The sequence below is a fragment of the Canis lupus genome, chromosome 3 (assembly GCF_048164855.1).
Source record: "Canis lupus baileyi chromosome 3, mCanLup2.hap1, whole genome shotgun sequence".
Taxonomy (NCBI): domain Eukaryota; kingdom Metazoa; phylum Chordata; class Mammalia; order Carnivora; family Canidae; genus Canis; species Canis lupus.
The window spans coordinates 51,549,471-51,693,649 of NC_132840.1; the positions used below are offsets into that span (position 1 = coordinate 51,549,471).

General features: G+C 42.9%; 1 protein-coding gene across 1 annotated transcript; it reads left to right on the forward strand.

Annotated features, from left to right (window-relative positions):
- Window positions 1-8,987: 8,987 nt before the first annotated feature.
- On the forward strand, window positions 8,988-104,698 carry HS3ST3A1 (heparan sulfate-glucosamine 3-sulfotransferase 3A1). The gene is made up of 2 exons (XM_072821066.1): window positions 8,988-9,617; window positions 101,863-104,698. The coding sequence occupies exons 1-2, from the start codon at window positions 9,004-9,006 to the stop codon at window positions 102,482-102,484; spliced, it is 1,236 nt and encodes a 411-aa protein (XP_072677167.1). The 5' UTR covers window positions 8,988-9,003; the 3' UTR covers window positions 102,485-104,698.
- The last annotated feature ends 39,481 nt before the right edge of the window (window positions 104,699-144,179 follow it).

Below are 144,179 nucleotides of genomic sequence, written 5' to 3' on the forward strand. Positions count from 1 at the left end.
GCCTTGCAATAATTTTTGTTTGCTTCTCAATCTGGAACAGCTACCGTGGTCATCTCCATCTGCAAAAACTCCTAAATTCCCCCTAAAGGAATTTTTTCTTTTCAACAAGGTCCTCCTAAATTCCACTTATTTTGGGAATTCCTGATCATCTCTTTATTTGAATTCTCAGTAACTCACAGCTCAGAAATAATAAGTCGCTAGTCATCCTCTCACCTGTGATCGAGAAAACAATTTTTTCCCCAGTGAGAGTGAGAACCTTATTTGATTTAGATGACAATCCAAAGAATCCCAAGAGTCCCTGTGACCTCATTTCAAGCTTCACTGTTTGGAGAGGAATGACTCAAGACCAAGACTGTGTTTGTGTATTCAACCCTGAATGGGACTTGACCCAGCTTCCAACCCTGCTTGGCCAACTTGACTGCTACCCACCCAACCCCATCTCTCCAGTCCTACTGGCACATCTCCAAGTCAATTTAGAGTGAGAAACCAGCATATCTGACTGCAAAGATAGAGGAAAAGCCAACTGGCAAACAAACATCAGGACAGTTATGGAAAGATCAATTCAGTGGCAATACCTGGAATGGATTCTGACTTCTTCTCCTTCATGCTGCATCTACTCTATCATGTTTCTTGCTTAATGAGATATTTTAGATTTTTCTCTTCCTATCCGTACCCCTTACCAACACTGCAGTTTGGGATTCTATGATTTCATGACTGCCATTTATTTAACTATAGCTTCTTCATTCAGTTGTCTGCTTCAAGCTTAGCTTTTCTTTTCTCTCTTTTTTAAAAATATTTTATTATTTGAGATAGAGAGAGAGAGAAAGCACAAGCAAGCGGAGTTGGGGGCAGGGGCGAGAGAGAGGGAATAGTAGCAGGCTCTCCACTGAGCAGGGAGCCCAATGTGGGACTCGATCCCAGGACCCTGAGACCATGACCTGAGTCAAAGGCAGATGTCAAGCTTTTCTAACTCATCTGACATTTGGTTTTCAAAATCATTTTCTAAAATGCTGCCTTTATTACTTCCAGGGCTGAGAACAAGAAATGGAGCACTTGAATCTGAGATCTGAAGATCCTGGACCGTCTTTATTTACTTATATATATATTTTTTGTTTCTTTGCTTTTGCCTGTTTTGATTATAAGTCCAAGTTTGTGGGACCAAGTAGTTTTATAGCTCAAGCAGGGATGTATCAACCTTCCATTCTGTTAATATTGCTGTGATTGAAATAAGTTCTGAGAAGCAAAAAGTTCCCATTCATGAATGATAAAAGCTTTTAAAAACTTTATTGGAATGATGCGTCCGTATCATTCAAAGCGACAGGTATATCTGTGGCATATGAGTCATCAATCGGATTTCAAAAGCAAACGTTCCTATGCTATAGTTAAAAAAAAAAAAGGTAATGTGCTCGACCTCTCATTAGGTAAATACAAAGATGATTTAAAATGTCCCAATTAGCTTGCTTGTGTTTGAGCTACACTTTCTGGAGTCAGGCTCAGTGGTGGTGATCCATGCAGGCCTGACTTACGTGGGGGCAGAAGAGCAGGGACAATCAGACAGGTGAGAGCAGGTAACACCAGGTAGGTCTCACCTGGTGAGCATGCTCGGTCCAGGCTGGGGTCATTGATAAGGTCACCAGTGAGACTGTCTGGTCAGGTGGCAAGAAAGTGTATACGGTGGAAAAGGAAACCAGATCTGATGATCTTGAGACAGACTACCCTAAAATCTCCAAGAACATTGGGAATAACAGAATGTAGTCCGGTGTGGCGATGAGTCAGGATCTCAGACCAAGTGTCTTAGAACCGATCTCTCCCGGGCTCACTTTTCTTCCTTCCTTCCTTCCTTCCTTCCTTCCTTCCTTCCTTCCTTCCTTCCTTCCTTCCTTCCTTCTTCCTTCCTTCCTTCCTTCCTTCCTTCCTTCCTTCCTTCCTTCCTTCCTTCCTTCCCTCCTTCCTCTTTCTTTCTTTCTTTCTTTCTTTCTTTTTTTTTTTAAGATTTTATTTATTTATTCATGAGAGACACAGAGAGAAAGAGAGGCAGAGACACAGCCAGAGAGAGAAGCAGGCTTCCTGCGGGGAGCCCAATGTGGGACTCTATCCCGGGACCCCAGGATCATGCCCTGGGCTGAAGGTGGCACTTAAACTGCTGAGCCACCAGGGCTGCCCCCTAGATCACTTTTTTATTCCTGTGTTGACTTCATCATCAGGAGGATTATCCCTTGGGGAATAAACTATGGCCGCTAGCCCCTCAGGCTTATCTTCTGTCCTTCTGGCAAACCTAGGGCAAGGGCACAGATTTCCAGGAATCCCAGTGAAGTCCTGTCCTTGAACCTCTGGATCTGGCTTATATATAGTTGCATTTTGGAAAACCAGGTGCTACGCAGACGGAAGACAGATTACTCTGACATCGAAAGTCAAGGGGATCCTTTTGGGGCTTCGAGATAATTCTTGGATGCAAAGTGTCTGATGCAAGTCTTGAGAGGGGGAGAACTGATGGTAAGAGAAGTGTTAGGTGAGAACACAAAGAACAAAGGCACATGGCTTCTTATCTGGTGACTTCATTTTCAGGAATGGTGAGTTCCCCAAAGAAAAGACAAGAGGTACACAGTAAAAACAGAGACTGGCATAATGCAGAAGTCTGAGACAAGTCCCGAGGCTACTGAGATCACATTCCTGCTTCCAGGAAACTTTCTTAAGTCAATAGATTCATAGAAATGATTTCTTGGGGCTAAAATAAATAAAGATTTGGCCACATTAAAAAAAAAAAGATTTTATTTATTTATTCATGAGAGACATAGAGAGGCAGAAACACAGGCAGAGGGAGAAGCAGGCTCCCTGTGGGGAGCCCAATGTGGGACTCAGATCCTATGACCTTGGGATCATGACCTCAGCCAAAGGCAGACAGACGCTCAACCACTGAGCCACCCAAGTGACCCTTGATCACAGTTATTAATTAAAGGTTTACTGGCTACCTGTTGTGACTGCCACATTAGTACTCATGCCCTGTGATCCAAAATATCATGCCCCTGCCCCCAACCAATCCCTCAGGACCCATTTTGGAATCCCTCATCTCCGCCAAGTCCCCCTCTTAATTTCTAGCTAATTGTTGATTGTCACAATGGCTCTGTTCTAAGAGGAATCGGTCACCGAGCTGGCATCCTGCTCTCCAGTCTTGACACTGCTGAGAAAGCTTTGTGGAGGAGAAATCTTCCTAAAAAAGCAAAGATTTTCCTGTCGATCTCCCCAGATGTCCCATAAAAGTAGACTCTCAAGAAAATTGCACAAGGCCCTCAGGTTCTGGGTCCTGCTTTCTTCTCTATCATCATTTCTACGTTACTTCTAGCTCCCTACAAGCCCACACTTCATTCATGCTGAACCACAAGTAGTTTACAACACACAGTGCCCTCTCTCTTTTTCTCTCTCTCTCTCTTTTTTAAGATTTTGTTTATTCATGAGAGACACACAGAGAGAGGTAGAGACGCAGGCAGAGAGAGAAGCAGGCTCTGGGACTCCATCCCGCGACTCTAGGATCATTCCCTGGGTGGAAGGGAGGTGCTCAACTCCTGAGCCACTCAGGCATCCCCACAGTGCCCTCTCTTGACTCGGCCTTTTTGTGAGATGCTCTCAGACCGGAATGTCCAGCTCCATTCTTCCCTGGACTTATTAGTTCGTCAACAAATCTTTATTGGGCATCTCCTTGCACTAGATGATATGCTAGATGTCCCGATGTAGTACTGAGTAGTGGTCTTAGGCTCTTTGGAGTGTCTCTAGTCTAAGGGGGAGAACCTATAACGTCACAAATACTCATGAAGTCTGGAGATAACATTGCTGGGGACTCAGAGAATCTGCATCAGGAGACTTGAGCAAAGCAGGGATGAGGAAGGCATCCTTGAAGATATGTTCCAGCTGATAGCTGAAGGGTGAAGGGGATGTGTGTTATAGGTAGAGACACCATGGACCTTGAGACAGGAAGGGGAGGGCGTAAGTAAACCCTGAAAATGAATCTGATGAACGTGTAACACAATATCTGGTACTTGTGTTGAACACAATGCAGATGTGCATTCTAAGGATTGTGTGCGTATTTTGTCTCATTAAAATGATAAGCTCCTAAGGCTCATGTGTCCCCGTTTGCAGGACATACTCTGCTCTCCTGGATGCATCTTACCTCCTGTTCCTGCCCCAGGAAGAGGCTGACCTTCATCTATAACATCAATGGGCTCCTGAGCTCTCTGGCTTCCATGTTGGTGTGGCCGGTGGAGTTGGAAGGACATGGAAGGAGATCTGGGAGTGAGGGATGGACAGGAAAGGAATAGGGCAAGGGAGGGTCATAGAGATATCTTTTGGGGCAAAGAAAGGTTAAAAAAAAAAAAAGGTCCTGTGAAATATCCAAATTCTTTGAGCAGAACCATTCATGAGTCCATACATATCAATTACGCTCATTTTTACAAATGGCCAAAGGATGCTTTCTCTATTTTCCACACTGCTAGAAAGTCTTAGTATTTTTAAAGAATTATCTCTACCTATTATCTATCTATCTATCTACCTATCATCTATCTCATATATACCTACATCCACTTCTCTCTGTATATATTTATCTATCTCTATATGGTGAGAACTTACGTATATAAGATTATATAGAAACACATATAAATAACACACGCACACACACACACACATATAAATTACTAGCCAGTATATTAACCATAGTCATCTCTGGGCAGTAAAAGTTGAAATTTGGGATATGATTTATTATACTTCATTGTTTACTGCATTTTAAAAATATTATGCATTCTTGCTTCTGGGGCAGGTAGGAGAAGGTCGTCTGTAAAGATATTCCTCCCTCTACAGTGTAAACTCTCCATGGGTGGGCTGTGAGAGAAGATGAGCCATCCTCTGTACTTTGGGTTTAGTGTGAGTGGGTTTATGGGACACAGAGGGTAGGACACTGGGTGAGGATACTGCAGTAGGACTGGGGACCCACCAATGAGAGAGAAGTAAGCTGGAAGTCACCAAACATTAACCTCATTTATTCACCCGAGTACAAGACCAGCTTCTGCGGTAGTAAGAGTTTTTCATGGGACCCCTGGGTGGCTCAGTGTTTGAACATCTGCCTTCGGCTCAGGTCGTGATCCTGGAGTTCTGGGATTGAGTCCCATATCAGGCTTCCCGCAAGAAGCCTGCTTCTCACTCTGCCTTTGTCTCTGTCTCTCTCTAGGTCTCTCATGAATAAATAAATAAAATCTTTTTTTTTTTTTGAAGCGCTTTTCCTGGCAGCACTCATCACTTTTAAGGAGTGGCTACATCCTATAATGTGGAAGGTCAGGAGAAAAGGAGAAACAAGAAAGTGCAACAGAGTCCATTGTGCTTGTTGGTATTTCTGTGGCCACTGCTCCTCTTTGAAAGCGCCCTAAGAACGATTAGCTGGAATGGTTTTCCATTCTAATAAATGTACCCGAGTGGATCAAAGACCAAGAATTTTCTAACAAGTTGTGGAATATGACTCCCTCTAATGTTATCCAGAGACTTTAATCAGTCTTTTTGATGCTTTCTCATGATTAAACATAATGTCACATATCTCTCCCCTGCTATTTGGTCCAGAAACATTCTTCCCCTGACTCTTTCCTGAGACATTCATTGCCTTAGGCGGTTCTGGGTTCTAGCAGTCAAGCTTGCCTCTTCTCTGAAGGGCTTTGTCTAGATGACTTCCTTCTGGGTTTTGAAAACTTCTCTCCCTCATTCCTTTCACCTAAGGGCGGCAACAGCCCCGATGCTACTGGCCCAGGGTTACTGCACTGTACCTTGGCCTTTGCCTTATCCACTCTTCCGGAAATACTTCTGTCATAAATAACCTCCCTGCCATGAGTTATCCTGATGTGAATATCCTGTTTCCTGTTTAGCCTCTCACAGCTATACCTCTCTCACCAAAAATAACATCCCCTTTAGTGCTGCCCAGTATGGCAGCCACTAGTCACCTGTGGATATTGAGTATCTGAAATGTGGCTGGTCCCAACAAAGATGTGCTGCAAAGGTAAAATACACACTAGATTTCGAAGCCTTGATGTGAAAGGAAAGAATCTAAAATGACCTCATAATTTTAATATGGACTACATGTTAAAGTCACATTTTTAGGTATGCTGGAGGTATTATTAAAATTGACCTCCCCTTTTTCTTTTCGGCTTTTTTTTTTTAAAGGTGGCTACGTGAAATTTTAAAGTTACCTATAAGACTTGTATTTATGGCTCGTAATTTATTTGTAATGTACAGAGCTGCCCTAGACATTGTGAGCACTCCTAAAACCATGTCTCCTAAGTATGTAGGTCTTTAACACCCACATAAAGAAGATACCTAGGTTTGAAACGTGAAAGTATAAATGCATGATATTGTACCCTGTTGGGTCTAGCAGGGAATGTGGAGACCATCATTTTCCCAAGGAGGAAACGGAGGCATGTTTGTAGGCATTTATGAGACTGCATATGTTTTCAGACTTTTAAAATGATTTTTTTTTTTTTTGGTATTCCTTCTGCAAATCAGGCTGAAACACTGAGAGAAAAACTTCAAAACATATTAAAGCTCCAGATAGTATTAAAACTGAACTGGCTTGTCAATATCCAATTTTAGGACACAAAGAGACAGCAGACCTTGCGGGATCTGCTGTTCATCCTTGTAAAAAGTTCATTGCTTTAAGGCATCAGAAGCTAATAAGCTCTTCTTGGCTGCTCTGCAGAAGAGGCTGGAATCGGTACTTCATAAACCTAAAACCAGGGATCCCTGGGTGGCTCAGTGATTGAGTAGCTGCCTTCGGCTCGGGTGGTGATCCCCGGGTCCTGGGATCGAGTCCCGCATCAGGCTCCCTATGGGGAGCCTGCTTCTCCCTCTGCCTGTGTCTCTGCCTCTCTCTGTGTGTCTCTCAGGAATAAATAAATAAAATCTTAAAAACAAAAACCCCCCAGATGTAGCAAAGGCACAGACAGACCAGCTCCACCCCAGCACAGAGTGAGAATCAGTAGGTCCTCCCTAGGAAGGGTCAGGGGGACTCCCGTGACTTGCACGTCCACGGTCACACAGAGCACAGAGCGCAGGAAGGCAGGCGGGGAGGTTGGCAAGGCCGGCCCGGGCGGCGGAGTTCCCGGCGAGGCGCAGGGCGCGGTGCGTGTGCGGGGCCCGGTGCACGGCTGCCTGGGTGACTTGCACCGGTCGGCGGGCCTCGGTCGGGGCCTCGGTCGGGCCGGCCAGCCTACCGCCCACGTTGCCAGGCGTCCTGCCGAGACAAGGAAGCCAAGAAATCAGCCACAAATCGAGATGGAATCAGACCCCCACGTCCTGCAGGTTCCACGGGCCGCCTCCCTCCACTGAACAGCGAGGTGATCTGTATCCCTTGCTGACCGGCTCTCGGGAGCGGGAGCGGAGGAGCGCGCCAAGGGCAACCGGGTCAGGGCAGGCCGCAGAGAGGACGCCGCTGTAGAGGCAACCTGGGACTCCTTTCCCGACACGCGTGCGCACGCGCGCGCACACACACCTACAAACCCACACGCCAGCACAGTCTTCGTCGCAACTGGGTGTGGGGGATGTGGCAGGCGACCTGATTTTTTTTTTTTCCCCCTCTAAAACTTATTTCTCTCCTCGGTTTGTTTATGGGCTCAGTTCCCAAGAGGTTGCTCCTATCTCGGTCCTGGGGAACTCTCGATCGCCCTAAACCAGTACGAGGCCAAACAGTCACGAGGAAAAGACAAGATACGGGCGAGGGGCGAAGAGGCCTGGGCTCCGGGGCCGGCCGGCGGCAGCGGGGTAGGTGCAAGCCCGGGCGGGCGGCGGGGAGGAATTCGGCTCGCCCCGGACAAACGGGGGCGTGGCGTGCAGCGGGGCTGGCAACTGCAGCCAAGGAAACTTCCAAAGGGCCGGGGAGGCGGCAGGGGGCGGGGAGAGGAGGCAGCGACAGGGGCGGGAGCAGGGACCCGGAGGGGGTCAGGGCTGAGCCGAGGCTGAGAGGCGGCTCGGGGGGAAGTCAGGCCCCCGGGGATCCGGCCGGCCCGCGCTGTCGCTCAGACGACCCCGGAGCCCCCGCAGCCCCCCGCGCGCCGGAAAGGGGGCGAGGCTGCGGCGGTGCGCGGAGCGGGGGGGGGGCGAGTGGGGAAGGGGCGTCGCCCCGGCCGCCCCCGCCCTCTCCGATGCCATTGGGCCGACGCTGCGGGGTCCGCGCCACCTTTTCTCCATCCCGCCGGGTCCGCCCAGCCGCGCCCGTCCGGGAGCCGGTGCTGCCCGGGCCGCTGACGTCACCGCCAAGTTTGCTGCCCTCCGCGCCCCACGTGTGGCGGCGGCGGCGGGGCAGCGTCTGCGAGCGCAGTGGCCGCGGCGGCTGACAGGTCCCGCGCAGCCCGGCTCCGGCGCGCCGCTCCCCGGTGGACACCCCGGGCGCTGTGGAGCAGCCGGGCGCGCGCGGAGAGGGGCGCACGGCCCGCCGCGGGCCTCGGGCTCCCGCCGGGGCAGGCGCACTCGGGGGCACCTCGCGCCCCGGCGGCCACCGGCCCGGAGGAGGGCACCGTCGCTCGCCGCCGGCCGCAGCGCCCGGAGCTCCGCGTGCCCGGAGCCTCGAGTGCCCTCCCCGGGACCGAGCCAGGGATGCACGACCGCTGAGCGGGGATCCGCGCCGGGAGGCCGCCCGGGGCCGGGGCTGAGACGCACGCGCCGCCGCCTCCGCCGCCTCCGCCGCCGCCAGGACCCCCGTTCCCGCGGCGCTCGGGGACCCGGGGCGCCGAGCGCGAACCCCAGGCTCAGGACGGGCGAGTCGACGACGATGGTCTCTTAAGCACGGCACCACGTCCCCCTCCCGCCCCCTCGGCCGGAGGCAGGGGTCCCGCGCGGGGCGCCCGCGGCTCCGTGTCCCCGGGGCAGCTCGCACGGCCGCAGGGACGCACGGGCGATGCGGGGCCCCCAGCCCGAGGTCGCGGCACCCGGCGGGGTCCCGGCCTAGCATGGCCCGCGCGCGGCCCGACGTCGCCTCCGGCTAGGATGGCCCCCCCGGGCCCGGCCGGCGCCCCCGCCACCTCCGCCGAGCCGCTGTCCCGCAGCATCTTCCGGAGGTTCTTGCTGATGCTCTGCTCGCTGCTCACGTCGCTCTACGTCTTCTATTGCCTGGCCGAGCGCTGCCAGAGCCTGGCGGGCCCGCTGGTGCGGCCGTCGGGCGGCGGCGGCGGCGGCGGCGGCGGCGGGGCGGGGGCCCCGGGGCGCGGCGCCCTGGCGGGAGGCCCGGGGGAGCCGGCGGGGTGGCCCGCGGCGGCGCACGGGAAGCGCCTCCTGCAGCTGCAGCGGTGGCGGAGGCGCCGGCCGGCCGTGCCGCGCGACGACGGCGAGGAGGCGGCCTGGGACGGGGAGCCCCCCGGCCTGGCCGGAGGTCCCGGCGGCTCGGGGGCCGGCAGCAGCGCCGCCGAGGCCCCGCCGGGGACGCTGGCCCTGCTGCTGGACGAAGGCAGCAAGCGGCTGCCGCAGGCCATTATCATCGGCGTGAAGAAGGGCGGCACGCGGGCGCTGCTCGAGTTCCTGCGCGTGCACCCCGACGTGCGCGCCGTGGGCGCCGAGCCCCACTTCTTCGACCGCAGCTACGACAAGGGCCTCGCCTGGTACCGGTGAGCTGGCGCAGGGCGCAGCCGGGGTCGGGGTGCGCGGGGTGCGCGGGGTGCGCGGGGTGCAGGGATCCCCCACCCCAGCTCATCCCCTTCCAGGTTCCACGCAAAGGGGCCTCAGGCGTTGCTCCTGAGTGCGGGGGTCTCCTTCCCCATCGTGCCTTGTGCCTCCAGGGAAATAAATGGGTGTTAAGGGAGGCAAGGGGTGGAACATTTTGGCCTTCACGAGTTTTCCTTTCGTCCTTGGGATTTCCTTTCCTTCACGCAGCCAATCCCATCTTTTTCTCCTGCTCGGTCCGTGTGTCTCTGTTGTTAGCTTAAGGGCTTGGGTGGGTGGAAAGGGACCTCCTAAATTAGAAATCTGTTCCTCGATTAGGAGGCGTGTAGCCTAGTCCATGCTTTTCCTGCAGAAAGCATGCTTTTATTTCTTCTTTATCTGCTGAACGGTACCCAGTGGTTCCTGCAGTCTCTGCCATCAGGTATTCATTTACCTTGACCCTTTGCCAGATCACTGCCCTAGTAATATCGAGACTTAGTAAAAGTGTCAAGAACCAGAGGCTGGGCAGTTGGGAAATACAGGTTAGCGCTCGTGCCAGCAACCAGCCTGTGTGCTTGCTTTAAGGAAGGGCTTCCCGTGTAATAACTTGTGCTTGTGGTGAGGAATGAGTTTTGAAAAGTGTTTCCTAACTTTAAAGAGAATAGTGTCTCGTGTTTCTGGCCTGGCTGAAACTTTTCTAAAGATCTTCAAACAATTCTCTTTCCAAATGAGGCAACTTTTTTTTCCCCTTTTTAAAAAAAGAAAGGGAGAAAAAAAAATCAGGACACTGGTTACATTGTGAAAAACCCTCCTAATAAAGTTTAGGAAACAAGTCCGATTCAGATCTCAATCTTAAAGTTGCCAGTCTTCTCAAATTTAGACCACCTTTAATAATGGAATCAGCCAAACTCCAATAAATCCTGGTGTCACCTGGATTTTATTTGCCATAAAATATTGGCCTGTTTTCTTTCCTCCGAGAACAACCAAAAATCATGTGGCCAGAATTCTCATTTTATGACGTTATATCTTGTTCATTAAGTACGTGTTCTCTTTGTTGTTTTAACTGACACAGCATCACAAAAGTTACTGGCACAATTTAAATAGAGTTCAGAAGCTCACTAACTAAATAATTCATCTCTGAAACAGAAATGAACTTGATCTGACAAGTTTATTTATTTGAGGAGTCAGGCACACCCTCAGATTGATTTCGGGAGCCGAATTTACAGTAACCCAACTTAGGAGAAAACATGTGGTCTTAAAAGTCAAGTTCAAACCTTAAACATTTTTAAAACAGTAACTTTCCATTTGTTGGAAAGAAAAACAAACAACCTTCCCTTAATATAGAATATATATCATTTAAAATCATCAGCCACTTAAAAAAAAATCCCCTTGTGTTTCTGTCATTTATGTTGTATCCTCTGGGAAGTTCTTATAAAAATGACCTGTTGAATCTGGAAACAACAGGTCCTTCTTTTTAGCACAAAGGCAGCTCTGTTTTTTCCATCAAGGACACAAGAAAGAAGTGATTAAAGACCCCTAAAACTCTTATCTATAGAGGTTTGCATTGAATCGGGCTTCGTACAGTGCTGTGACACAACACATTTCAAGCCAACTTCACGGAAGGTCTAAAGACAACGTTTGGATCTGAGGTGCCATTAAATACGGTGAAACATTTAGCACTAAAACTCTTTCTTTTCGTTTTACCATGTAGACTTTATTTCCACAAAGTAGGATTGTTTCTTCTTATTCCAGAATTCAGTATTTGAGGGCACAGTCTACAGACCTGGATCTTATTTTCCTTGAACCTTCTTAAGATCATGTAAGAGAGAAGGAATGTTTCAAGGTAACTTAGAAACACAAGTATTAAGAAAAAAAAAAAACAACAAAACAACAACAACAACAAAAAAAAAAAACAAAAAGAGAGAGAGAGAAAGAGGGGGAGAAAGAAAAGTCATAAACTTTTAGGTCACTCTCTTTTGGAAACTAGATGCACGCTGTAAAGTAAATCTCTCCTTGGATTGTTTATTCCAGCAGAGGAGTGCTATAAAGCAATTTATGGTGGTTACAAAAATAACTGCACGGTAGACTTCATGGTTTGGTGAATTTAATTTTCTAAGTGTCGTAGCAATGTCTTTGTTTTACCATTTGCAATGGTTTTTATTGATGCATAAATTTAAGTTTAACTCAATTACATATAAAACTCTTATTAAAAAAAAAAAACCCTCCACCTATACAGCCTGGATTATGCGCTCATTTAATGAAATTTTGCCACAGTTCTCTTTCATCTTGGCTCTGAACTTGGGAGTATGATGTTTGTGAGAGAGACTTGAACATTAACTCTGGAAAAAAAAAATCTCTTGCACAGAATACTACTTAACCTATATTAAGTGGACATTACTGCTGGTGTTTGGCCAGTATGTACAATTAGGGATTCGGTGAGACTTTCCTGAGTCAGCCCCAAATTTATTATATGGGATTTCTGCCACATGCTTCTGATTTACCCCGCCTCCCCCCCCCCCCGCCCAGCCCCCGCGACGTGAACAGAAAGACAGCTCGTGTTTGCACCCCAAAGTGAATTATAGAAGGAAAAAAACCCTGTAAAATATTTTTTAGATGCTCATTGACTGGGACAATCTTATATGTCCAGCCGTGGGTTTTTTTGCCCTATGAAATCTCACAGTTGGCCATAATAGATCGTTGTGGCAGTGCCCCCTACTGTCCTGACAAAGGGAGAAGTGTGTTGTTAGGAAGCTGAAAGAAAATGCCATGGAGAGTGAGTTTGAGAATGAATACTGTGGCCACGACCATGGCTGGGATATTTCGGTACATTTGCCTCACTGAGGAAAAACATAAAGTACTTCGTAAATTGCGTCCCAAGATTAGTATAATCGGTTTCTTCCTTTGGACAGATTTGTAGTAAAGGCAAGAAAGTTGAGTCTTTTCAAAATCTCTAAAAAGGGAAGCTGCTCTGATTGGTTTAAAATGCCCTAATGTTCCTCTAGAACAAACGAAAAAGACAGATATTTATATGCCAGGAAATGTGTTAATGATAACGTAGGATGCTTCGGTGGAGTCTTCTGGATGTGAAACTCCACCCTGGTGGGGGCTTTAAAAAACATTCCAACATTACTTAATTTAGCAGACATGATATCAGTACGACAAATGTCTGTGGCTTGCATGTCATGGGAAAGCAATCCTTTGCAATGAACAGTCTGCGTGTGTTTCCATGGTATGGGTGGTGGGTTCATAAAGGAAAGTTAGGGAATTTTTTTCATTAGCTTTAAGGCTTTGAGATCTTTTCTGGAAGCCAAATGCTGCTATTGTCATTTCAAGAGCAGGTGAGCTAAGAATTGAATGAGAAGGCCCCCCTCTTCCCTGGGTATTTCTGTGCCAACTCAGAAGGGGGGGTCATTTCTTTTCTTTGTAAGACCAAAGATCCCTATTTATAAAATACTAAACATACATGCGTACACATGCATATGTACGTATAAATAACACTTTGTTTGGTGTGACATTTTTGTTTCCTCTCGTATTTTGGGACAAGATAGTAACTGTTCCATACCTAATCTCTCAGGCTAGCATGCTTCTCCCCTATGTTATGATGTGTTTTCTTTTGAGTGGAGAAGAGTATCACTAAAATATTTTACTTTCTAGCATCCAGGAAGATCAGAGATCAATCAGCTTGGAGTTTAAGAGTTGGTCCCCCCCACCCCACCTCAGCTCCATCAAAATTTAAAGTTTTGTGGCCTCTCACGATCATCGCCTTGTTTTCCAAGTCTACCGAAGAGGCGGACGGGACAGAGGAACTCTGGGTTCCTATCAGGAGAAACCGGCATTTCTTAGCAGCTGGGAGCAGCTGCAAACTACCTCCATGTGCACTTTCCCACCCTCCTGAGCCACAAGCCCCTTCTGTATGACGGGGTGGAAATGAAATTCGAGCCAAGGGAGCTGCAGAGCCTGGCCACCCATGCAAGGTCATAGGGACTGAAGTCCAAAGAGAGCCCCTCTGTCCTTAGAGTAAAGAACAGTGGGAAGGGATGTGGGCTAGGAGGAGAGAGGAAAGAAGTTGCTTTGGACCTCGAGTCTAGGGTGTGTGTCTACAGGGGGAGAGGGGCTAATTTCTTTTATGCATATAGTTTGCATCAGCTCCCAGTGACTGTACATTCTCTATCCACCTAGAGGCTGCAAACAGGCCCTTTGAGAAGCCACAGAGCTTTCATTTTATTAGCTGAATGCCTGTACTCTGGGCTTAGCATCCCAGTAGACGACTCCAGCAATACCAGTCAGACAGCTTAGTCCTGGTGTGTGTGTGTGTGTCCCCAAGGGTGCATGTAAGAGCAGACACTTGGTAGGTGGGGAAATTGATAGAATTGGTAACAGGCTAGTTATTAAGTGCCTGCGGAACTTCTGAGCATGATATATCAGACACCGAGGTTATGGGACAGGCTTTGGGTCTAGTGAGTCTGGGCATTAAAAACAACAAAAGCCACGTTTGTTATAGCCTAGAACTAGAATAGCTTGCATGCTCCAATATTCCTTTATAACAATGAGATTTATCGTGTGCTGATACGTTTTATGTGAAATGCATAGCTGTCTCAGAGTGGAAAAATCCTCCACGATACCGTGATCTGCCCTCCCCTTAAAAAAGAAAGCCCTCTGGCCAAAATGTTTGTCTCATATACATAACTCTGTCGATTGGCCAGGAAAGCATATGTGCCAAATCTGTATCTTGGAGGGGGTCATGGGAATAAAATAATAAGCCTGTGCAATTAATGACATCGGGGGCTAACCTTACATAGACCAGATGCTCACATTGGGAGGGGAAGAGTGTCACAGAGCAAACAAACCTACTTGATATAAACAACAAAGGGCCTCCCATCCCTAAAGCGTGCATGTGAACAACTGCAAATTGCAATTACCATCATTCAAATCACCAGGGTCCCGTTGGGAACTTTACACACTTAGCACTTTTCTTTAGGAAGGTCATCTTTCTCCACCAAATAATAGTAACTTGGCAGATAAAGAGTGTCCTCTCTTGGTACGTTTCCCAGTGATATTGGACTCCGCGCTTTGTGAAAGTTGGTTTCTGTTCGAGGCAATGAGTTACAGTCGCGAAAATGAGATTTTTTTCTGTTACAGATAGGCCTTTCATAAGGAATTGGAGGAATCGGAGTGATAGCATAACTACATAATGTTGTAACTCCCTAGTCTTCGCATTTATAAGAATGTCTTAAAATGTTGGACGGCCCTGTTTGATGTAACTTGATAGAGTTTAAGAATCTCCATGGGGGATCGTGGTAAGTTAATAGATAAACGTGTGTGAAACCAGAACCTAGAAATTGAGGAAATGCTGAGTTCAGTGACCTGAAGCATCTTCCCAGTTGCTGGTCTCCAGTGATGCAATTCTTGATTTTTTTTTCTTTTTTTTTGCATTACTCACGTGGTCATGACTACCATGCCTGGAACATTCACATGTCTCCTGTGATCATTTGAGGACCGTGTCCCAAGAGTTCAGATTTGACCTGTCCCAGAAGCTGTCCGAAGACAGTGAATGTTAAAAAAAAAAAAAAAGGAAGAAAGAAAGAAAAGAGGAAGTGTTTATACGAATGAAATTTAGTAGCTGACCACGAGGCGTGTCATATGCTTGCACTGTTGAAAAAAATAAAATCTTCCTTCGCAGACTGTGGAGAGCAGCCCATTTTTGAAGGTGACATGTAGTGCCACCTAGTGGGAGGGAGAGTCAGCAAGGGACCCAAGCAGCTGAACCTTGAAAACCTGTAATCAGAGAGTTAAGTGCGGTCTGGATTAGGGAAATCGGGGCAGGTGGCCTTAGGTAGTAGCATCAATAGCCCAGGGATTGTCTGTTCAGTGTGGCCGAGCTCTGCTTTGCTTGTCTGCCTGAGCTCACTCCTCTTAGGCAGGGAGTTTATTCTTTGGAGAGAAATAAAAGAGACCTGCCTTCACAATAAACCTGAGAAACAAGATATAAATGAGTAGGAGATTTATATTGGAAATGTGCATGAATGAAAAGGAACACCATATGCCCCAGATTAGTTTCCTTAGTGTGCTTTGCCTCTGTTTCTGAAAGCCAGCTTCAAATGAAAATACTTCCAGATGATTTTATTTCGACAGCAGTAATGCAGCCTGTGGCTTCCCGGGGTTGTAAGGCTCTGGAGGAGGGTCCCCTGATTTCCTAACGGGCAGTGCACAGAAGCCTGTTTAACCCCGAACCAACAGAGACACATCAGGAAGATCCCCACCCCCCCCTGCAAGGGACGATGTCACAGGAGGTGCCTTCGGACTCCCAACAGGAGAACCGTTCTTGTGACTGCAGCCCGGTGCCTGGGGAGGGTCGGGGAGAGGGGTGGTGGTCAGGTGAAGGCAAGGCCGCGGAGGAGGGGAAAAAATAGGAACATTACAGAGGAGACATCAGGAGACCCCATTGCAGCCAGGTGACGAGCTTAATGCTTGCCTGGTGTAGCCAGCGAGGAGCGCACCTCACCTGGGGGGTATCCTTCCCCCACGCGCCCAAGCCCGGGGTAATCATGAGAAAACATCTGATCAACCCAAATGGCAGGGCAGCTACCGAAGAAAATCTCCGACTGGCATCCTTAAAACATGTCAAGATCACGAAAAACAAAGACTGACAAACTGTCAGAGATCAGAGACCAGAGACTAACCACTAGTGAGTAAAAATGGTGGATCCTTAATTGGATCCTGGAGAAAGGGCATTCTTGGAAAAAACTGGAAAAATGAGACGATGTGTGTGCAGCCTGTTGGTGGAACGATACCAGGATTAAATTCTAGGGTTTGATCACAGTGCTAGGGAAACGTGAGATGATAACCTTAGGGGAGTCTGGGTGGAGGGGTATCTGCAAAGTTTCCGCGCTGTCTTTTTTTTTTTTTTTTTGGAACAATTTTAGTATTTGAAATTATTCTAGAACCAAAGGAAAAAAACAGTAACATCCGCAAGGAAGGGAGGAGATGCCCGACGGCTTCAAGGGATGAGGGCTCATATCCGGAGGTCCTCCTCTGCACACCCGCTCCCTTTTGTGCCCTGTTCTCCCAAAGCACCTGTGGCTTCCAGACCTGCTGATCTTCCCTCCGCTGACTCCTCCGCCTCGCTGTCCCCGAACCAAGCACAGAGACGGTTCTGTTGGGTCCTTCTCTCTTCTGTGGCTGGCAAAGTGAGGAAGGTGTAAAAAGTCCCCCACCCCTGATTGACTTGTACTCTTGTTGGAAAGTAAAAACAAAACAAAACAAGTCCCTTTAAAAAAAAACAAAAAACAAAAACAAATCCCTTTGATGTAAATGACAGGTTTTTGAGAACAGAAAGGATGGAGGTAGGGGTCAGGGGAAAATCAGTTGGCATCAGGCATTTTTCCTACGACACAGGAGGAGCAGCTGTCGGGTTGGGAAGCTGGTGATGGGATGGAACCATTGCTCTTTGTGGCTGAGATGCCAGCACGGTCCCGGTTGTTGTTGTTGTTGTTGTTTTTTAAGATTTTATTTATTTATTCATGAGAGACAGAGAGGCAGACACAGGCAGAGGGAGAAGCAGCCTCCCTGAGGGGAGCCCGATGTGGGACTCGATCCCAGAACCCCAGGATCACGCCCTGAGCCAAAGGCAGTCGCTCAACCACTGAGCCACCCAGGTGCCCCCAGTCCAGATTTTCTTGGCCAGCTTACCGCTCCTGGCTGCTTGCTCGACCTGGTGCTTTCTCCTTTGGTTTAGACACTGTGGCTTATAGGACCAGCCATGGGAGCAAAACAGATGTGGAGCAATCACCAGGTTCAAGGATCAGAGAAAATCCAACTTCGAGTGCACTGGAGAACCAGAACCTGGGCACCTGGGGTGGTTCTTCCCATTGAGGTGCTGAGTCCGGATGCCAGTGTGCTGGGACCCAAACGTCCCCACGTCTAGGTGACATGCTGGCATTTTCTGCTTCTGTTTTTAAACACAGAGTTGTGCTTCTGAGACTCTGGTTTACCAGAATCATGAAAATCTCCCTAGAAACATTTCTTTTGATATTTTCAACAACTGTAAAAATAGTTTTGTTCACATTACATTTTCTCTTAAGCAAAACAAAACAGCATGGCCCTGCATCTCAAGATGCAAAGAACTTAGTGTTTCCTTATAATTCTTACTCCCTTATCTTTATTGGATCAGTTTTTTAGTTTTCATTTTTGTTTGTTTGTTTTCTAGAGACAGAGAGTGATGGGGAGGGACAGAGAGAGAGAGAGAGAATCTTAAGCAGACTCCATGCTTGCTCGATCTCACAACTCTGAGACCATGACCTGAGCCAAAATCAAGAGTTGACGGCTTAACCAACAGAGTCACCCAGGCACCCCATTGATTGGCTTAGTTTTGTGAACATGTGTTGTGCAAAGGACAGGCTACTAATGCTTATGTAGAGAAGATAATTTCTTTGATTTAATGCCATTCTCTGTATCTTTCCATCTTAGTTACTACACACTTTTCTTCATGCATTTTGAGCCTTCTTAAAAACAATTGCAAAATATTTGAACCCTGAAATGGACATTTGATGAAATATTTTGTCTTAGTCTGTTTCATTTAATTCTGCTCTGATCTTTGTTATTTGCTTTCTTCTTCTGCTAACTTTAAGCAGAGATTGTTCTTTTTCTCATGCCTTGAGATGTCAAGTTAGGCTGTTCATTTGAGATCTTTCTCTTAATGTAGGCACTTGGTGGTCTTTATTTCCATCTTTTTTTTTTTTAAGATTTATTTATTCATGAGAGACACACAGAGAGAGGCAGAGACACAGGCAGAGGGAGAAACAGGCTCCTCGCAGGGAGCCTGATGTGGGACTCGATCCTGGATCCCAGGATCACGACCTGAGCTGAAGGCAGGCACCAACCACTGAGCAACCCAGATGTCTGTGACTTCCCTCTTAAAACTACTTCAGGAGTGGGTTGTTCAATCTCCACATAATTGTGATATTTCCGGTTTCACCCTTGTTATTGATTGCTAGCTTCATACTATTGGGTCTGAAAAGATAACTTGATAGGGTTTCAATCTTCCTAAATTCATTAATATTTGTTTTGCAGACCAGCATGTGGTCTGTCCCAGAGAACATTCTACGCTTGCAGGAGATGAACGTGTATTTCCGCTGCTATGGATGGAGTGGTCTGTGTATGTCTGTGATGTCCACCTGGTCTAATGTATCGTTCCTTCAAGGTCAATGTTCCCTTATTGATTTTCTGTCCGGATTATCTCTTATTTTAGATGTCAGATAACAATTAGTAATGTTTGGTGAGGCCTCACCCTGTACTGGATGTTACCAAATGATCTACATGTAGTCTGGATATTTTATTAATATGATGACTATTATTAGGCAGATCCTATCACTAAAGATGAAGTAAGTTGTCCAAGGCCATACAGCCAAGTTAAATGGTAGGACTGGTGCTGGATCCAGGGCCACCCACCTCTGGTATGCCAGCACCTCACCACCAGGGTATGCCATTGTGTTCTCAGCATGGCCCCTGTGTGGTTCCTGCCCAAACAGCAGGCCATCAGCGGCTCAGAGATCGTGGACATGGAGAGGCTGCCCCATGTGATTGGACACATTTCATCCTGGTCTTGGACCCTTCATTAGAGAACTGGGTAGCGTATCAACACAGGGTTGAAAACCTAAATTGTTAAAAGTGGTTGTCTATCCTATGAGTCTGGTGGCCTGTGAGATAACTAAACCACTTGTGTTTTTTCTCAACTTCTCTCTCTCTGTCTCTCTCTGTCTCTCTCTCTTTTCTTTCTTTCTTTCTTTTTTTTTTTTTTTAAGTATCAGATTCCAGAATCCATCTTAATGAGCCTATCAGAAATCCGGGTGGTCTACTTCATTCCCTCCCCCCCTTCCATTAAATATGAACAGTAACTATGAAAGAACTTTTGACTATTAAGTGGCCCAGATGAGCAGGTTTCCTCCTAAACTGCTGTATGGGAAAGCCCGAATATTGTCAGAAATGCAATCAGAAAGCTGCTTACTGCTCGTGGAAGTTGGGGCCACGCGAGCCGGTGGCTGTGCCAGGTTGCTTGTGACATCATGTGATCCTGTGCTCCCATTTACCTGTAAGAATCTGCCGACCGCCTCTTCCTCCTGAGCATGGCTGAGTCACTGCCAATGTCCAGAGTTCTCTTTTCTGTGTGTGCACTTTTTTTTTTTAATTTAAGATATTACTTATTTATTCATGAGAGGGAGAGAGGCAGAGAGGCAGAGATGCAGGCAGAGGGAGAAGTAGACTGTGTGTGTACCTTTTGATTGACATTCCGTTTTTTTAATTCGTTGAGGTATGCTAATACTCCCAGCCAGGGCACAGCCCAGTTGTTACCCCAAAGCACTCTTCTGTCTACCTCCATTATTATTTTATTAATAACCATCATCTAATTTCTTTCCTGGCAGCTGGTCATTATGAGTGGCAACACAAGCCCTTTACTGTAGTGGTCAGGTCATTGCCACCTAAGACGTGGGACCCCTGGGTGGCTCAGCGGTTGAACGTCTGCCTTCAGCTCAGGTTGTGGTCCCGGGGTCCTGGGATCGAGTCCCGCATTGGGCTCCCTGCAGGGAGCCTGCTTCTCCCTTTGCCTGTGTCTCTGCCTTTCTTGTGACTCTCATAAATAAATACATTTTAAAAATATTTTTTTTTTATAAAAGGCCTTGGCTCCTGATGGGAACTTCCTTTGGTTCCAGCCAGATAGCATCATAAACTCTAAACATTGCTGGAGTTAGAAGGTCTCTGAGAGATAAAGATCGTCTTGCTTATAAAGGACAGGAACCTAGGGCTTCAAATTCTAGGGCACCATTCTGAAGAATCCAGTTAAGAAACAATTCCATGTTCCAGATGATAAAAATTCAGTTTTGGAGGTTTTGCAACAATGACAAAAATATGCTAGAGGATGGAACAAGTTAGAGCATTATGTTTTTCTCCTCCCAGAATGGGTAAATTAAAGCATTGCATTGACTTGAATCAGCGGTCAATTCATCTTTAAATGCCTGGTTTTCATCTTAGAGCATTTTCCCAATACTTTGGTGTGTACAGATTTAGGGACCCCACTAACATGATTGGCCCATGGATCCTTGTGAGTAATTTGTGTTTTATGATCGTTGCCTGCTTGTTAAAGATTAGTGGGGGAAATCTGAGTACAGACAGGAAAAAGTTTGCTGTTTCTTTTTTTTTTTTTTTTTTAAGTTTGCTTTTTCTCTCTTGAGTGTTCAGAGTAGGAAGTAATCCATCAAATTATGGGAATAAAGTTCTTTTTCCTTTTTTCAGGCTTCTTTCTTGGATTAGATCTCTCCTTTCAATAGAAATATCAAAATTACCAGGCTAGTTTAAAGGACAAAGTCAAAAACGATGGATGTGTTTGGTATGATCATAAATCTTTGTAGATTCTTGCGAAGTTCAGATATTAAAAAGAAAAGAATGGAATTAAGCTGCAACTAAAGTTACATTCTTGGAGCTAATTGCATGCCTCATCACCTTTCCAAATCAGAGTCTCATTTGTTCTAACTTGATAGCTTAAAAAATTCTGGCTGTAGGAAAATGCTGCAGAGATGAAATTATTTCATTTCCCAAACAAAGGTTTTAAGTAAACAAAATCTGGCATCTGTTTTTTTGATTTTTTTTTTAATTTCCTGGTGGACTCTAATTATTCTTATAGTGCTTTCATCAAATGCTGTGGGTTTTTCTTTTCTTTTCTTTCTTTCTTTTTTTTTCTAAGAAATAAAAGCTACTTGTTTTTCTTTCTAATGAGGTCTCGCTCTTTCTTCTTGGTGTGGGAGGATTCAGGATTACGAAAGTATCTGTTAAAAAAGCTCTCCCCAAAGCCAGAGGGTCTACTAGAATGACCTGCTAGAGTTTAATGATGGAAACAAAACAAATTGGATCTGTTTTATATTTATCATGGGGGGGAGGTCGTGGAGAACTAATGCCTGTGATGAAAATTCTTGAGATTTTCAGGTGCATTTGCCCTGTGGCAAAGGGTGGCAAGTTGGCAGCAAGCATTGGAGAAATTACTTCTTAGCTCCGACTGATTGTTACCAAGTGAGAAAATAGACTTGTTATTGCCATGCCCTTGGATTTTTCAAAAGAAAAATTGAGAAATAATATGTAATAATAATGAAAAACCAAAAGCGACACTAAAAACAAAATTCTGCATGGGTGGAGCAAATCAATGTCATCCGAAGGTGAATGGCTGCTAGTTTATAACCAATGGTTGGTTTATGGTGAGGACCAGATGTAGACAAACAAAAGCTGGTGTTATACGAAGAGTTTTCTACACTGTGAATCACAAGACATTGTAATAGAATCCATTGTTTTTTGTTTTGTTTTGTTTTGTTTTGTTTAATGAGAGGCACTTTGATAGGATAAAATAGGAGCGTTGATCCCATGTGGTAAGCAAGACAAGTATTACTACCTTGACAAACTTGGTTCCGGTGCCTACACATGCATGGATGAGTGGGTGCAGAGTGGCTCTCGATGGGAAAACTTTGAAAAACGCTGGCTAATGTGAACAGAAGTCCTATTTGAGAAGTCCAAAATGAATGTGCTTCAGGACCCTTCGAGAAACTGATTGGGAATGCTCCATACTGTGGATTCACCTCTTTAGTCTTTTTCAACCTTATATCTCCAGGGCCATGAGCTCTGCCTGCCACATAAAAGATTCACTATTCGTTTAATGAAAAACTGAAACTGACCCTGGGGCCAGAGATCAGGAATTTTTTTCTGAAAAGGGCCAGAGTAAATATGTTAGGCTTTCTGGGCTCTGTGGTCTCAACTCTTCAGCTCTGCTTTTGTAGCAGAAAAGCAGCCTTGGTCAATATGTCAATGAACGGGCATGGCTATGTTCCAATAAAATTTTATTTACCAAAACAGACCTTTGGTTCACTACCAAGAGTTTGCAGACTTCTAGGGTAGGCTGAAGGCTTCAAACATGTTGATTCCCCTTTCTTACCTTTTTATTCTCAGGTGGGTACCCTCCACTAACGTGCATAGCAGGCGTGAATGCATGATGTAGAAATAACTTCCCACTTGAGATACAACTTGGAAATAGCAGAACTCCCTTGTGGTTGTGTGAGAATAAGATAGTTCACCCAGAAACTGCTTAGCAGTGACCTGTAGGAACTTTTTGAAATTTTGTGTAGAATGGTGGCATTTCATGTAAAGGTGATCATACACTCAGTGATGCACATTCTATTTTTTTTTTAAGATTTTTATTTATTCATGAGAGACACAGAGAGAGAGAGAAAGGCAGAGACACAGGCAGAGGGAGAAGCAGGCACCATGCAGGGAGCCTGATATGGGACTTGATCCTGGGACCCCAGGATCACGCCCTGGGCTTAAGGCAGGCGTTAAACTGCTGAGCCACCCAGGGATCCCACACATTCTATTTTGGAAGAGTATTGTATACACACAAATCAAAGCAGCTTTGGTCATTTTCATGAAAAGCTTGAGAATCTGTTCTGATGTTTCCTTGACTTTGTACTCAAGTGCATCTTTGGTTTGTAGATCTTACCCTGAGTCTTTATTTTCTCTTTTGTCTTCTGGATGCCTGGGCATGCTTCGAAGCATTTGGAGGGAGTTCTGGGGATATAAAGAGGTCATACTTCCTCACCTGATCTCCGTTATGAGAAACCATCTTGCCATGTGGTTGAGTTCAACATTGTCTTTGCAGATGGGGGGGGAGAGGGGGGGAGGGTGGTGGTGAGACATCACATCTGGAGCCAAACATGAGGAAAGAGTTCTGAGGATTAGTACATGGCGTGTTTGAGGAGCCTGAACTTTCTTCTAGATCATCACTGTCTAATAGAAATCTAGTGGGAGGAGTGCCTGGGTGGTTCAGCCGGTTAAGCGGCTGACTCTTGACCTCAGCTCAGGTCTTGATCTCAGTGTCACGAGTTCAAGCCCCTCATTGGGCTCCATTCTGGGTGTGGAGCTTACTTAAAATATATATATATGGAATCACATTGGCCATATTGAATTTTCTAGAAGCCATCTGCAAAGTAAGACTGAAGAGGTGAAATTAACTTCTGTAATAGTTTGTTTGAAAGTTAATACATCCGAAATATGATAATTTCAATGAGTAATCAAAAATCAAAACATTCTGGATGAGGCATCTTACATTTTTTCATGTGAATCATCCAAATCTATGTGTTTGATGCTTGTAGCATGTCTCCATTCTGAGTAGGCAATATCATGGGTTCCATAGCCCGGTGAGGCCAGTGGCCACCATATTGAATAGTATAGCTCTACAGATGGGGATGGGGTGGTGGGGGCTTTCAGTGGAGGACTGATTCCACAGATTGCCTCTGGTTCTGGTGTGGACACCTTATCCCAGGGGGCATTAGAAGGGTAGAAAATGCAGCCTGAGCTATCAGAATCTAGAGGACAGATGATGGAGGCTTAAATTAGAGCAGGGCAGTTGGTGTGGGAAAGGGGAGAAAGATTTGCTAGAAGTTTTGGTAGTAGGGATTATAAAACTTTGCATGGGATGCTAGGCATGAGGGAGGGAGGAGAAATTGGAGAATATTTGAAGATTCCTAGCTCTGGTATATTTATTAGTAACTGTGACTGTGGTCAGGAACCCAGGAAGAAATGACAGGTGCCAATGAGAACAAGCAACTTTGTCTGAGGTGTGAAGTGGAAAGGGCTTCAGGGTAAGCTGGAGCTCATGGGGGAGGTTAGGCTCGAGAACCGCGTAGGGCGAGATTGTTGAGGTCTTGCCAGCTGTCACAAACCCGACAGGTGAGAGTGTGTAGCAGAATGCAAGGATCTGGGGAAAGAGAGCAGGACCAGGAAAACGTGTTTATATTTTCACTCCAAGGGCATATAGTTTCTAGAGTTGATGCTGTGCATGGGGAAGTGTATAAAGGAAATGGTGTGGATGTCCGCAGTTTACTTTGAAACACATTGAAAAAAGATCAGATGAATTTGCATGGATAGAAAGATGGGTAGATCATGGGATAAGACAAATACAGATTTTTAAGGAAAATATGTATTTAGAATTTAGTTGGGGGGCACCTGGGTGGCTCAGTGGTTGAGCATCTGCCATTGGCTCAGGTCATGATCCCGGAGTCCTGGGATCGAGTCCTACCGCTTCTCCCTCTGCCTGTGTCTCTCATGAATAAATAAATTAAAAATCTTAAACAAATTTTTTGTTGGTAGGCGCAGGGTGTCTCTTGCACCATTCCTTCTCATTTTGCTGTGTTGAAAATTTTCATAATAAAATGTTGGTGGTAGAGGGGGTGAGTTTCAAGATCATTGGTATCAAATGCTGTTAAAAGGGGGTATAGAGGTTTGAGATGGAGGAGTGTTTGTTTCAGCAGTTAGGAAGTTATTGGGGATCCTGAGACCAGGTTAGGTGGCTGTCGTGTGACACATGCCAGCCAGCAGTGAGTTGGTGAGTACGTGGAAATGTGTCAGAAGACATGAGGAACGCAATGAACTTGGCCCCTGTGTCTGTCTCCCTCTTCTTGCTTAGACTGGAATCAACCAATGGGGTCTTCATACAGACTTTATGGCCGTTATGATGAATCCTCATGTAGTAAAACTACATGGTGACCTGATCAAAAGTCTCTTTATCAGAGTCTTAGCTAGGACCTTTTTTCTTATTTTTTATTTTATTTTTAAAAAGATTTTATTTATTTATTCATGAGAGACACAGAGAGAGGCAGAGACACAGGCAGAGGGAGAAGCAGGCTTCCTGCGGGGACCCTGATGGGGAACTCGATCCCAGGACCCCAGGATCACGCCCTGAGCCAAAGGCAGATGCTCAACTGCTGAGCCACCCAGGCACCCTGAATTTTTTTTAATGGATGCTTAAGGCTTTCAGCATTAATTGTTGAACACAAGTAGTGTCTGATATGCCTGTTTTCTTGAAAATATTTGTAAATTTTCAAGGCAGCGCTGCACCAGCCTATTCTAAACTCCATTGCCAGCGTGGAAAGGAAAATGAACTTGCTTTTATGAGCCTTCATCTTCTGAACACTTACTTTAAAGTTCCTTGGGAGGACGAAGAGATTTAACTGCTTTGTGTTTTCTTCCTTTCTCATCAACGCTGATTTTTTTTTTTCTTTTAAATTCAACCACTGGATAGTCTTTTCATCAGTGACATCATCCCATTTCTTCCCTGCGCACACCGAGTATCAGACGTTTCATGTTCTGCTCCTGATACTGTCTCCCTCGTCACCTGTTTCTCCACAGCCAGGGGGTTCCAGTCAGTTTCCCAGGACCCTAAATGTACTGTATTTTCAGTTTCCACAACTTTGTCCACTTGATCTTTTTTGAAAGGAAACTTTGCCCCCTGTTTCTGGGTACTGAATGGCTATACTGTCTTGTTAGGAATTTAAATCATCTGCCTCTACAAAATTAACAAATGACAGTCTCACCAACTGTGCCGTCTGTGTACACGTTATCAAAGCGTGTGCCTAGGGCTACTCTCGATGGTGTGATGCTAGTTTAAAAATAAGGCATTCGGAAAGATAGACGGTATTTCAGATACGGTTTCTTAAAATTAGGTGATTGATTTCTCAGGGACAGAAACATCAGAATTATTAATCAAATGATACAATGTATGAGCAGTGCTCTGCGAATTTAAAAGATGATGGTTATGAAATGCTTAGAAATCCACTGGACATTAAATGTCTCGTTTCACTTTCAGCCCCTTGATTGTGTAGCAAACTGCATCAGATGAGTAAGTGGTAGTGTGGCTCTACTTTTATAAGCATGCTTCTCCTTCATTTATAACAAAATTCAAATAAATGATAGGTCATTTAAATGACTCCTAGTGTATTGGCTTGAACATGTGAATTATGTATACCCGTTAACCATAACGTGTCAGCACTGTTTGAGAGGTTAGGTGAAACCATTGCCCTTCCAAACAGGAAGTTCTTAAAAATTGAAAAGTAATTAGCTGTGTAAGCAATTCCAGCATATTGATTTGGACATCTGACTTACATATGCCTATTATCAGATTTTTGTAGAATATGCTAGCTCAGTGTTCATTTTCTTTGAAAACAGAAAGTTCTTTTTCTTCCTCCCCAAGGCCTCTAAAAATCTGAACTATTGAACTCAGATTTGAGTAATGATGTACTATACTTTGCCAAATGAGTCGCTTCCCCTTTTATAACATCCATCAGAAAAAAAGGAAGTGTCTAGTTGGACAAACTGTTTCCCAGGAAAGGCCTTTTTTATGTGTTTGCTTAAGTCAAGGTAATTTTAAAATCAGAGGAAAACTCGATATTGTTCTCAGGTGACATTTAGGAAGTGGAAAGATTTTGAGTCTCTGGGTTCTATTCTATAGGCACAGAGATAATAAGACAGTAGTTAAAGGAAATTAGTGTCTTCTAAAATCAAAAGAAAGTAATTTGGACTATTTCACAGCATATGTTCATATAAAAATGACAAGAGATAAGAGATGCTTCACACATTTGCAGTTTAAAATGCTACTCCAACAAAACATAAAATGTACTTTAAACTTTTTTTTTGGAAAAAATCTGAAATATTTAGGCTCAGAATGGCGTGACTGGATTTATCGTTATTATATTCAATTCCTGTTTGGAATTCATAGAGCTTGTGCTAAATCTCAGCCCTCTGGGATGTGAGCTTGTTTATTCTTATCCCCAAATAAATACCTCGTTATTAAGGAAAAAACATCCTGTCATAAAATCTCATCATTAGCATTGGAAATGACCCCAAGGTCATCTAGTGCAATACTTATCTGATAGACCAAAGTTTATTAAAACCGCTTCATAGCTTTTCTCATCATCAAGTAGTGCTTTGGAGATACGTCTTCAAAACATTGATGTAACACAGCTTATTTGAAGAGCAAAATATTTAGTCCATCTATTGCTGCTTTTCTGCATACTGGCTGCCAAGCAGATTCACATCTGTTTATCCTTTGTTCTTGTGACTAGGTGTTTTGAGACAGTGTAGAGTGTGTAGACAGCTTTTACAAATAGGATTTTACTAGCTCATATTAAATTTTATTTGCTTATTGGAAAGAGAATACAGTCAGCTCTGCTGTAATGCGTGTTTTGCAAACAGGAATGTGTTGCAACGGAATTCATATTTTAGGAGCCTGTTGTTGTCTAATGCCAATCACATTTGCTTATGCACATATTTGTGCTCGAGAACCACTAGGTGAATGAAGAAAAAAGGGCTCTCAGCTGAACCCAGCCATGCAAGAAGGGGCAGGCCCGCATGCACACACACAGATCTCAGATATCCACCAGCTACCTCACTGCAAGCTGTGAGGCCCACCCACCCTGGCTGGTGTGCAGCTCCAGGTCCCATTTTAAAACACCTTCCTGCTACCACTTCACAGTAACTGGCTAGCTGCAACCCTCCAGTGCCCACTTTCACCAGCAAACTTTAAGGCTTCTTCAAGGTCAGGTGCCATATTTATTGTAGTATGTATGAATTTCTTAACCATTCAGGTGTGTAAAACTGTTCTGCTGCTGTTATTAGGTTCGTATCTTTTTAAAAATATTGCACTGATAAAGTTGGGAGTCTAATACCCTAACTCCATTATCCCCATAAGCCCTGTGGTTTTTTACTGTGTGATTTTATACGGTGTGGTGATTTTAGGAATACATCTGTTGGAGTTAACAGCACCACTGACTCTGTGCTCACCCATTGCAGACGATGTAGCAAACTCACTAAAGGCTATCCTTGTAACCAATCTGAGGCATTTACTCCCAGACATTTTACTCTTCATCAGCTATTAAAAAAATGTCTACCTAATTAGGTTCAAGGTGTATGTATAATTTTTAATGATTTTATCATTTAGGAGTACAGTATAGACATTTTGTTTTTTTTAAAGATTTTATTTGAGAGAGAGCTAGAGCGAGAGCACACGAGCAGGGTGAGGGGCAGAGGGAGAAGCAGACTCTGCACTGAGCAGGGAGCCCGACGTGGGGCTTGATCCTAGGACCCTGGCATATGACCTGAGTTGAGGGCAGATGCTTAACCAGTGAGGTACCAAGGTGCCCGTAAACGTTTTCTAACTATGTTGGTGGTCCTTTTATAAATATTGTAATGACTTCTAAATTCCCCTTTGAGAATATATCATAGGGGCACCTGGGTGTTGAACTCTTGATTTTGGCTCAGGTCATGATCTCAGGGTCCTGGGATTGACCGTATCTCGGGCTCCATGCTCAGTTTAGAGTTTGCTTGGATTCTTTCTCTCCCTCTCCCTCTGCCCCTATCTGCACTTGCTCTCTCTCTCAAATAAATAAATAAATAGAATAAAAACATATCATAATTTATCATTTAGTCTTTGGGTACTTTTTAATTTGGGGCTACTATAAATAGCCCTCTGATAATTATCTTTGTTTATAATGCTATTTGTTATACTGAGTACAAATTGTTTAGAACCTACTCCCAGAAATAGAATGGAAAGGTCAAAGGCTGGAATGTTTGATACATTTTGCTAAATTAACTCTCAAAGTGATTGTATGAGTTTATATTCCCACCAGTATTGAACAGGTAGAGAAGTGTGGCAAAGTCCTGTGTGCACATGATTCTCAAACAACAGAGAGAAGCATTTCATTCAAATGGGAAAAGGTGTGCAGTTATACAAATGTCTTCATTTATTTTTATAAAAAGATACACAATGCTAGGCGTTGGGATATTTTAAAGTGTATAGTTATGTGTGGTATGGGTAAGGAGTCTCCAGCATCTCTAACATTAAAATATTTTTTCTGGGTATTTAGACATCAGACAGCTCGTACGTTTTGTATACTTAATGTAAACGGCAGATTTCACTACCATAACAACGGAAAATCAAATTCTGTTTTTAATACATGAAGTCATTCACATTCAAATGATTACCATACTGCAAATAATTATTCATGTTGAAAGGGTGTTTGTAATTCCTCTCACTCAAGTGAGACTTTGTTATTAGGGGATTTTTGGTGTCACACTGTGAGTCTAATTGCCATTCACTCGTATGCTCATTCATGAGATGGTATCTTAGGCACCGTATTGGTACTAGATCCAAGTATGAGGAGTGACCATGGGGCCCTGACTCTAGACTGGATTGAATTAAGGCATTGAGTGAGGAAGGCATAACTCTCTAAATACCACTGTAGAAGCCCCTGTTTTTTTTAAAAAAGAGTTTAAAGATTTTTTTGGTTAATATTGCATGGATTCTGTTGTCTGATGTGCCATAAGTCACATAAGCACTCCCCACTGTTCAATGTCTAATTTGACTCTGGTATTTTACTATAACAAACCTACGGTGGATTCCACATAACTAAATCTTGAGTGCTTACCCATGGTTATTTCCTTAACATAATTTCTCAGAAGAAGAATGTTGGGTAATAAACTGACTTACCCATTTTTTAAGGTTTTGAGAGATAATTGGAAAATTACCTTTGGGAAATATTATACCAAATGCTCCTACTGGTGGTGTGAGAGAGTACTTTGATTGGGTTCTAGATAAATAACCATTCTGAGAAATATATGTGTGTGTGTGCATGTGTGTGGATGTGTATACAAAAAAGATACATACAAAAGCTATTATTAGTATTTCTTGGGATCATGGTTCTTTTTTTTTTAAAGATTTTGTTTATTTATTCATTAGAGACACACAGAGAGAGGCAGAGACATAGGGAGAGGGAGAGCCTGATGCGGGACTCGATCCTGGGATCCGGGATCACTCTCTGAGCCGAAGACAGACGCTCAACCCCTGAGCCACCCAGGAGTCCCTCTTGGGATCTTTAAAAAAGTCATCAGACATAAAAGTAATGAATTAGATTGTGCCTGAACTTGATGCAAATAGCAGTTCATGCTGACTGTGGTAGAGAAGCACTTTGTAGTAGAGAAGCCTGCATCTACTTCTGGCTTTGTCATTGATTAGTGAACTTACACAAGGCACTTGACTCTCTGGGACTGAGTTTTTTCACCTGCAAAATAACGTCAAACTCATTGATTTCTGTTCACTCCCTTGGCCTAAAATTGTATCATTCTATTTTGTACTATGCTGTATGAATACAGGGAAAGCTTCTGGGCTTTTCTGTCATGACCAGTATTCTCAAGCTCAAGCTCCCATTCTTCCTCTCTCTAAGGAGGGCACAGTTGGCTTTGCTGGTTCCCTCCACAGGCTGATCTAAAGGTTTTTTCAGGGTGAAAGGCCCTGGGGAAGACAGGCTCCCTGTAGCGAGGCAGCTGGGCAGCAACCCCATGGACCTGTTGGAAACAGAGCTGGTAATAGCTTAGAGGATCTTGTCTAGTCCAGGCTAGGTGGAATCAAGATGAAGATACCTTAGTTCCAGTAATTAACAGCATGCTGGTTAGGCCATCCTACCAAGCACATGCTTGTTCTAGCATCCAGTACTAGATATGGAAATTGTGTTAGTAGCATTGGTAAATTTAATGGCAAGAAAATAAAATTAGAGTAGTTGCTTGTTCTTAGAATAATGAACTGATTCTTACAATGTCCCTTGATGTCACATGCTAGAGAGATCTTAATTAAAATGGGTGCTATGTGCTATTAATGGTTTTGGATACCTCCAACACTGCTGTGGGGTTTTGAAGATAGGTGCACAAATTCTTTGATTCTCCTTCAAGAGATGGAGCTTAATCCTCCTCCTCTTGAGTAGGGGTGGGCCCATTGACTCACTTATATTAAATTGAATATGGCAAAACTGATAGTATGCTACTCTTCAGGTTCATGTATCAAGAGGCTGTGTTTTCCAACTTGGTCATGTTCTTTGTCTTGGATGACTTGACTTGGTGAAGTTAGCTGCCATGCTTTGGGAGTAGCCCTCTAAAGAGGCTCATGTGGCAAAGAACTGAAGCCTCCTGCCAGCAGCCACATTAATGACTTTAAAATGGGTCTTTCAGCATAGTCCAGTCTCATATGACCAACCATAGCCCCAGCTCATAACTCGCCTGTATGCTCAAGAGATACCCTGAGCTAGAACTACCTAGATAACCTGCCCTAGGACTCCCGACCTTCAGAAATTGCATGAGATAATCAACATCTGTTTTTTTAAGTCACTAAGTTCTGGAGTTACTCATTATGTGGCAGTTCCTAATACAACCACCAGCACTATTTGTGAGGCCAGTACTTCTCAAATCCAAGCCGGCATCAGAATTACCTAGAGAGTGCCTTGAAACACAGATTCCTTTGATGAAAGGAATTGAAGAAGACACAAATGAGTAGAAAGATCATTTGTGTTCACGGGTCAGAAGAATTGGTATCTTTAAAATGTCCATATTACCCAAAGCACTCTACAGATTCAGTGCAGCCCTTATCAATTATCAATAACATTTTTCATAGAAATAGAAGAAACAATTTTAAAATTTGTATGTAGCCATAAAAGACCCTGAACTGTAAAAGCAATCTTGAGAAAGAAGAACAAAGCTGGAGGCTTCAGGCTCTCTGATTTCAAACGATGTTACAAAGCTATAATAACCAAAGCCATGTGGAACTAGCATAAAAACAGACATGTGATTAATGGAATAGCATAGAGAGCCCAGAAATAAACTCATGCCTATATTATCAATTAATTTATGACAGAGAAGCCAATAAAACACAGTGTCTCCAATAAATGGTGTTGGAAAAACTGGACAGCCACATGCAAAAGAATGAAACTGGACCACGTTCTTATACATCATACGAAAATTGACTCAAAATGGATTAAAGACGTGAATGTAAGACGTAACATCTCACACTCCTAGAAGAAAAACATAGGCAGTAAGCTCTGTGACATCAGTCTTAGAGATAATACTTTGACCCCCAAAGCAAAGGCAATCAAAACAAAAATAAACAGTTGGGACTACATCAAATAGCTTTTGCACAGCCAAGGAAAACCATCAACAAAATGAAAAGAACCTACTGAATAAGATCCAAATCATATGTCTGATAAGTGGTTAATATCCAAGTATATAAGGTGTCTAAGTGTATAAAGAACTCATACAACTCAGTAGCAAGAAAAACAATTTGATTAAAAAATAGGCAGACAATCAATAAACATTTTTTTTCTAAAGAAGACTTACAGATGGCCATAGGGTACATGAAAGATGCTCGACATCACTAATCATCAGGGAAATGTAAATTGAAACTACGATGAGCTATCACCTCACACCTGTTAGAATGGCTATTACCAAAAAGATAAGAAATAACAAATGGTGGCGAGGCTGTGTAGGAAAGAAAACCCTTGTGCATTGTTGGTAGGGTCATAGGTTGGTGCAGCCACTATGGAAAACAATATGGAGGTTCTTTAAAAAATTAAAAGTAGAACTATCACATAGCCCAGCAATTCCACTTCTGGCTATTTATCCACAGAAACCAGAAACACCAATTTAAGAGATACATGTACCAGCCATAAAATGTAATACCTTGTTTTGTGAAAGCATGGATGGATCTTGAGAGTATAATGCCAAGTGATAGAAGTCAGAAAAAGACACAGAAATAACCATTTAGATTTGGGATCTAAAAACAGAAAACAGGATAGATGCAGAGAACAGACTGGTTGCCAGACTTGGGGTTGGGAGAGGTAGAATGGGTGAAAGGAGATAAAATTTACAAACTTCCAGTAATAAAATCAATGCCATGGGGATGAAATTTACAGTATGACAACTATAGTTAATAATACTGTATTACATATGTGAAAGTTGGTAGGAGAGTAAATCTTCAAAGTCCTCATTATGAGATAAACGGTCTGTAACTATGTGTGATGAAGGATGTTAACTAGATTTATAATGGTGATCGTTTTGCCATATATACAATATCAAATCATTATACACCTGAGACTAACACAGAATTGTTGGTCAAATGTATCTCAATTCCTACCCCCCGCCTGTGGATTCCTAGACTCCTGCTCTTGAAAATCCATTGGGTAGGTTTAGTGAGTGTTTATTGATGGTCAGTACGATCCCAATTTTTCTCTCCTTTCTTACCTTGTATTGGCAGACCCCTTGCTAACCTTTGGCTTGGTCTTGTGCTGTTACTTAGACAAATGAAGATGGAGCTAAAATCTTTAAAAGCCCCATAGAATAAGCTGTAAGCTACACTGGAGGGGGAGGTGAAGGTTAAGAATGGTTTTCCCGGGAGCCTGGGCGGCTCAGTGGGTTGAGCCTCCGACTCTTGATTTGGGCTCAGGTCATGATCGCAGGGTCGTGAGATCTTGCTCCTCCTCCGTCAGGCTCCATACTCAACAAGGAGTTTGCTTGAGTCTCCCTCTCCCTCTGCCCCTCTCCCCTGGCTCATGTGCTTTCTCTCTCTCTCTCTCAAAAAACGAAAGGTTTTCCCACTTTTTTTCTCTGACACAAGTCACCATAATTAGGAGACACAGAGAGAGAGCCATGCGTTTCCATTTACAGTGTCTTGTGAATTTGGCAAAGGCTGAAACCAGAATGGAGTGTGGGAATTTCATTCCTTTCTGACCTCAAGCATCGCTACTAATGTTCTTGAGCCTCCAAAAGATACTTTCTCCCCTCTTAGTGCAGGAGTTTTTGTAAATCGGTGGGGGACTCAGAAAGAGTCGCAATATAGGGTAGTGTGTGCAGTGCCAGGTGAGGGGAGCAGATGGCACATAGTAGAGAATTTCAGAGGTGAGAGAGCAGGAGAGAACTCCGTGTGGTGGGGCATTGAGGTAAAGCCTCCTGGAGGAGAGGAGATCATTAAAACTGGGTAGAAATTAGATAAGCAGGGAGACATGGGGAAGAATTCCAGGTAGAGGGAACAGCAAAGTAGGGAGGGGGTACACGTAGGTGCTGTTGCAGTGTGGTCGCAAGAAGATTGATTTAAGTGGGTTGATGTTTTGTCTGTGAAGAGGATTATGAGGTAAGATGAGAAAGCAAGATTAGAACCTCATGGTGGGGGATCTTGAAAGTCACTTGGAAAGTTCTGAAATTCTTTCCTACAGAAATGGGGAGAGTTTCTGAGCAGGGTAATGATACATGGCCTGCCTTAAATGTCTTAGGAAGACTGATAGGACAGTGAGCATAGACTGAATTAATTGAGGAGGTTGTTGGATGTGGGATAGAGCCTCCCTACAGATGAGAACGCCTCCCAAAGACCACTTCTGTTATTTGGGCTAGAGATAGTGAAGCAACTCATAGCAGATGACACCTACAAGAGGGTGAACCATTGCATTTCGTTGTCTGATTGGTTTGGGAGAATAACAAAGGAATTAAAAGTGACTCTGCCCAAATTTTCATCATAGTAGTATGGCAATGGGTGAAGGCGAGTGACCATGGGTAAAGAGTTGTGGCTGTAGATGCACACAGAGGTCAAGTGGTGGGGGCAGGGAGAGTTCCAGATGGAGTCTTCATCAGACAAGTGTCATACTGCAATGCAGACTTGGAGTAATCTGTTAGAAGTCAGAGGACAAATCAGGGATTTGTTAAATCCCATTTTTGTTAAAAATGCAGGACTGCATTTTTAAGAGAGGGAGAGCAGGAGGCCTTTTAAGAAGCCTGAGTGGAGCCATTGGATTACAGAAAGGTATTTTAAAATTCATCTGGAGGGCACTTAGGTGGCTGAGTGGGTTAAATGTCTGCCTTCAGCCCAGGTCATGATCCTGGGGTCCTCAGATCAGGCCCTGCATTGGGCTCCCTGCGCAGTGGGGAGTCTGCTTCTCCCTTTCCCTCTGCTTACTACTTCCCCTGCTCATGTTCTTTCTCTCTATCTCTCAGTCTCGAATGAATAAATAAAATGTTTAAAAAAGTTAAATGCATCAAGAGAGGTCAGATGAGATGGAGGCTCACTATAATGCCAGGGAGGCCAGGACAGCATTCATCTTAAATGCAGACAGACAAGAACTAGAAGAACGAACAGTAAAGGTCAAATGGGTCCAGCAGTTAGAAGATCAAGGTAAGCAATCTGATGGGCATTCAGTATTTTGACTGAAATCCAGATGTGAGAGGAAAACCTGTAATGGAGCGGGTGGTCCTGTTTCTCCAGGACCCTCCTGGGCTCCAGGACCACACATAAAATTCACTTCCTGTCCACTGTCATCGGGCTGTTCAAAGGCGTGGTCTTATGAAAAGGGTCATGGCGTTTCTGCAATTCAATACAATCTTTTAAGTTACTCCTTTTGTGTCTCCTATATCCTTAGCAGGACGGTTAGTTCCTCAAATCTGTGCTTTGTTCAGTTTTTAAGAAATTCCCCGGTTGTTTCTGGCCCAGTGCCTCACACCTGGTGGAAAGTCAACAACCAGCCATTGAATCTCCCGTCTCCTGATTCCTGTAAAGTGAAAGGATGGGTCTGAAGTTCAGGCAGGTGAAAGGACCTTAGCAGATGAAGATGACCTGAATTGTTTCTGGACAGCCTGGATATCTCCTCTAGGGAACCCAGCCTTTATGAACAGAAGCCACAGGTTCAGTAACAGCTACTTCCCTTGTGTGCCCCCGTATTAGTCATAGAATCAAATCACCAGGCTGCTCTCTCATCCCCTTGGCTGGCTTGTGGGCTGCCCTCTGCATCCTGACTTGTTAAGGAAACTTAAGTTTCCAAACACGTTCGTTTTCCAGTTCCCTTCAGATTAAAGTCCTACAAGAAAGAGGTCCAACTGTTCATCCCCTAAGAAGTGCACAGGGACACTGTGTGTTCTGGAACAGAGGACACCTGTGTTCTGCTCCTAAACTTGCTGTGTGAGGACTTGACTTGGGACAAGTCAGTTCCCCTCTTCAGGAAGCACTTTTGTCCTCCCCAAAATGGGTTTGGCTCAATGCTTCTGGATCATGTTTGGTCATCTTTAGGGACATGTTTCTAAGAAATTCATAGAGGTCAAAAGGACACGGTGAGAGGGTGAGGTGAACAAGCTGAAGACACATGAAAACAAAAGTCTAGCCAGTAGCATTTTGTTATGTGGGAAAGCATTTTCCTGGGAAGCTCTCTCTTTTGTTTTCTTTATTTTGAACAGCATTTTATTTTATTTTATTTTTTAAAAGATTTTAGTTATTCATGAGAGACACACAGAGAGGGGCAGAGACATAGGGAGAGGGAGAAGCAGGCTTCTCAAAGGGAGCACGATGTGGGACTTGATACCCGGACCTGGGATCACGCCCTGAGCCAAAGGCAGACGCTCAGCTGCTGAGTCACTCAGGTTTCCCTGAACAGCATTTTATTATAAAAAATTTCAACATGTAGCAAAGCTGAAATAATTGTAGTGTGAACGCACCTACTCATCGCCTAGATTCTCCTTAACATTTTACTATACTTGTTATATTGTCTGTCTTTCCATCTATTTATCCTCTCTCTAGTGTGAATTCTCTTCCATTTTCATGATTCTTCCAGGTGTTAGTATCTTTCCTGAGGCACCACAGAGCCATGGAAAGTTAGGGAAAGTTGCCAGTTAACATCTGAGGCAAATTGGAGTTTCCAAATGGGTCGCCAGCACCATCTTGGATGTCCTCTGAGGACGATTGTCTTCCTGCAATCTTCAGAGGAATGCATCAGCTGCGTAATATATAATGTGAAAATAGGGACCTGAATTTTAAAAAATTTGTTATTTAAAAAAATTTGTTATTTTAAATGAACGAAGTTCACCAAAGCCAGCCTCTAGCAGAGATATATACCTATTCCAGTATTGCTATTGTGCAGAGTATTAGGGTGAATGTTTTTCTTCTCGGAGTTGTCCAGCTCACAAGAAAACTGGCTTAATTACTCACAAGAAAACAGACTTAATTGCTTCTGGACAGGCAGATTAGACTCATAATCTTTGCTGATCTCTAATCATTGCTGACTAAACTCATAATCAACACTTCCCAAGTCACCCCCTGCCCTTCCTTTCTCCTTAGTCGGGGTGGCTCTCTCACTATCCATGAGTTTGTGTGGGCTGAAGTAGCAAATGTGAGCTTCCTGGGCTTGCAGTTGGCCAAGAAGAGCTTAAACAACAAAGGGACACCTCCTGTCTCTCTCTCATGCTGAGCAATTGACCCATCACATGCCTGCCTCTCCGTTTCCTTCTCTGTAATCTATGGCCAAGAATTTTTACCTTGTTATAGTTTGAGGGTTGTTGTGAATGAAGAAAAGAATAAGGGAAGGAAGGAAGAAAAGGGAAGAAGAGAGGGAGGGGAATTTAGGAACCTAAAACTCTTGTAAATACATGAAAAATACATATATTGAAATACAAATCATAAGGCAAAAAGTGAGCGGAATACATTAAGAAGCTAGCGTGCTAGAGTTATGGAGGAGTGATTATTTCCTCTCCTTGTTTCCAAAATTATTTATAATGTGATGCTACCTTTTTCATTTATTTTTTAAGGTTTTTATTTATTTATTCATGAGAGACACAGAAAGAGAGAGAGAGGCAGAGACACAGGCAAAGGGAGAAGCAGGCTCTATGCCGGGAGCCCAACGTGGGACTCGATCCCAGGTCTCCAGGATCATGCCCTGGGCTGAATGCAGCGCTAAACTGCCAAGCCACCCAGGCTGCCCTACCTTTATCATTTAAAAATGGTGCAGTAGGACTAAGCATCTGTTCTTATCATTTTGGGACAAAAAGCAAGAAATGATCTCTGTAGTAGATAGCTGAAGAAGAAAAGGACCAGCCATTTGGGAAAAAAATGGAAATATTATAGACAGGAACCTTCTTTGCCTGATAGGAGCAGAGACTGTTGATTTATGCCTTCCATATCCTAAGAACATTCCCTGCAAAGGGGAAAGAGCTGGAATCTCTCAGGTGTGTTGAGAGTGTTTGAATGTCAAAACTTCTAGCAAATTTTTATCACTTCTGAGCTATAAGAAGACTTTGTGGTGTGAGGTTAACTATTGGGTAATCTGCTAATTGCTATCTTCTGCTCTGTGCTACTTTCCAAGCAGGATTAGTGGTGACTCCCAGAATAGAATTTCCAGTCTACCCATCTGGGACACAGTTCATGTGAGCAGGAAGGTGGGAGGAGTGTGGAATGGCTAAAGATCCATTTTAGATCTTTAGAACACAATGCAAAAACCAGGGAGGGAACAGAAGGGAGGTGTCATTGAGATTCTTTAAGTGTACGATTCAGAAGTTCCATTTTGACCTTTTCCCCCACTGCCATTTCCAAGGGATTGAATATACATCAGGATTTTACTCCCAGTCAAGTCTTCTGCATTCAAGTTTCAGAAGCTGAGAGTTGTGAAAAACGAACATCTTAAAAATCATTAATGGTTATAGAGGGAGCTAGACAGTGAGGAGCTGGCAAGGCACAGCTTGGGAACATGAGCAGTGAATCATCTGATTCATTCTTTGTATTAGCTCAGAACATCAGGCTTTGTGTACTTGACAGCAACATTCCATAGCAGTCTTCTTTTTGTAATTAATTAATTAATTAATTTTTTAAGATTTTATTTATTCATGAGAGACACAGAGAGAGAGGCAGAGACGCAGGCAGAGGGAGAAGCAGGCTCCCTGTAGGGAGCCCAATGCAGGGACTTGATCCCAGGACCCTAGGGTCGGGACCTGAGCTGAAGGCAGATGCTCAGCCACTGAGCCACCCAGGTGTCCCTCCGTAGCAGTCTTCACTGGAGGGCTCATGTTGTTGCACACACCTGCTGTGTTACAGCAATGCACATAGCTGCTGCATGCTTAGCCTCTCCACTCAAGAGATGAGGTACAAATATAACCTCATAATTAAAACCTTTAATTATCTCAGCAACATTTCCAGCAATGAGAAGGATGAAGCTGAGGAAAGATGTGGTCTATTTCCTGCCTCCCTCCAACTATTAACAATAAACACATAGGAATGTTGTATAAAATATAACAACCACCACAATAAAAACAAGTTCACGCAGTCACAGTTTAAAGAAGGGGAATCCTGCCAGAACAGTAAGTAGAGCCTGAAGCTGTAGGAAGCCACAGAGGATAAGCGGGAAAAAGGACCTGCAGGCGGAAGGCTGGGATTCTGGGATTTGACCTGGGTTTGCCAGGAGATACAAATTTTGCTCCACACATAAAACCGAATACTTTGGCAAACACCACGCTCTTTGACCTCATGGCTGGTCTCCCAGCTCAAACAAAAGTGCTGAGGAAGCTTTCCCTCTCTATAGGATTTTGGACAAAAGAAAAAAATTCACCCACAAGGAAATAAAACCACAGCTAATATGAGTTGTATATTTGCATGTGGTCTGAGTTTATACTTCCTGTAAAGTATGAGAACCACTAACTGAGAAATCAACTTAAAGATGGGACTCAGGACTATGGAATCCACCATATCTTTGGCAGATGAAAAACTGAGACTACCCTGGATGATTTTCATAACTTGGTTCCCTAAGTTTTGTAACTTCCCCAGAATGAGCAGCCACTATTGAGGATGAGTGCACCATTAGCAATTTCAGTCACTTGAAGAAAGAAAGCAACCATGAGGGAGAGGCTGTAGCCCTAACAAACCAAGGTGGACTTCAAAATCGCATGCTCTGAAAGATACCAATATGTTTATTTCAGATTATTAAAGAAGTAAAGTAAAACATAAGAACCATAATGAAAAAGCATGATAGCGAAAAGAAGATTTCTAAAAGAACCAGAGAGAATATGAAATAAAAAGTAGACTTGAGGGAAGCCTGGGGGGCTCAGCAGTTGAGTGTCTTCCTTTGGCTCAGGTCATGATCCCGGGGTCCTGGGACCGAGTCCCACATTGGGCTCCCCACAGGGAGCCTGCTTCTCCCTCTGCCTGTGTCTCTGCCTCTCTCTCTCTCTCTCTGTGACTATCATAAATAAATAAAAATTAAAAAAAAATTTAAATGAATAATTGAGTATAAAATTAACAAGAGGGAATGAATTGTTTGTATTATTAGTGAAAATAAAAGAAAGATGAAGTGAGGAGTAGTGTCAGGGCATTTTAAAGTCTTTGTGTTGATTGCGAAAATGCTAGCAATATTAACTTTTTGATTTTCTTAAGTCCATCATCATACACATTTCACATAACCACTAAAAGAATTAAAATAATTGCAAGCCGGAGACAATTGAACAAAATACAAATAAATTTGATCAATCCAACTGAAGTTTAGGAAGGTACAAAGAAAACAGACATGGGAAATAGAATGCATCAAATAAAATGGTAGGAAACAAGTTCAGATTTATGACTTATCAAAATAAATGTAAATAGGTTAAATTCAAACACTGAAAGAGTCTCAGATTGGGTGATTTCTTCAGGAAAACAGATCTCTGCCCAAAAGAACCTGTGTCTTGGGAGAAGATCCTTGCTCCCTTCAAACTTTGGCAATGCATTCCACTTCTAGTGTTTTCTACACCAATAAAAAATACAGCTTGCTGTGCAGAAGCAGAATATAAGGTCAGCATAGAAGAAAATGTCGTTAACACATGTCCTCAAGTGTTGCTGATGGAAGAACTGCTTTTCTTGCATTAACATTAAAAACTTTCTAAAATGAATTCTGAACCTTTTAGCTTCCTACCGAGCAATGGTGATGCAGCTTTTTGGTCAACTGACTGGGTCCAAATGTTTCTTTGTGTCAGAGAAGATTGGGCCATTCGTTCAACGATAATTAAGAAAAATTATGACTCTGGCACCGGTGCTAATAGTTGCAATTTTGTGATTTTTGCATTGCCCTCTCGCAGTTAATTAAAAGCATTTAGAAAGTTCAGAAACATACGCTCAGGAAAGGAAGGAGCTCCGGCTGTGTTCTCTAGGGACCAATGTCCACACCCAGAAAGAGGGAGAACAGTGGTCTTCAGTTCACCGTCATGGACATATGTCTTGAGAGAAGACATTTCCTTATGTTCTGCTGAGCTACAGCTCTCTGGACAACCCCTACTGATTCCTAGGGGCAGAGCATGTCAGAGCTGAGACGAACCTTCTGAATTTCCAACCCATTCAGCTGCTATGAAGATGAAGAAAACTGTATGTGCCCTCCCGCCCCCGGACCTCTCCCCTGAATGGGATCAGCAGAATAGCTGGACATCCCTGATGTTTTCTGAGTTTGCCCAGATTCCCAGTAGCAGATGACCTACAAAAAATCTTACTCAAGTTTCCCAGGGTCTAGGTGACTTAAGGTCCTTTAATGATGCACCGTGATTGAGCGAATCATGACACTGCTACTGACCAACCCACAGACAGACCTTTCAGGTTCCTGAAAGAGCAGAGAATTTGCTGCCCCCCTTCTGTGGCAGGTGGTGCCTCTGTAATCTTCAGGCTCACCTGTTTTTTTTTTTAAATTTTTTTAAAGATTTAATTGATTTATTGATGAGAGACACAGAGAGGCAGAGATGTCAACCACTGAGCCACCCAGGCGCCCCCATCTTGTGTTTTGATCTTTTTCCGTGCCACCCTGGAGAAGTGACCATGACTCTTGCCTGCCCCAGGGTTCCGGTGACATGTTTCAGAGGTTCACAACTGAGTTTCTTCCTTTCTAAATGGAGTGCACATATCTCTGGAGGAAGCAGGGTCTGGGAGCTTGGGGAATGGGTTCCCTTCCCCCGGCCTTCCATCTGCAGCACACATGAGGCAGGTACATGTTTTTCCACTTTGCAGCTCAACCCTTGAGAATCCGTGGGGTTTTGTTTAGGGCTTTTTTAGATCTGATTAGACTCCAACTCCTTTACCCCCACAAAGTGAGCAAACAAGTGGCTCAGTGGTTGAGTGTCTGCCTTCAGCTCAGGGTGTGATCCCGGGGTCCTGGGATCGAGTCCCCCATCGGGCTCGCCACAGGGAGCCTGCTTCTCCCCCTGCCTGTGTCTCTGCCTCTCTCTATGTCTCTCAAGGATAAATCAATCAATCAATAAAATCTTTAAGAAAAAGTCTTTCCAAAGTGAGCAAACAACAGCTGGTTGACGTCACTCCTCAGGCTTTGTATCTGCTCCTGATAAACAATCTCCGTGTAAAAGAAGCAAAGGCCTTCCAGACAACTAAAGTTAGACAAAAATCATCTTTTTATGAACTCAAATAGTGTCCTGTCATAGTAAATATAAGATGGTTTACGGTCGTAGGGCACATCGATTGGCTTCATAAACCCTGACTCCCGGACCTCAGCTGGGTGCCTTGATATTTGACTCTTTGGATGGAGTTTGGCCCAGTAGAAATGTTGGCTAGCAATTTCCATCAATGTAGAAAAACAGGAGTTACGGCCCATAAATTCTCTGCCTGGCCAGGGGTGGGGGTGGGGGTGGGGGTGGGAGCAGGGGGTAGGTGTGGCGGGGCCCGAGGTCAGGGGCAGGCTGAAGACAGAGGATGTCCGAAGGACTGCCATCGGGATAATGTTTCTTCAGTTTTTGAATCTATCTTTCACGCTGGACATTTTTATAGGGCCATTCGATCCCAGGATGTAAGGGAGATCAGAGGGGGCGGGAGGGGGCTGCCTTGTCAGGAATCGGATAGGGTTACCGTCCTGGCCCGCTGTTCCTCCGTGTGCAGCCTGGCTGGGGACAGGATGTGAGATGCTCCTGGAGTGGAGTGGCCTGGGGTTGTCCCCACCGCTCTCGCAGCCGGTTGCCCTGGACTGGGCCTGACCCACCTCCTGGCCTGTTGTAGGAGCCCTGTGGACTCTTGCCCGTTGCCGGGCTCCCCTTTCCTGGAGGCAGAGCCAAAGTTATGGCTTGGCCCTTCCCAAAACGATGAGGTGGCGATGGCCACACATAGAAGGGAATGAAGGGGACAGAATCGGATCTGTCTTGTGATCTCATTTTTAGGTATTTTTTAAAGTTTTTATTTATTTATTCATAAGACACAGAGAGAGAGAGAGAGAGAGAGGCAGAGACACAGGCAGAGGGAGAAGCAGGCTCCATGCAGGGAGCCTGACATGGGACTCGATCCCAGGACCCCGCGGTCACCACCTGATGCTCAACCGCTGAGCCACCCCGGCACCCCGTTTTTCCCTTTGAGCCAGCAGCACCATCGCTGGTCTCTGCTTGAGGATCTGTGAGGGACCCCCGGGTGCCTTTGTGGGCTCCCGACTCCTCCGGTGGCGGAGCCCCGCGGCCCAGTGAGCGTGAGGCCGGGGCTTAGCTGGGGAAGGGCCTCTGGCCCCACACAGCCCAGCGCGCCGGGCCCTCTGCCTGCCCCCCCGGTCCTCCCATCCGCACCCCTGCGATCGGGGCCCTGGCGCCCCCTCCCCGCAGCAGGCTGCCATCTGCTGCCTGTCCCTCCAGCCTGCTGGGAGGCCTGCGGCCAGCGCGTCGCAGCCGCTCGGGGTGAGCCCTTGGCGGCCAGCACAGGAGCAGCGAGGCCGGACACCTGCAGTCTAGGGTTACGCCCGCGGGCAGGGGGCGGACAGAAATGCACGGCTGTGGCCCGCACCCGAGCTCCCATCCTCCCAGGGCCCTGGGTCCCCGCACTGGCTGCTTAGTCGGGTCCCCCGAGGAGACCCTGCATCCTGATGCCCTGGCTCTGTCCCCGAGACTCCCGCTGAATCGGCCCGACCTGGGCTCCAAGGCCCCTGGCCTCATTTACAAGGTGCCGGGACAGGTCTCATGTGCAGAGGGATGGGCACCTGCACGTAGATGAGTTACGAACAGGAATAGGGACGCGGCAGCTGTTTGCTCCTGGCCTGGGAGCGACTCTGTTACACCCTCATTCCCCCCTCCACCTCCACGCTGTGCATTTTCAGGTTTTGGGCTCTGCTGGATGATCTTCTAGAATTTAAGTCGCAGTATCTCCAGCATCTCCCCAGTCAGGGAACTCGAGGAATGCCACTTTAATTCCCCAAACCTTGGCGTCTTTGTTTTTTTTTTTATTTTATTTTTTAAAGATTTTATCTATTTACTCATGAGAGACACAGGCAGAGGGAGAAGCAGGCTCCCCACGGGACTCGATCCCAGGACCCTGGGATCATGTCCTGAGCCAAAGGCAGACACTCAACCACTGAGCCACCCAGGCGGCCCAACAATTCACTTTTCAACCTTGTTACATGTCTGTCTAGAGCCTGTCTTAGCCTTTCACGTCTCCTCTTTGCTTTTACAGAATCTGTATTTCATGTGAGCATGTTGGGCACATATCACTTCAAATTGAATTTAATTTTGTTGGTTTGCTGTATTTTTCCCCCTCCTCTCCCACATGGAGATCACCATCACTTGTTGTCCCTTTCTATTTAGGGCTTTGTTCCCTTCCCTTAATTCTGTGGCTTCTCCTTCGAGAGCTGATGTTGGTGGTTATCGGGTGACTCATGCTTGAATATTGAGCCTGTAATTTGCTCAAAAGACAGGGTGCACCACTCACCTCAGATAAACAGGAGGAACAGTTTCTGACAAAAAAAAAAAAAACATTCTAATTAAGTGATTCAGCAACGATTAGGAGGGGAAGAGGGCCTCAGCATGGAGCACCCCCGCCCCCCGGGAAAGCATTTCTGGGCTGTCCCCCTGACCCCTGGCCATTTTGTGAATCTGCTGGGCAAGAGGGCCGATTTCTGCATGGGCTTCGGTTCATTGGGAGTTTGTGGGTTTTGTTTGATCCGCTTGGCTGAGCCCCGACCCTGGGTATACGATGCGACAATGTCTGAACTTCTTATGCTGGCTGCTGCCTTAAATTCAGGGAAAATTGCTGCTGTCCTAAGGATTTTCTGCTGGGTGCAAGCACCGGTGCCATTGAGTTTCTGAGTGTTTTGTTGTTCTTATTTATTCTAGAACTCATCCCTGGCTTTCTAAGCCTCCCTGAATTGGGGAGGGATTCCAGTTCTTCTGGGGCAGCCCCTGCTTACTGCTGGTCGCAGTACACTGCTGTTTTGGGAAAGGTACCATGAGCAACCGTTAGCTTGAAGCCATCTGGGTCCTCCCTGAAGAAGGATGTGGACGCTGGGTGTGGCTTTCCTACATTCTGACTTTCCTTTGGTCATTTTGCCTAAGATGGGTGAAGGATGTGAGAGAAGGAGGGGTTTTAATGAAGCCAGCGGTATCTTTAACCTTCATGGTTTGTTTCTGAGCTTTTATACTTAGAAAAACTTAGCCAAGAATGCCTGCCTATTCATCTCTGTTTTTTGTTTTTTTTAAGATTTTATTTATTTATTCATGAGAGACAGAGAGAGAGAGAGAGAGGGAGAGAGAGAGAGGCAGAGACACAGGCAGAGGGAGAAGCAGGCTCCATGCAGGGAGCCCGACGTGGGACTCGATCCCTGATCTCCGGGATCATGCCCTGGACTAAAGGCGGTGCTAAACCGCTGAGCCATCCGGGCTGCCCTGTGTGTGTGTGTGTGTGTGTTTTTAAATATTTTATTTATTCATTCATGAGAGACACAGAGACAGAGGCAGAGACACAGGCAGAGAGAAGAGCAGGCTCCCTGCGGGGAGCCCAATGGGGAACTTGATCCCAGGACTCTGGAATCATGCCCTGAGCCAAAGGCAGACACTCAACCTCTGAGCCATCCAGGCACCCCTCGCTTGTGCTCTCTTGCTGCCAAGTTGAATCTGTCTAGGTGAAATGGATGTTTAATATGACGCCCATTTAAAACAAGGGAAGGTGATGCTTCTCCATCTGCCCCTTCTCATTCCCACACTGCAGGAAGCCTGTCAGAAGAGCAAGGGTCTGGGGCAGGCTTCCCAGGGTGGAATGGGGGCAGGGTGAGCTCCAGGCAGACACAGGGCTTAGCAAAGAGGTGTGAGAGTTTGATCTGTGCTCAGGGAGCCATAGATGTTCCAGATCAACGGAAATGTGGGTCACGAGCTGGGGAGAGGTGTAAGATAAGGCAAGTGAGGTAAGGACTCTGGGGCTCCTCTGGGGGTAACTGTGAATTCCAGACTGAAGTGTTCCATCATGATCCACTCATCAGCCAGGTGCCACTGAGTGATTTTAAGTAACCCCATCCTCGGGGGAATTGAGGAGGACTGATTTGACAGCACCCGGATGCAGGAGGGAACAGAAAGGGGGACAGTCTGCCTGTAGGGAAGCAACTTAGGAAGACATTGCCATCGTTTAGTTTCAAAATAATAAGGTGGTCCTGGGGTTGGATGGATGGTGAGGGAGGTGGCATCTGTTAGGACCTCCAGGATGGCATCTTATCCCACCTGGCAGGTTTTGAGAAGCTTGAATGAACTTTCTCCCTTGTTGCTTGGCAAACAGAACCCTGGCTGTCTTTTGAAGGAAGGCTGAATGTGCTTCTAACTAGAGTAGCATCCTGGGTTGGGGACTTGACACTTGTAAGTCACCAGCGCTCAGCAAGGAAGGCAGTGATCACGGGGAAGGGCTGCTCAGTGGCCGCTGAGCCTCCGTCAGGGGCTGCATCCCTGAGACCTCAGAGCCAAGCAGTGCCTGGCACTGTGGGATGGCAGGTCTGCTAGTGGTGTGGGCTGGGTAAACTTCGTGGATTTGCCATTCCCCTTGTGAGCACTTTTATTTCTCATTTTTATTTTTAATAGGCTTGATACATTATACATTGCTCATTTGCTACTAAAATTGGAACCAGTAGAGCAATAACTGGCAATTACCTCTTTGAGTGCGATGACTTTCCCTGCCATCAGCGGAGGGCTCAGAGCTGCACAAACTGCTGGACTTTGCAGCTGGGCAGGTGGAAATGGGGACCCCCGTCCTGCTCCCTAGAGTACAGGCTAGCAACTCAATAAAAATGCTCAGAAACAAAGCAAAACAAGCAAGCAACCCCCTCTCCCCGTCACCAAATAAACCTACAATCCGATGGATAAGATGTCTTATTTATGACACAGGAAATCCCCAGCTCTGGCTAATTCCCCAAGAATGTTTTTCCTTTTGAACCTCTGATTTTCCTTGCAGTGTCCAGCCCCCAGCCTTGTGAGCAATCATGTTAGTGGCATCGTTCATGTATCTTGGGGTCACTTTCCTTGACATTCTCACCTAAAGTTATAGTAAAATGATTAGACCATCCATTACAGATAGGTACCTATCTATAAAGGGCACCAAAGGAATAAAATTCCCTCTGGACTATCCTCCTAAGGGAAGTTTGATAAAGATGTGCACAGGTAGGCCAAAGGTCTACTAGGAGTTTCAAAAGAAAGCACTTTAGAGCTTCTGGCTGGCTTGGTTGGTTAAGCATCTAAGTCTTAGTTTCGGCTCAGGTCATGATTTTAGGGTTGTGAGATCAAGCCCCCCAGATCGGGCTCTGTGCTTAGCGTGGAGCCTGATGGAGATTCTCTTTCTCTCTCTATCCCCTAGCCCCTCCCCCTTCACTTGTTCTCTCTCTGTCTAAAAAATAAAAATAAAAAATAAAGGGAAGTACTTGAAAGAATAAGAGCGGGGGTTAGAGATAAATAGTTTAATTTTCTTTTCTTTTCTTTTTTTTTTTTTTTAGAAATCAATCATATTTCATGTGCTTAGAAAGAACTCTGTAGGAGCATTGAGAATGTAGTAATTTAGCTGGCTAGGGCACCTCAGAAGAAAAGTCTTTAAAGCAAAAGGGTGCCGTGGATGGGGCACTTGTTTGGTGAGATGCCATCTCAGAGGTTTTCAGGGTCAGTTGAACCACTGCTTAGAATTTTGCCCCAAGGATGGTTTCTGGAGAAAGTAATCTGATCTGGACAGGACCCTGCAGCAGGCACAGGAGAGGGGATATCCGTTTGGTCAACTAAGAGAGAAGGCATGGTATCCTCCTCCAAGACATCTTTATGGATGCTGTTGTAAAAGCACCAACACAGTGGTGGCTTGTGGGGGCTTGCACACGAGCAGGTGCAGCGGTGGTCTGTGCTCCTTCCTGCAAAGCTGGGCTCTGTATGGACAGGCTCTGTGCAGTTGCTCTCTTTGGCCATCCCGGGCTGCACCTGTTGTGGGGGGAGCGGTGTGTTCTTGTCCTGGGGCTTGTGGTGCCCCCCCACTCACTCTCCTGTCCCACATGCCCCACTCTCAGGGCCAGCAAGAGGCTGGAGGCAAGGGGCTCCAGCTCCACAACTCAGCCTTAAAGACAAGCTCATCACTTTGTGTGTGTGTGTGTGTGTGTGTGTGTGTGTGTGTGTTTTAAATCTTTTATGTATTTATTCATGAGAGACACTGAGAGAGAGGCAGAGACCTAGGCAGAGGGAGAAGCAGACTCCCTGCGGGGGAGTGGGGGGGGCAATGTGCCACCCAGACATCCCAGTCTCATCACTTGTTAACAGGGCTCTGGAATTTCTAGGCTCCTTTGGTTCAGTAAAAAAACTTCTTGCTTATTATGCAGACTCTGCCCGGTGGGAATAATAAAAAAAAAAAATCTACCTTAACTTGATTATAGAAAGACCTGGAAGCCTTAGACCCAGGGAACTGGAAGTCAAAATGATCCTAAAAGGCTACTTCTCCAGGCCATAGATGGCAGTTCTCCCTGATAAAGGGGAAGGATTATTATGCCTGAGTCAGGAACCACAGAAGGAGGAACTACTTGACTGGGTTTACCCAAGGTTCAAATTATTTGCTTGCTGTGAAAAGGTAAGCCGTGGGAAGCCCTTCACCCTAATCTGCTGTTTTGATTTGCTCTTCTCAAGTACAATGGCTGCTGATGAGGCTGGAGGATGAAAAGTTTTAGCTATACTTTTCTTTGTCTTCATTTGCATTTGAAAAAGTCCCCCAGACCGGCCTGAAACGTTCTGAACAAATGCAGTGCTGAAAAATCAGGAAGGTAGATTTTAACACTGTCCCTCCAGCCAGTAGGCAGAGTTCTGGAGAAAAACGTATTTCAGGAGAGATGGGAACTCTTTTTTTTTTTCTTTTTAAAATACATACAAATACATTTACAAATGAAGTGACAGAGCCAAAGCCAGCCACCTAAGAGGAGACAGAAAGAGCCCCTCCCCCAATGCAATGTTTGACATTGCCCTTGAGAAGGCTTTCATGGGGAAGCTGTATTGATCAATGCTGCAATCGTATTTTGCCCTGACATACCTGGCACTTAGATTATAAGTACTGTGGTCAGCCAAGGGAAAATTAAAGTGTTCAAGAAGCAAATACAGCAATTGCCAGTCAGACAGCCATAAACTGAAGTCTAAATCAAATCAGTAAGTGCCCGTCAATTGGCATCTCTGTGTGTGGGGATAGAAGGAGGATTGAAACAGGACTCTCCACTTTCACAAAGCATGCAGCTGAGTTGGATGCTAAATAGTCATTCTTGACTTAAATGAGATATGGAAAACATAGGATGTGCTACAAGGCAGAGTAGATCATTCAGATAAAGTCTCATGGAGGTTGGATCTTCAGTGAAGAGGGTTCTGTACGATGAAGAAGGTTAAGAAAGAAAAGCTAAGGATGGGAAGCAGTTCACATATGATGTAAAGATGGAAGCAAATGCAATTTATTCAATAGAATGTCTTAATTTTTTTTTTTTTTTTTTGCAGATAATGAGAGATATATTTAGGCAGGAAAAAATAATTTAGAGCCTGAGAGCAAAGGACTCTGGCTAAGCAGTTTAGAGTTAACCTGGGTGGCCTTTACACAAGACAGGTAATCTGCTGCTATGTGCATGACGAAAGAAACCTCTATTAGTTTGGGAAACACGCTGTGGAAGCAAATAAATGGTGAGCCTGTCTTTTTTGAAAATGTTGATAGGTTGTTCATGATGGATTTTTTTTTGCACCAATTTTGATTTTTAAAAAAATACTGCATTAAAATCTTACCTTGATTACTGAATTTTAGGTTGTCCCCTTACATTACGCACCTGTGGAAAATTTTGCATTCATCTTACCCGGGTCCCGGCCTTGAATAAATCCCCAGATTTGAGTGTCTGCATAAACAGAGGTTTATTTTTCACTCGGATAACAGACATTGCAGGTGTTTTGGGTCAGGTGACTCTGCTCCATGTGGTGATTCAGAGGGACCCAGTTTTCTAACTGACACATGCCTCCCAGCTTGTCCTAGGGCTCATCTTCATTCCAGTAGCCAGAAATGGAAGAGAATGTGAATGATAGTGGAGGAGAGATTTTCAGAGACCAGGAGATGCACACCATCTTTGCTCTCCTGCTTGGTAGGAGCTCAGTCACATGCCACACCATACTGGGTGGGTGGTTGGCAAATAAAGAGTAGCCATATTCTCACAAGGAAAGAGGATTGGCCAGATGAACAGCTAGGAGGCTTCTCTGTCACAAGTTCTGAAAAGAAAATTTAACTGGGAAAAAAACCCACTAAAATTCAAGAGCAAAAGAGAAAAGAAAATTTCAACTAATGGTATTCAAAGTTCTTGTGTTCTAAATTAAAAAGAAAAAAAATTACTACCACTAGGTAGTGGTAGTAGACCTGGTAAATTACTAATAAATAGGTTCAATTATCAAATAAACTTCTAAATGTTTCATGCTGTTTCACCATTTAGCGGATTCTTAATGCATGTTAGTATTTTAAAGCTCTGAGAATAAATGAAAGAAGCTCGTTTTAATAACCGAATATCCCCAAACATATTTATGACCATGGAACCTTCTTTCATAGAATATCTATCAATATCCTGAGGGCATTTTGGGAAATGGTGTATCTAGGGGAAAGGGAGGTTTTCAGATAATCAATAAGAAATGAATAGAAAGTCCTCTGAGTACAATTAACCATTAACAGTCCAGTTATATTTGTTGACAAGAATTTATGGAGGGGAGCCTAGCTGGTCCAGTTACTAGAGCATGTGACTCTTCATTTCGAGGTTGTGAATTTGAACCCCACATCGGGGGGTGAAGAATACATAAAAACAATGAAAATAAAAATCTTTTTTTTTTTTTAATCATGGTTACTTAAGATAGGCAAGGTTTGTGATTTTTTGCAGTAAGTTTCCTAGAAGCTAGAATGGAAAAAGACCTGGCTAGCAAGGACAATGGATAGAGCAAATAGTTAAGTCATCATGGGGGTTGAAGGGATTAGTGTATGGTAGTGTGCATCAGTCCAGTTACAGAGCCCAACCAAGTGAGGAGCAATGGAGTTGGTTCGTGGGGAGGGATCAGTGTCAGGGAAATTTACCTGAGGTCAGAGGACTGTTAATGGTGGGTGAGCATAAGGAGTACAGCAAGAGAAAATATCCCCATAAGAGGCGGAGAGTCAGTGGTGTTGTACATTGAGTTTGCACCTTTGTTGATGGGTAGGAGGTGTGGAGTGGAGGCTCAGTGAAGTCTTAGATGATGTAGACCAAAGGTTGTTAGTCAAGGTTGTTGATGGTTCAATTAACTGAGTACTATCTAGGATGTTAAGAAACATGGTACTGATATGCTATGGACCGGATGTCTGCATTCCCTACCCCCTAATTCTTATGCGATGATATTTGGAGATGGAACCTTTGGGATGTGATTAGGCTTAGATGAGGTCATGACGGGAACACGAAGGTTGGTATTAGTGTCCTTATGAGAAGAGGAAGAAACTGAGCCCTCTGTTCCTCTGCCATATGAGGATACGGTAGGAAGGTGGGTATCCGCAAACTAGGAGGAGAACTCTCTAAATACCAGGTCTTCCAGCACCTAGATTTTGGACCTTCCAGCCTCTAGAACTGTGAGAAATAAGAGTTAGTTGCTTCAGCCACCCAGTCGATGGTATTTTGTTATAGCAGCCCGAACCAATGAAGACAATATATAAAAGCAGTACAGTTACAGAGTCATTAAAGACAGTGGAAATGGTTATTGGAAACCATTGGAGTAGGAAAATGAGACTTGGATTTGTTAGTATAATTAAATAATGGGGACTTTAAAAATCAAGACATAGTGTTAAATGCTGAGGGGAGAGATCTGGCTGAAGACTCCTTCTCTTCCCCTGAGATGGATGGGAATGGAGGGTGGGCCTCTAAGTAAGGGACATAGTCATGCAATCATATAGGTCATAGAATATGTAATAGAATAAGAAATTTGGTCTAATACGGATTCTGTGAGGGCTTTCTAGGAAACCTGCAGAAACATGAATACGCCAGATCAATATGTTTGCTAAATGTTGCATGTCATATGATCTTGGGAGTCTCATACTGCTTATTAGCCCATTAAGGGTCTCAAAGCCGGAGAGTAAAGATTAAACACATTTATCTCAACTCTCCCAAACTTACTTGTATATGAAATCCATTTTTTTCATGGTATATGTATTTTCATTCATTGAACACATATTTAGTGAACGATCTCCTAGTTGGTACTATGCTATGAAAGGCTGATGTTCTAGAGAATGCAGTTTGAGAGATGATGACCTTGTCCAACCTCTACATCTTTCAGATGAGGAAATTAAGTCTATGAATAGTCAGTAAAGAGAGAGGTATAGTCAGTGTGGAAAATCAGCTGGAGGATAATGGGAACTGGTTGAAACAAAATTTGGGGGGGCAGCTCCATTTTTTTTTCCTGGGAGTGGCATTGAAGATCCAGGGATAAGACAAGGTAAAAGTGTACATATTATAGTGATGAGGCGAGGGTCTACCTAGTAGACAGTGTCATGACATTAGTGTAAAAGGACTAGTGGAAATTAAGTAGAGAAATACATATATATAGTCCCATTCTCAGGCAATCCCCAAATGGCAAGAGGTTGGAGATAAATATTCACCTGATACTTTTTGAGTTATTGTTGCTAGATGCTCTGAGTGACCCAGACACGAGGAAGAGCCTGTCCTTTCCATGGAAGAGAGCTCTTTTCCATGACCTCGTGGAAGTTGTAATGCAGCCTTAGATCTACGCTCACTTCTCTTCCGTGTCCCAAGCACAGTTAGGTTACTTCAGAGATCACAGGACTACCACCTCTAAGGCCAGTGGACTGTGATGAAGATATAAAACCTCCTCCCTGCAGAGATGCTTAGCTCCCATGTATAGGTAGGAAGAAGGGAGAAAAGGTTTCTCAGATGGTGAAGGCAAACCAGTGGAAGAGAAAATTCAAGAAATGCAATCTCCGCCATGATGACAAGCAAGCACCGGTTCGAGATATTCATGGAAGTGAGCAGAGCATTGATGTCTCCATTCATTGTGCATGATTCCCTCTCATGCTGCTTTCATTATTTGAACACTATCTGGTGTCATTAAGATATCAATGTTATTTAGGTATATCTGCATTGGCAGTTTAATTATGTCTGGGTAAGGCTCGGTATTTATTCATGGGGATCTTGGGGAGTTGTCAGACACCAGCCTGGAGATAAAGACCAGGTGCCTGGAGAATGCTAATGCTCCTCAGCTTGCCACTTGACAAACCCACATGCCAGTTATTACCAAACTGATTATTTCGATCATTAACAACACATACATCAGCCTCCTTCACCCGAGATTGCCACATGCATTCATCTTTTCATAAATGGTTATCTGACAAGGGCGCTGAGAATTGATGTTCTGGGGGGGATTGCCCGATGTGGGTCAGCCATGGGAGGCAGCAAGCTGGACACCCTGTTAGCAGCACTATTTCATTAATCAGATTAGGACAATAACCCATGGCGTGGGCACCATGTTCGTAAACAATACCCAATCGGGGTGCCTTTGTCTTGCCTGTGGCAGCGGCTGCACTGCCTGCTAGAGGATGCTGCTTTGCAGATCCCTGTGGAAAACCTGCACCTTTGCTCATCCTATCACTGCCCGTTCACAATAATCACTCTTGCCCCAAGGAGAGGGGCACGAGGAGAGGCTTGGGGGTTCTGGAGACACCATCTGTTCCTTATTGCTCACCTGAGTCAGAGCCTCCTGACATCACTTCTCTGTGTCAGCATGAGCCAAACAGAGCAAATAAAGAGGCTGGAAAGCACAAAGCAAGCAAAAAACATCTACCCGTCTGCTTAGACAGATAAGTAGATACCTGTCCTTGGAATCGTTTTATTTGGTGGCACGAACAACATGGTGATGGTGGTGAGGATGCTGTTTCCATTTATATGATGCTCCACCAATATGGTCTTTTTGGATTTTCTCAAAAATTGAACTTGCTTTAAGAAAAACCAGATGTTGGAACCCGGGCTTAAGAGACCTTATACAACTTGCCCCAAGATCATAGGCATAACCATTCACAAGAGGCTTCCTTAGTCTTATTTTGCCACCTTGACACCATTATAGATAGAGCCATAGGGAGTGCAGTGTTCCAAAATCCCAGCAAATGGTGACTTGTATCTGGGTTTCCCTCTTTTTTGGTCTATAGCTCATTTTAAGAGTTAAGTACTCTTTTTTTTTTCTCCTTTTATAATAAAACCAAAATCTTTATCATTTCCCATTCATTCTAGATTTCCTCTGTGGTACACATAGAAAAAAATCTGATTCTCTATGCAATAGCCCCTCAGACATTAAAGACAGACATATGAGTCTAGAATGTTCTCTCCTTCAGGCTAATTCCAGGTATGGAGGGACGCGATACTGTCTTGGTCTTTGAGGGCTGCCTAACAAAGTACCACAGACTAGGTGACTTAAACCACAGAGACTCAGGGGCACCTGGGTGGTCAGGTCAAAGCGTCTGCCTTTGGCTCAGGTCATGATCCCAGGGTCCTGGGATAGAGTCCCGCGTTGGGCTTCCCACTCAGCAGGGATTCTGCTTCTTCCTCTTCCTCTGCCTCTCCCCAACTTGTGCTCTTGCTTTCTTTCTCTCTTTCAAATGAATAAATAAAAAAATATTTTAAAAACACACCAAAAAACAGACATATGTTGTCTTCCAGTTCCGGAGGCTGGAAGTTCAAGACGTAAGCGGGGCTGGTTTCTCCTGAGCCCTCTCTCCTTGCCTTCTTGCTGTGTCCTCCCATGGCCTTGCCTCTGTGCATGCCACACTTATTAGAAGAGTCTCTAAGTCTTATTAGGTAACTTAACTTTAATCACTTTTTTAAAGGCCCTATCTCTGAATATAGTCACATTGGAGTTTAAGGGTTCAACATGTGAATTTGGGGCACCACAACTCAGTCCGTTATAGGTACGATTAAGTCAAGGCTTCTGTTTCTGTTTTGTTACCTGTTCAGGAACCAGAAAGCCAGCACCATTCACAGATGGAGAAGGGGCTGTACTGCTTGTCTGTTGTTTGAGTAGCCTTGAGGATCTATGTCCCCTACATGAGTTCGGTGTATACAGCCAACGGATGGCTAGCTGGCCATGGTGCCCAAAGATGCCACCTAAATCAGCGTTGAAAATGATCACGCCTAAGGCAAGGGGTATGACTCCATGAAGGGAAGAGAGCTCTCTCAAGGAGCAGGAGTCTCTTAGAGCGGGTGCTTCTGCAGCACAGGATGTAACATGGAAAGTCTCACCCTCTCAGATCTCAAAGAAACTGGACTCAGGCCTTGTTTTCATCTAATCTATTTGGGAAGGTGGTGAGGGCAATTCTAGAAACTGGCCCTTCCATTCCCAACGTGTATACCAAGAGTGAGTGAGACAGTGATGAATTACCCAAGATGAGGTTAGAATAATTTAATAAAAAGAGGTGGAAATGGGGTCTTTAATTCCTAACCTTTTGAGCTGTGGCTAAAATCCATTAATAGAACATGGATTAAGAAGTCCAAAGTAAGATTAGTCAGCATCACCCACCAGTGAATCACTCTGGCACCCGGGTCAGAATTAGCATCTGAAAATTCTTTAAAACTTTATTCCTGAGATTTTTTTTTTTCCTGGCTTGACTTCTTTTGTAGTCTTAGCCTTTTTAGCCAGGGAGATAGAAAATGTTTGGCATCCATTCAAAGCTCATTCAAACCACAGGGTAGAACTATAAAGGAGGCCTTTGGGGATATGTAGGGTCAGTCTGAATAGTTTATATCATAGCTTTCAGTTAAAAAAAGAAAAAAATTCTTTTACAGCATCAGTAGGGAGAATTATATCACAATATATAAGTAGATTTAGCAGGATTTACAAATCCACATGTGTTCCCTTAAGCAGTAGTTTTCAAATATTTGATGACCTTAGAACTCTTGGTTCAGATGAAATTTTACACTGAAGTAAAATGGAACAAAACCGTCATAAGGAAAGTTAGTTTGCTCACATGAGGATATAGGGGGGTCTCAGAGACCCTAGTATTTCTGTTTCACTCTTTTGGGGTAGCCCTTAATGAGAACAAGTGCCAAGATCTTCCAAGAAGATAGATTGAATGCTTTTTCTCTTGGAGATTCTTACTCTACACTGAATTTCTCCCAGTGAACCACAGAACATGTGGGAACGACAGCCGATCATTAAATAGTAAGTCACACCTCTCTTTGAGTTTTGAAAAATATTTTGAAAGCAATGTGGTCTTCCAACATAAATGTAGAGATTAAAGGAGGTGAATTTTTCCCACAGCAGGAACATTTAAAACACGGACTGTTTAAAACAAACTGCTAAAAAAAAAAAGTGAATTTTACCAATTGAGCATGTGTTTTCTTAGATCATCAAGTTGTAGACCACTAAAGATGGAAGAGACCCTGCATATGGAAGTCAAATGAGATAATTACATAAAGGTGCATTGTAACCTATAAAACATTTCACAAGAGTTTAAGTGTTGATGGTGATGATGTGTACCTCCTTTCTTTTCACTGGAGTTTTAATATTTCTTTGATGTGTAGCCCCTAAACCCCTCAGAGCTCAGAAAAGGCAAAATATCTTGCTTGATGTCAAGCAGCTGGTCAGTGACAGAGATAATGCTATGACATAGATTGTTGCTTGAGGGCACTTAGATCAAGTCATAAAAGCATAGTAATCAGAGGCCCATCAGAAAGCACCACACTTTCTCTTATATAAAAATACATGTTGGGGATCCCTGGGTGGCGCAGCGGTTTAGCGCCTGCCTTTGGCCCAGGGCGCAATCCTGGAGACCCGGGATCGAATCCCACATCGGGCTTTCGGTGCATGGAGCCTGCTTCTCCCTCTGCCTGTGTCTCTGCCTCTCTCTCTCTCTCTCTCTGTGACTATCATAAAAAAAAAAAAAAATACATGTTGGTGGCTTAGTTGGTTAAGTATCTGCCTTTGGCTTGGGTCATGATCTGGTGGTCCTGGCATTGAATCCTACATTGGGCTCCCTGCTCAGTGGAGTCTGCTTCTCCCTCTCCCTCTGCTTCTCTCTTTATTTCTTCTCTCTCTCTCTTTCTATCTCTCAAATAAATAAGTAAAATCTTTTAAAAAATGCATGTCATCTATACCTGAGATGGATCCCAAGGATCTACTTGTTGAAACACAAAAGACAAGTATCAGTCTGGACCTATAAGTTTAAAACATGTTCATGGAAGGATTGAAGGCTTTATTTACCTAAGCCCAAACTTGGGAGCAGAGAATACTTTCTATTTATAGCTCTTCAGTGATACATTTGGAAAATATCAAGTGGACTATTGTCTTACATAGTTGGTGTTAGGTTTCTAAAATCAGTACCAAAAAGTAAAAATAACATCAATACAGGTGCTGGTTCTCTGGGTGGAACATGCGGCTCTTGATCTCGGGGTTGTGAGTTCAAGCCCCATGTTGGGTGTGGACCCTACTTAAAAAAAATCCTGAAAAAAATAATAAAATCAGTATAAACAGTAAAGATCATACAAAATCAAAATTATCTCTGAGAATCCTTTGGACTGTTAGAAGCTCAAAGACCTATCATCTGTTACTTTTATCTCTGGAAATTTGGCTGAGATTTTTTTTCCTGTAACGTTGAAAGCCAAGGTCTCCTGAACCATACAAGGTAGCATAAATATGTTTTATGTTTTGTTCTTTGTGACCTTCACTGGTTGAAATGTGGAGGGGATTGCACATGATCTGATTCTACTGTACATATTTTCTGCTTTAGCCATAGGTTGGTTGATGGTGATAGTTATTGAAATGAGGACATAATAACAAATACACAGTGATGTTTAAGGAAGGAAGTGTTCTTTGGTGGTGTTTCTAACCTGTGAAGTAAAATTAGGTAGAATCACCAAGACTCCCCACTCCTGACTTCCCCAAACTGGACCTTAGTACTCTCCTCTGAGCTAGAACTGGATTTAGAAGAACACTGGAAATGGCTATAGGCATATCTCCAACGATGGCCACCAACAATTCCTCTCATCCACATTTCATGCATTCCACTTCTCCCATTGAGAGGTAGAATTGAATTATCTCCTCCTCCTTGAATCTGAGATGGCCTGTGCCTTGCAGTGTCCAGTGGTAGAATGAGGCAGGAGCAATGCTGTACTGGTTCTACACTTAGTCATGTGGAGGCCTCATGGCTTTCACTTTTGCTCCCTTGGAGCCCTGAGCCACCATAAGTGGAGGCCAATCACCGTATTGGAGAGGGAGGTCGGCCAGCCCCCAGCATTTCAGCCTCCCAACTCAGGACCCAGATGCCATTTTGGTGAGTCTAGCACCAGTTGAGCTCCAGGATGAATAAAGCTAAATGAATACTACTGACCTCACATGGAGCAGAAGAACCACTTAGTGGAGCCCTTCCTACAGTACGGGAACAAGAGCAAATGAATGCTTCGCATTGTTTTAAGCAGTCAGTTTTGACTGCTTTGTCAAGCAGCAGTAGGTCATTGAGACAGTTGGCCATGAGATTTCTAATAGATGTTGTTTCATAGACTCTTGCCTGCTTTGTTTTCAACTTCTTCCAGATAGACACTTCTGCTCTTATATCCTCTGATGCTGCCCAGAGTTTTAGTGAAGAAACATAAAACAAAATAAAACGAGGGATTTCTCCCGGTGGCATATCCTGTACAGGCTTCCATTCCACTCAAACATGATGGAGCCAGAGGACACGGCCGCAGTGTCTCAATGAGGCTCTCAGCTTAGTTGGAGTGGTCACCAATGCTGGGCACGGTTTCATAAATTTCACATTCCATATTATTTTACTGGTGCTTGGTTTTCAATTCCTAGCAGAGGGAGACTGTGACAGGTGGCACACAATTACTTTCTAAAGGATTAAAATCCTCAGGGAAGAGGAGGCAATGATAAGGATCAGAAGTGGGAAATCAGACACTTCCAGGGAAAGGAAGCATAAATGAATTTCTAGGAAAAGACAGTGCTACCATGAAAATATCAAGAAACAAAGTCATGGCTTTTGCAAAATGGTGAATCCACCTCTCCTGGGCTACTATGTGGTCAATCTGGATGTCGTAGGGTCATTGCAGCCAACGATAAAATACAGTTTTCTGGGGGAAGAAAAAGTGGAGTCATCATCTGTAAACACACAGGATGGCTTACTCATGCGATGCCACAGGGAATTCAATTCCACGAAACACAGTTGCTAGATGTCTAAAGATTAACTAAGGAGACGTGTCACTTCGGTTGGCTAGGAAAACACTATAAAATTGATGTGTCACTTAAAATACACAAATGTAGCACTTACAGGCCAAATAGATATTTCTTGATAGAAAACGCCTCTTAAAACCTTGGCAGGGCAAAGCAATCTGCTCATGAATGTTTATTGTGTTAGTGGAAAACTCTGTCAAATTCAGCCACGTTGTCACCCGAGGAAACACCAAAGCCCAGATTTTAACCTTACTGAAATATTGATGGCATAAAGTGGAGGCTGATGGGATACATAATTCTTACTACTTTTCAGTGTCTTTGGGGTAACCTGCCTGGACAGTACAGGAAAAATGCTTCCCCTTCCGACTTCCGCCCCCCCATCCCTATCTGGTGCAAGAGGTGGCTCTACCGTCAGCTGACAAGTGTCTGGTGGAAATTTTATAAGACTTTTTAGTGAGGCACCAGTTGTCTTTTAATACTTGAAAAAAATTGAAGAGAAGGATTCAGTTACTCGGATGAAAAATGAACATTCTACCCCGGCTTTGGCCACTGCTGGTATGCTTGTTTTAAAACTGAATTATAGGTGTAATACATTTGCCAGAGACACAGGCATTAATTTTTCTCGAGCCATTCAAGATTGGGAGGACAGAACAGGAGGGAGCAGAGAGAGAAAATAAGATAATCAGAGTTTCACGTTGATTTATTCATCTTTCTGTGAAGTTATGGGGACCTGCAGGGAGACCATTCCAGAGGCCTTTTCTCCTGCAAGAGAGAGAGGGAGAATTGCAGACGGGAAAGCAGCATGAAGGGCGACAGGGCAGCCTGCCAAACACAAAGTCCAGTTGTTGTTCTTAGATGATAGGAGATTACTTTATTTCTCTCACTGCTTTATAAAAATACAGATGCATAAAATATACCGCATGATGCAGAAGGAGTGCAGAAGGCCACACTGTTTATCCAGGAAACAACTGTGTTCCTAACCTGCCAGTCCACTGGCTCATTCCTTTAATGGAGATAAAGTGGGTCTTGGCAGAGCCAAGTGGAGGCTGTGATTCCGGGGTGTTTGAGGCTGGTGGTGCAAGAGAGATTGACTCACAGCCTGTCCTGGGCAGATGGATGGGCTCTTGAAGCATAAAGCTGACACCACACACAGAAGTCTGTGTATGTGACCCATCTCGCAGACCTAATGTCGAATCACTGAGTGTGGGTGGGAGAAGCCCCAAACCAGGAATCCATGGGGTCCTCCCTTGGTCAGCGATCAGCTCCATGCAAGACCAGCTTTATAATCTGTGAGGCCCAGGGCACAATGATAGTGTAGGACTCCTGGTTAAAAAACAAAAACAAAAACACCTGAAATTTTTTTGTCTGTGACAGCAGAGCACAAAACTAAGGGCCGAGCTCTTCTAAGTGTGGAGCCTGGGAGATGGCATTGGGTTCATGGCTTGAAAGCCCGTACTGGCTCCATGACTTTATGATAAGAAGCTTCTCATCTGGAGTTGTCAGTTTCCATGTGTTAAACTGATCATGGTGGGGATGGAGTGAGTTGGGGTGTGTATGATGAAACTTGGGGATGTCAGTAAGCAATATTACTAAGTTTGATCTTCTCTCTTTTATGGAATTCACGTCTTCATTCCAAAGAGCCTCCCCTCATTCTGTTCTTAAAAATGTGGACCTGTGCAGAGATTACCTGTGGACCCTTTTGGGTACCGAGGACGCAGGAAACAGCTTGTGGCTGCTGTCTCATAGAGCAAAGAAAACTTAGGTTTAAAAAAAGAGCATATTTTCCCATATTCATACAACAAAAGCAAGTCCATTGGTTGCCTTAGAAATTACTGTTTGCCTTTCTTCTATGACAACTCAAACGTCTTTTCATCCTCCAAACAGAAAAAAAAAAAAAAAAAAAAAAGCATAAGCTCATCTGTCTTAGAACCGACTTTGCAGGCAATGTTGGCAGGTTTATCTATTTGAAAAGAGACCTTGAAACTCTAGTGCCTTCTGTAAAGCCTGGGTTCTCAGGCTGAACTGCGGGGAGATGACAGATGGGATTCAGATAAGTTTAACCTTTTTGTTGCTCTAACCATAAAAGGATCACTAAACCTGAGCATATGCATTTGGTCTACTTTTATACGCTTTTTATTTCTTTTTTTCTATTCAACCATCTAGTAATACCGTTGACCCTTGTTAACTCACAGGTTTCTGTTTGTGCGTAAGTTGCTTGCCAACACTTATCTGCAACTCCCAAATTAATACTTCCAGTGCTTTCCTGGTTGTTTTTTGGACATGCAACAGAGACACAAGAAATTTGAGTCACTCTGCATGTGTGTTCTCAGCTGAGGTCACACCATGTGACGTTCTGCTTTCCTATTTCAGCTCTCATACTGTAAATAAGAATCCTTTTTTGCCATCTATGGAGTGCCATGCTTCTCACATTTCTTGTGGGGTTTTTTGCTGGTGGTGATTTCACTGTTTAAAGTGGCTCCTCGAGGTAGTACTGAAATACCTACTATTTCTAAGTAAAGGACGGCTCTCGTGCTCTATGGAGAAAATACCTGCATTAGATAAGTTTTGTTAAGTCATGAGTTACAGTGTGGCTGGCTGTGAGCTCAGTGTTAATGTGTCGATAATACATAATAAATAAGAAGGCTTTCAACAGAAACACATAAAACTAGGTTTTATATGAATTGATTGGCCAAAGTTTGACCAAAGACTCATGGGAACCTAACCCTACATTTCCCCTGGGAACAGTGGTTCCATATTCACTAATTCAGCATTCCCAGGGACTTAAGAGAACATAGTAACCTCAAATAATAAGAACAGACCATATGTGTTGAGAGCCCACCTTGTTCAAGAGCCTAAAGTACAATAGAACATATCTCATCATCAAGGACGGTGTTTAGTGGAAGTAGTGACCATTCTTGACGATTACTTATTCCAAGAACCTGAATATAGTATCTGCCTATAAGTAATGCCAACTTATGCCATAAGTTGGGCATTAAACCATCAATAGGAACAAAGACTCAAGTTGGCACAGCTCCTAAGTGGAACAGCCAGGATTTGGATCCGACTCGATTCATTGACTCCCCAAATCATTCTCACATGCTCTTCTGTTTATCTAGTCAAGGAGAGGACAACTCTTGGACCAGAAAAGGAAGGTACCAAAATAGATATTTCTGATTGGTTTTTCTCAAAAACACCAAGTCCATCCTAATTTCTACCTCTGGCTTGCTTTGAGAGAGCTGTGACAAGGTTCTCAGAGAAGCTTTTCTAGAATTTACAGTCCTTAATGCAAATCCTTTTTCTTTTGATCTGTTGCAATAAATATAAAACAAGAATTTTAAATAAGAAATTTATACTTGAGTCCGTGATTCTCTATCATAATAAGTAGCATTTAATGGAGGTTTTCTGGTTATTGTTGCTCTGTTTGAGCAATGTGTAGACTATACTGAAAGCGTTGGGGAGTTGTTTCTGTGAAAGTAACCTTTTTTTTATCACGTACAAATCCCTCCTGTTATTTATTATTTTGAATTAACCTACTTGCAATGGATGTGAGCAACCTCAAACCACAGATACACAGGGGTTTCTTCTTGACTTAAAAAAAGTTTAAGCAAATTGAACACCAATAAAAAATAAATTTATTATTAAAAAAAGGTTTAATAATTTTTCAGATTATGATTTATTTGGGGGTTTTGTTGTGATTACAGTTGTTGCCTTTCCTTGTAAAGTCTGCAGACTCTAATTTTTAAAGAAGGGTCTGGGTGTCAGACCTTTTCCTTCCAAACAGAACTTAGGACAATGACAATTTTTCCATGTTCCTCAAAGGTCACTGGGAGGACAGAGTGAAAAAAATTTATAAAAATCACCTGAAGTGGTACCTATATTCTAGCAGGGCTCCTTGCTTATTTGTTCCTTTTCTGTTCCCCTTATTAGGCAGTTTATTTCTCTTTTGCAGTTGGGGTCATTTATGAGGCTAGTGTATAAATGAGAAAGTCTAACCTGTAGAGCTATTGCCATATATAATAACTTTACACATATAGAATTCTCTACAGCTTACAGAACCCCCTTCTCACTCTCAGATGTATTTCATTCAATGTAATCCTTAGAGCATCCCTAAGAAAAGGACACAGCAGGTGCCATTGTCTTCTTTTAGGTAAGATGATGAGGCTGGGATCTACAGAGGATGAGGTTATTCGGGATAAGATCACAGACATCACTGAAAATGACTCGGTATAATTCTTCCATTTTCATTATGAGCTAAAATTATATATGTCACCATATTGCTTACTTGCTGCAAATGTTTCTTGGAAATATTCAAAGTCTTGACCAAGATTATAAAAACCGCCAGAACCGGACTCCGGCATGCTACTGTTTGATCTTCTTATCTTGTGCTGCCCAGATGTCCCAGATTTCACACTTTTATTTGAGGACGCCAGAGCATGGTGGCCTTTCCCCATCCTGGGTATCCTGTCTGCAGATACCGGAGAATTTCTTAATCCTCTGCTAAACTCCAAATATCCAGATCCCTTTCCTGTGTGGATTTCTACCTTTCCACTTTCATTCTGACCCCTCAGCCTTTGGATTCTCCTGGAAAGCTCATTTCCCCCTTGCGCATCTTATCGTCTCCATCTCCCCGGTGCCAGGTCTGCAGTGTGCTTCTGGAATTTGCTTCTGGCCCATGATGACAGCCTGAGGACCATTTATTTGCCAGTTTGAAATCTGAGCTTCCCAGGGCGGTCGGCGGGGAGTGGTCATTCTTGGTCTCCCCTTATCCCACTGCTGACTTAGAGAGCCTATGTATGGTCTTTCTTCCATCTTCCATGACAACCAGGTCTCTTGCAAATGCAATTGTAAATGCACGCATGTGCAGGGACCCTTTGCTAGTGAGTGCATGGGACAGTTCTCTTCTGTAGGGGACCACCTCGAATCCGAGTTCAACTCCGCCTCTACTCCAGACTTCACAGCTGGTGCCAGAGAAGTCACTCACTGGTGAACCGTGTCTGTTCGTGGCTTCTCCAGTCCAGCGTGGGCTGTTTCCACTCCTCTGGCTGAATGTGCTTTTTGCAAAGGGGCTTGATTCTGAACTCGAATTACAGCCGCTAATTCAGGCCTGGGCCTCTGATCATTCATCTTTTAAGCTTCTGAATCCCATTTGGTTCCCTGTCCCCCCCTGTCTCTTTCCTACCACCTCCTCTTGATGTGGCCAGAATAGTTAACTCAGACAATTAGTAAATGCTGAATCATTGAGTCAGTGAATAAAGCAAGTGTCTGTGTGAGGTATACAACTTCCTGAGTGGGTTTAATGGAAGTCTAAAGAGATTTTTCACAGATTCATGGGTTTTCAAAGGAGAAATTTGCATATTAATAAGAAGCTGTTCAGACTGATTCGCTTAATGTGTATGGAGTAAGTATAATTAAATGTCAAGGGAGATATATCATGAAGTAATGAAGCTGAAGCCAATTTATCAAAAATAAGGTCTAGGGAGAGACATTTCAAATAATAAACAGTTCTCTAACCTTCCTTTTTAAGGTGATTTGCTTAGTCTGGGTGAAGATTTACATGTTTTTTTGAGCCTCGTGCAAACAAAGATTCTGGGAACAGGGTGGGGGGTGGGGAAGGAGAATGAACATTTTTCCTATTCAAGTTTATAACGTTCAAGGAGGTCTTTCCTGTCTGAAACCCTTTTAAAAGGGACAAAACCCATTTAGTTTTTCTATCGCAGATATTGAGATGTGGTCAGGATCGGCACCCCGATCCACCCCCTCACATACAAATACAGCTGCCATTTGCAAACTCCTGCTCCAACCAGAGGAAAAACCATACGTAAGGGTGGCTGGTCGCTCAGGAATTATACCTATAGCAAATTGATGGAAAAATGGATAAAAGACAAGAACTCTGGGTTCTGGCTTCTGAATCCCGAGCTATTTGCTGATGAGCATGTCTGAGAAGTTGGCCATTCTTTGAACGGTCTCAATCCACACTTTGCTCTGAATTCCCTTAGTTGGGAAGTCATGATAAAATTACATGGAGCATCTTTGTATGCTTTATTCCCTAAGTGTTTGATTGAATTAATCAAGAAATTCAGGCTTGTGGCAGTAGATGGATTCTCTTGAACCCGGCTGACACCAAAGTGACCTCTGGAGAAGTTGCTTAACTGGATCAAATGGAAATAAAGAATCACTAGTGTTTGATTCTATTTATTGGGATGTGAAAGCTGGTGGGTTGGTTCCTGGGCCGAATGGAATGAGCGGGACCCTCACTGAGGTCTTCAAAAAGAGGAGGATTTGAGTCAATGCTGTCAAAACACCAGGTGGAAAAGAGGAAATACCTCCCTCATACTCACTTGATAGACTAACCACGTGAAAAGTCGAATTTAAAAACTTAGAGATTAGGGGCACCTGGGTGGCTCAGCAGTTGAGCGTCTGCCTTCATCTCAGGATGTGATCCTGGGGTCCTGGGATCGAGTCCCACATTGGGCTCCTGCAGGGAGACTGCTTCTCCCTCTGCCTATGACTCTGCCTCTCTCCATGTCTCATGAGTAAATGAATAAAGTCTTTAAAAAAAAAAAGTCTCTACCACTAGGACTCATTCCAAAAATTAAAAACAAACCCTGTTGCCAACTTTTACCATATAATAGAATCTGTACTGATTGAATGAGGGATGTCAAGAACCCACCTGCTTACCCACCCTCTTGCTTAGTCAGGTTTCCCTAAAACATTTCCAGGGAGCCTCTTGGGCTGCATTCAGCCTGGCTTGAAAGCCTAGCTCACTGACTTGCATTCTCCCTAACTTGTGTTGGACAGATTTGTATCATTGTTTTAGTAATGTGCAATTTTTATCACATCACTGAAATCTAAAATGAACACAAGACTATTGCACTGCAGTCATAAAATATTCCTTAATTTTGCAGAATAGGAAATCCTTTCTGCAGATGGTGGTTCAGCAGCTCAGCAAACCATAGGTCTAGAACTTCTCATTTATACCTTCAGGTGCTTCAGGTGTGAGCTTTCCTCTTTTGACCACAGAAACAGTAAATTGAATATTCCCATCTTGCCATTCACAGGACGTACCACAGCACAACCCGTTGGAAGGACCATCTACATACCCAGCTAGAGAGAGAAATCCTTTAACTTCATCCTGGAGTCTAAAGGCAGCAAGTTCAAAAATAAATTCAGTTCTTTTGTTTACAGCTCTCCTATTTTGATATGAAATGCTTTTGAAATCCTCAAAGTCATCCTGAAAAATGCATTCCCTGTAATGTTACTTCTGTAGTGTTTGTAGGTGTCATGAAAGAAGGAGGGTTTTGTGGTCAAGTATGAATGAAATGAATTCCTTGTTGAATTTTTTTTTTTTTGATCATGGACTTTGAATAGTTGTGTTTGTAAGGGTCACTGTGACAAACCACATGGGATTTGTCATAGGCAGTGTTTCCCCAGGACGGTGACCATGCCAAACCACGCATTTGTCATGAAAATCCATAGTACTGTGTGTTCCTTGGGACACAGTTTGGGGAATGCCCTCCTTTTAAATTAAAGCAAATTGTGATTTATAAAATCACAGGATGGATGAAGTTCGTTGTTGGAATTTGATCACGGTCTTCAGGAGGTTAATTTGAGACCTATGCAGGTCCTTTACTTCTCCTGAACAAGTAGACAGAGATAGGAATATTAACTGCTTATTTCTTTCCTGAAAACATGGGCCTCGGGACTGAATTTTACATGATAGATTGGCCTTATGCTATGATTGATTTTTTTTGTACCATGGGACAAGCAATTTATTTTCTCCCTAACAAATGGCAGGTGCTATTCGTTCAAGGAAACCACCTACATAGAAGTAAAATATCTTTTTTTTTTTAAGGCTGTCAAAAGTACTCTGCTATGGATTTTTTCCATATTTTATTGCTTTGGGTACCTCATTATTCTCCTACAGTTACCATTTCCTATATCAGAGTCTCTGGACCCATAAGATTATACACAAGCATTTGTGGCAACTGTATATCTTGAGCCACATATTTTTCAGCTTTATGTCCCAAGCCCACCCTCCTGCCCCCACCACCATACATACCCATACTCCATTCCCATGCACTGCCTGTGGTCCGCCATCTTTATATCATTGTGCCTTTATGCATGTGTCCATCCCTCTTACTGAAAGACCTTTTTTCTTATTTACCCATCCTACCGCCCCCTCCAACTCATTCTTCAAAGATAAATTCAAATGCCACTTTCTTCATGACTTTGCTTGCCGCTTTGTGGTTCTAGTGGTTGGACTTCCATGTTGGAGTTGTATGCCACTTTGTTTAAAACTTAACACTTTGTCGCCATTTGGGTTTTCCACAAAGCAGATCCTCGGAGGGAGTGAAGAGTATAAACTGTCTTGACCTCTACAGGAAAAGGAAAGGAGGCTGAATTGGGCAGACTGACTCAATGTAGACATGATGGTCTCTACTAGCCCCACCTGGAGACCTAGAGTAAAAATTGCTTCATCTTTGAATCCAAAGGCAGCAAGTTAAAGAATGAAGTTCAGGACAAATTCAGTTCTTTTGTTTACTGCTCTCCCATATTGATATGAAATGCTTTTGAAATCTTCAAAGTCAGCCTGAAAAATGCATTCCTATAATGTTACTTCTGTAGTGTTTGTAGGTGTCATGAAAGAAGGAGGGTTTTGTGGTCAAGTATGATTGGGAAATGAAATGATTTTTTTTTGACCGTGGACTTTGAATAGTTGTGTTTCTATGGGTCACTGTGACAAACCAAATGGGATTTGTCATAGGCGGGTTTCCCCAGGATAGCGACCATGTCAAGCCAAGCATGGTCAGTGGAGGTCCCAGCATGGCCAGACTGTGCCACCATCTTGTTCAGTCACTGACCAAGAGCCGCCCGGAGCAAAGTATGTGCTCAATGGCTGAGACTGACCCCAGGGAAGGACTCCTAACAGCAGGAAGCTGTCAGTTCATTATACTTCCCACAGCTGGGCTACAAGTCCTTCGGTGAAGGGGGGATCAGAGTAGCTCATCTGTGTCGTCCACCTTTTTTGCAGCCTTATCAGACTTTTTATTCCATGACCCACATACCCAGAATGTGAGCTCTCCCAGGGGCTTTAGAGGTCATGCAGGTGAGACTTTAGATTTTACAGACAAGGACGCAGAACCCTTTGTTGTCCCCACTGGACTGTGATTTCCTTCACTGTATGATCTATCCTGAATCAAATCCCACATAGGAATCTAGTGGGTCAGTCCAGCTGTCCCCATTCCAGTAACATCCAAGTACCCATTTTTCTGGCAACCCAGGAAGCACTGTCCTTTTCTGGGGCCAAAAGGAATGGATGACGATGAATGTCAGGTAGGAAACGAGGAAATTCTTAGCAATATCTGTAGTAGGCCCTAGTGGTTCCATGACACGTTAAAACGCTCACACACCAGCATCGACACTTAAATATTGGTCTTTTAGGACTCGAAGTCCCCAAACAATTGCAGATAATGAAGGGACCTGAAACTCACAAGAGCAGATCCACTGCAGCCGTAGTTGGGAATCTGAACAAACTCTTGGTTCTAGAAGGAAGAAAATGAATGAGCAGAGTGGGAGCAAATTGCAACAGAGGGTCTGTTTTCCTGTCTGTTTATCAGTCGCTTTTGCTAGAAGCCACTGAGGCTCCGAGGCTGTCTTAAGTGAGCTTTTCAAGACTCTACTCTCACTGGCTCTTCGTGCTCTTTGTCAGGGTGGGGGTGGGGGTGAGGAGGGGGGTCTGCTCTCCCACAGGGGTCTGCCCCCCTCCACTGGCGACCCATAATGCCTTAATTACCAAACCCAAAGCAGGTGATGTCTGCTTTGGTCCTGAGGGCTCTTGATGACTCAACTCCCTAAAAGGGAACACTTTCCACATCAATAATTAAACAGAGCAATTAGGGGAATTTAAAAAGTATAATTAGACAGAATCAACTCTGAGTCCCTTGAGCATTCTGTGTCTTTCTTTTTCATGCTCCATTCTCTCCCTCCCCTTCCCCTAAAGTGTCATTTTGTGGACATAGGAGGCCTCTGTTCTGTCTGTGTTTTTAAACCCAGGCAGAAAAGGGGGAAAAAATTCATTGGAAGGGCAGGTAAAATGCAGACCCAGACTACTAGGTTCCAGTTCTTGTGACTTGTCACTCTCCCCTTCCAGCCAACCTCAGCTCTCAGGGCTGGAGGAGTGGAAAGAGGGCAAGGTAGTGCAGGCTGGCACACCCAGTTGTGCAGGAAGTCTCTGGAAAGGGGGCCCCATGCCCCCCAGAATAGTGACATATACAGCCAGAGCACGGTGTGTGGCAGCCCCAATGGGGCATCCATAGAACATTACCTCTGTTCATGATCTTCCACTTGATTTCACTGTGATTGCTCTGGTGTCCTCAGGTACACAGAATCCATTTTCTCCCCCTACCTTGAGGATGTGAAAATCAAACACGGTCCAAGCAGATAATAAGAAAATATGAAAATTGAAGATGTGTCCTAGTTCAATATGATGATATGAATGTAAGTTTCCCCTTCTCCCACATCTCCAGTGAAAAAGCCAGAAATGGTAGCCATAAGGAGCAAGCAGTACCAGCAATGGGGCAAGAGCAGGTCACCATCAATATACCAAAAAATTCATAACCTTCTTTAAGGGGAGCGCGAGGAACTTTGGATTGTGGGAAGGGTAGCCAGTGCAGGGGCTAGAAGGGACCATCTGGAAACCCATATGCTCAGGTGTCAGGATCTCAGGGAGTGTGTGCTGCTATGCAGGGACCAGGGGCAGACCCAGGTCTACTCCAGGGAGACACCAAGTGCCAGGATTGACGGAACAGCACTCATACCTGCAGACCTGGGCCCCCAGAGGCAGGTAGGGGGCTCAGCACAGTTAATTCTGGTGTTGGCTTGCACTGATTAGACTTCCTTTTTTTATATTCTTTTTAAATTTAAATTCAATTTGCCAGCATAGAGTATAACACCTAGTGCCCATCCCATCAAGTGCCTCCTTAATGCCATCACCCAGTTACCCCCCGTCCCACCTCCCCATCTGCAACTCTTTGTTTGTTTCCCAGAGTTTAAGAGTCTCTCACGGTTTGTCTTCCTCTCTAATTTTTCCCCACTCAGTCTTCCCTCCTTCCCTTATGGTCCCTTTCACTATTTCTTATATTCCACATATGAGTGAAGCCATATGATAATTGTCTTTCTCCAATTGACTTATTTCACTCAGCATAATACCCTCCAGTTCCAGCCATGTCTATGTAAATGGTAGGTATTCATCCTGTCTGATGGCTGAATAATTTGACTTCTAATTAGACAAAGTAAAGCCCAGATAATACGTGACATTTCTCTTCTCCCTTCCTCTGGCTGTGACAGATTTCAGCAGGAACTCAGAAAAGCAAAAGCCACCTCCGCCCTAACTGAGGACAAATTCAAGTTAGTCTCTGGTACTCCACAGGGCCAGCAGGCAGACACATGATAAAATACAAGTCTCAATCTTTTAAGAGAATATAACCAATTGAAGGAATTGGAACGAGCATCTCCCTTCCTGTTCATGATGTACAGAGCTTCCATGTGAAATAGGAGAAAACTTGAAAAAAAATCATTGATTTTCTCAACAAGATTTTAGTCTTCAGTTGAAAAGGCCAACCAAACGCCACATTAAAGTAGTAAACATGGCCCTACATGTATCCTGATTCCAAAGAGAAAAGTTTCCCAGAGGATGAAGGGGTAGAAAAAAAAAATCTTACGGTCATCTAGATAACAAAAACAGATTCCCTTACAAGAAGATAAATGAAGCTTCCATGAGGTGTTTTCCTCAAAATATTGTCTTTTAGAAAGTGCTAGTCTCCTATTACAGAGTGTTGAGGGACCAAAAGTTTGTGACTTAAGAATTTTTAACCATTAAGATGACCTCAAATGGCTAATGTGAAAAAGTTAAGTTTACAATAAAAACAAGTGGAATTATATAGTAGAAAAGGAAATGAATCATCTGCAATGGCTATTTGTAGTTTGCAAGAGATGTAGGAGGACAATATGAAATAGTGTTTACAAATATAAGAATGGCCAAAGCTGACTCAAGCTCATGTGTGCATGTACGCACACACACATGCACCCACACATGCACATACACATATACATGTGCACACATAAACACGCGTGTACACACATACACAGTTACACACACACACACACAGTCTCTCAAAGGAAATGAAAGCAAGCAAGCTGGCATGACCAAGTTGGCATCAGACAATGCAAAATCCAAGATAAAACACTTAACATGAAACAAAAAAAACTTTTTAATAATCAAGAGTACAACCCATAGCTTAATTTTCATGAACCTTTATGTATGAGATGGTGTACCCTTGTAGCGTCAAGATACATGAAGGGAAAGCTGTTAGTAATAAAAATAGATTTTGTGTTTTGGGGTTTTTGTTAAATTACTTTAAAATAATTATAGATTTGCAGGATTGCAAATAAGTGGACAGAAAGTTCCCGTGTACCCTTCACCCAGCTTCCCTCAATAGAAACATCTTGTACATTGTAGATTAATATCATAACCAGGAAACTGACACTGATACAATTCACAGAACAGAGATGGCTTAAAATATCACAATACCAGTAAAATACTCCAACCATTCATTTGAATCTTTGCCAGATAAGTTGGGAAAATATGAATAAACACATGGAACTCTCCAAAATACACTTAATTTTCATTAAAAAAAAAAAAGTTACCAGAAGGCTGTGTATCTACAAACAGAAAACAGGTGGTCTTTTCAAAAGTCTGTGAAACATTTATAGAAATGTTTATATACTTGCCATAAAAAGTGTAGTAAGTATCCTGAAAGTTTAAATAATGGTAAACTCATACTTTGACCACGTGAAAAATAATAATAACAGGAAAAATAAAATTAATAAAATGGCAAGATAAAAAACTATTTTCTTTAAAATTCTTCATTTAGAGAGGAAATAAAATCTTTGGCTAAAAGTCATTTAGAGGGGTGCCTGGGTGGCCCAGAAGTTGAGCGTCTGCCTTCAGCTCAGGGTGTTATACTGGGGTTGTGGGATCAAGTCCCATATCGGGCTCCCTGCAGGGAGCCTGCTTCTCCCTCTGCCTGTGTCTCTGCCTCTCTCTGTGTGTCTCTCAGAAATAAATAAATAAAATCTTTTTAAAAAAGTCATTTACATAAAAGCCAAATGATAAACTAAATACCTATCATACTTGTGTAGTCAGTGATGTAAGTAGAATGAATTCATGTCTATATAATTTAATATCACACTCGGAAGGAATGAAAATGAGCCAAGTCAACATTCAAACCGCAAAACTAGAAAAGGAGCAAAATACAATGAAACAATGAGAATACATATGGCCAGAAATGCTGAAGACATTACAAAACATACACTGTATAATTTTATAATAATGAATTTGAAATAGACTAGGAATAAATTATGTATCGAAATGACACCAGTCACCAGAACTGTCTTCCGGAGACAGAGGACAGAGGACAGCAGGTATTGAAAGACAATCCAAATTTAATTAAAAACAACCAAATAAGGGACGCCTGGGTGGCTCAGCAGTTTAGCGCCTGCTTTCGGTCCAGGGCATGATCCTGGAGTCCGGGGATCGAGTCCCACGTCAGGCTCCCTGCATGGAGCCTGCTTCTCCCTCTGCCTGTGTCTCTACCCCTTTCTCTGTGCCTCTCATGAATAAATAAAGTAAAATCTTTTCATAAAAAATAATAAATAAAAACAACCAAATAAGAGCAGACAATACTCTGCTCAATACTCAATAAAGTCCATGTAAAACTAACTAACTTTAGGCAGCACTAAAGAGCCTGCCTCACCGTAGGGGGCACAGAGCCTAGGGAGTCTGTTCTTTCCTCACCTCTTTATCATGTCTTTGCAGCAATTGGTATTTGACACTTGATCAGGACCACTTTTTAAAATGTACCCTCTTGTTTTGTTTCCCAAGACTCCACCCTCCTCCTATGCTGTCTTTTCTTCCTGAGTTTACCCTGTGAGCCCCCAAGGTCCAGTCTCTGTCCTACCAATTGTTATCTCCTTTGTCTCAAGGAACCCATCCTATTTCCTTCTCAAATAATGAGACTAGCTTTTTTTTTTTTTAATCTACTCCTTTTAATTTCACCCATTTTAAAAAATAACTACACAGCCAGATCTTGAAATGACTTTTTTTCTAGAAGGGAGCCTCCGTAAGAAGAGAACAGACCAGACTTCACTTGATCTTTTGCTCCATCCTAGGTTTTAGAGGCTGGACTCTTGAGATCTAGTTCCTCCTCTCTCCTTTACAGACCTGGTGGGTTGTATAACTTCTCGCTTTTGGCCATACCTTCTGCCTCTGGTTCCTATCTCCACCCATTTCTCTTTCACTTCCAAACACAGCATTTCCAGCTCATTCCAGATGTCTATTTCAGCATAACAACATGCCCTGCTACTGCCTACAAAACTCCATGTCCGGGTTCTACGGTCGTATGGCGCAAACCAAGAGCATCGTCTTCTGTACTCACTGTGTGTGTGTGTGTGTGTGTGTGTGTGTGGTCTGTGAAGCTTGGCTTGAAACAACTTTGGTGTTGTTAAACATTATTTGATCATTATATACCTGTTTCAGTTTTTTACAGGTTTTTGTTATACGTCCCTAACAAATACCAGTTCTTATATGAGTCTAATATTCACCAACTAATTCTGTGCAATCTGTTGGCAAAGTGAGACATGCATAGAAATTATTTACTAGATTTTTATTTTTATTTTACTTTTATATTTTTTTATTTTTAAAGATTTTATTTATTTATCCATGAGAGACACACACAGAGAGAGGCAGAGACACAGAGACACAGGCAGAGGGAGAAGCAGGTTCCCCCCGGGGGGTCTGGTACAGGACTCGATCCCAGGACCCCGGGATGATGCCCTGAGCCAAAGGCAGATGCTCAACCACTGAGCCCCTAAATGTCCCTATTTATTAGATTTTATACTGAAAGAGATGATAAATCCTGACACAGAGGGGTCTGGCTTCACACATTTTTTTTCAGCACATAGCAGAGACTCCACTGATTTGCTAGATGATCCGTGATGTTCCGTTTTGGCAATGTTGTGTCTCTACGGTACAGATATATTATACAATTGCCTTAATACGATAGAAGACAAAATTTCACCAGTTTTGATAGAAAACTATATTAAATTAAAAACAGCTCAAAAAAGCATGCAATAAACTATTGAAAAAATTAGAGATTTCTAAGTGGGGGACTAATAACCATCTCTGAGCAGTAGCACTGATAATTATTTTTTGAGAGTCAAGATACTCTATCTGTATTTTTCAAGCTTTGAAAATTGTGATGCATATTATTTATATGCATAGACATTGAAACAAACAAGTGTGGAATACACATTCATGAGAGAATATTTTTACTTCATTCTATCTGATAATTTCTATCCTATCCTATTTTATTCTATTCTTTTTAATGCGGGTGACAATCTTATAAAGCAACGATTCTGAATAGAGGGCGATTTTGCTTCCCAGAGGGCATCTGGCAATGTCTGGAGCCGCTTTGGGTTGTTGTCATGCTCTGACGGGGGGAGGAGAATGCTACTGGCATCTAGTGGGTAGAGGCAGGGGATGCGGCTCAGACCCTATATTACACGAGACAGCCCCACAACAAAGAATTATCCATCCTGAGATGTCAATAGTGTTGAGGTTGAGAAACCCTGATCTAAAGAGTTGTACCCACAAGTCTAAACACACTCCTCCGCCAGCATTAACCAAGAAAGGGGTAATGTTGCCCATAATAATATGCCAAGATTCTTTCCAGAGGAATAGTAAGAACAATTTTTGTCTTTATGGGGACCCCACAAAGTAGACCCATTTATCCTACTACAGTGTTCGGAGTGCTCTTTCTTAAAGTTTATGCCACCTTGCTAGACTTAGGTCCTCACGGCCATACAGGGCACTTGGAGGTTAAAACGTTAACAAACGTGTCTCTAAGTGTCCGTGAAAGCTGATTCAGCGCTCGGGGTGATTAGCAGTGTTGGGTCAGAGCTAATGAGCTCGGGGTGCCAGAAGTTGGTATTGGAGCTTAGTGGGGCATTAAGACCCAAGAGCAGTCAACTTCTTTCTGACCCGCTTGGGCCTCTGTTTTCTTCAAAACCCAAGAGGGAGAAAATTGCTGACAGGGCAGTTTATTCCCTATCAGGCTAATTACTTCTTTTCCCAAGGTCAAGACTCTATTCCGGCAGTGCGGAAGACATCTGAAAGCAGAGAACGTCCTGCCCACTGGGGAGGGGAAGCCGAGGCGTGTGTGCGCCCCTCAAAAGAAATAAGCGATCTGCAAAGAATCTAAAAGTGGAACACAAGGTGGAGGGACTTCTAATGTGGTCTGGAGAACAGCTCGGCCGAGGGGCCCGTCGTGGCTACAAGTCAGGAGCACGGGGCTTGGGGCCCTGCCACCGTAGACAGCTGCACTATGGACAAAGAGGGACAACAGAACGTGTGTGAACAGTGGAGAATCTGGAAGGAGGCATACAAAGTTGGTTTTATTAAGAGGTTGGAGGCTGTCTCAACAAGCTCAGTGTAGAGGGACATTATTCTAGCTTTCCTGTGAATAAGCGATCTGTTTTATCTATCTAAATGGAAATGTTGGGGCGCCTGGGTGGCTGAGTCCATTAAGCATCTGCCTTCGGCTCAGGTCATGATCTTAGGGTCTTGGATTGAGCCCCACATCCAGCTCCCTGCTCAGTGGGGAGTCTGCTTCTCCCTCTCCCCCCCTCCCCTGCTTGTGTGCGCATGTGTGCGTTCTCTCTCTCTCCTCTCAAATAAATGACATCTTTAAAAAAAAATAAGTGGAAATGTTTTGCATGTTTCTTAGTGTCCTTAGCTCTCATCGCTATAGATTGCTTCTACAGACATACAGTGGTTGGGGAATGTTGGAGAGGCTGCTCTGGTCTAAAGGGTGGAGTGCTAGACTTTTTTGCCCTTATTTGATTCCTGTGATGTGGGGCAAATTATTTTATGTCTTCTAGTCAGGCACTTGTAAATATGAATTTACATTTACAGGGCACCTGGGTGGCTCAGTGATTGAATGTCTGCCTTTGACTCAGGGTGTGATCCCGGGGACCTGGGATCAAGTCCCACATCGAGCACCCTGCAGGGAGCCTGCTTCTCCCTCTACCTGTGGCTCTGCCTCTCTCTGTGTCTCTCATGAATAAATAAAATCTTTAAAAAATAAATAAATAAATTTACATTTACGTCTAAATGCAGAAGTGAATATGGTTGGGCTGCTATCATCCATAAAGGTGCATTTCCTCTTGACTATACTGTGGATTTAAGAGGATAGCGTCCTAATGGAACTCTCGTGACTACAACAGATCTTTTACATATCTCCATTCAAGTTGACTTTGGAAAAATAAGAGCATGCCAGGAAAGGGTGGTTAATAACGAATCAATACTTTTTGGTTATAAGAGATAGGGCAAGGGGGCCTTTGGGTGGCTCAATCGGTTGGGCTCCTGACTCTCGATTTTAGCTCAGGTCATGATCTCAGGGTCCTGGGATCGAGTCTCCGAGTGGGCTCCATGCTCAGCAGGGAATCTTCTGGAGATCCTCTCTCCCTTTCTCCCCATTCAAAATGTGCTCTCTCTGTAGAATAAATCTTTAAGAGAGAGAGAGAGAGAGAGAATTGGAGAGTGTCAGTAGCAGCAGTGCATCAGTCCTTTTTGTTTTTTTAAAAAAATTATTTATTCATGAGAGACAGAGAGAGAGAGAAAGAGAGAGAAGCAGAGACATAGGCAGAGGGAGAAGCAGGCTCCATGCAGGGAGCCTGACGTGGGACTTGATCCCGGGTCTCCAGGATCCTGCCCTGGGTTGAAGGCGGTGCTAAACCACTGAGTCACTGGGGCTGCCCCCTCATCAGTTCTTTATTGATCCTTTGCCATACTTATTTTGAAGGCAGAAGTAGGAAGAGAGTGGCAAATGACTGAATGTGATTTTCATAATGCATGTACTTTGGTTATTTCCATTACATGGATGGGGAAACTGAGACACAGAAAAATTAAAATATTTATGGGTCCCCTACCTAATAGGAAATGTGACCAAATACTTTTAGTCCCCAAATCGGACCCATTTCCGAGGTATTACCACATCCTACTACCTCTGAGTTCTATGCTTCTCACCAAGGGATGCTCCCCTGAGATTTTCGATTTCTACAGTCACTTTTAATGCCTTGCGGGCAGTTAATGGTGCCTTTTGGAGCTTAATGTGGGTAGAACAATCCAACCAAATCAATAGTAATTTGTAATTACTTTCTTTTTTTCTAGACTTGGTAAAGGCTAAGAAAGGTTAACCACATCTTCTTCCAGAGAGTTGGTCTAAGATGAATGAAATAATGATATGCATCAGTATCCAGCCACCTGTAAAACATCTCATTTGTTTTAATCATCCAAAAGTCCAAGCTAGATCAACCTCAAGGAGTTCAGATTATTTGCTCCTTGGTACAGCATTTTGGGTAGCTTTAACAGTTTCTCATGATGGCTTCTCCCATTCATAGTAGACACAATGATTATCTCAATGACCCCACTTGCAGCAGGGAGCCACTTGCATCTTTACAAAAGAAAAATAGGCTAAAAAAGTAGAGGTTGGTGGCACATTCACCATTGTTCTATTAGTGTTGCAGACAGGAGCAAAAGCCAACTGTTCTAAGCTTTGCAAATGCTCTAGCCCTTTAGACTTACTCTTTCTTACTCTTCTGGCAGCCACCTTCTAGAATCAGGACATAATTTCATATCTGCTCTACTTTTGGCATTTAAAGAACAAGTTAAAGAAGGAGGATGAATCAAAGAGGAATAGCAATTCTGCTTCTGAGAGAGTACAGCAGTGCTTTCAGGGTTTGGATGTATAAGTTGACCAACAATTCTTCTCCCCAAAGGCAACCACTATTAATAGTTGGGTGTGCATCTGTCCAGATATTTGGTAAGCCTGTATTATATACAAATACAGTGTATTCATTATCTATGGCTAAAATAATATTCCATGGCATTACCACAAAACCTCATAAACATATAGTTCTTTATTTTAGAAGGCTGCTGGGTTCCACGCTTGGTTTGAGATCTGAGCCGGCCTTGTTCATGTGTCTGTGGTCAGCTGTGAGCCGGCCAGATGGCTCTTCTGATCTTGTCTGGGTCTGCTCACATGTCTGGGAATCAGCTGGCTGAAGGCTGATCTAGGGTGGTCTTTGCTTGGCTGACTTGGGTGACTCAACTTTGTTCTGTTTGTGTTTCATCCTCCAGAGCCTAGTCCAGACATGCCCTCACAGTAATGGCCAGGCGCAAGAACACGAGTGGAAAATACAAGAGGCTTTTCAAACTTCTTGAAATAACTATACACTTGCTAATGTCCATTGGCTGGAGCAAGTCATATGGCTGAACTCAGTATCAGAAATAGGAAAAGAGATGCCACTCATGATGAAAAAGTTGCAAAATCCATGGCAAAAGGCAAGGATTGGAGCAAGGGGCGGATAATTGGGGCTGTCAATACAATTAAACTAACAATCACAAAACATATTTTAACATTTTTGATGGTGCTATGGTGGACACCCATTTATGTAAATGCTTGTGTAGTTACACTGATATTTCTGGAAATTGACCTTGTAGATATAGGATGGTGAGATCCATCACAGTTTATCTTCCTGCAAGACTGAGCTACTTGGAGTCCGCTGAGCGTACCACTATCTCTTAAACCTTTGTGTCTTCAAACACCATTTCTTCTAGACTCCTCCTGCCTCTCCTGCTTGACTTTGTTAAACTGAAACCCATGGTAAAGAGACTCTGTATATAACTGGTGATGGGCTCTCAGGCTCCATATCATACTCACTCTGCAATAGCCTCAAGTTCCAGCATTTGTAAAAAAAAAAAAAAAGGGTTCTGGGAGCTACTTAGAGCTCCTCTGTCATCCGCATTCTCATCTGCACTCAAGCACCACTGTATTTGGGAAGGCTTCTCCGCAGTCCATAGGCAGGTCAGATGCTCCTTCTCTGAATGTCATGAATACTCCCATTTTGGCACTTCTCCTGCTGAAATACATTTGCTATTATGTCTTTCTCTTTGAGAACAGGAGCATTGCCCTTTTGTTCATGGAGTTGCATATTCTAGTAGAGTGTTTGGCCAAAGGTGGCACTCAATAAATGTTTGCTAAATAAAAATCTTACACTTGAGGTCAGCCCTAAAGTTTGACCATGTAATAGTAATTCAGTAAATATTTATCTGTTCAGTCATTCAATAGATATTTATTGAATTTGTATAGTGAGTTGGACATGTTTGAAATGAGAGAATGGGGAGAACATGAGTGGGTCTTCTTGAAATGGAATGGTAATTTTAGAGTGTCTGATGAAATTTCAGACTTTTTACCCAGGAAAATGCACATAATGCTCACGTTCACTTTTTATATACACTTAGTGGGCTCATTATCTCCTGATACTCATTCTTGGAGCTTAGGTTAAAACCTCTGCCTTCTATTGGTAGGTTGTGTGTCAGACTTTGCCAAGGGCAGGTCTGGAGACTTGAGGTCAGACTATCATCATGACAGTCCCACCCGTCAGGGTCCTTTGTCCTTGCCTCATGACAGACAGGTGTGCAGGTGGCCTGAATATATGGATCCTGTCGTATATATAGTTCTATATATATTTTAGATACCTTGCCTTTGCCTAAAGTATTTCTTGATATTCACAGGTTATATTTGGCTCTTTTTAAAAAAGATTTTATTTATTTATTTATTTGACAGAGAGAACACAAGTAGGCAGAGTGGCAGGCAGAGGGAGAGGGAGAAGCAGGCTCTCATTGGAGAGCATGATACAGGACTCAGTACTGGGATCCCAGGATCACAACCCAGGCTGAAGGCAGACACTCAACTGACTGGGCAACCCAGGCACCCCTGTTTTTGGCTATTGATAATGAGATACATGTGAATAGAAACATCTATCACAAATATTCCTCACGGGGCTGCCTGGGTGGCTCAGTGGTTGAGCATCGGCCTTCGGCTCAGGTAGTGATCCTGGGGTCCTGGGATCGAGTCCCACATCAGGCTCCCTGCAGGGATCCTGCTTCTCCCTCTGCCTGTATCTCTGCATCTCTCTGTCTCTCATGAATAAATAAATAAAATCTTTTTTAAAAAAACCCAAATATGCCTCATGGCTTCTTTGACATTACAAAGCCATCATTCTGTGTAAACACACAATTTATTCAATTTTTGGGGAGAAAGGGTTTCCAAAAACATTGCCACGTAAGAAATAATGATTTTTGCATCGTAAGGAAAATTTTAAGGTATATTTAGATAAAATGAAAAATCAATAATCCACTCAAAATAGCAAAAATAGAAGCTATTTAGGAATAATAACAATAAGAAGCATATACAACTTGCCTATAAAAGCTTTACTGAGGATTTGTGACCAGAGTTCAGAGACATGGTGCCAAAAGCATAATCCATGAAATACATGGGTAAATTGAACCTCATAAAAACTAAAACTTTTGTCCAGCCAAAGACACTGCTAAAAGAAAGATGGGGGTGCCTGGGTGGCTCAGTGGTTGAGCAATTGCCTTTGGTTCAAGTTATGATCCCGGGGTCCTAGGATTGAGTCCTGCATGGAGCTTTTCGGAAGGAACCTGCTTCTCCTCTGCCTATGTCTCTGCCTCTTTCTGTGTCTCTCTTGAATAAATAAATAACATCTTTAAAAATAAAAAGAAAAAATGTAGTGAAAACCACTATGAGATACCATTGCATATCTAGAGGAAAGGAAAGGAAAAAAAAAAAAAACCCAACAATATCAAGTGCTGATAAGGATTGGAGCAAATTGCTTTGGGAATGTGAAGGGAAGGGCCACTCTTTAAAACACTTTGGCAGTTAAATATACCACTTATTAAATGATCCAGAAATTCAACTCCTGGCTAGCTATGTGAGAGAAAAAGTGCCGTTCATACAAAAACCTATGTCCAGTGCTTATTAGAGCAGTCCTATTCATGATTGTTGAAAGCTGGAACCAACCCAACTGACCTCCGTGTGAGTGAATAAAAAAGCTGTGGTATGCCCATACAATGGAATTCTCCTCCACAGTGAAAAGAAACCAATTCTAGATGTATGTAGCAGCTTGAATGGATCTCAAAGGCATACTGAGTGAAAGAAGCCAGGCTTCAAAGGTCATAGGTCATAATTCTGGGGTCCTTGGGTGGCTCAGTTTGTTAAGCATCCAATTCTTCATCTCAGCTCAGGTCTTGATTTCAGGGTCATGAGTTCAAGCACTGTGTTGGGCTCCACACTGGGCATGGAGCCTACTTAAAAAAAAAAAGATTCTGTGTCATAATTCCATTTATATTATATTCTCAAAAAGTCAAAACTATAGTGACAGAGAACAGATCAACATTTGCCAGGAGTTAGGGAATGGAAAGAGGGTAAGACCACAAAGTGAGAACACAGTATCAGAGAAATGGATCTATTTTGCACTCTGATTGAGGTGATGGCTAAACAAACCTAGATACATCTTGAATTTCATATAACCATGCTCCAGAAAAGTCAGTTTTACTATATGTCTATTTAAATATAAAATAAAAGTTTTATTAGGAATGTGAAAGAAAATCGGTATCAATGAAACATATGTCATCCTTCTAGATTGACAGACTCAATATAGCAAGCTGTCATTTCTAACTGAATTAATCTTTACCTCTAATGACATTTCAGTGCCAAAGGAAGTGAAAAAGGGAAGGGGAGTTGATGAAAATATTTTATGATTTCTTCTTTTGGAAGAAAACCCACTTAATAGAATACACAGGCAATTTCATGTTAGATTTGAGACATATTCTAAAATTACAATAATTTAAAAAGTGTTCTCCTGGTGCCAAAATAAACACAGAACAGAATATAAAACTTAGAGGCACCTGGGTGGCTCAGTGGTTGAGCATCTGCCTTTGGCTCAGGGTGTGATCCCAAAGTCCTGGGATTGAGTCCCACATCGGGCTCCCCACAGGGAACCTGCTTCTCCCTCTGATGATGTCTGTCTGTCTGTCTCTCTCGCTCTCTGTGTCTCTTATGAATAAATAAAATCTTAAAAAAAAAGAATATAATACTCAATGCACAGCTTGAAAGCTTCATAGGAATTTGGTATATGGAGTAGATGGCATATCAGTACTGGATAAAAAGTCATTTTTTAAAAAGGAAAAAATTTAGAATTCAGTATCAGCAAGGATTTAAAATGAATTTCAAAATAATATTAAAATCAGAGATGAATCTTTATTCAATATTGATGGAAGAGCAGTCTTACTTAGAAAACATCTTAAAGAAAAAGGAAAGGTCATAAAGAAAAAATCAGAGATTTTAAAATGTTAAAAATTTTTAAATATTGTAAAATGATAAACTAGAATATTTGTTACATAAAAGTGTATAAATATTGTTAATGTAAAGAAAATGCTTAACGTCTAAGAAAGAAAGCATCTCAGTAGAAAACAATTGGCAAAAAAAAAATAATAAAAAAATACATAACCAGGAAATGTCTTTTAAAAGAAGTCATACACTTAATAAATATCTGGGAAACGCTAGTTTAAAATATAAGTATTAAAAATTTCCCGTATTTTTGGCAGTTATTGTGCAATATTGCAACACACAGCATTAGCGCATGAGAAAACAAACCTTTACTGAAGTAGAACTAAGATGTTCAAAATAATATATTAAAAATCAAAGACAAAGTGAAAATGCCTTCATAGAAGGCAAGTTTGCAGTGCAGTTTTAAAAACCTTTAAAATACACATGCCTTCCTCTCCACATCAAGAAAATGGTGAAATACTAGAATTTCTAACTGGAAACAACCTAGATCTCCAACAATAAGGGATTCACTTAAATACTTTATGGTGATTCATAGAGTGGAATACTGTGCATCCATTTAAAATGAAGTTGATGTGTATTTAATATCAAGAATGATGTTTCTTGGGGTGCCTGGGTGGCTCAGTTGGTTAAGCGTCTGCTTTTGTCTCAAGTTATGATTCCGGGATCCTGGGATCAAGCCCCGCATCAGGCTCCCTGCTCAGTGGGGAGTCTGCTTCTCCCTCTCCCTCTGCATCTCCCCCTGCTTGTGTTCTCTCTCTGTTAAATAAATAAAATCTTTTAAAAAGAAGAGAGAATGATGCTTCCCATTTATTCATAAGTGCAAAAAGCAGTTTATAATGGTGTACACACAAAATGATTCCATTTTATGATTCAGTTACGAAGAACTGCAGAGTCTAGACGGATATATTTTAAAATGCTGCGTCTGACTGATGGTTGGTGGTTTTTCCTTTTTGAGGGTTTTGTGCCTCTCTGATTTTTCTGATTTTTCTGCAGTGAGCCTTTTTCATGTGTGCAAATTTCACTTTATATGTTTATATTAAAATTTGTATTAGTATGGTATAAATCTAATTTGAAATACATTTGGAATATAGCTTTTTTCTTCATGATCTCATCCTCCATCCTGTGATTTTTTTTTTTTTTTAAACCCTCTGTGCTGAAAGAAGATAGGCTCCTTTCTGTGCAGTCCCTCAGATACAGTGAGAGCGGGTCTGGGACGTGTCTGTGGTGGTGGAACCACTGGGTCCACGTGAACTGCTTCATTTGGAAAGTCCAACTCCTGAGGGCTCTTGGGCCTGATTGGAACCAGAGCCTCCTCTGTCTGCCTTCTGCTCTTTTATGAGGATTTTTCTGAGCCCTGTGACTTCCCTCAACCCCGACCTCCTCGCTGTCAGGACTCCAAACAAGAGTACAAATGGAATCCGCCCCACATCCATGTGTCCACAAACAGTTAAAGAGTGATATTTCAACCTCATAAACTGTTAAATGAAATATATTCTCTTCTCCTGTGTTGACGAATATTCCTTCCTAATGACAGAACAGAAAAATATAGCTAGGGGCGCCTGGGTGGCTCAGTGGGTTAAGTGTCTGACTCTTGATTGCGGCTCAGGTCATCATCTCAGGGTCCTGAGATCAAGCCCTGTGTCAGGTTCTTCACTGGGCGTGGAACCTGCTTAAAAATCTCTTTCAGGGCACCTGGGTGGCTTAGTGGTTGAACATTTGCCCTCAGCTCAGGGCGTGATCCCAGGGTCCTGGGATCAAGTCCTGAATTGGGCTCCCCGCAGGGAGCCTGCTTCTCCCTCTACCTGTCTCTGCCTCTCTCTGTGTCTTTCATAAATAGGTAAATAAATAATCTTTAAAAAAGGAAAAATATACTTTAATCTATTGTTTTTACATGTCTGAGAGTTTTGGCAAAATACCAAAGATGACTAGATTTAGTTATTACTGCTCAGCTGAGTATTCTGTTGATGGACCAGCAATTTTTAGATGAGTCATAAAATCAGGACATAACACAAATCATGAGCTATTATATATTTAGGCAGGACCACTGATTTTTACACTTAATTTTAGAAAAATGCTAATTATGCTACAAAAGACTTTATATTAATGTTGTTCTATTGACAGTAATGATCCAACGCAGGGATCGGCAAACATTTTTTGGAAAGGTCAAGAGAATGTTTTAGACCTTGTGGGCCTATGGTCTCTGTCACAGCTTGCTCAGCTCTGCTGTCAGTGTTCAGAAGCAGCCATGGACAATGGACATGGCTCTGTGTTCCTAAGACTTTACTATAGGGGTGCCTGGGTGGCTCAGTGGTTGAGGGTCTGCCATCAGCTCAGGGCGTGACCCTGGGGTCCTGGGATGGAGTCCTGGATTGGGCTCCCCAAAGCCTGCTTCTTCCTCTGCCTCTGTCTCTGCCTCTCTCTCTGTGTCTCTGATGAATAAATACTTTTTTTAAAAAAACACTTTATTATAAAAATAATTGAATTTGAGGGCCAGAGTGTGGCAACCCTTTGCCTAAGGGATTTTTAAAGTGTAAAGGACAAATTTGGACATCTTTTGATCCAAATTGTAAATTAGAGGAAGTGTAAAAATTAAAATGATCTTCTTTAGTTTTCATAAGTGATTTTTCTTTGTGAGTATTCCAAGTTATCAATCGAAATCCAAAGGTAAAATATTGGCTATAATGAGTAAATATGAAAATTTGAAACCAAAAAACTAAAGTTGATTCTTTTAATTAATTTTTTAAATGGTGATTAAATCTTACTAAATGTTTTCCAAAAATTAGAACTATTTTGAAGTCTAGCTTTCAATGTGCATCTGTCTGCCCTTGAAAAGACCCAGCTGTCCTACTTAGTCTGTTTCACCTTGACCCACATATTTTTAAAAAAGACTTTATGTATTTATTCATGAGAGACATAGAGAGAGGCAAAGACACAGGCAGAGGGAGAAGCAGGCTCCCTGCGGGGAACTCGATGTGAGACTCGATCCCAGGACCCCGGGATCACCCCCTGAGCCAAAGGCAGAGGCTTAACCACTGAGCCACCCAGGCGCCCTTTGACCTACATATTTAAAAGGCTTTGTGTAGCACTACTTGCTTAATTGTACAAAGTGTCCCTCGACATCCAGGTACAACTGTTGTGAACACCGGGCTGACCAGTAAGTACCTCCAGGACCGTGAATTTCCACGGGAGGTGACGCAAAGAAAGGAGCGCTCAATAATACTAACCAATGATATTTTCATATCAGGAAGATATTTCATGTTCTGTCATCTGCGCTATGGGATAAGTGACTTATCCTTTCTCTCCGCTAACCGCTTCCTCACTCAGATACTCCCCAAACCAGATCCATGTCCACCTTCTGTGTCAGCAGCAACCCAAACCCATGGCCATTGTCAGCATTCAGATGTTCGCTTTGAAGACACAGGGCCATGATTTTGGAGATGCTTCCCTGGGGATGCTTCTCAGCCTTAGTCATGAGAGTGGATGTTTGGGGTCATGGGTTGCATAAATGGGAATGGTAAATCTGTGTGTGTAAGATGAAGACTTTCTAAATGGTGGAGGCTCTGAGCAAGGATGCATCTTGTCCGAGGGCTGTGGTGATGATGCTCTCCACGGGGGTCCTTGGCGGAGCAATGGCTTTCTCCTTCTGAGCGGCAGGTGGCACAGCCATGCCCAGGGACTGTGCCTAATGGACACTCCTGAATGGCTTTCCTGAAGTTTGGTCTGCACACCTCATTTTTTTCTTTCCTTTCCTTTTCTTTTCTTTTCTTTTTTTCTTTTTTCTTTCTTTTCTCTTTCTTTCTTTCTTTCTTTCTTTCTTTCTTTCTTTCTTTCTTTCTCTTTTTCTGCACGCCTCATTTCACGGTGATGTCCTATCTTGGAGGTTTTCTTTGTAGCATTGAAGTGAGATTATCTTGGAGGTTCTGTTCCTGTGATAGAACGTGTATCCTTTTCTCCTGTTCAAAACCAAGGAAGCTGGGGGCCCCGTCTCCTGCTGGCAATTTTTGAAAGAACATCCAGGCAATGCAATGCCCTGGACCCTATAAAAACCACATGTTTATGTCACTTTTCCTGTTTGAAACTTAAAAGATATGTTGACTTAGCACCTACTCTGTGGCCAGAACCTAACAAACAGAAGAGAAAAGAAGAAATCAAGGAAACCTAAAGAAGCGAATGCCCCACTGTTGCCAAAACGTAACAAAGGACCTTCCTTGGGGTTTCTCTGCCGTCGTGCCCTCTGCGCATCCCTCTTGGCCTCCCCGCTGTCCTCAGTTTGTCCATCCCCAGGCAAGGAGAGCACGTTCCTTCCCTTATCTCCAGCAACACATATGCAAAGAGCTGATAATTCCAGGCCGTCTGAGGGAGCCCTGCTCTGAGGCAGCTGTCCGCAGTAGCACACAGCTGATAGCAGGCTTCTCCGATGAATCATTTATAAAACTCCTGTCAGAGCCTCGGTGAGCCTTGATGGGGCTTTGTGGTGGCGGCCAGCACAGAGCCAGGAGAGGTGCCCACCTTTGGCTCCCACCTGCCCACTTGGGCTAGGAACCCTTTCTTCCCCTTCTGGATTGTTCAGCCTCTAATGCCGGTTAGAGTACCAGGTAGGACGGAGGAAAACCCATTCTGCTTCTCATCAAGGCTCATGGTCAACATTAACTTTCCAGCCTCAGAAAACACTGGAAGGGGATTTACCCTCCATGAGGGAACTTTATTTTCCAGGGATTTGAAACGTTTCAAGGTGGTTGGGCCCTCCCTGTGTGTGTTGTATTTCTAGAATTAAGGAAGAATGCTCTATCACAGAAAGAGAGGGAACCAGACGCCGGAGGGTGGGGGGGTGTCAGTGGACCAGAATCTAAGCTAACCTTTGTGTCCCTTCTGCAGCCTGACTTCTCAGACCTTTCTGCATCTGAAATGAAGGGGCTGGATTAGGGGATTTCTGAGACTCCTCCCATTTTGGTGTTCAGTGCTGCTGCTGCCTAGCAGAGCGGTCCTCCCACTTGTCTTTGTCTAGAACGTTCTTCTCTTTTTAATCCCACCTTCTTCTCTTCCCCTACCCAACCCCAACTTCCTTCTCCCCCCCACTCTCTCTTTCTCACTCACTCTCTCTCTCTCACACACACACACACTTCTGAGGGTTCATAAATATTTATCAGACTTTAAACCCTGACTAAATTATACTTCATCTCTGCTATTTATAGTCATTTTTAAAACAACTAGTTGTAGACTCATTCATGAAGATTTATTTCCGTTCTAACTCATAGTAGACATCCCCTCAGTTTCTTATACACTGACTTCTTCATTCTTGAGCTTTTCATTTCACTGCATCTGTTGTTCAACTGAAATGCAATTTAGGAGACTTTTCCAAATACCTCCATGCAAAGGTTTCCAGAATCATTGCATATCTGAGAATGTTACTATTTTTTTAGGATTTTATTTATTTATTCACGAGAGACACAGCGAGAGAGGCCAAGACCTAGGCAGAGAGAGAAGCAGGCTCCATGCAGGGACCCCAATGCAGGACTTGATCCCAGGACCCTAGGATTACTCCCTGAGCCGAAGGCAGACGCTCAACCACTGAGCCACCCAGATGTCCCCTGAAAACGTCACTTTGATAAGACTTCAAATGAAATACAGCTTAGCTCAGGATAAGCGTCTTTTCTCCTTTCAAACTTGAACAACCTGTGGGCACTTACTAAGAAAGTGTAATGTCAACCCTCCCACCTCTCAACCTTGTTTGTCAAGTAGCTAGTTGCAGTGTTACTGTGTTAGCCTTTCTGTATGACTGACTATGAAATGCTTTCTTTATGCTCAAGCATCCCAAATTTTGCAAATATTTTTCAGAGCGTGGTTCCCTAAAAGGGCAGGAACGAGTAGTACAGATTTGAGGAGGTGCTTGCTTTTGGGTGATGCAAGTGTTCAGTTCTACACAGGACAGGGTAGAAGAATTATTGTCACTCTTTTGGTTGGTGCATCAAGAGTGTCTAAAGTTCAGGGGCTCCTGGGTGGCTTAGTCGGTTGAGCATCCAACTAGTGATTTTGACTCAGGTCATGATTTCATGAGCGGTGGGATTGAGCTCGGTGTCAGGCTCCATGCTCAGTGGGGCTCTACTTGGGATTATTTCTCACCTCTAACCTCTGCCCTTTCCCCTCAAATAAGTGAATAAATAAATAAATCTTTAAAAATATATTTTTTTAGGGCAGCCCCAGTGGCGGAGCGGTTTAGTGCCGCCTGTAGCCCGGGGTGTGATCCTGGAGACCCAGGATCGAGTCCCATATCGGGCTTCTTGCAGGGAGCCTGCTTCTCCCTCTGCCTGTGTCTCTGCCTCTCTCATAGCTCTCTCTGAATGAATAAATAAATAAATCTTTAAATATATATATATATATTTTTTCTTTTTAATGTCTAAAATTCAGAGAGAAACCCATTATGGAGAGGCATGACATGTTCCCGTCTTTCTCCAGGTGATTTCTTAGATTCTGATCATCTTAAAGATTTAAACATCATTATTAAGTTGTATGTGAATTTCAGTTTTTAATGTTAGGGTTTTTTTTCCCTCTGGATATTTTTTGACATCTTGGTAGGATGTTGGTAGCACATCAGTTCCCAAGAGCCAGACATCTTCATTTTTTTAAAGATTTTATTTATGTATTTGAGAGAGAGAGAAAGCAAGAGCACAGAGGGAGGGGGAGAAGCAGACTCTCTGCTGAGCAGGAGTCATGACCTGAGCTGAAGGCAGACACTGAACCAACTGAGCCACCCAGGTGCCCAGAGTCAGATCCCTTTTTAAGAAAAGACTTTGGGATCCATGGATACAGAGTTAAAAATTATATTTTAAATCTGACACAGTCCCCAGTGGAATAAACTTGGAAGGAGAAAAGCAGAGGGGGAGGCTCGGAGCCTTGTAAAATATTGGCCTATTTCTGTATGTGCTGAGTCAATGAATGAGATGCTTGGTGGCATTGCTTGGGAAAACTAAGGTCCTGTGCAAACATAAAGGATTCGCCCTTGAATTTATGATCTAAGATCTGCTCCTTCCCTTTCAGTGTTATTCTCTTCTCTGACTGGGATGCAGATGTATTTTCTGCCCTTTTATGAAGTTCCCCCAAATTATCAACCAAGAATCCTTGACTTTTCTCTAGAACCTCCCCTGAGGGCACCAAGGAACATAATGTGGCTTTTGTTTGTTCGGTCGGCTGGTTGATTTTTTAAATACCCTTTCTCCCTTTGACATAAGGCCTGGGGAGAGTTAGAAAGCTCTCTCTTTCTTTGGTTGATCGCTCCCAGTTTCAGAAAGAGTTTCCTAACCACAGCCTTCATGCTTGACGATGACATACCTTGACGAGGGTTGGGTGATTAGAATCGTGCATCTAGATTGGGTCAGCATGGGAGCCGGTTCCAAAACATAAGTCTTCCCCTCCCACAGAAGCCAACTCAAACAGTAACTAAAGAGAGTTTTCTTTCCAGCCTTACAAGTCACGTTTGGAGTGGAGTCCAACAGAACAACAGCAGGAAAAGAAATACTGATGTGGTTGGACCTGGGCCCGAGGGATGGTGGGCTGACAGCGCTGGGAGTCTCTGGCAGCTTTCTCTGCTCCAGGCTCACGCCATGGGGGACCCCTGGGAACTACCTTCAGGCCAGGGCCATGCAGAGAGCGTGTTTTTCCTAGAATTTTCTGCTGCCAGAAGCTTCCAAAAACAGTCGCATTGTTTCTGTTTGCTTGTGTAGCCGAAGAAGAAAATATGTGCTGTGCAAGGGCCAGATTTATTGACTCCTCAAGGTAAATTACCTTTGTGTTCCAACTCTCCAGACTTTTCCTGGCAGCCTGTCCTTGCCTTACGGAAGAACGCCCTAGAAAAACATGTATCTTCTGCCTGTTTGCAAGATTCCAAGCAGAATGATTTGCACCCTGCCATGAATAGGGAAGTTTGTGCATTGAATGCTCGTAGGTTTTGACAAAATATTGGAGATGACCAATAACATCGACCACAAGAGTCCTCCTGATGCTGCCTACATGTCTGGGGAGGTTCAAAGAATACGCACTTTGGAGCTGAACAACCCTAGATTTTCATTCTGTCACTCTCACTCGTTACTGTGTGTCTTCAGACAAGTAGCAAGACCTCTCTGAACCGATCTCACCACTCATCTCCTGGGCTTCCTGGGCTTTCTCCTGCCTCCAAGGGCTAGGGGAACACCAAGGGAGCCTTTATTTGGATAACCTCAGCATCATTGATTTGAACTGTGTTCTTTCAGACCTCATTGATTTAGAAATGAATTCTCTTGATGCAAGTTTGCCCTGCCTCATGATTTATACAAATCTTTTTTTTTTTTTTTGGTGTAAGTGATTGGTGGAGTCACACTTAAGAACAGAGCTGTAGTGAGGCCTGCAAAGTTCTAAGCCTGACAAGTTAATAATGAATTTAAATCCTGCACCATCCAGGAGTCTTGGAGGTGGGATGGTCCTAGAGACTTGGGAGGACAATACTAGTTGTACTGTTTTGCTTACGAAGAAGCCAAGGCCCAGAGAACCAAACGATTTGCTAAGATCACACATTTTAGGAGCTGCAGAACCAAAATGGATCCACATTCCTATGCCCAGTTTTGAGTTTCCCATAAAACTACGTTGTCTTCATGGAGACATGTGATCCATCGGTGCCATATTTTGTGATAAAGTCAATAATGTTTAGTCCTCATCAGCATTCTTAGGCAGAAATCCTAACTTTTAAAAACTAACCTTGGGGCGCCTGAGTGGCTCAGTTGGTGAAGCATCTGCCTTCAGCTCAGATCATGATCCCAGGTTCTCGGGTTCTCAGGATCCTTGCTCAGTAGGGAGTCTGCTTCCCCCTCTACCACAGCCCCTGCTCGCGCTCTCTCTTTCTCCCCCTTCTGAAATAAATATTTAAAAAATAGATAAAAAGAAAAATTAGTCCCAACTCTACTTAAAGAGAAACATTTTCCCTCTTTTTTAGAGTAATGGGAGCTTACTTCTTTCTCCAAAACAACAGTTTTGGGACAGGGCTTGTCTGTTTCTTTTAGTAAAATTCCTATCATTTTCCATGTGTAAAAATTAAGGATTTTCTTTAAAAACTGCTTGGTTCCCATCATAATTCAGCTGCCCAGCCTCCTCAGAACGGTGCTGTCTATCTTGCAACAGCCAGGTCTCTAGCTCCTCAAGCTTGGATCCTGTTGGAAGAGCCCCCCGCCGCACCCAAAGACCTGCATGCTTTCCTTCATCCATTCCAGCTTGTGCTCTGTGTCCAGTTTCCTTTATCACTGACATTAATATCATCGTATCACATAATATCATCATATCACTGACATTAATCTTACCATCCTCATCTCATCATCTTCACTGTCAGCTGCCCTAATGCAGACAGATTCTATCTGTATTCGGGTAAGAGTTTGGGTTCTGCCAGGATCTTCACAGCCGCCCTCTGGACAGCTTTCTCAGATTCTCAAGTTGTCCATCTTGGGTGTATTCCTGTCCTATCCCTTTTGTCTGCTGACTTTCTCTCGTCTGTTGCAACTAAGTGACCTTGCACTAGGCATTGGGGTGTCCATCTGTCACCTTCCATATCCAGACAGTGGGAACCTGTGCATGCAGCTTAGCCTCTCTGAATCTCAGCTTGCTTATCAGAAAAATTGGGGGACACAATGCCTATCTTATCTCACCTGGAGTGATGTAAAAATTAAATGAGGAAACAATTGCTAAAATGTTTTGCAAACATAATGCATTCTTCAGATATTTCTGTACCCCTGTCCACACTCCCAGAGACACATCCACTATGATGCTGTGAATACCACTGTGCGCATAGCGTTGTGAGAAATCAGTGGCCCAGGTGTGCGACAGAGATTATGTGGCTGCTGCTCTGAAACTTGACTTGTGCAAAGGGGAGAAGGCCATTGAGAGAGCCCCTGATTCCTACGGATGGGAGGTCAGCTCCTTTTCCTTTATGATCTTTCTATGAGTTGGAAACGTAATTGAGTGGATCCCTGGGTGGCGCAGCGGTTTGGCGCCTGCCTTTGACACAGGGCGCAATCCTGGAGACCGGGGATCGAATCCCACGTCGGGCTCCCAGTGCATGGAGCCTGCTTCTCCCTCTGCCTATGTCTCTGCCTCTCTCTCTCTCTCTCTGACTATCATAAATAAATAAAAAATTAAAAATAAATAAAAATATTTTTTAAAAAAAGGAAACGTAATTGACTTACTAAATGCACTATTTTGAAGTGCCTGTTTTTCTTGGAGAATTATGGAGAATTGGTCCATTTATTTTTGATGTCTTACAAATTTTTTATTGAAGTATAACCAAATTCAGAAAAGGACAGAAATTCTGCATTATGGAGTGGGATATTCCTATCTCTCTAGAACCGCCTTCCAGTCACTCATCCCCCCAAGGGTAACAACTGTCCCCAACATCTAACACTCTAGGTGGGTCTTGCCTGTTTTTGGACTTTTTACAAGAGAAATAATATGGTACATACATTTTTGTGACTTGCTCTGTTTGTCAACATTGTGTTTATGGGATTCATTCACAAATGCTGAGTCATTCATGCCAATTCTATATATTATTTTATATAGATTTTATTTCTCTATAGACACACATATATATATATATTCAGTCATATATATATTCAGTCTTCTATTTTTGATGGATGTTTAGGGAGCTTACTTTTGGGGCTGTTACGATTAATTATGAATGTTCATGAACATGTCTTTTGATTAACGTATGTATGATTTCTATTGCATTGTCCTCCGACCAGAATTGCTGGGCCAGACTATATGCATAGGTTCAGCTCTGCTCGATAGATCCAAATAGTTTTCTAAAGTCATTATAGCTCTTTATACTCAGAGCAGTAGAGAGCCAGTTGTCCACATCTTCGTCCACACCAGGAATTCTTTGTGCTTTTTGTTCTAGCCATTCAGGTGGGTGTATGCTGTTGTGTTTTAATTTGCATTCCCTTGATGACTAATGAAGTGCAGTACCTTTTCATACATTTATTGACTATTTTGATACTGTTTTTTGTATGCAGTGCCTATTTAAGACATTTGCCCATTTTTCTTCTATGATGTTTAGTTCATTTTAACTCCTTGATTTGTAGGAACTCTTTATGTATTATGGCTAGAAATCTTTTGTCAGGTATATGTATTTTAAATATTTTCTATCATTCTAATGGTTGCCTTTTTACTCATTGGTATCATTTGATGAACAGAAATTCTTATTTTTAATAGAGTCCAATTCATCATTTTTTTCTTTGTGATTCTTCCTTTAAGAAACTTAAGAAAGAGGGATGGGGGGAGGGAGCTCAGAGGGGATGGGGAGGAGGAGGAAGAGTTTGCAGGAAATAGGGAAGAGGAAGAGGAGCTCAGAGGAGTTGGAGATGAGTGACAGTGGGGAGCTCAGAGGGGATAGTGAAGAGGGAGCAAGGAGCTCTCAGCCCTGAGGCTCAGCACCTGACAATGGCTTGTGACTGAGCAGGACTGTCCCTTTCAAGTCTCTGCATGCCCTGAAGCACCAGGTATTCTATTTAATGCTCAATTTACTGGTGGGGAGAGCAGGAAGTGGTGAATGATCCAGCCTGGGGCCAGGTCCTTGCAAGGCTTCCCCTGTGCTGGGTCCCCTTCACAGGCCAGTGGACCCTCCTCCCCAAAGCAAGAGTCCTGGCACTAGACTGGTTAGCCCCATACAGATGCCCTGTCCCACCATCCCCTGCTACCTGAGGCCTGTGGGAAGTGGTATCCAACAGAGGGGGAGACAGAGAAATGAGCCAGAGTATCAGGGCCAGCAAGGGGCCCCCTCTGTGCACCTGAGGGCCCCTAGGGCAGAAGCAGCCTAGTGCCTGGGGACAAAGCAGTGGGGGAAGAGAAGCCTAGAGAGGTTGGGGGTGGGGGTGGGAGGAGGAAAAGCAGCTGGAAATGAAAAACATGCTATTCATCTGGCAGAAGGGCTAAATTGGGGCATCTGGGTGGCTCAGTGGTTGAGGGCTGCCTTCAGCTCAGGTTGTGATTCCAGGGTCCTAGGATCAAGTCCCTCATCAGGCTCCCCACCCAGAGCCTGCTTCTCCCTCTGCCTGTGTCTCTGCTTCTCTCTCTGTGTCTCTTTCATGAATAAATAAAATCTTAAAAAAAAAAAAAGAAACTTAAGGAATATCTGCCCCTCTCAATTGTTAAAATTCTCTCCTAAGGTTTTTTCCCAAATGATTTATTATTTTATCATTCATATTTATATGTACCAGCCATCTGGAATTGGTTTTTCTATATGGTGAGACATCAAGCAAATTAAGGATTATTACAAAGTGGGTTGCACACATTTGCTCTTTCTCCCCAAAGAACACAACAAGAATTACAATATCCAAAAAGTAGAAGTACCCAAAGGTCCATCAGAGGATGAATGGGTACACAGGATATGCTCCCTACATACAATGGAATATTATGCAACTATAAAAGGAAAGGAATTTTGACACGTGTTCCAACATGGAGCTATTCTTTCAACCATGAGCTAGTCATTCAAGCTCTCCAGTCTCAGCTTACTCACTTCACCTGAAGAATCAAGCCAAAGGGCTGGAGAATCTGGATCATAAGCAGCATTGACATGACCATTATGGCTGGGGAATCTGGATCATAAGCAGCATTGACATGACCATTATGACCATTATGATATATGGCACATATCAAGAACTGTTCTTAAGAAGATGACACCCAGTGTTTAGAATTTCTGGCTGCCAGGAGAACCCCATCTAGTCGAGATCACAAGGATCCAGAGAAGGTCACAGCCCCTCTGACATGTTCCTGGGACATCCACACACCTGTCCACTGAAGGCCTTATACGTGTGACATTCAGGCAATGACAGTGCCTGGTTGGAAAGCCATGAACTGGAAAAGCCGGTTATTTGCCTGTTATGGTGGGAGAGAGAGGTGAGCTGTTTTTAAGGGGAATCAATTTATTTCCATGCCAACTGGCACAATTATTCCTAGAGGGAAACATTTTGGTGACACTTCCACGTTGACTAGCGGCCCATTTTGTAATAATCCTTAATTTGCTTGTGAGATCCCCTCTTACTCTTGCCTTCCTCAGGAAAACAAAACAAAACAAAACAAACAAATCTTTTCTACTTTCTCCTCACAATTCTGGTTTCTACCCACTTCCCCATCCCCATATACCTACTATTAATGTCTCCAAATCCTCATCGTTATTTAGAGGTGACGTTGGGAAAGCCTTACACACTTAGTCGGGAAGTTAAGGCCTCCTAGCACCTACACCTCCCATCATCCAATTCATCCCCAGCTTGTTCCGTATGTAGGGAAACTTGACAGGTTTATTGCATACACCTTTCTTCTCCCGTAGCCTGTATGGGATCTCTCCAACCTTTCGTGTACTGGGATGGCTTTTTCCCTCCCCCTTCAGGCCCAAGTCCTGGCACAGAGTAGAGTCACAGTGGAAGTCTCACTCAGGTAAGGAAGGATGATTTGCAGGTTCTCCTGAACACTTTGAAATACGGTATTCCAAATTACACATGTATTGCATTCTGTGTGATAGATGTATAATGTTCTCTGTTTTGAACATTAAAATTCAAATTGCAGTAAGAAAATGAATAAAGAAATTAAAAGGGAGATTACTATTTAAAGAATCCCTTTGTGAGTCCTTTAGCAATGTTAGTTTCATTAAGGATTTATTTAGACTATCACTTCTTCCTTTTTGAAAAAAGTGGCTTGCAGGTGGTTTCCAGTTAACTAGACTCCCTACCCACACTGTAAACCCCATGCCCAACCAGCCTGTTTTCCTCACCCTGTAGATGACAGTAAGTAATGTGTTTTTCTTCTGAAATCCTATTTTAGCTGTTTCCTCTTCAAACGCCTATTGACCTACTCTATTAAGAAAATTTTAAATATGGTTTCTTTTTTTTTTTTTCTTGGAGACCTCAGTAGGATTTTCTCTTGTGCTGCACAATCTATAGCCAGAATCTGTGCTAAAGGGCTGCTGGAGATCTGTGTGTTCCTCTGAGACAGGGGAGAGGGAGATTGAGATCCTCAACCAGTAGCTTCTTCTTTTTTAAGACTTTATTTATTTGAAAGAGAAAATGCAAGCACAAGCAGGGGGAAAGACAGAGGAAGAAAGGGAAAAGCAGACTTCCCGCTGAGCCGGAAGCTAGATGTGGGACTTGATCCCAGGACCCCAGGATCATGACCTGAGCTGAAGGCAGACACTTAACCAAGCCTCCTTAGCTTCTGAATGCTAAGGTGCACCACCAACCAGTAGCTTCTGAATGAAGTATGTTCTCTCTATATTACTGGTCAAAAAAGGAAGCCTAGTAGTTAAAAGTCAGAAATCAGAGGAAAGGAGGCAAGAATTCAGAATTTTTTTTTAATCACCAAATACTCTTTATCATCACTTCCCTGATACTTCATGTTTGCTTCTGCTATTCCAGACTTTTTTCATGCAGTTGATCAAATTCCATTCCCTGAATTATTCCAACAATGTCTGGATGGATCTCCTGGCTCATCTTGTAAAAGCACAACATAAGCTTCCAGAATGGGTTGGCCTTGCCACTTTCTTAGTTTTCTATGGGGAGATGGGCAGTGACAAGCCCATGAATTCATGTCATGCAGTGACGCTAATGTCACATGTTCAGTAACAGTAACTTGTGTCTGCTTGGTGATGACAGTGAACTCTGGTTGCTCCTTAGTCCTCCCCAAACCTTAGGGTCTATCTGGCGGGGGGGTGGGGTGGGGGATGGATGACTTTAAAGGTTCTTTTGCAAAAGGAATCACAGATTTCTTAAAACAACAGCAAAAGGCAACAGAAATCAGATAGCTAATTATCATGTCCTTCTCCAAGGAAAAAAGTAAACAAAACCAGACTAAAATATCAAAGACAGCAAAAATCTGAGAATAACGACATCACTGAACTAACCCAGGGTCAGTGGCTTATTGCCACAGATGTTCAGGAATTTGTGCCAAAAATAATGACAATGGGAAGCAGAATAGGTTTTTTTCTTAAATTTTTATTTAAATTCCAGTTAGTAAAATATACAGCGTGATATTAGTTTCAGGTGTACAATCACAACAAGTGATTGGACACTTCCATACATCATGACAAGTGCCCTTAAACCCCATCACCTATTTCCCCCATCCTCTGACCCCTTCCCCTCTGGTGACCATCAGTTCTTTACAGTTAAGAGTCTGTTTCTTGGTTGGTCTCTCTCCTCTTCTTTCCCTTTGCTCATTTGTTTCTTAAATTCCACATATGAGTGGAATCATATGATATTTGTCTTATTTTGCTTAACATAATACTGTCTAGCTCTGTCCACATAGTTGCAAATGACAAGATTTCATTCTTTTTGATGGCTGAGTAATATTCCATTGTATATAATGGATCTCTCATCTTCTTTATCCATTCAGCAGACAGTGGACACTTGGGTTGCTTCCATAATCAGCTATTGTACATAATGTTGCTGTAAGCATTGGTGCACCTGTATCCTTTGAATTAGTGTTTCTGTATTCTTTGGGTAAATACCTAGTAGTGCAATTTACTGGGTCTTAGGGTAGTTCTATTTTAGATTCTTGATGGCCCTCCATACTCTTTTCCACAGTGGCTGTACCAGTTTACATTCCCACCAGCAGTGCAAGAGGGTTCCCCTTTCTCCACATCCTCGCCAATACCTGTTGGGGAACTAGAATGTTTATGAGCCAGTTGAGTGACGTCTGAGACAGACTTGAAAGTAATTCATTTGTGGAGGAGGGAGCAGAAACAGAGGGGGTTGACAATGAAATGAAATTGGCCAACAGTTGCTATTTTTTGAAGTTGGATGTAAGGTACACAAGATTTACATTAGCATTCTCTCTACTTTGGGGTGTGTTCGAAATTTTTCTTAATATAAAGTTGGCAAATAGTATAGGTCGGATGAAATTACAGGACGTTAACAGAGGCAAATTCACATAACACAAAGTATATATTTTTTTACCACAAAGGCAAAATAGAAACTCATCACCAAGTTATGGTAAAAATGCGGTAAACCAACTATTAGAATTAAAAGTAAAAGATAAAAACAATCTTAGATAACACCTACACTAAAAAGGAAATTAAAAGTACAAAATGCAATTAACTAAGTATTTATGAAAATGACAACAGTACATTGAAATTCGACCAAGTTTATGTGTAGAAGGGAAATAGTAGCCTCAAATGCTATCATGACTTGTGAGGAGGGATTGGAAATAAATGAAGTATCCTGTTAAATAAATTAGAAGAACAGCAGAGCAGAAATAGAAAAAGAACAAAGGGATCGTTAAAAAGCTAAAATGCAAATAAAATAACTTAAAAAGATAACAGAATCAGGCAGCCCCGGTGGCTCAGCGGTTTAGCGCCACCTTCAGCCCAGGGTGTGATCCTGAGGACCCGGGATCGAGTCCCACTCGGGCTCCCCGTATGAAGCCTGCTTCTTCCTCTGCCTGTGTAGCTGCCTCTTTCTCTCTGTCTGTCATGAATAAATAAATAAAATCTTTTAAAAAAATAAAAATAAATAAAAATAAAAATGAATAAATAAAAGATGACAGAATCTAGAAAGCAGAAAGAAAGGCAGAAAAGACCAAATTCCTGGGGATTATAAAATTACAGTCCAGACTCTGGATCTAACTGCTCAATTGGGTGACTTTTAGAAACATGTTAATTGCCAAAATTGACACAAATCAGAAAATTTATAAGAAACCAATAACTATGGAAGAAACCAAAAAGATACTTGAAAACTCTTGTTTCTTTCCTATCCTTACCCACAAAGCATCAGTATAAGATAGCTTTGTAGGTAATGCTCACCAGATTTAAGGAACAGAAAATTATTTTGATGGGTGCCTGAGTGGCTCAGTTAATTAAGTGTCTGACACTTGATTTCGCCTCAAGTCATGATCTCTCAGAGTTGTGGGATTGAGTCACACGTCGGGCTCTATGCTCAGCACAGAGTCCATTTCTCTCCTTCTCTTCACTTCCCTCTGCCTCTTCCCCCACTCGCATGTTCTCTCTCTCTCTCTCAAGTAAATAATATTTAAAAATCTTTAAAAAAACTATTTTGCTACTTAAACTTCTCTAAGCTAAAGAAAAATGTGAAACATTTCTCAACTCATTTTATTGGTGGAATAATTCATATTCTAGCAATTGATTAAGCTATTGATCAAAAGAAAAATACAGAAACATCCCATTAATGAATATGAATGAAAAATCCAGAGCAAAATAATAATGAACCAAATGTAGGACTCTGTTAGAAGAATAATGTATCCGAATCAAACGGATTGTATTCCAGGAATAATAGTGAATCCAGTATAAGAACATTTAGATGTTTGATTCTTCCCACAATGGGTCAAAGGATAAATTTCGTTTAGTCATTGAAATGAAATCTCCAAAATACATTTATTCTAATATTGATTTGAGCCAGAGCTATTTCTTGTAAAACTTGGAATTAGAAAGACGGTGCCTTAATATCAAACAGTGGAGGTAATGGTAGTACATTCAAATTGGAAGAGTAAGGGATGCCTGAGTGGCTCAGCAGTTGAGCGTCTGCCTTCGGCTCAGGTTGTGATCCCAGGGTCTTGGGATCGAGTCCCACATCGGGGTCCCTGCAGGGAGCCTGCTTCTCCCTCTGCCTGTGTCTCTGCTTCACTCTGTGTCTCTCAAATAAATAAATAAAATCTTTAAAAGATTTAAAAAATAAATTGGGAGAGCAAATAGGTTTCATCTCTCCTGCTCATACTTTTGACAGGCCCTGAGATTGATCAAGGCAGCAACCTCTGCTCCATGAAGACCCCAGTGGCATATTTTTCTTTCGAAGTGGTGAAGTGATCCTAACGCCATCAGGAAGAGTAAGCAAATGAGAATTGAGAACGTTTTGAACAACAAAGAGCCAGAATTCACTTTGGCGTTGTGAAAAGATAACATAGTAACAGTGTGTGAGAGCTGTCACACTCATTCCCCTTTTTGCTCCCTCCCCCTCCAACCTCCCCAGGGACCTGATGCCAAGGACCCTGGACAGGCAGATCACCATGGCTGAACGTGTTGAGAGGAACCAAGATCTGTAGAGTGTTGCAGTGATGGCATTTCGAATTATTCAATAAAAGATGGATTTAAGTCTTGTTTGTTAAAGGAAAATTCAGAAATTTTCAAGAGAAGTGTGTTGTGTACCAGGCAGTGGCATTATAGTAAATAGAATTGTTTATAAGAAAACTGCGGAAAGGGCTCGGGGTATTTTAATACCATCTCATAGTGGTATGATCATGTTTATGGTGATAGTCTAATTTACCTAAAGAATTTTTTTAAAAATATTTTATTTATTCATGAGAGACACAGAGATTTAGGGGGAGGGAGAAGCAGGCTCCCTGCGGGGACCCCGATGTGGGATTCGATCCCAGGACCCTGGGATCACACCCTGAGCTGAAGGCAGGTGCTCAAGCACAGAGCCACCCAGGCTGTCCCAAATTCGGAAATTTTAAAGAGAAGTGTGTTGTGTACCAGGCAGCGGCATTATGTTAAATAGAATCGTTTGTAAGAAAACTGCGGAAAGGGCCCAGGCTATTTTAATAGCATAACGGTGTGATCGTGTTTATGATGACAGTTTGATTTACCTAAAGAATTTGATGGAGGTTGCTTTCTTTCTTTGATAAAATAGGTTCTTTCTTGCTTTCTTACACAGCATCGTGTATTCCTAATAATAATAAAATCAAAAAAAATTACGGAGCACTTAATTCTGTGTCAGGCAGTCTCCTAAAATATTGAAGTATATTATATTAACTCGCTTAATCATCACAACAATGTAGGTAATGGGTAGTATTATTCCCCCATTTAAATACACGAGGCCCTGGAGAAGCTGGTGCAAGCTGGACCAGAACGTGGGAGGGGGGATGCACGCCCAGCTCCGGAGTCTAGAGGATGCTCCGCTGCTTGGAATGAGCCCTCCCTGCCTCCGCACCGCAGGGCAAGTCCCCCCCTTTGGAGGCTGTCACACTCATGCCCCTTTCCGCTTCCCCCCTCCCCCTCCTCCCCCAGGGACCTGATGCCGAGGACCCTGGACGGGCAGATCACCATGGAGAAGACGCCCAGTTACTTTGTCACCCGCGAGGCGCCCGCGCGCATCTCGGCCATGTCCAAGGACACCAAGCTCATCGTGGTGGTGCGGGACCCGGTGACCAGGGCCATCTCGGACTACACGCAGACGCTGTCCAAGCGGCCCGACATCCCCACCTTCGAGAGCCTGACGTTCAAGAACCGCTCGACGGGCCTCATCGACACGTCGTGGAGCGCCATCCAGATCGGCATCTACGCCAAGCACCTGGAGCACTGGCTGCGCCACTTTCCGCTCGGCCAGATGCTCTTCGTGAGCGGGGAGCGGCTCATCAGCGACCCGGCCGGCGAGCTGGGCCGCGTGCAGGACTTCCTGGGCCTCAAGAGGATCATCACCGACAAGCACTTCTACTTCAACAAGACCAAGGGCTTCCCGTGCCTCAAGAAGGCCGAGGGCAGCAGCAAGCCCCACTGCCTGGGCAAGACCAAGGGCAGGACCCACCCCGACATCGACCGCGACGTGGTGCGCAGGCTGCGCGACTTCTACAGGCCCTTCAACTTGAAGTTCTACCAGATGACCGGCCAGGACTTCGGCTGGGATGGGTGACAGTGTAATTTAAAAAGAAAAAAAATATCAAAATATAATATATTTTTTTACCGATCGGTAGAGAAATGGCAGTTTACTATTTGTGCTGAAAATGTTTGTTTCGGTATTTTTTTTTTACCACCCCCCCCCCCCCCAGGGAATGTTAAGAGCATTCTGGCTTCCGCCCCCATCTTCATGGCATCACCAGCACCCAATATTTGGATACACAAACAAGCAAAAAATACTTTTTGCATTTTTTGATTTTTTTTGTTGTTGTTGTTTTAATGTTTTATATACATAGTCCTAAACTAGGAGCATCGGTCACCATGAAAACTTTTAAGAAAATCCTAAGGGTAAATCAGTCCTCTCTCTGTTTCTGTCTCCATCTCTCTCTCTCTCTCTCTCTCTTCTCACGGGTCCCAGATAAAACTCTCTCTCCTTACATTTCCTCCCTTTTAATTTTTTTGCCCGTGCCACCTCTTCAAAACCGTTTCCTGATTAGTAACATGGCACGCTAACCACAGTGCTTTCAAATAAAACTTAACCTTCTTCCGTCTTTCTGCTATGTGGTGTAAGAACGTAGCACATAGGGATTAGGATCCCCGTTTTACAGATAAGGAAACTGAGTCTCAGGGAGGTTTTACATGACTTATCCTAATAATGTCAGATGGTTGGCCTCAGGCCGAACCCCATCTCTCACTTGTTCCCTTTTTCATGCCACTTCTTCCAGAGAGAATGAGAAGTCAGCGGTGTATACTCTTAGAAGCGGTTAGCTGGGGTGGGGATGGTCTGATATAGGACAGAGAGGGTTGCCTACTGTTCTCTGAGGCCTCAGGGTAGCCTTATGACACTCCATCACGAGGAGTCACCAGTGGTCAAGGACACCACTCGGACCAGGACACAGTATCTTTTAAGAGCCAGTCTGGGCTCCTTGAAGTGCCCGGAGATGCGGAATTCTTGTCTTGGCTGAGGTTGAGAGAAATTATCAGAGTCTTAGCTGGAGAACAAGATGGACAGTCACACTAGGAGAAGGATAAAAAGGGTAGGAGCATAACTTACCTAGTTATGGTTTTGATCATCTTTTTTTTTTTTTTTTTTTTTTTAAGGAAAAACGCACTTCAGTAAGAGCTTAGGAGTATGAAGCTCTTTTTGCTGTACCTCTTTTTTAACAAAGAAAATCTGCTTCTCTTTGTAATATCTCCTTTCTAATCTTGGAGTTAACACTAAAAGGATGAATAAATGTCACTATTTTTTTTTTTCGCATGGCTGGAGGACCGCCACTTCGTCACTTTATTTTTCCCCACTTCCCTGTTTGTTCCATGTTTAACCGAATGTTCGTTAATGTTTGGAAAATATTCTAAGAAATACAGATGTGGGTAAAACGGAGGTTTTTTTTTCTTCTCCTATTTCTCTCATCCCTCGTTTAAATAGCTCAAATAAATCAATAGTTTTATGAAGAGTATTCCTTTCCTCTCCAAGTGGGCATTAACAAGATTAGCATTAATGGGAATTAAATTGGTTTAGAGAGAAGCACATATGCACGAAATATATAAAACGTTTATAATTAGTCTGTCAGCAACATTTTATTACAGGTTTAAACCCATGAGGAGAATGTCTCCTATCTCGTGTTAAGTTTTCCATGTCTGCCAAAAATTTAAAGGACCAGACACTACGGTATTGCAAAATACTCTTTTTTTCTTCAGTGTTGTGAGTCCAAAGAAACTAAAGTTGCTGGAAAATACACAGTGCAAATGTGCATCAACCATAAATGGTCTGCATCAGGGGAAGAAAGGCATTCCTGAGGAGCCCAACACAGGATTAAAATGCAGAGAAAAAATTATTAAGTTTCTAGGTATTCCAGCATTGCTCCAGACCTTTGAATTTCTGTTGTGGATATCCCATTTATGAGAATTACAAAAAAATAAACCAAACAAACCAATTCCGGGTCTCCTTTGCCCAGTTGGTTTCCTTCCTTTCTGGTGCCCTTAATTTTCCAATGCAACACCCTGGTTTTGTTGTACTTAAATCATCACTTTTAGAAACAAGATACTCACCTCAAACTCTTTGCATCTTTTAACTTGTTTTGTTTGTGTCTCTGATCCTTTTATAAGCATTTGCTTGGCAATATGCAAACGTAGCTTGCACAAGGAAACACGTGCATCTAACAGTTGTATTGGGCAATCCTCCTCTTTCTGTGTTAAGAAATAATAAAAGAACAGAATTGAGTTCAAAGCACCTCTTCTTGCATGTAGATTTTTTTCATTTTTTTTTTGAAATTCATATTATTTAAATAATGAATGACTACGAAGCCTTCCAGGAAAACTTTCTAGCTTCTAAAGTTTCAGAAGAGTGTCAGAAGTTAATAGATCCTGACAAAACATATACAGATCTAGAATCCGTATACTCAACGTTTCTTCCAGAAGAGAAATTGCATTTACTCTTGCTGTGTGTGGCTTCAGATATCTTTTATCCGTTTAGCTATAACAGTTAGTGGGTTTGTTCTTGATTTGAACATCTTAGCGATGCTTCCTCTAAGCTGTCTGCTCCATGGCTATGTCTACTGACCTCCTGAACTCTTCTTAGAGGTGGAGAATTCTCTCTCCAGAAGAGCAACCAGAGGTCGAGAGTTTCACCCTGAACAGTTTACTTTTGAGGCCCCGTCTACGGTGTTACAATTCTGTAGGTCACTTAGTGATTTTTAGGGGAAATTCATTTATTCTGATGACTGGAGGTTAATAAGCTTCCAGACAATGGATGTGTATTACTCATGGAGTATTAATCCCACTGTACTTTTCTTAATTTCAAAGATCTTCAAAGAGTAAAATGTAATGGATCAAATCGCCATTTGGCACTTAAATCCTCTCTAACTAGTTATGTGGGGGTTTAAAACATAATGTGTCTGGAAATTCTCTACTCTTGAGTTTGCTATGGTTGGAAAGAGGATCAGCTATTTTTTTTTAAGATTTTATTTATTTATTTGTGAGAAACATACAGAGAGAGGCAGAGACATAGGCAGAGGGAGAAGCAGGCTCCCTGTGGGGACTCCCATGCGGGACTCGATCCCAGGACCCCGGGATCATGCCCTGAGCTGAAGCGGATGCTCGACCACTGAGCCGCCCAGGCACCTTGAGGATCAGCTTCTCCTAAATGCCTTCATCCAGTTCTGTCAGCTAATATCTGCCAAATCTGTTACATGTGAAGATACTTAAAATTTGATGTGGCAATACATAAAGGTGCGTATGTCATAATAGTACAGTATGTTCACTAGCAGATTACCCTTTCACTAAATATCCCTGAACCAACAGCACTCTCCACTCTCACGAGTTTTACTTTCCAGACAAGCAGGTGAACACTTATGAGAACAGTGGTTCTCCCCAAAAGACAATTTTACCTCTCAGGGGCATCTCTGGAGACACTTGGGTTGTCCCGAGGGGGCTTCTGGTGGGCAGATGCCAGGGACGCTGCTAGACACCGTGTGATGCGCAGCAAAGCCCCCATAACAACGAATCCTCCTACCCAAAAATGTCAGCAGTGCTAAGATTCCTGGTTTAAGAAGTAAAACCTATACAGCTGGTGCACATCGGATGCAGGTCTAAAAAGCAGGTTCTAATGAATGCTTGGCTGGAAATTCTTTCCCTCATCACTCGGAGTTTTTCTCTTGCAAACCTTTCCTTCTCTCTCTCTCTCTCTCTCTCTCAGCAAATGATTCCATTATAGTAAGCAGATCAATGTTTAACGTCATGCTCTGCCAAGAGGAGTGCTAACGAGAAACATCACTGAACTGTTTTTTTTTTTTTTTTTTTTTTTATAGCTGAGATCCAGGAGCCGCTTACAACAAATGGATAATTGCATTTCTGTGAAGTGGAATCCGTCAACTTCGAGTGGAAGAATAACACCCCAATAAGACATTTCTAAAGGTTTTTTCAAGTTCAAGTCTTGCAGATTCAATTTGCCTCCGTGACGGGGCCATGGCAGTATTTCTTGTTACCTGACACAACCGACGTGTCGAGAGATAGAAGTAAATGGCCCCACTTGTGTTAAACAGCAGAATTCAGATGGATATGCTGGGGTGTACAGAGGGCCCTGAGCTGCTGAGTAATAGCAAAGGAAGGCAGATGATTTCTGCCGAATTTTCTAGAAACCCCAGGGCATTGTGTCTCCTCTCCATAGAATCATGGAAGAGAGGAGCTTGTGATGGCCAAACGTGGGGAAGTGTGGCTGGGATTCAGTCCAATACAATTCTTCTTGTAGAAATAGAACACCCTGCCTATTGTCCTGTTATATCCTGTAATTACTGATGAAGAATGACTTTTCAAACCCAAATCTCAAGCCCTGTTGGGGAAACATCCCCATTAATGTAACCTAAGTCTGGCCCTTGAAACATCTTCAGTGTGCAAATGGATTTGCGTTCAGAGTCTCAATTATATGGATGAAAAACATAGATGGGAAAATGTATAAATCTGTGTGTCCCATCACAGAATGTTGGAATAATGGCAGGTCTGTCTTTCCTTTAAAGTGTGAAGGAAGGGGTGCCTGGGTGGCTCAGTTGGTGAAGCATCTATCTTTGGCTCAGGTCATGATCTCGGGGTCCTGGGATCGAGTGCTGCATCGGGCTTCGTGCTCAATGAGGAGCCTCTTCTTCCTCTCCCTCCGCCCCTCTCCCTGCTCATGCACACATGCTCTCATTATCTCTCAAATAAAGAAATAAAATATTTAGGGGCACCTGAGTGACTCAGTGGTTGAGAGTCTGCCTTCGGCTCAGGTTGTGAGCCCAGAGTCCTGGGACTGAGTCCTGCATGGGGGTCGTCACAGGGAGCCTACTTCTCCCTCTGCTTATGTCTCTCCTCCCTCTCTCTCTCTCTCTCCTCTGTGTGTGTGTGTGTGTGTGTGTGTCTTTCATGAATAAATAAAGAAAAAAATCTTTGCCAAAAAAGTCTTAAAAAAATAAAGCTTGAAGAAAGGGTGAATTTGGAGATACTATGAGGCAGTGCAACTTTATACACAGTCATAAAAGAGCAGATTTTAGTTATGCCAGGAGGAAAGAAAACTGAAAATAGAAATTGCTTCTAATATATGGACCCATTGTGGGTTGTTAGGAAATCTTAGTATGTCTCAGACTCAGTTCTTTTTTTAAAAGACTGTATTTATTTATTTGACAAGGCAAGAGAGACAGCATGAGCGGGGAAGGGGGAGCAGCAGAGGGAGAGGGAGAAGCAGGCTCCCCATCAAGCAGGGAGTCCAATGCGGGGCTTAATCCCAGAACCCCAGGATCATGACATGAGCCAAAGAAAGACACTTAACCACTGAGCCACCCAGGTACAACCTCGGTTTTCAGTTCATTTTAACTATCCATTGTGGTCCCATTACTAGCTATATGGCCAACAACCTAGTCTCCAGTTTTGCCATCAAAATAAAAGTTAACAATAAATAGGGAACATACTTTCTGCTGTGGATCCTTTTCCATCCCTCAATTCCTAGGTCTGAGGTTTTGGGTGCATCTGAAGGATCGGAGCTGATGAGAAATACTACCCTTTATTAGCTCCGCCTGGCTGGGGTGTGCTAAGGTGGGATTTTTAGTGTGGTGCTATCTGGTGACTCAGAAGACAGCTTGTAGGTCCCCGTCTGGTCCACAAGGGGACAAAGTAGAGTCTCTTTGCTTCACATCCCTCCCAGAGTCACTTTCTAGTAAGCCCAGAGTGTTTACCACCCCTGGGGGGTTGTTGCCATGGCAAATAGGACTAATACACCTTCTCCCTTCTTACCTCCTCTCCATGCTTCTCGCATTTTCCAGGTCCTGCCTTTGTCCTGTGATTCCTCCTATCCCAGCCTCTCCTGATGTAAGCTCTTCCCTCTCTTCAAATGCACCAAGCTCAGGGGCGCCTGGGTAGCTCAGTGGTTGAGCATCTACCTTCGGTGCAGGTTGTGATCTCGGGGTCCTGGGATCAAGTCCCACATCGGGCTCCCCCGCAGGGAGCCTGCTTCACCCTCTGCCTGTGTCCCTGCCTCTCTCTGTGTGTCTCTCATGAATAAATAAATAAAATCTTAAAAACAAAACAAAACAACAGAAAAAACAAATGCACCAAGCTCAATGGTGTCTACCTCCTACCTCTCAGATTCCTGGGGGGAAATTTCTCTCAGCTTCAGCAGCTCTAAATGTACATAATGTAGACTCCAGGATGAGTGGAGGCCAGATGGGTTGAACTTACCCCAAGAGTGTTTATGTTAGGAGAAAAAGGGGCCCCAAAGGAAGACAGATGAAGCCAAACATGTAAGTACCAGGGCACATTTCTTTGAAAAGGAGATGGAGGTGACACTTGGAAGGACAACCCTCACCATGCACCTGAATTTCAGGGTCAGCAACTTGGCATTCCACTTCTGAAGGCTGTCTGCCTCTGATCTGGGCAGTCACATTTTCCTCCCACCTGTTTTCCCAGAAAGTCTTCTCTAAGCTCAGATTTCTTTATTTTGGGCCTGGAACAGCTGGTCAACCAGAGAACAAAAGGAAACGAGAAGACATTCAGTGCCGTTTTTCAGCATGGATGAGAGTTCTTGATCGCCCCCATCAACTGATGTCTTTAGAGTTCAAACATTTTTATTGAAGATTTTATTTATTGATTCATGAGAGACACAGAGAGGGAGGCAGAGACACAGCAGAGGGAGAAGCAGGCTCCCTGTGGGGAGCCCGATGCAGGATCAATCCCAGGACCCTGGGATCATGACCTGAGCCAAAGGCAGACGCTCAACCACTGAGTCACCCAGGTGCCCATCCTTCTTGCCTTTCAGTGACACTCGTAATTGGGCGTACCCTCCCCCACATTTTTGGTAACCCTCTGGCCCCAGAATTTTACCTTATTTTTCATTTCGAAAGTTGGCCTTTATTCTACCTTCATTGATCCCATTTACCTTTTCTTAGATGGCACCTCTCCATTTTAAGAAAAGTTCTCTTTAAAGAAACATCCCCTTTCCACCAGCCTTCCAGCATATAGCATTTAAAACTTTCTGGGCCTGGAGCTGCATTATCCCCTCCTTACCCTGTAAGGTACAGAAGAAGCAAACAGCACTGGCTTCCAATTGTAAAATGATTTCCGTATTGAACACCCTCTCACTCTTCTATCAAGCCATAAATAAAGAGCTCTTTTTTCAGACTCTTTGGCCCTGGATATTTGATGAGGCCATCAATAAAAAGTTCTGTATCAACAGAATGATAAACTCTACTAGCCCAAGCCATATATAATGAATACCCAGAAAAATTGGAAGCAGATCTGTTTCTACCAGCCACGTCCCATCTTCTAACTGGAATTGCAAATATTCCACATGGTAACGATGCTCAGTGTCTGTTTTTCACATTCCTTCAGTGTGTGTCCCGAGATTTCTCAACCAGCCTGTTCTCTGCTTTTCCATGCCCATTAATTCCTGCCACGCTTTCACTAAATTTAGTCTAGCTCTAATTTCTCCAGCCTGATGGTCATCAATTTCACTATCATCTCTTTATTTCTCCTATCACCACTATGATGCTTTCTAGGTGTCTACAACTGTGGAGTCTGTTCACAACTCTCATGCTTTTGCATCTTCAGGAAGATCTCCGTCATCAGCTACTTGATTTCAAATGTCCATCAGTGGGCGGTTTGAGTCCTAGGATAGAGTCACATGATAAATCATGTGATTATGTATTTATTACACCTCCCTGGCACATCACACCTCGATATAGAGAAGCCACCCATTTTCTTGATCCTACTTACTTTTTTTTTTTTTAATGATGTTCTTTTAATCTATCAGCTCTTCCTGTGCCTTAATGATGTAATCCTATGTCCGGTGGGTAATTTGGAGAATAGTCTTGATTTGACCACAAATAAGGAAGTCTTGCATGAATCATTCAGTACTGCTGAACCTCAGTGGTTTTTTGTTTTGTTTTGTTTTGTTTTACTAAAAAAAAAAAATGCAGAGAATAAATTGTGTTCATTGCAATCGAAATGTCTGGAAACATTTTATGGCAGGGGCTATCATGAATAATTATTTTTCTTCCGTCTCTTAAAATGGTTATCGGTAGATCAATCCCTTTACTTATTTCCCATAGGCCCCTGAAAACTATAACCAAAATGTGTTTTTGTTAGTAAGAATTAGTGCTAGCTGGCCACTGAAACTTTCTTCCCTCTATCACTTGGTCCCATTTGTCAATACTGGAGGAGTGGTGACATTTGAATTGTGAATTTCTTCCTATTTTCCTTGAAGCCCAGGCATTATCATTCCTCCTCGACTCTGAGGCTGTATCTTTTTCAGATTCCTAAAAAGTTCTGTTGGGGAAAAAAAATCACAGTTTCTGAATTGGGCCTATCTTCATCCATCTACTTTAGCCCCTTTAATTTACAGACCACCCTCCACCTTGAACAGTAAAATATAAAGAAACTCAGTCATTCTTGTGTTAACCATTGCTTCCATCAATCACTTTGATCTGGTCCAGATAGAGTCTGTCTTTCCCTGGACATATGCTATTTTCTGCAAAGTTCCATACTGTGGTTTTTCCCACCTCCTGTCTCGTTCCTTGCTTTTGCAAAAGGAGGTAGGAATATTCCTCTTTGAATCCTAGACTATTGAGAGAATGAACCCTTTATAACCATTTGAAATTGGAGACAATGCTTCTTGCCTCCTGGTCAACTATAAAAATGCCTCCTGAGGGGCATCTAGCTCAGTGGTTGAGCATCTGCTTATGGCTCAGGTCATGATCCCGGGGTCCTGGGATCGAGTCCCACGTTGGGCTCCCTGAAGGGAGCCTCCTTCTCCTTCTGCCTGTGTCTCTGCCTCTCTCTGTGTGTCTCTTACGAATAAACAAATAAAATCTTTTTAAAGAAATGCCTCCTGAGTCTAGGGTGTGCACAGAGTGTCATTGAGTGACCAGAAAAGGCAATATCTGTTACTTTGGGTCCTTGCCTCTATGGCCCTTACAATTAAATCTAGTCGGCTATTTTACTTTGTGAGAATTAGGTCCCGGGTGTCTTTGGATCTCCCTTTTATGGAAAGGGAGGGTTACTTAAGAAAAGAATTTGGCAAAATCCACATTACATAAAATTTATCATCTTAACCATTAAGTGAATAATTCAGTGACGTCAAGTACATTTGCAATGTCGTTCTGTAACTGTCACCACCATCCATCTCCAGAACTTATTTATCATATTTAACAGAAATTTTGTACCCATTAGACAATGGTTCCCCATCCCAATGCTCTCAGCCCCAGGTAATCTATTTTTTTTTCTGTCTATGATTTTGACCCTTCCAGATACCTCATATAAGAGGAATCATGCAACATTTGTCATTTTGTGCTTGAGTTATTTCACTTACACTGTTGCTCAGGATCATCCACATCGTGGTATGGGTCTGAATGCCCACTTCTAAGGCTCAGTAATATTTCGTATGTATAGTCCACATTTTGTTTAGCTCTTCATCTGTCAGTGGACACTTGGGTTGTTTCCACCTTTTAGCTATGGGGAATAATGCTGCTATGACCATGGGTGTATGAACACGTGCTGGTCTCTGTCTTCTGGGTACCTAGCATGAAATGGAATTTCTGGATGTAAGTTTCTGGAATTTCTGTATAGTAATCCATGCTTGACTTTTTGAGCAACCAACCAAGTTGTTTTTCACAGTGGCAAGGCATGAAGTTTCTGATTTCTCTACATCCTCTCTGATACCTCTCTTTCCTTCTTTCTTTCTTTGATTTTCTTGCTTACCTTCCTTCCTTCTCTTCCTTCCTTCCTTCCTTCCTTCCTTCCTTCCTTCCTTCCTTCCTTCCTTCCTTCCTCTTTCTTTCCTTCCTTCTCTTTCTTTCTTGCCTTTTTTCTTCTTTCTTTCTTTCTTTCTTTCTTTCTTTCTTTCTTTCTTTCTTTCTTTTTCTCTCCCTTTTTCCCTACTTTCCTTCCTTTTTTTTTTCTTTTTAAATAATAGTTATCCTAGTAGATGTGAAGGAAAAAGGTGGTATATATATTTTTTTTCTGTTCTTATTCCCTGACTTGTAATCTTTGGCTGCCTCTTTCCTTCTTCTTCTAATAATCCCTCTAGGGGACTTTTAAAAAATAATAACATCCGAACTTGCTTCTCATTTTCCTTCCCCGTTTGTGTCTTCCTTCCCCTTCCCTGGCCCTCAGATGAAATCAGCTTCCTCACTTTTCTTTCCACAGCAGGGAATTGCAGCTCCTCTACTTTCTTCAAGTGCTTCCTCTGCTTTCTTTCAGACTTCCCACGCCTTGGAAACCTCCCCCTATTGTCTACCATGAAAGCATATGGCAAAAAAAAAAAAAAAAAAGGAAGGTATCTGAGTATACCCACTTTGGAGAAAAATTAGACAACATATAGTAAAGTAAAAATTAATCATAACTGACCCAGCAATTCTGTGTCTAGAAATATATTCTAGAGCATTGGTTTTCAAACCCGTGTTGCTTTGTTCCCATTAAAATAATTGTAAAGTTATATTTATGTATTTTATGTTTACACAATTGTAAATAAGTGAGTTGTATTTTTAAGTTTGTTTAAAAAATAATTGTTACACTCATTTTTAAATTTGTCTAATGAAATTCAAATACCATGTGATACCCACCATCATCCATAATAAAATGCAGGAATAAGCTTTCTGGGAAAAAAAAAAAAAACATATGGCAGCTTCATCTGGATGGACCCTGATTTGCCCCACATGTCTGTTCTTTTCATTCTGGACTCTTGATGCTGACCAACCTGTATCTTTATCCTACTCGTCACAGTAAGCATGTAGTAAGGGCACCCACACTCATGAACCGATATGCTCACACTCACAGACAGCCTTCCCCTAAGGATCGCATTCAATCTCAACTTTACTCCAAGAATTGTCAGATTCTTGTTTTGAGCATTGGAGACGCTTTCTTGTTGCTATAAAACACTCAAGAGATCCCTTCAACATCCTCTAGACTTGAATGAGTGGTCCAGGTCTTTGGCTCTCAGGCATGACCAAGCAAGTTCCAGAGAGCAGACACGATTTTCTTACTGCCACATTCCTTTCCCACATAATATATTTATCATTACAATCTCAGGGCTGCTTGTCGACCTTACCAGAGTTGTAAACACGTCCAGTGCTTCTCTACTTGGTCACGTTTTCTCCTTTATTCTGAAGGGATAAACAAAATTTAACTTTAAGCCTACTTAGTAGGATCACTATGGATCAAAGTGATTCACTGTTTTCACTTAAAAAGAAAAACAAGTAAGTGTTACCATGAATAAAGAATCTGCATGAATTCTTGCTGCTGTCTCTTAAAAAAAATGCATATCAGAAAAAATGCTACTAGGAACAAATTCAGAGACACTTCAGTTCACAGCCCAAGCCTGTCTTCAGATGGGAATAGATTCCTAAATCTTAAGTAGGCAGCGACACCCACAGAGATTCCACCTGCCTTGACATTTTGCTCAAATTCTAACATTAGGCTCATTTTGCTTTTCTGTAATCAAGTTTCTAATCTCAAAATTCCACCCCGTACCCAAGTGTTATCTCCTACCTTTATACCTGGGTGTCTGTCTGCATTTCTACCTTCTTCCCCCAGTTACTCCAGGCCCAGGAGGTGAGTCCAAGCCTGTCTCCTTGACCACCTTCCTGATGTCTGCTGCCAAACCTCCCTTGCTTTATCTACCTGGGCAGATCAGAAGATAGGACAGCCAATTTCCACTTAAGTTTGCCTGAACACCTGACCTGTGCCTTTAGTACTCTCTATTTATTTTATTATCTTAGTGATGGTATTGTTGCCCTATGCTAAAGCCAAGGGAAGCCTAATTCGAAAGAACATGTTTCCATGACTATGGCAGATTTTCTTTCTCATACATTTTCCAAGACAAATGAGGTTTTCTCTCTCAAATGGAATGTGTTTCTCATAGGAGTTTGAAGGGTAGCTAATGTGGCTGTAGCTCCTCCAAATTTAACAGATATTCCCTGGGTGGCTGTTGATTCTCTTGAATGGTGTTCTTGAAGAAAACACACAGACAGTACCTGTCTACCTGCACACACAGACAGTAGTGTTTTCTGTCCTCTCCTGCCTTTATTCTCGAGCAGGTAAACTTACTGTGAAGGAAATAAGCTCAAACTCTGGATTCTTTACTCGTGGTAAGATCTTTAAAGAGTCTTTAGCAAATTTTAGATCTCCAGTTTTGCATTCTTTGCTTGAAGGAACACCTAAAATGATCTGAGTTTCAGGCCCCATGACACTGGTCTCCACCTCTACCTGTGTGATTCTTGGGGAAGATAAACTTGCTACATCAGCTGGATGTGATTTTTTCCCCTTTCATCCCCTTCTGGATAGCGCATCCCAAATTCCACCCTCCCTCAACTTCTCAGTTATATTGTCCTGATCCTCTTCTTCATTCTTACCATTGGCACCTGTCTGCAGCTCTAACTTACAGAGATGCCTATGGATCCAATGTCAGAAACAATGACAAGCCAGTGCAATGAAAGAGCATTCTCTCACCAACACTTGAAAGGAACGATAATGACGCATTTTAATTGTAAGTGGTAGTACTAGATAAAATTGATCAGCACCGGCCTGAACCCATGGGGACCAGGGACACTAGACATGTCAATATAATGGAAAAAAAAAATCACCTTGCAGCCTCTTAGGCCCTTCTGAACCCATTTTTTTCTAACATGAATCTTTATTGCTGAGAGTTAGTGTAGATTTTTAGTTAAGAGTGTGGGTGTTTGAAGGCATCTGGGTGGCTCAGTCAGTTAAGCGTTGCCTTCGGCTCAGGTCATGATCTCAGGGCGCTGGGATCCAGCCCCATGTAGGGCTCTCTGTTCAGCAGGGAGTCTGCTTCTCCCTCTCCCTCTGTGATCTCTCTCACTCTCAAATAAATAAATAAATCTTAAAAAAAAAAAGAGTGCAATGTTTGATTTGAATTCTAAATGTGTGAGTTTTTAGCTGTGTGACTCTGGGAAGCATACTTAATCTCTCTGACCCTCAGTTTTCCAACCTGTAAAGAAGGGATGATGATAGTAACACAGCATAAGGTTGTTAGGAGGATTGAAATATTATGAGAAGTTCTTGTATCAGTGCCTGGGACATAGTAAATAGGATATGGGTTTCAGCTTTTATTTAGAAGATTTATGGAGTCACTCTGTGGGTTCTAGAAAATGGCTATAGTTTAAATAAATGTGTTTATATACACATGCGTTCTATCTCCCTCTGCACTTCCAGGCCTCTGCACAGAGATTATGCAACTTGGGATCACTGTGTTACACTTTAATATTATTTTCCCTTGAATTAGAGACTGCTCAGATACACACCTAGAGGTTCCAAATCTTAAATCTGTCTAATAACTAAGAAATCAAAAGGAAGAAGGAGGGGGAAAAAAGAGAAAGGAGCAAGGAATCATGACGGAGTTCATGTTTGTCATTCCATAGTTACACCCCATATTTTGCAGAAACAAGTCATGGGCAGGAAGGACACCAGGGAGGCTTCCCCATCAAGTTATCCACCAGAAAGTGAGCACCTGGGTCACCTGACTGGCTCAGTCAGGAGAGCATGCCACTCTTGATCTCAGAGTTGTGAGTTTGAGCCCTACCGTAGGGGTAGAACTTACTTAAAATATTTTTGTAAAAAAGAAGATAAACACTTGGGGTTGCTTGGTGGAGTGACCCATGGGTTTCCCCACTGCAAAGTTGGGAGGTTCTGTAAGGAGGAACTCCTGACAGGCTAGGAGTTTTGCTCTGTCTGGCACTCTCCTGTGACTTTACATAAATCCTTAGGGGCCCCTAGAGTTTCCTTTTGCTTATCAGGGAGTAAATTAAATGGTTTTGAAGGTCCCTACCAGCTGTGAGCAAACATAAATGCAAGTTTCATCAAACTGTTTGCTTGGGGAATTGTAGTGATGACACATTTCACGTGTAGAACACTTGAGTGTTAGTCTTTTAATAGCACAGACTACACTTTAAAGATTTTATTTATTTGAGAGAGAGAGAGAGAACACAAACAGAGGATTAGGGGCACAGGGAGAGGGAGAAGTAGAGTCCCCAATGAGCAGGATCCAAGGATCATGACCCGAGCTGAAGGCAGACACCTAACCCCCTGAGCCACCCAAGTGCCCTCATTTTTTTTTCTTTTGCAGTCAGTGTCCCTAAACGGTGACATATTTCCATCTTAATCACTGTACACTCCTAAACCACCTAAATTCAGCGACACTTCCTCAGTAATGCCTTGGCAACAGCAGGGCTGAGGATTTTCTTTATTTAAAAAATCATTTCATGGGCACTGGATCAAGGTAGATTAAATCATCTATGCCACATCCCACTTCCACAATCATCTAGTCTAGAAACAACTTAAATGCAGATTTTATATTTTTGTTAGCAGAGGAAGAAAGATGGTGATACTGAAGTTAAACATGTGTTGATTTTTCAAGTGATAAGCTTTAGGGACAAAAGCTTGATGGGAGGTGATTCGTACCCTGAAAAGGGTTCTGTTCCAACGCTAGCTATAAAAACTAGGTTAATCAGGGCATCTGTGTGACTCAGTCTGTTAAGTGTCGGACTCTTGATTTCAGCTCAGGTTATGATCTTAGGGTCCTGGGATACAGCCCTGCTTTGGGCTCCACCCACAATAGGGAGTCTGTTTCTCCTATTGCCCCTCCTCCTGCTCGTGCTTGCTCTCTCTCTCCAATAAATAAATAAAATCTTTCAAAACTAGGTTAATCAAACAAGGACACTCTGTTTATTAGGATGTTTTGAGGTCACGGAACTAATTTATGCTTATAGTTGCACAACTTTGACATGATGAAAATGGTCTTTGGCAGTGGTTTCCTAAGATGAAGATATTTACCATGAAGTAGTACTTCTATGCTGTGAAATAAAACTTTACAAGTCTCCCAGCTTTATAGACTAGGGAGATTAGCATTTTATATATCTATCAAGTTGGTTAAACAGTTTTAGCTTCCCTGCCTTTTCTTAAATTAAAAGTTGTTGCTTTCCAAAGGCAAATGCGGGCTTCCCAGGGATTTTTGCAAATATATTAAGGTTCATAAAAAACAAGCAAATTAATAGTTTCCCTTAATGGTTTGGTTCAGTTAAGCCAATTGTACATTTTTGTTTATTTTCTTCCCCCTGTAGTGGTAAGGGAACTGAAAGATCCTTTGTGGTGGTGAATGGTGATTTGATGCAATTTGTTTTCTCATATTTGTTGAAGTAGTAATTATATTTATGCATATGCTATATTAAGGAGGCACTCTATTTGAAGTTCCAAGTTGTTTGACCATATTTGATGATCATTAACATTTAAAAAAAAAAGCTCCTTTCAAAGCTCCTTTAAAATATTTTTCTATGACTAAGTCATCAAAAAGGTAGCTTTTATGTGCTTCAAGTCTTTGATTTTTTTCTTTTTTTTTTTAGTATAGCAAATTTTACCCCATCTGAGAGAACTCACCAGTTTCTTTCCCTGAAGTAATACCATTTCTTCTCCTGTTTTATGTACATCATTCTTGATTATTTCTTACAAAAGTTGCAAAGTTCTTTTATTCAAAATGCTTCTCTGAGAATTTTCTTAATTCTGTGACTTTGCTTCTCTAGTAATTTAAACTGGAAACTGTTTCATGTATTAAATGTAAATTCACTGTGACAAAACTACCAGGGAAAATATAGACAATAACAAATTACAAATTTAAACTTAAAATTGGAAAATCCTATTTTAAATGTATTTATTAAATTGCATCATGACACCAGGTTTTCTGTCTCCTCTTATGTAACCACAAATATGTTTGTTTTCTGTGATAAAAGTTTAAAGAGTTTAAAACATGTGTCTTCACATAACCTTCTGTTGGACATTCTCCCTTCGGTGTTATTTCTGTTTAAAAAAATACAGTCTGTTTGTGCTTTTATTTTACTTAAAAAGAGGCACCCATTTCACACAACACAGGTTAGTCACTCTCATCTATTGCTGTCTATTTATAGAACATAATACTTCAGGATCCCAATATTATTTATGGGGTGAAATTATTTCAACAGTAAAGTTAGTCTTATGTTCTTCAAAATGAAAATTATCAAAACTTTATACTTGTATATATTCTTCTCCTTGCTTAAAATCAACTATGTCTAGCTATCTTTTGATCCGAAAGTAGGACATGAGAAGGCTTGGGGGTTTTTATAAAGCAAAACTTAATGTTAGTTTATCTATTTTTTGCTCATCTTATTCTTTCAGATTTCAAAAATACTTTTTAACAGCTCTACTGAAATACAATTGAACATAATAAGCTATACATACTTAAAGTACATGGCCTGATATATTTTGATATGTAAAAACCCATGAAACTATCACCATATTCAAAATAACAAATATACCAAACATTCCAGAAAGTTTTCTATTTCTTCTCATAATTCTATCAGATTTTTCTTTACACATTTTGAAGTTCTGTTATTGAGTATACATACATTTAGGATTATTATGTACCTTTAATGAATTGACCTCTTTACATTATGAAGTAGGCTTCTTTATCCCTGGTAATATTCTTTTCTTAGAAATACATTTTGTTTAGAATTAATGGTCATTCAGGCTTTATTTTGATTAGCATTAGCATAAGTCTTTTTTCCCCATCTTTTTCTTCTTAATCCATTTGTGTCAAAATATTTGAAAGATTTGTCTTGTAGGCATCGCATAGTTGGGTTTTCCTTTTTTAGCCATATGACAGTCTCTGCAACTTAATTGAGGTACTTAGACCATTTACATTTAATGTGATTATTGATATAGTTAGGTTTAAATCTATCATCTTCATATTTGTTTACTATCTGACTCATCTGTTCTTTGTTCCTTTCTTTATATATTTATAGCTTCCTTTGGATTAACTTCCTATTTTTTTAGGATGCCATCTGGTCTCTGTTGGCTTTTGGAGTGGGTTATTTAACATGATGAGTTTTAGGGATCCCTGGGTGGCGCAGTGGTTTAGCGCCTGCCTTTGGCCCAGGGCGTGATCCTGGAGACCCGGGATCGAATCCCACATTGGGCTCCCGGTGCATGGAGCCTGCTTCTCCCTCTGCCTATGTCTCTGCCTCTCTCTCTCTCTCTCTGTGTGACTATCATAAATAAATAAACATTTAAAAAAAACATGATGAGTTTTATTCTTATGTGAGGTGTCCAAGAAAAGTGGAATTGTCACATTGTCTAGTCTTTATAGTTTCATAACAAAAACGAAAGAATTATGTTTCTTCCGTGTAACATCTAGTGTTAAATCCTACCTTCCATCTGCTCATTATTGATCACATGTGATTTAAAGAACATGTGTACATACACACATGCACTTTATTTCTCCACTACTCTCATTTGGTCTTATATATCTCCAAACTCTGTCCTGGGATCTCATTACTTTAAAGAACTCAGATTTAGGAAGCTTGAGAATTTGGGTCTAACAAAATACCAGAAACTGAGTAGCTTAAAACAACAAAAATTTATTCTCTTACAGTTAAGGAGGCCTGAAGTCTGAAATCAACATGTTGGCAGAATTGTTTCCTTCTGTAGACTCTTGAAGGAGACTCTGTTCCATGCCTCTCTTAGCTTCTGGTGGTTTCCAGAATCCTTGTCATTCCTTGGTGTATAACTGAAATTTCTGCTTCTGTCTTCATATAGCCATCTTCCCTCTCTGTGTGTCTGTATCCCCTCTGTCCAAATTGCCTTGTCCTTATAAAAACAGCAGTCATTAGATTCAGGGCCCTCCCTAATCTAGTATGCCCTCAGCTTTTCTTCTTTTCATTGAAGTATAATTGACATGTAGCATTATATTAGTTTCAGGTATACAATACAATTATTCAATAATTGTATACATTGTGAAATGATCACCACAATCAGTTCACATTCATCTATTAATAGTTAATCTAGTTAACACCCTTCATCATACATAGTTACAATGTTTCTTATGATAAGAATTTTCAAGATATACTCTCCCAGCAAACTTTTAAATATATAATACAGTTATAGCCACCATACTGTATATTACATCCCCATAACTAATTGATTTTATAACCAGAAGTTTGTAGCTTTTGACCACCTTCACCCACATCACTTATTCCCCACACCCCGCCCCCGCCCTTGGCAACCACCAAACTAGTCTCTGTATTTATGAGCTTATTTTTTGTTTGTTTGTATTCCAAATATAGGTGAAATTATATGGTGTCTGTCTTTCCCTATCTAACTTATTTGATAATACCCTCTAGGTCCATCCTTATGGTCAGAAATGGCAAGATTTCATTCTTTTTTTTTTTTAATGTATTTATTCATGAGAGACACAGAAACAGAGGCAGAGACACAGGCAGAGGGAGAAGCAAGTTAAGCTGGGGATTCAAAGGACTCCCACAGGGAGTCCTATGCAGAACTCGATCCCAGGATCCTGGGATCATGCCCTGAGCCAAAGGCAGACACTCAACCTCTGAGCTACCCAGGCGTCTTGCTTTCTTCCGTTTTATGGCTGAATAGCATTCCATTGTGTATATATTCCACATTTGCTTTATCCATTCATCTATTGATGGACACTCAGGTTGTTTCCATATCTTGGCTATTGTAAATGTTGCAATGAACACGGAGATGCGCTTATTGTTTTGAGTTAGTGTTTCATTTTCTTCAGATAAATACCCAGCAGTGGAACTGCTGTATCATTTGGTAGTTCTATTTAAAACTTTAGTCATTTAAAAATAGGATGACTTCATCTTAACTTGCTTATAGTTGCACAACTATAAGCAAGTTCCAAAGACCAAATAGAGCCGTATTCACAGGTAACTGGGATTAAGATTTCAACAAATCTCGTTGGGGAGGCATAATTCAATCCCAAGCAGCACCATAAATTCAGAGGACTTAAAATAAATATTTACTGAGTTACACTGAATTCACCATAGACTGATGATTTATTCTTTCTGGGCTGTGTGTGTGTGTGCACATGCACGTGGTGTGTGTATGTGTGTGTGTGTTGTGTGTTATCTATTGCTGCAGAACAAATTGTGACAAGCTTATTATCTCATAGTTTCTGCAGGTCAGAAGTCCAGGCACAGCTTGTTGGGTCTTCTGATTGGGGTCTCACAAAATTGCAATCAGGCAGGCTGCCTTCTTATCTGGAGGCTAGTCTGAGAAAGAATCTGTTTCCAAACTCATACAAGTTGCTGTCAGAATTCTTCCTAGGAGAACCAAGGACTCAATTCTTGCTTACTGTCAGCTGGAAGCCAGTCAGTTCTTAGAGGCCACCACAGTTTCTTGCCATGTATATCTCTGCAACAGGCCTGCTTACTTCATCAAGCCAGCAAGGAGAGTCTCGAGAGTGAGTCAGCTAGCAAGGTGAAATCTTATATCATGTAACATAATCACAGGAACGAGATCCATAACTTTTGTCATATTTTGTTGGCTAGAAGCAAATCCTGACCACACTCAAGGGGAGGGGATTACCCAGAGGCATGTACACAAAGAAGTGGGGATCTTGGGGGACACCTCAGAATCTGCCTGCCATATGTTTCCTCGCCTGATGAATGAAGGAACTAAAGTTGGTGTTAAGGTTTCCTTCAGTTCTTGTATTTAAATGTCCAGGGAGCTCCTTCACCCCTAAGTTTGCATCTGTGGGTAACCTCTTCCTCCATTCGTCATGTCTTGCTTTTGACTTCTAAGCATACAGCCATTTATAACTGTATCTGTGTTTTTGTCCGTAGGAGACCCAAACTTACCAGCTACATTCGCTAAGTAGGTAACCATTTATAGAAAGGCTTCTTCAGCCAACATAAGGTGGCTTTTAATTCCTGCATAAACAAGGTTTTCAGGGGCACCTGGATGGCTCAGTGGTTGAGCATCTGTCTTGGGCTCAGGGTGTGATCCAGGGGTCCTGGGATCGAGTTCCACATCGGACTCCCTGCAGGGAGCCTGCTTCTCCTTCTGCCTGTGTCTCTCATGAACAAATAAATAAAATCTTTAAAAACACATACACAAGGCTCTCACTTTCCTCTGACTGAATAGAACAACTTGAATTTATAGCACTCAACTTGTTTATTTTTTAATATGTTCTCTTGCATAGTCTCTTGAAGAATAAGAATACTTTCTTTGCTGATATGAAGTTATCATCAAATCCCTTGCTTCTAAAAAGATGAATTACAGAACTATGACTTTTGGATATAATTTATTGATTGCTGAGAAGGTCCCTATCATATTATTTTCCCCTCCTCCCTGGCCTGCTTTTATCAGACACCCAGTCTCCACATGAGTGTTGCTTAGAAGGCTTGACACTTAATCCTCCTCCTGTCACTTGCCTACAGGATTCCCTTTGCTTACTCTGCCACCTTTCCTTTCCTCCTGTCTTCTCTCCTCTCCAGCGACAGCCAACCCAGCCTTGCCAAAGCTGCAGCATTCAAATAAAAACAGTAGCAAAATCACACACACACACAGACACACACACGTAGACACACACATGACCCTGAAGTACCTATTGCCTTTCTTCATCTTCTTTCAGATCCCTTTGAGTGCCCTCCTTCCTCATCCTGTCCCAGCACTGATCTAGTTAGTTCTACACTCACCCTCCTTTTTAAGATAACATTTCTCATTTTCTCTGGGAGAGAAAAGCTCAGAACTTATATATCCCTACCTCAAGTCTCCTGTGGAGCTGCCACTCTGGTCACTGCCCATACACTTGGGCAGTCTTCTTCCTCTCCTTCCTCGCCATCCCTACTCCCACTCAGGACACTAGGTTCTTTAACTCCTGGGCTAAGTTGGCAGAGCAGTTCCTGAAGCCCTAATACCCTCTTCTCTCCTCCTCAGCCTGCTTTACACTCCATGCTTACCTCCACCCCACCTCTTGCCATCCCACAACCCCCCCCTTGGTGAAAGAAAGATATTCTCAAACCTGAGATACAACAGTACAGAGCTACATCGGTTTTACATTGGGATTTCAGTTAGATACTTCCAACTGGGGGGTGGTCAATATCTGTTGAAACTCTTCTTTGAATCCCCAGCTTACAACCCATTCCTCAGTACAGTAGTATTTAAGTCTACCTTCAGAGCATGGATGGGAAGATTTTCTTTTTAAAGATTTACTTATCTATTCTAGAGAGAGAAAGAGAGCAGGAGAGAGGGATGGGGCGGGGGACAGAATCTCAAGCAGATTCCCCTCTGAGTGTGGAGCCCGACTTGGGGCTCGATCTCATGACCCTGAGATCGTGACCTGAGCTGAAGTCAAGACTTGGAGGCTTAACTGCTGAGCCACCCTGGCACTCCTGAATGGGTTTACTTTTGTTGATGTGAGGGCAAGAGATGGCATAAAGCCACCCCCAGAGAAGCTTCTCATAATACATAAGATAATGAGTGAGTTTATTGTCTCAGGTCTCTAGTGAAGTATCAACAAAGGTAAAATGGCACCACTATAGGCATGGAGGTTACCTGCATCATCTGCCTCATATGCTTCCTCCATGCCCTCAGAAGACATCACTAATTGATCATAATACTTTGACATATTGAACTTTGATTTGCCCAGAAAAGCCTCCCCAACCACATGCTTTGGGAAGCTACTACCAATTGCTGAAAGTTGAGGTGTGCGATGAAATCTCTTAGTCATCCCTGCTCTAGAGCTCAGGGTATATAAAGGGATAAAATTCAGAAAGAGGCTTATAAAGGAAAAATGGACAGGATTACAGGGATCTCCAATGACAGCTTACTTTTTTTATAGTGTGATTAACTTTTACCACACTTCAGCTTCGCAGTCCTATACCTGAAATATGGGTACCCAGAAGATAGCAGGGTTCACTGAGATCACAGAGCCGGATAATGGTGTTTTGCTTCATTTTCACTTGTACAATAAGAGTAGCAATGGCTTCAAGCCTGTAGAACTGTTGTAAGTATCCCACAAAGCTATGTACATCAGGTTCTTAGAGTAGTGCTTGGTGTGCATAGGTACTTGTTATATACTAGCTATATACATTGATCCTAATATTAGTTAGGATTTCCAAGAAGTTACCCTCTGGATGAGGCTTGGGAAGAATTTTTTTTCCCACCAACACAGCCTCCTTGTGTGGGCTGGGAGGAATTCTGTGTCTGCTCCAGGGACAAGCCATGGAAGGAATGGACAAACTTGCTTACCTCTACATTTACCATGTCACAGCAGAGTGGATATATCTGCCGGGCCCATAGTGTTGTGTGAATCATAATAAACTTCCCAAATGCAACCTGACCTTGGCCCCTCACTGTGCTTCCCGTTAACTTTTACTTCACCTCAGAAAGACCTCTGTGGGAAATGTGGTTTTAAAAGTGTTGGAGGAATTTGTCATGAGGGACCTCTTCAGTTACAGGGCCCAAGCGAAGGAACTAGGGCAGGAAATACATCTGTTCCGCAGCACTGGGTTGCCCCAGTGGGTACACAGCTCTCCAACTCCAAGGGAGGGAACTTTTCATAGTGGCATCCTATGTCATGACCATCTGCCCCAATAAATCCTATACCTAGGGATGGTTAAAAACCATGGTAGCCAGGGATGGAATGCTTCATTCATTAGCTACTGATGAGGCTAAGAATCTAAAGACCTGCCTTCCCTTTTCTGCTTCATTACATCCAAGCGCAATTAAGAAAAGTCATTTTGTCATCACTCTCTTAGCAAGGCACGGCAGTTTCAGTGGGCTTAGCTATAGCCTTGAAGCAAAAATGGATCATGGGTTTCTATCACATTTTCAGGTTGAAGCTGATGGTGGTCATTGTCTCAACCTCTTTGCTTACCTTTGTCTCTACTTCACTGTCTAAAAATAAAAAGAATGGATGAACACCCTTACCCCCTTTCAACAGAGAAATGAAAGTTCGTTCCAGGGCACTGGGTGGTGAGTCCCGCATCGGGCTCCCTTCAGGGAGCCTGCTTCTCCCTCTGCCTATGTCTCTGCCTCTCTCTGTGTGTCTTTCATGAATAGATAAATAAAATATTTTTTTAAAAAAATAAAATTGGTTCCAGCTGTCCCGCAGGGACTTTTATGGCAGAATGGTCATGCTTCAGGTCCCAGAGGCGTGGAGGCAAGGTGCTATTCACCCTGGCCTAGGAATGGGAGGCTAAGTGTTGACAACAGGCATAAAGGAGCCTCTTCCCCACAGACTTATGGAGCGTTCTGAGATTTCAACTTCCATTCCAGCCTTGGAAGGTATATCATTTCCTCCTCCTTGTTCCTGTGGGCCACTCATTGTGACACTCTGAAGGGCCATCATATGGAAAGTGGATTGATGTTAAAGAATTTGGAAAATCACAGTGTTTTTGTGTGTGCGCGCCTGTGCTCTAAAGAAAGAGTATTTGAAAGTGATGAAAAAAAAAACTCAATGAACTTAGTGATTCCAATTATTGCGACTAAAGAAGGTCTGCTTCAATCCTAATTATATCCACACCTCTACTACCTTTTTCATGAAAAACAGAAGATGTGTTGATTTTTTAAGTTTTCCAACAACCTAGAATTTTGAAGACAGAAGAGCAATCTGATCTTTTTCCCAACCCCCTGGACCAAAATCCAAGAATTCAATATGATTGGCCAGGGCCATAAACAAATGCACAGAAACTGTCAATAAGATGTCAACTGCAGTGCAGAAAATCTTTGTTAATATTCAATTCATTTTAGTCTTGGAATTCAAAGAGATCTTTGGGGTTAACCATCCCCAAAGGTCTTTGTTAAGACCTATACAAAGCTTCCCCCACTTTTTCTCCAGTGGTCACATCCTGATTTTCTGACTTTCTAAGAGAACGGGGGAAGAGACCCTTTCAGCCTCTCTTACTCTATTAACTGTTCGGAAGTAAAGAGAGATCTTAGATGGGCCCTCCATGACAAAACAGGAGCTTTTAACTGTAGTTTTGCAACTTCGAACTGCATCCAGTAGCAGTTAGAAATATTTTTTTAGATTAGGAGGGGTGGGGAGGGCAGAACCCAATACTTCCACCAGAAGTTGCTGGTTACCACTAACAGTTCCACCCTTCAGTCATCACCTGCCTTTGTGGGCTCTATAAGTTGCCCAAGTAATGCCAATTTGGCCTGACTTTCTTGCTAATCACCATGTAGCTCCTTGCCCCTTTTCCTGGCATGCTATGCTCCTAGCCACAATGTCTGTAGCCCACAAGTTATTTAAGCCATCTGCTCAGTTCTAGGTTCCTTCTGACTTATCTTGGGACTAAATCCAGAGAGCATCAGGGCATTCACCTGCAAAAACTGGAGCTTCAGAGTTGGAGGGAAGAAATGAATACCATTGCATTGTATAGCATACTGGGTTCAGCTCAGGGGTTGGCATGAGACATTCTTCCTGATATTAATGCAAACCACATGTGGCTTGGGAACAGAGAGAGGTTTGGTTCAATTCACAGAGCCAGACCTAGTACAAATAAAGCGCTAGTTAGAGCAGTCAGAAGGCTTAAAGATTGAAGGAAGTTACTGCATGCCAAACTCACTCTGATGGAGGGGTGACATGAGTCACGTGAGAGAAAGACAAGAACAAATGAAGATGAGGCAGTGTGAACAGAGCATTGTCCAAAGAGACTCGGGAAGAGATGAGAAGCTCAGGGTTGTGACATGTGGATTGATTTTATCAGTAGGGCTCTACTCCTTAACTCCTGGCTTATTCCAGAAGGATAATCTTTCCAGCCAAAGGACATCACTCAAATAATCCCAGAAGTTCCTGGCAGATGGAATACTAAGGTCTCTCTGCAAAGACTCATCCATGGAAGAACTAAGTATACTGCTCAACTGAGTAAATAAGGAAATTGCAATATATATCTATATTGGCATAGATAGTTTCTTGCCAATCTATCTATGCCAGATGTTGCAACCAGTTGTAGTAGTAATCCCTGGTAGACAGATGGGTGGCTGGCCTTATTTTTAACACTTTACTGACCTCTAGAATGATCATTAATACTCCAAAGTTCTGACCCTTGTGGATGTGTGCTAGTTCTTCTATGGGTCCCCTGTGGTTTATTTCTGGCTTTAGTCTACACTCTACTCATGACACCCTAACAGATGCCTATCCTAGAGGATATTACTCTTCAGTGGTGACCACTATCATCCCAGACACAGTTCCTGGAGGCCATGCCCCAATTCTAGGAAATGTTCCCGCCCACAGTGCCTTCTGTAAGCCTTTAGTGCCAAGCTATTGTGCCGCAGAAAACTATCAACCACCAGCAAGCCTTTCGGGAGATGACACAATATCTGATTTCTGCCGTTTGCTTTCCCACATATCAGAACCTACATTTCTCTGGTGTGGTAACTTGATCTACATTCTCATTATTCATTTAGGTCCAAGATTTTCTTAATGTTGAACTATAAATTCTCACTTCAATTAGCCCAATCACAGTGACTCTGAAGGGAAAGACTGGGCTGATTCCTTTATATCATCAGTGAAATGAAAGGTGCTATTAATGACAGCTCATGGGATTTTATTTATATATTCATGATAGAGGGAGGCAGAGACATAGGCAGAGGGAGAAGCAGACAGGGAGTCTGATGCGGGACTCGATCCTAGGGACCCTAGGATCACGACCTGAGCCGAAGACAGACACCCAACCACTGAGACACCCAGACACCCCAGCTCATGGGTTTCTGAAATGGTTCATGTCAATGCTCTTAGTCACCAAAGGACACATGGGAGAGGTTTCCCCAACTCCTATTACCCTCCATCCCCTCCAGCAATCGATATTCCCCTGTTATCTGGGCTGGTGGTCATTGTGGGGCATTGCATGGGCAAAGAAGAGACAAGGACTGGGAGAAGGTCTCAGAACCTAGATACATGTCCCTAATGGTGAGCAATCACAACATGAGAAAATTAGAGTCTCATCAGTGGCCAAGGATGCCAAGTTTGGTGCAATGGATGCATTCTTGGAAGACCCGAATATTTTAAAAATATGTATAAGGCAGGGGGAATATATCCTTGGACTGAACAAATCTACAATCACTGAAAACAGTTTTGATCTCATGCTTCCCGTCCTACTCTAGCACTATCAAATATTCGGTAGGGATTTTTTTCTAAATAACAGCATGACCTGTCACAGGACCTATGTGGCCTTTTTCATAGCAATGTGTACCATTTAAATGCCACACCAAACATACTGATTTTCGAGTGTGATTTTTGGTATAGCGTTAGTACTACCACTTAATGAATGTTCAGATGATGTTGTCATAAGATTAAAAAGGATTTGGGGTTATACTTACAATGCATGCTAAAACGGAGGCACATTACTTACCAGTATACCTTCAGAAGTTTCCAGGCACAGAAATGACAGCATAGCACAAAGGACATGGATAGAAAGTGCCCAGAATGTCTGTTTACAGATGAAACAGGGCTGCTTGCTGGTAGGCTGATGATAAATTTGGTCATTCAAAGTGATGTGGTTCTTTACTCAATTTTTCCTGAGATTTTTAGACATTTGGCTTTTCAATTCATTTTTTTTTCAAATAATGTGAAACTATAGCAGTCATGTCTGCATACGCTATTTCAATTTGCACATACTGCATGTGCCCTGCATCAGGGAAAGGAAACAATGCTCAAAATTGAAGGTGGGAGAATCCTAAGGCAATGACTCAGCTCCCAACACACCTCTGCTCTTAGGGGGAAATGTCTCTGGTGGTCCTCACCTGGTCTTCTCCCCCTAGCAAGGGGGTCTCTCCTTTCCTGAGCATCTCTTTGGATATGCTGTGGAATCCTGGGATGCTTGTCTAGTAGCTTCTCTTTTGGTGGTGTTTTTGTTTCTGTTTTGGCTCATGAATTTTATTGATACAAAAATAAATGATCTTCCAGGAGCAAGATAATACTGTACAAAATATGTGCAAAAAAGTAGAAAAACACATGGACTGTTCAGACCTGTTGCAGTGAGAGAAACAAGTGAACTTGAATTTATTCCTCAATGAGAGGAACAACTGAGAAGAGAATTCGAGATTCCTCTCTCTCTTTCCTGTCTGTCTCAATCCAGAAAAAGTTCAATCTGATTTGGTGAAGATCCTCTCCTTTCTCTCAACTCCACATCTTCATCAAACTGTTTGGCTTATCCCCATGGATCCCACACATCTGAGGATCATCCTGCCCCTGCTAGAGTTTCAGAAGGTAATGGAACTCAGAAAGGCATTCTAACCTCAGGAGAGGGGCAGTGGGAGAGGTGTAAATGACCAGAGCAAATTTCCAGCGGTGTCCTAACAACCTGCTGAGAGTTGGCCTTCACAATAGTCTACATTACTATGCATTGCCAGGAAAAATTGCCAAATAAAGTCAGAGAAAATATGAGGAGTGTCCCTAAGTTCTATAATCTTCAGAAATCCTATCTGCATGGGGCAGGGGTTAGGGGTGGGGAGAACCCTATAACCCATTGTTTTTGCTCCTGTTCCATTTTGCATTCCACATATGCAAGCCTGCCTCCCACCCTTGTGAATTAACCATGGCACACCTATTGATTTGGTCTTTTTGAAAAACATATTTAGGAAACCATATGAAAAAAAAGGATTAGTTATTGTTTTCTCCAAAATACTTGCTTTGGACTATGGGAAATTTCTGGAAGACAATACTCCTATGCTCATTCTCCCTATAATTGGAGAAAAGCGTTTATTTTTTCCCCCAATTTTAGTGATATATAATGGACACATACCTTTGTATTAGTTTAAGGTGTACAACATAATGATTCAATAAGTGTGTATGCTGTGAAGAAATCACCACAGTAAATCTAGTTAACACTCATCAACCTACATAGTTACAATTTGTTTTCCTTTCCTGTGATAAGAACTTTCAGGATCTATACACTATTGTTAACTATAGTCACCATGCTGTGCATTATATCCCCATGATTTATTTTATTAAAATGGGAGGATGGTAGGCATTTTTGAAGAAAGCTGGGCTAAGTTGGGAGGTTTTGAGGACAAGTGAGAGAGCAAATTTTGAGTAAGGAACAGTAGATAAAATGAAGTCTTCTCATGAATTGCATATGCACATTGGCTTAAAAGAGAAGGGGGTGGGTAAAGGCAAATATATTATCCTGGAGTAAAATCAGCTCCAGAATAGAAAGTGCTGTGAATTGGGGGTGAGAAAAGTGACCCAAATTTCTTCCATAATTTCTTATCATTGGGCCAGAAGGTAGCCATGGAGCTGGGGGCTCTGATCTCTGTAAATTTCCTCTTGTTTCTCATGCTCAGTAATGCACACCACCACAAAATGAAGCGTCTTTAAAGTTTTGTTGAAGACCCTATTACAGATGTTGGAGGTGACCTAAAAATGTAAAAGAAGGAGGAGGAGGAAGAGGAGAAGGAGAGGAAGAAGGAGAAGAAGAAAAGGAAGGAAGGAAGGAAGGAAGGAAGGAAGGAAGGAAGGAAGAAAGGAGGGAGGGAGGGAAGGAAGGAGGGAGGGAGGGAGGGAGGAAGGAAGGAAGGAAGGAAGGAAGGAAGGAAGGAAGGAAGGAAAGAAGGAAGGAAGGAGGAAGGAAGGAAGGAAGGGAGGAAGGAAGGAAGGAAGGAAAGAATGGATCTCATTGCTTTTAAAGGCCCATCTAGACAATAAAGGAGACATGTTCTTGGAGGAAAGAAGACTCAGAAATTCTTTATGCTCTTGTTAAATAATGTGCTTCCAAATGCATTCCCATTCCCTCTTCCCATCCCCTAGAGGGAGAAATTTGACCTTGCACAGTATAGGGGAAGAAAGGGCATGCTTGGTGGTCTTAAAAAATTCATAAGACCTTATGGGAGTCTAAAGGTTCCAGAAAAACATCCAAGGATGACTCTGACAGAGAACAACTAAAAGCCCTTATTTTCCATAGACTAACATGGGCATCATTAAGACAATTTATCTTACAAGCATAGGGGATGTACTGCTACAGGTAGAATCTGGAGGTGTGAACATGCCCTGCCTCCATTCTAGATGTTACAGGACTTTAACAAATGTCCATCTGAATAAACAACAAAGGTAAATATTCAGTAAAGAGAAGTTGATAGGTATCACTGGCTAATATTTATTAAGTGATTATTATGTGTTAGGTTCCATTCTAAGTTCACATGTGGATCCACTTAGTATTCTAAGCACCTCAACAGTCAATTACAGAAGAGGAAACTGAGTCATTGTGCAGCTCAATGCTTGTTTAGGCTTCCAAAGGACTCAAGTGATAGCAAACTAGACAGTCCGGCTCCAGAGCCTACACTCATAGCCCACTGCTCCACCACCTCTGGTATATGACAGGTACCTCATCACAGAGGACTTTGTACTCAGGAGTTTCAAAGTCAAATGAGTCATATTTGGAAAGCATTTCTAAGCAGTCCCTATAGTTACCGTGCTAGATGGTTTTATATTACTTTTTACAGCAAGCCTGTGATGAATCTATTGCATTTCTTCCAAATCGTGTTCTTGGGAGAGTAGGTTTATAATAGAAGTGATATTGTTTCCTCTGGAGACTGTGCTTTTATAAAGAAAACTCAAAAGAACAATTTAATGAGTGAATCCTATTATCTCCACTTCCTGATTACCCATACCTCATTCATACTGCTGGAGGGACTACTCTTCCCCCATGGCAATTACCCAAGCCCTGGCAAGATGTCCAGGCTGGGTTAACTTACCTCCAGACCTCGCATTCCACATCTCTCAGATCCTTTTCATCGATGCCAGATATCATATCTGTAATCATCTTTTAATACACATGGCATCCTGATCAGAACAAGTTTCAGCGTCAGATTGTTTCTGGGTGAAATAGGATCTTGTTTCTTTTATGTTCCTGGCTTCACACTATCACCACAGTCATCTTCCAGACATTCTTAGGAGGACTCTCTCCTGCTCAGAAATTTTCATTAGCTCATTATTTGTCTTCCCATGATCCAGTCAGGGTTATTATTTTTTTATATTACTTTTTATGATTCCTTTCTTCTTTCCCTGCACCTCATCTTACTGTCCATGTATGCCTCTTTATCCAGTGGCTCGTGCTTTTCAGAATGTTCTCCGGTGTTCCCCACCTCCTAACTTCTCTGCAGGTCTTTCTCCTGTGAATCTTCTAGGTCAGGTTACAGTGCTGTGTCCTCTATAATCTCATCCCCCAATCATTCCACATTTTGAGCTCTTCTCTCCTGTTTCCACAGCCTTCAGCAGACACTTTGGAGATGAGTTCTATGTTGCCAACTTACATACTAGTTATATATAAATTTATATTCCTAGATGGCAGTTTCCTTAAGCACAGGACTGGCTGCACTCTGGGAGACAGACATGGTAGCTATGATGAAGGACATGGGGGAAGGAGAGCCCAGCTGTGGCCCTGACTACATTTCACAAAGAACCAGAAGAGCAGCTTCTCACACTTCACAGAGGAATGACTGAGGGCAAATGATTCAAATCTTTGGTGTTTACTTTACATGTATATGTTCTCCCCAAAAGGGCCCAATTGGGTCATTTTGCCATCATGCTGTATAAGTGCCCCCCGCTGGGCGGTGTTTGTCTCGGATCACCCCAGAGGCAACTGAGTTCCATTGGCCCTGCCCCTTATACAGTTGCTTTGAATCAAGCACTAATCCTTAAACTAATCAGCAGTGAGCAGGGACGTTCAGGTGCTTCATGTGAGTTTACTTTGGCCACATGAGCTTATGTAGAAAGTTACTAGTGAGGATCATTTTTCTTCAAAGGCAGTTGGATTCATTCTCCTGCCTGCCCAGCACAATACAATCTGGTGATTTTTTTTCAAGGCTGGATAAATAAAGGTTGATTCCCAATTCTGTGTATCTTCATGGTGTGACCAAACCTAAGCAGGAGTTTGAGGGTAAAGATAGGAGAGCTTGGCCTATCCCCCATTGCCTAGGTCAACGGTGTGAATGGCCAATGAACGGTTCCTCTTATTGTTTGGTCTCAGGCTAGAGTAAAACCCATTTCTGCCCCTTTCATCACTTGGATTAAGAGCTTTTTATTAGCTGTGGTAGCTTGAAGAATACAGGCCAAAAAGAAGCTCTTTTGCCTGTACCCATCACAGAATTTTGTATAACCAACCAACAGGCTCATACGCTGTGCTGGAGCTGATTCCTGTTGGCTCACTGGAAGCCATTCTTTGCTGCTCTTCCCACCTTCATGGACTCTGCATTCAGTGATGTCATGCTGGTAGCTTGAAATCAACCATGATAGGAGTATTACACTGTGGAAATTGGCAAACACTACAAACATGGCCTTTCTTTCTTTGTTTCCTCTTCTTCTTCGCCTTCTTCTTTCTCTTCTTTTCTTCCTTCCTTCCTTCCCTTCCTCCTTCCCTCTTTCTTTCTTTCTTTCTTTCTTTCTTTCTTTCTTTCTTTCTTCTCTTTTTCTTTCTTTCTTTCTTTCTTTCTTTCTTTCTTTCTTTCTTTCTTTCTTCTTTCGTTCTTTCTTTCTTTCTTTCAAGAGAGCTGTTTTATCAAATGCCACTGAAGTAAGGCCAAATGACTACTTCTAACAACAAATATAAGACAGAACACATGCCACCAAAACATTATCCCATGTCTCCAAACAGAAAATTCATACTGTTTCTTTGAAGCCAAGCCCCTATGAGGATGGTGGGACACAACTGATTGCTCCCAGGGAAAGAACATGGAATGGAGCCCTAGAAATCATCTAGATCAGCTATGGGTTGGCATCTTAGTTCCACCCAGAGCCAGCCTAAAGTACCAAGTTTTTCTGCCCCAAAGAGTCAGAAGAACCTAAGTGAGAGAGGGAAGAAAAAGCCAAATAGACTAATTAACTTTTTTCAAAGGATAAATGAAGTCAATCAATGTTTGTGATAGAAAGATCTGCTCCTGCTCCAGGTCTCTAGTAGCTCCCGGTACACTTCCATGTCATGCTGGCCGTAATGGGAAGTGACAGCTGATGAAAGCTTCTATTCACGGTCATCTGAAACAGCTTTTCCTCCCAGATGAAATTCGGTGTGGCATGAGTCTAAACACAGACCAAAGGCCGGGTGAATGTATTCCCCAGGTCCCCCAGGGCTGGCAGAGGCGACTGTTGGTGAAGAGGGCTTCCTGACTGGGCATCAGAGAGGCCCAGTGTAAACAATAAGAGTCTTTATGGCCTCCTATGCTCAGGCCCAAGATGGTGGTCCTGACCCGAGCCTCTGCCCATTTCAGGCCCTCCCCTTTGTTTATAATCAACCACAGGCACTTGGGGTGGCTTTGGAGTTTTGTGACTAGTATTTTCCACCATCGTAATGAACAAAGCCCGGATCTCTCCTCACTACCTTCTAGGGGAGCTGTTTTCCTGTAGGCAGCAATGTCGGGGTGGGTGACATGATGCGTGAACTGCTTCAGTTTTGAGCTGACTGCTCTGACTCCCTGTCTGGAAGTACCAAAAGCAAATGCAAGTCTAGCAAAAGGGTTTTTGTATGGAGTTGGGAATTCTGAGTTATCCCAGCAGCCGGTAAGACCAATCTTTATGAGCCTAAGGCAAGCAAACACTCTTTGGAACAAGAAACCATAGCTTCTACTCCATGTCTTGCCATCTGACACTGACATGAAGTTACAAACATATGGTTTCCATCAAAACAGAGTTGGCGGTATTCCATCAGCCTTGGGGAGCTAGGGACTTATTAACCAGGGTAGCTGGTAGCTTAATAGCTAGAGGCTGGGCACTTGGAATAACAGCATCTGGGCCAGAAGACAAGTCCTTCTGGAAAAGCCGATATACAAACTACATGAGGGTGTGCATTGGCTGAAGTGGCAAGATCAAGAGTCTTGGGGTAAGAGATCTAATTTAGTTCCCAGAGCTTCTGCTTCTATTCTGAGCCACCTACCAAGATGGTTCTTCTTTCTTGCTCTGAGGTTAAACTACCAGGGAGTTACTGCAGATGCCCCACCAGGAGAACTGAAGCATACCATACATCAGGCTGGCATGAGAAGGCCCTCAAGCTAGGGAAGCCAGAGCAAAGCGTCAGTCCCTCCCATTCTGCCCCCTGAGTCCTGCCACACCTTTGAGGTCCTCAAGGAATGAATACTAATTTCAGGCCACAGACTCACCTCTGCAAGAAATGTGACTTTATTTTCAGTGGCTAATCCTGCTTTCTCTTTGAGCATCCTATGCCACGGGGTGTAGAAACTAAATATTTTATACACTTCTGAAATCCCAGAATGCTGAAATGATGTGTAGAACGCAAGAAGTAAGTTTTTGAACGTGTTGATTTTAGGGCTCCAGTAGGCCCTGTGCGGTTGTAACTCAGTTTCTTGCCAAGTGGCAAGGCAGGTGTGTGTGCATGCCTGTGAGTGTGTGTGGCAGTGCGGGCGTGAATGGGGGTTTTGGGGGTGGAACATCTGGCCCAAGGTTGTCCATCAGTTCCAGGATTCATTGAGCTGAACTTGTTCTCACCATTCCTGCAGTTACTTGAACATTTAACTTATTGCTTCATCCTTCTTGTCCCAGCTAAAAGGCCTCTTCTTACCACACCCATGTGGATCCTCTTCAGAATTTGCTGTGGTTCACTAGAGGATTCAAGGCAAACATCCAGCCATTCTCTGGTGCCATTCTTAAGCCTCAAGGACTCTAAGTACTCGGGACACACACTACAGATTGCCCCATTGCTGTGCTAGGTGCCAGAGAACAGGGTTGTTATCTCCCCAAGCTCCATAGGGAAGGGAGTCAAAATGGCACTGCCTTCTCCCAGCACACCTGAAGGTGTTGTCACACTGACTTAGCCTGAAGATCAGGTGGGTAAGGAGTGAGGCAGGTCAACTCCTAATTGGTCTATAACTTCTTCCTCACGTCTAGTTCCCTCTCTCCTCCTATCCTGTGGAATCTGCCCAGTGTATGTGCAGGATAACCGACTCTTCATCTAGTCTTACCCTTCAGAGATGTTTATGAGGACATTTGCTGTACCATGCACGCCCCTGAAACTGATTATTTTGAGGTCCTTGTGACTTAAAAATCCTTTTTTTTCTTCTGAAGACCACTGTTCCTGCCAGGAGTTTCAAAGTCAATTTTGGTCTGAAGATGACTCCATTTTTCTTCCTCTTGACATAGCTGCTGAAATATTCCCTTCCTAAGACATGAAAGTGGAATGTTCTATCTGTTAAGATTATAAGAAGTATCACAGAGTAAAGAAAAGTGAGGGAAAAACTTTGGTCAATACTTCAAAATATTATCCATATTATATGTTCTCTTGATCAGTGGGATGCAATAAGCTTCTCACATTTCATTGCCTGTCCTGAGACTGCCACCTCTGTTACTCCAAGGGGCCCTCAGGAATATTTAGGGGAATGGTCTGACATCTATTGCCTATACTCTGAGATTAAAAATAACCTGAAGAATAAGGATCCTGTCAAAAAATTTGGACGAGAGAGAAATAGGCTCTACATTTTTCATGCAGTGTCTCAGAATGGGGGGTGGGGTGGTGGCAGTCTTCCTCCAGCACATTTTATTGAGGAACATTTAAAGTGTCTCAGGCTATCTGTCATCCTAGTAAATCATAGTACTTATAGCTGATGGGGAGGGGGCAAGATCCATTTCTCCAAGGTGTGTGGATTTCAGGGTCTCCTCCCACTGGTGGGGAAAAGAAATATGGAGGTTTATGCCAGCTTTCCTTTCTCTTAGAACTCTGGAATTGTTAGGCAAAAATAACCAAGGTGTAGCCCTGTATTTCAACCCCCTTACATGCTAGCATTTCTGTCTTTCATTGTCAAGACATCCTTTGTGAACCTTGATGGACAACCAAAGGACTGACATCTAAGGAGTTAGCAAACTTGCTCAAGTGTGTCAACAAGACCATTGCCCATTCCAGAGCAAGTGAGGATGGGAGTCTCAAGAGATGTACATGTGGGTGATTGGGAAGGGTAGTGTGCATGAGTGTGTGTGGTGAGGCAGCGATGGATATACTTTGGTGCCAGGAAAATAACTTTTTCAATCCTTCCAGTATGGCCTCAACACCATTTGACACCCATCACTCCCATCAACAGAAAGGCTGATTGCAACTGACTTATAGGGTTTAGCAGGTATCTTTTAAAATATATATAAATAGGGACCCCCTGGGTGGCTCAGTTGGCTAAGCATCTGACTCTTGATTTAGGCTCAGATCATGATCTCAGGGTCATGGAAGTAGCCCTGCATCGGGCTCCCTACTGAGCAGGAGGTCTGCTTGAGATTCTCTCTCTCTCTCTTTGTGTGTGTGCTCCCCACCTCCCAGCCCCACTGCACATTCTAAAATAAATAAATAAATCCTAAAATATATATAATTATTTACTCTTGATAGTTGGTTAAGCATCTGACTCTTGATTTCAGCTCAAGTCTTGATCTCAGGGTTGTAAGTTCAAGCTCTAGATTGGGCTCCATGGTGGTTGTGGAGCCTACTTTAAAAAGAAAAAAAGGAAAATATATATAAATATACAGATTTTCTGTATTTCTATGTTTTAATAAATATATATGTGTGTGTGTGTGTGTATATATATATATATATATATATATATATATATATCCCAGAAAATGTAAAGCAAAATTTCAACCATTCATATTGTTGTATGAATTCATTTCTCAGAAAATGCTTCCAATTTACACTAGACTTTATAAACTAGGTAGCAAGTGAGAAATCTGAAGCCGAGAGAAATGAAACAGCTTACCCCAAATCTTCAGCTAGTTAAAGGCGGCATCCTGATTGCTTTTGAAAAATTCTTTTCCCATTTTGAGTTTAATCAGATTTTTGGCAACTGGACTAATGGGCACTCATAGAATAAGGATTTTAATGTGGATTTTAGATGAGAACCAAGAAAACATTCGGGTGGTGAGTGTTCTGATTTGTGCATAGTCGTCAAGGTCTTAGAAAATGCCAGAAGGAAGCTGGAAGCCACTGGATACCGGGAGGTGCCTGAGGGGTTATGTAAAGAGGAGCGCACGTGTGTGTGTGTGTGTGTGTGTGTGTGTGTGTGTGTGTGTGTGGTGTGTGTGTGTGTGTCTGTGTGTCTGTGGCAAGAGGGGAAGAGCAGACATAAATTTCGTGGGGTCTTCATTCACTACAGACTACAATGTTAGAACTACTCCACGTACTGGTAATCGTTAATATAAAGATGAATAAAATATGATCAGCTGATATTTAGATGCAGCAGCACATGAGGGGTTCACCTATTTTTGCAAAGTTCAACTGGATCTTTACTGTTTTCTTTGCTTCATTAGAAGGGTCCCTCTGTCCTATGAGGGGGTGGAGGAAGGAGTCCCAAGACCTCCTTTGCATGGAGTGGAGACCCAGAAAACAAACCGGTTGTTTTGCATGTGTTAATGATTTAGGCTTAGCTAGGTGGGATATGTATTTCTTTCTGATCTGTCACCAGAAAAGAAAATAAGAAAATAGGGCAGTTGTGTGGGCAGATGTAGGATGTGTGGCCAGGAGCCTGGAGGAGAATGAAGGATGAGAGCAAGGAGGAAGAGGAAATTTGGAAACCCAGTCTGTCAGTTCAGGTTCTTTGGAAAACAGATCCTAAAGGGAACAGTGGAGAGATTTTCTGGGAGGGGAGGTACGGGGTGGGGGTTAGGGGGGAATGCCTGTTCATCTTTCAGGGAAGGGGAGACCTTTGTCAAAGAAGACGGGGTAGGAAGAGCCTCAAACTGCACTGTACCCCAAGAAAGCCTCTCTAGGGGCACCTGGGTGTCTCAGTGTTTGAGCGTCTGTCCTTGACTCAGGTCGTGATCCCAGGGTCCTGGGGTTAAGTCCCATATCAGGTTCCCCGCAGGGAGCCTGGTTCTCCCTCTGCCTGTGTCTCTCATGAATAAATAAATAAAATCTTAAAAAAGAAAGAAAGAGAGAGAAAAGAAAGAAAGAAAGAAGAAAGAAAGAAAGAAAGAAAGAAAGAAAGAAAGAAAGAAAGAAGAAAAAAGAAAGAAAGATCTCTCTGATGGAAAGCCCTAGAGCAGAGACTGGCCATCAGGGAACTCCACTTCAGGACAAAATGACCCTCCTCCAGCCACCTTCCTCTCTGGTCATCATACCCAGTCATCTGCCACAGGCAGCCTGGGGAGAGCACGGCCCCAGCGTGCATGCTGCTGTGCATCCAAAGGGGTGGCAGGTCATGGCTATTAGTTGACCATTCTCCACTCAGTAGGTTCACCCAAAGGGAGATGGGAGCCATGCAGGTTTAAGGAGACTACACCTGGCACGCCTCAAACTAGAACAGGGTGGGTAAGGAACCCAAGGGCTGCCCCTTGCTACCTGGCCCTGCTCAAGTGCCTCAAAGCTGTGTTGGCTCAGAATCTTTGCCAGCCATCCACCCAGGTCCTTAAATGAAAGGACCTTCACACTATCTGCACCAAAGAAGCCACGGATGGCTGGCCGGAGGAGAAGGGATTCCTGGTGACACCACCGATCTTCCCTTGGTCACAACCTCTCCGTGTGTGGCAGCAGAGGGGCTGTTGCACAAGGCTCGGCAGGCCAATGAGCCCCCTGGGGGACCTGCATCGAGGGCTGTAGACATCTCTTTTTACAGTGTTTACAGTTTGCACGCAGTGGTAGAAACCAGATGGGCCAATCTGGCCATGTGGTGTGATGGATCCAGAACTCATGGGAATGAATGTCAGTTTATAGGGCCTAAAACACATCCGAGAAATAACATCATCACCCCAATCATGCCCTCACTAGAGTTAGGAGAAGTCAGTGAGGGACACCTGGGTGGCTCAGTCGGTTAAGTGTCCACCTTCAGCTGAGATCATGATCCTGGGGTCCTGGGATTGAGCTTGGGATCAGCCTCCCTGCTTAGCGGGGAGTCTGCTTCTTCCTCTCCCTTTCTTCTGCTCATGCTCTCGCTCACTCTCTCTCTCTCAAATAAATAAAATCTTAAAAAAAAAAAAAAAGTCAGTGATGCCTGAGAAGACGTTTGCTCCTGGAGCAGAGTTAATGACTTTGTGATGTAGTAATTCCACCTGTTGGCAGGCAGCGGGGGTGGTGGTAGAAGAGTGGTACTGGGTATAGCAGTGAATGAAGGGAATCCCAAGATCCACCTACCCTAACTCCTGGGTGACAGAGGGCTCAGGTAAACATGGTATCATCAACTAGAAGTCTTCTATCAAAGGTACAGGTTACCACAATGCCACCCACTTTGAGAGAGAACATCCACCACAATCAAAAAGCAAATGACATGTTTTAAAGTAGAGCAGACATGCTTCATGTGCAAAAAAGCTGCACTTGGAAGCAAGGCGTTCTGAATAAGTCATGGGTGCTTCTTTCTGCTGAATGCACAATGGATTTTGCATCATAAATAAATGAGCAACCTTTTATTTATAAGCGAGGCTTCCCTTGCACACACACACACCATCATTCCTGTACCACCACGTTCACGTAAGGGCTCACCAGCTGTTTGCTCTGTGCTCTGTGGCGTAGGGGAAATGGTTCATGCAAATGCAAACAGCAAGTTTCTCCCACAGGTATGGGAGGGCCTTGATTTTATGGCATTTGATGATATTTCCTTACAATTCACACAAAGAAAAATGAAACGTGGTTCTCTGGAAGATGGGTTTTATATTTTGGTATCGAGAGTCGTGATATTTTGTGAAACTCTCAATTTAGATATGCATGGCCAAGGCAGGACTGGAGAAGCTGATCACTTGCTCTCGAACATTCTTCTTGCCACCGACTGAACACGTTTGCTTTGCTGTGAGCTCTGTGGGCCAGATGACAAAGTGTGTGCTGCAGTATCAGGGGATTACATTTTTCTTATCAATGAAATACAATACAATTAATCAATAAAGGAAATTGTGGCAGGCTGAAAACCTCTCTGCAAGTGTTTGACTCACCTGGTGTGGCAAGGTGGGAGCACATTCCACCTCTTTCTTGACTTGCCTGCCATGGCGAGTTGGAGCTACATCCCACCTCTTTTTTTTTTTTTTTTAATTTTATGTATTTATTCATGAGAGACACAGAGAGAGAGGCAGAGACATAGGCAGAGGGAGAAGCAGGCTCCATGCAGGAAGCCTGATGTGGGACTCGATCCTGGGTCTTCAGGATTATGCCCTGAGCTGAAGGCAGATGCTCAATTGCTGAGCCACCCAGGCATCCCATCCCACCTCTTTCTTGACTCACCTGGCATAGCGAGGTGGGAGCTACATCCCACATCTTTCTTGAATCTGGCCAGCCTTAGTGCTGGGTCACCCTATAGGGTGTGGGAAAAGTGAGGCTAGATGGCTCTGGTTGGCTGGGCATAAGAGATACAAGGCTTTAGCCTGGGGCCCTGGAGCAGTCAAGCTAGAGGTAAGTCATGTACAAAGTCTTCCCATTCTGATACACCCAAGGTGGCCAGTGTGGAAAAAGCACATAGACTAGCCCTGAGACTAGATGAGGAGAGAGAGAGAGAGAACAAGAGATATCCAGATGCCTGTTTGACTGAAATGAAAGACCTCAACCCCAGACTGCCTGTCTGAACTCTCTCTAAATTCCTAACCCTCAGAAACTGCCAGAGATAATAACACGATTGCCTTTAATTAAGCCACTACATTTCAGAGTGGTTTGTTAGGCATCAATAAATAATAGGAGTTGATCACAAAATTATCATTAGAGCCATGGAAATTATTCTGCTTATTTTCACTTCATTATAATCTACTGCCCAGTTCCTGTTCAGGGTATCCTCACCATGAGTGTATGAACCAGGGTCCTCACCTGGGATTTTGAAACTTCACCATGTGTCAGGGCTTTTATTATCAACGGCTCTTCCTTTGCGGCAACTTAAGGGCTTTCCAGAATTTTTCCTGAGACATCTTTAAGCCAACAAGAGGAAAGTCTGTGTATTCCTTTTTAATATCTCCGCTTGCAATTCCTACACCCACATAGGATTGCCATCCTTCTCCTTACATGGTGCACCCTCCAGCCCCAGGAATCTAACTGGGAGCCCCTTTATGTACTAGATTAATTTAATTACTTAAGAAAGAATCCCTCCAAATCCAGCAACCTATTAAAAGGCTTATATACCGTGACCAAGTGGGATTGATTCCAGGAATGCAAAGGTGGCTTAACGTATCAAAATCAGCCAATACAATATGTACATTAATAGAAAAGAGGAAGAAACCAAATGGTTTTCTCAGCTAATGAAGAAATGCCATTGACAAAATCCAACATCTTTCCATGTTTCCACTCAGAAATAAGAATAGAAGAAAATTTCCTCCACCTGGTAAAGGACATTTATGAAAAAAAAAAAAAAAAACATTTAGCATCATACTTAATGGTGAAAGGCTAAAAGCTTTTCCTCTAAGATCAGAAATAAGACAAGGACACCCACTCTTGCCACTTCATTGAACATAATAGTAGATGGTCTAGTCAGAGCAATTCAGGATGAAAAAGAAATAAAAGCACCTGAATTGGAAGAAAAAGTAAAACTATTCACAGATGACATGATCTTATACACAGAAAATCCTAGAGAGTCTATTTCTTAAAAAAATCCATTAGTGCTAGTAAACGAATAGAGCAAGGTTGCAGGATATACGATTAACATGCAAAAATCGGCATGAATTATCCAGCAATGAACTAGCAATGAACTATCCCAAAAAGAAATTAAGAAAAAAACAATTCTATTTACAATAGCATCAAAAAGAGTAAAATGCTTAGAAATGAATGTAACCAATGGGGTAAGACATACACACTGAAAATAATTAAAAGGATTGTTGGCATGAAGTAGGACCTGAATAATTGGAAAATATCCCTGTTGATGGGTTGCAACACTTCATCCTGTCCAGATGGCAGTGTGCTCCAAAGCAACCTATAGATTGGATGCAATTCCTGTAAAAATCCCCGGGGCCTTTCTTTTTTTTTTTCCAGAAATGGAAGAGTCCATCATAAAACTCATAAAGAATCATTAGGGACCCTAACTAGTCAAAACAGTCTTAAGAAAGAAGAACAAAGTTGGAAACCCCACGCTTTAATATTTAAACACTTACATAATCCTTGTCGCTCTAGGCTCCTTTGATCTGGCATCTTTGAACACCTCCCTAGAAGTGGGCCCTCCCTCCATAGCCTCATGTACTTGCACCTTTCTTAGAGCCCTCGTCATGTTTTACCTGTTTTAATGGTCATTTTGTACGTATCTTATTTATTACTTACCAGGTCATGATGTAGTGTAGTATGACATTCAATTTCCCAGCATGTCCCGGCAGATCATGGGATCACCTTGGGATCACCAGGACTTCTTTCTGATCCCTGGTGTCCTCGACCTAATGACAAAGTGGTGCTACAGTACTCCGTTACTGGTCTCAAGCCTGAGCTTACATCAGAAATACCCACATTGCCATGATTCTATGAAAGCTGACTGAATCGAAATTTTTAGGGTGGTACAGCACCTTGGGACAGACATCATACCAGCTTGTCAGGTGATGCTAGAATGTACTCTCGGATCATGGGAACCAGAGATTGGCCTGTTGTGGCTTACTGCTAAGTGTTCTAGGGGACACAAGACTAGGTGCATAGTGGTGGTTCAATATTTACGTGAATGAATTAATGAATGACTTCTGAGACCCTTTATATCACTAATACTTATGTCTCTCATCTTGTTCATTTATGCATCTTTAAGGTGTCTTGGCTCTACTAGGTGATGACTGAATATCTGTGGAATGGAATGGAATGGAATGGAATGGAATGGAAAGTTAGAAAGTTAATTTGAGGCACAGAGGCAGAATTTGAGGAATCCATCAAAAGAAAGTCAATACTTTTCCACTCCATAAAAGAGACATTGTGGAGGCATAAAAGTCATCCATGGAATATTTTTAGAGTTTTTTTTTTTTTTAAGATTTATTTATTTGAGAGAGAGTGCCCACATGCATGAGCTGGGGCAAGGGCAGAGGGAGAGGGAGAGAGAATCTCAAGCAGACTCTGTTC

Bases quoted from the DNA above. Each gene is read 5' to 3' on its own strand.
- HS3ST3A1 (XM_072821066.1), top strand. From the start codon at position 9,004: ATGGCCCCCCCGGGCCCGGCCGGCGCCCCCGCCACCTCCGCCGAGCCG. The intron at 9,618-101,862 runs GTGAGCTGGCGC...CTCCTCCCCCAG, and splicing joins AAGGGCCTCGCCTGGTACCG to GGACCTGATGCCGAGGACCC.